The 126,802-nt window shown below is 46.6% G+C and overlaps 2 protein-coding genes across 3 annotated transcripts; one reads left to right on the forward strand and one right to left on the reverse strand.

Annotated features, from left to right (window-relative positions):
- The first annotated feature begins 47,923 nt into the window (after nucleotides 1-47,923).
- Nucleotides 47,924-103,217, forward strand: CA14 (carbonic anhydrase 14). Its single transcript, XM_066609128.1, has 11 exons — nucleotides 47,924-48,062; nucleotides 56,418-56,438; nucleotides 69,364-69,543; nucleotides 76,168-76,310; nucleotides 94,986-95,081; nucleotides 96,429-96,495; nucleotides 96,616-96,773; nucleotides 96,879-97,002; nucleotides 98,505-98,522; nucleotides 100,203-100,287; nucleotides 102,710-103,217. Exons 1-11 carry the CDS (start codon nucleotides 47,987-47,989, stop codon nucleotides 102,765-102,767), a joined length of 1,026 nt encoding a protein of 341 aa, XP_066465225.1. The 5' UTR covers nucleotides 47,924-47,986; the 3' UTR covers nucleotides 102,768-103,217.
- A 3,897-nt stretch (nucleotides 103,218-107,114) lies between these two features.
- Nucleotides 107,115-121,142, reverse strand: APH1A (aph-1 homolog A, gamma-secretase subunit). 2 transcript variants are annotated; one of them, XM_066609130.1, is made up of 7 exons: nucleotides 120,989-121,142; nucleotides 120,260-120,430; nucleotides 120,108-120,181; nucleotides 119,909-120,031; nucleotides 118,125-118,252; nucleotides 115,778-115,901; nucleotides 107,115-111,529 (listed from the first exon to the last, which is right to left on the reverse strand). In XM_066609130.1, the coding sequence occupies exons 1-7, from the start codon at nucleotides 121,099-121,101 to the stop codon at nucleotides 111,519-111,521; spliced, it is 744 nt and encodes a 247-aa protein (XP_066465227.1). In that variant the 5' UTR covers nucleotides 121,102-121,142; the 3' UTR covers nucleotides 107,115-111,518. The 2 variants fall into 2 exon arrangements, with proteins under 2 accessions (XP_066465227.1, XP_066465226.1); XM_066609129.1 differs by having other exon boundaries at nucleotides 107,115-111,576.
- Nucleotides 121,143-126,802: the final 5,660 nt, after the last annotated feature.

Below are 126,802 nucleotides of genomic sequence, written 5' to 3' on the forward strand. Positions count from 1 at the left end.
TCGGCAGACATCTGCCCTCTCCTGTGTGATGAATGAATCGTCGTGATTACAGAAGATTCCTGAACTTGCGGATTCTCACATCACACGTTTTCTGTTCCCCCTGGATTGATGCCAGAGTAAGTTGGCGGCCGGGCGGTGAAGAGGCGGCATTTAGATGAGTCATTAGGAGGAGTGCCAAGAAGCCGGGTCCTTCATGCCACATTCATGAACAGTCAATGGATTCCTCTTACAGACTAGGAAACATTTAATTAAAGGCACATTCTACCCAAATACGGGCACAGTCCAATAATCCGGCACACTGCTGAAAAAGATGGAGAAGCCCCTCATAGGTGTGACGTCAGCATCGCGAAGAGGATGTAAAGTCCCGGGGGTCCTTAACCATACAGTGTTAGGTGGTACATGTCACATCCATGTGATGCCAGGACACAAGTACCCAGCAGAACATCGCCCATCACACCACCCCATCAGCTTGTCTTCTTCCCACCCTTCTACCATGCTTCCCAGGTAAGTGACGCACCCCGCCGTCCACAGGGTGTAAGACGTGATTCATCACACCACACGCCTTCTTCCATTCCTCTGGGGTCCGGTCCTGATGCTCTTGTGACCATTGTAGGCACATTTGGTGGTGGACAAGGATTGGCATGGGCACTCTGACCCGTATACAGCGAGCTGTGATGTCCTGTGTGATCTGACGCCATTCTATCATCACCAGCAGGGACTTTATCAGTAATTAGTCCTACAGTCACTCTTCTGTGAGATCGGACCCGACCGGTGGCCTTCACCCCCCCACACATCAATGATCCTTGGACACCCGGCATTGGTCATCTCTCCTTGCACCACTTTTGGTAGGTACTAACCACATACCGGAACACCCCACAAGACCGGCCGTTCTGGAGCTGCACTGACTCTACACAACGCAGTCGCTTTGATTCTTAAAGGGGCTTTCCAAGTTCTAAAACATTGGAAGCAGTAGTCATATTAAAACCCAACAATACTCACCTCCCAGCTGCCGCTCTGCGTCCCCGACGCCACTTCAGACCTCCGGTCTTCTGTTTACTTCCACTGTAGCAATCGCATGGTTGATTACCCAAGTGACCACTACAGCCAATAGGAGGCCTGACAGGGACGTCATCAGTGATGTCCTGTAGAAGCCCAGGTTTAACTGACATCACTACAGCACCATGATGAGTATATTGGTTTTATATATTTTTGGGCATGGGGGACCCAAAATTATATCAAATTAAAGGGGTATTCCAGGATACATTGACTGGACATCAAAAAGCAAACAAGCCCCCTTGTAAAAACTGAGGCTACACAATTCTAGTGGTATAGGGTACATAAATACTTCTATGGGGAGATGATTGTATCTAGAACTGGCTTAACCCCTCTGATCATGGTCACATAACAATCCACTTCTTCAAAGTCATTTATCCAAAAGCGATGCACAATACAGCGGCTCAACGCGTTTCGGGGATACTATAGTAATCTCTTCTTCACCAGAAGCAAAGGATTAAATACAACATTATATATATAATGTATCCATTTGGCCTTCATGTAGCACAGCAGCCTAGTGGGTCCTTCCGCGAGGACCGATGCCACGGCCAGAAATGGAACGCACAGTCCACCACGGGCGCATTGGAAGCTGCAGAGTACTCCATACAGTGGGACGCACCGCACACCAGCAGAGGGGGTACCGGAAGTGGTGGTGCGTTCCATAGGAATAGAACACATCAAAATCTACCTGTTACATCAATAAATAACCTTATATAACTTGTATATATATGAAATTCCCATCACACAGATGTAGGTCATATATCATACATTATAAATTAATTATTTCCTCTAAGAAGGCCAAAGGATCGGCGCTGAAATTCGGCATCCACAATCCTTTCCCCCAACATCACCCAGTGTGGAGAAGTCAGGAGTCTGCCACCCACATCCAACAGTTGTCCAGTCCAGTTGAAATCAGTAGGTTCAATGATTTTCGTCTAATGTGTACGGGGGTCTTTACATTTGCATACATACCAAGTAAAGCCACACAATATCTTCTTTTATGGTTTACAAAGTGCATCACAGGTATTGTTACCCAAGTGTGATCAGTGAAGTCTATGTTATCCATATAGTCCAAGTATTCTAATGAAGCACACAAGAGAACATGCATGGGACACCGTCCAAGCAGCAGCTACGTTTCAGGGTTCCTCTCCCTTCATCAGGCTCATGTGCCACTGAAACCACCACCAACGTACACTTTTTGTCAAAAACAATTCCTCCCCTAGAAGTTGCCGTTTTGCTGTAAAACTCGTCCTGCAGTTCCATCTCAGGCAGATATGTAGATGATGAGAGTTGTGGTGATTAGATGGACGGTCTTGTCACCGGAGGCCCTAAAAGTGGTTCCCCCCTTGGCCTATAAGGCTCTCGGAGGCTCCTTGTGTGTAGTGACCTCTTCTTCCACTTGTGTAGAGCTTGTTGGCCACTAGACGCCTCTACGACGCAGAGAAGAGATGTCACCCCTTTACCAGAGTCTGAGAGGGGCGCATTATTGGGATGTGAGAAGCTGGATGGTCGTATCGACGAATTGTCCCCCACCAACCGTTCTGACCAGACTGTTAGGAGGTGTTGGGACCAGTGGATGTGTGAGGGTACACAAGGTGACCGGGCTCAGGATGCCCCCTACAGACCACCAGTAGAGAGGAGCATCTGACCAGACTGTTAGGAGGTGTTAGGACCAGTGGATGTGTGAGGGCACACAAGGTGACCGGGCTCAGGACGCCCCGACAGACCACTAGTAGGGAGGAGCGTCTGATCGTGTGACAAGCACGAGCAGCTACAACTGTTAGCTGTCCGCCATCCAGAGACAGGTGCCGCCATTGTTACACCCCTGTGTCTGTCGGTACCAAATCCAGGCACTTTGCTGAAAAACAGTTGGTCTCATGGCCCCATTACATGTTTGACCTTTGATACCCACCTTCACCGATGAAACTGGACGCTACGGAATGGTACCGGGTTGTCTTCAGTTTGGGCGCTGATGACGGCCGTGTTCCTGTCTGTAGATCTCAGGGTGAGCGCCTCAACCCTGCCTTTGCAGTGGAGCGGCACACTGCCCCCCGCTGTTGTGATAGTCTGAGGGTCATTGCATACGACGGTCGGTCACCCCTAGTAGTGGTACAATGGACAATGACAGCTCAGCGATATGTTCAGGACATCCTGCAGCCACATGTGTTCCTCTCATGGCGGCTTCTACGAGGCAGCAGGATAATGCTCGGCCGCACACATAAGGGGGTCCCAGGAGCCCCCACAACATTGTCACACTCCCGTGGCCACCAGGTCACCAGATTTATCACCAATAGAACATGTATGGGACCATCTAGGACGCCAGCTTCCACAGACTACAAGTTTGCATGATCTAGAGCACACGTGTCAAACACAAGGCCCGCCGCCTCATTTTATGTGGCATGTGCAGCGAGATTTCGCTTGGCTGTGTCACAGCCGCAGTGCGACCGAAAATCACGTGAACGAGAGGCAGCCGTGACCAAGTCACGGCTGCGTCTCCTGTCCATGTGGCCGTTCAGACAGCCCGGTCTGGCGGGTATACGCCAAGCCCCGGATCCTGTCAGGGTAGGGGGGAAGACAGCCTCCCCCCTTTTTGCTAAGCTCTCGCCCCTCTCCACCCCTTGTCGATTTACAGCAATGGGAGGGGGTGTTGTTAAGTGTGCTAAGCGCCCGCCCCACCCCCTCCCATTGCAATCAGCCAGCAAGGGGCAGAGTGAGGAGGGAAAGGGGAGGGAGTTTAGCAGACATGCTGCTAAACACCCTCCCTTCTCCGGCAGCTCTCATGGCAGTCTATGGGAGCCGCATATTAGCATCTTCATCAACACTTGTGAATCAGCCAACGCAAACAACCAATCAGGTTGAATCAGCCAACCCAAACAACCAATCAGGTTGAATCAGCCAATCCCAAGCAACCAATCAGGTTGAATCAGCCAACCCAAACAACCAATCAGGTTGAATCAGCCAACCCAAACAACCAATCAGGTTGAATCAGCCAATCCCAAGCAACCAATCAGGTTGAATCAGCCAACCCAAACAATCAATCAGGTTGCTGGAATTGCTGAATAGGCCAGAAGTGTTGATGAAAATGTTAATATGCATGGGAGCCGCCTCCGTATTCTGGCTAGGAAGATAGTTCCAGAACTATCCTTTCTGGACGGCGTAAAAAAGGCCACCCAGAATGCGCACTGTATCTTTGGCCGCCTGCACACGGGCGGATTTGCATTGCGAAATTCGGAGTGGGCATCCGCCTATAGAGTCCGCAGCAAATCCTGCCCATAGCATGCTATGAAAATAAGCGATTTCCTGCCCACAACCAAAAATCGATTGCGATTTTTGGCTCGCGGGGAAGAAATTGCAGCATGCTGCGATTTTGTCTGGGCTACACATGGGCGACTTCCATTGAAGTCAGTGGAAGCCGTCCATTTCATGGCCATCCTGCAATCATCATTGCAGAATGATCACAGGAGTCGCGTCATTTGTACTGCGCATGTGCGACGGCCAGCACATCCGCAACACAGAGAAGAAGACGCCGGACAGGTATGCTGGGGACGCTGGTCGGGCACCAGGTCAAACTCCGCTGCGGGATCCAACCCGGCCGTGTACAGGGAGCCTAACGCTGCGGAAATACGCCCATCTGCACTGATGCATTGTAAGCCAATGCATCAGATGGGCAGCGTATATCGGTTGGGTGTGAGAGCGAGGCCGATGTATGCTTGTGTGAAAGAGCCCTAACAGGCTCCGGTCCAGCGGCGGGGCAGAGTCTTTGACCGTTGACCTTTTCCCTGCTGTGTCTGTGTGTGCCGTTCTGCACGCCGCGTAGATGCCGAGGGGAGAGGCTCAGCAGCGGCTGGGTGAGTGGAATGCTGGCCAACCAGGGGCAAATTACTACTGAGGCTGATGTGGAGGTCACTGTTACTACTGGGGCCACTATGTAGATCGCTGTTACTACTGGGGTCACTATGGGGGTCACTATTACCAGTGGGGCCACTATGGGGGTCACTATTACTACTGAGACCCCAGTGGGGGACCCTATCACTACTAAGGCCACTATGGGAGTCTCTCTTATTACATTGGAGCCACTCTAATTACTGGAGTCGCTAACTATTGGGATCACTATTATTACTGGTCTGACTATAGGGTCACTGTTACAACTGGGGCCAATATGGGGGTCACTGTTATTACTGGGGCCACTGCGGGGGTCATTGTTACTACTGGGGCTACTATGGGGGTCACTACTGGGTCCACTATGGGGGGTCATTGCTATTACTGGGGCCTCTATGGGGGTCACTCTTATTACTGGAATCACTTACTACTGGGGCCACTGTTATGACTATGGTCACTATGGGGGTCACTGTTACTACTGTGGCCACTATGGGGTCCCTATCACTACTGAAGTCACTATGGGGGTCACTTACCACTAACATAGTAACATAGTATATTAGGCTGAATGAAGACAATGCCCATCTAGTTCAGTCTGTTTCGATGCCCCCTGCCTTGTTGATCCAGAGGAAGGCAAAAAACCCAACGAGGCAGATGTCAATTTAGCTGATTTGGAGGAAAAAATTCCGTCCCGACTCCATAATGGCAGTATGGGGACCCTATTACTACTGCGGCCACTATGGGGGTCACCTATTACTATACTGTCTTACAATTACAATTGGCCCTTTAAAAAAGCACCAATAACGCTGATTTGGCCCTTGGTGAAAATGAGTTTGACGTCCCTGATTTAGAGGCTCAGTTACAGTAAATGTGGAGCGATATGCTGCAGGATACCATGCAGAAACTGTATGCCTTCCATGCCACCCGTATCACATCTTGTATCCAAGCTAGAGGCGGTACAACAGGGTACTAGAGCCTCCATGCCATCCGTATCACATCTTGTATCCAAGCTAGAGGGGGCCCAAAAGGGTACTAGAGCCTCCATGGTACTAGATACCCCCATATCACATCTTATATCCAAGCTAGAGGTGGTACAACAGGGTACTAGAGCCACTATGCCCACCCGTATCACATCTTATATTCAAGCTAGAGGCGGTACAACAGGGTACTAGAGACTCCATACCCACCCGTATCACATCTTATATTCAAGCTAGAGGTGGTACAACAGGGCACTAGAGCCTCCATACCCACCCGTATCACATCTTGTATCCAAGCTAGAGGTGGTACAACAGGGTACTAGAGCCTCCATGCCTCCTGTATCACATCTTGTATCCAAGCTAGAGGCGGTACAACAGGGTACTAGAGCCTCCATGCCTTCCTGTATCACATCTTGTATCCAAGCTAGAGGCAGTACAACAGGGTACTAGAGCCTCCATGCCCATCTGTATCACATCTTGTATCCAAGCTAGAGGCAGTACAACAGGGTACTAGAGCCTCCATGCCCCCCTATCACATCTTGTATCCAAGCTAGAGGTGGTACAACAGGGTACTAGAGCCTCCATGCCCACCCGTATCACATCTTGTATCCAAGCTAGAGGCGGTACAACAGGGTACTAGAGCCTCCATGCTCCCCGTATCACGTCTTGTATCCAGGCTAGAGGCGGTACAACAGGATACTAGAGCCTCCATGCCCGCCCATATCACATCTTGTATCCAAGCTAGAGGCGGTATAACAGGGTACTGGAGCTTCCATGCCCTCCTGTATCACATCTTGTATCCAAGCTAGAGGCGGTACAACAGGGTACTAGAGCCTCCATGCCCACCTGTATTACATCTTGTATCCAAGCTAGAGGCGGTACAACAGGGTACTAGAGCCTCCATGCCCACCTGTAGCACATCTTGTATCCAAGCTAGAGGCGGTACAACAGGGTACTAAAGCCTCCATGCCCACCCGTATCACATCTTGTATCCAAGCTAGAGGCGGTACAACAGGGTACTAGAGCCTCCATGCCCACCTGTATTACATCTTGTATCCAAGCTAGAGGCGGTACAACAGGGTACTAGAGCCTCCATGCCCACCTGTAGCACATCTTGTATCCAAGCTAGAGGCGGTACAACAGGGTACTAGAGCCTCCATGCCCACCTGTATCACATCTTGTATCCAAGCTAGAGGCGGTACAAACAGGGTACTAGAGCCTCCATACCCACCCGTATCACATCTTGTATCCAAGCTAGAGGTGGTACAACAGGGTACTAGAGCCTCCATGCCCACCCGTATCACATCATGTATCCAAGCTAGAGGCGGTACAACAGGGTACTAGAGCCTCCATGCCCACCCGTATCACATCTTATATACAAGCTAGAGGCGGTACAACAGGGTACTAGAGCCTCCATGCCTGCCCGTATCACATCATGTATCCAAGCTAGACGCGGTACAACAGGGTACTAGAGCCTCCCTACAAGGGGTCAGTTCTCTACTATAAATGATGCTTTTGCCCTGATATTGTAACCACTTATATCAATGTTCCAATCACACAGAGTAAGTGTTATTGCATCCGACAACCTCTAGGGGAGGGATTGGTGCTGACAACTAGTCTCCCTGCCCTAAAGTATATGTGGGTGATATTCATGTGCGGTTAAAGTACAATGAAGGTAGTTCAGCAATGAAATCTTTTGGTCAGATAGAGAGGGAACAGAAAACAGATGAGGAGAAGCCACAGAAAAAGCCTTTTGATGAGACCTGTTTGGGCGTCACAAAGTGATTTCAGATGATTGGTTTTAGGTAAAGTCAGCGGGGGATACAATCTATCAAAAGAAAAACATAACTCATCTATAAGGAAGTCTTTAGAATTTGTACTTTGGGAACATGACATCCAGAGGAGCCGTGAGGTGTGATGTCAGAGTGCTTCTGCAACCAGACGGACACGTTGCTACTAGAGATGAGCAAACGTACTTGTTTCGAGTAATTACTCCATCGAGCGCCGCGATTTTCGAGTACTTCCGTACTCGGGTGCAAAGATTCAGGGGGCGGCGGGGGGAGGCGTGGCGGAGCGGGGGGTAGCAGCGGAGAACAGGGGGGAGCCCTCTCTCTCTCCTTCTCCCCCCCACTCCCCGCTGCAACCCCTCACTCACCCACGGCGCCCCCGAATCTTTTCGCCCGAGTACGGAAGTACTCGAAAATCGCGGCGCTCGGGCGAAAAAGGGGCGTGGCCGAGTAGGTTCGCTCATCTCTAGTTGCTGCGCAAACATAAAAAGCTTGGATGATGGCTGTAAATGTCGCGCTGAGGATTCAGCTTGAACTGTCCTCCGTCCACGGCTTGGTCTTCCACGTTTTGGGACATGGAAACAGTCAATTAGTGCATATTACATATCTCTATATTACACCACTTAGTACAGTATATGTTACTGTGGAGCCTCCAGTATATTCGGTGTATCCTGCGGTAATATCTTGTATCTCTGGTATTCTCTACAGATTGGATCTACTATAGAGAGAGAATACAGCCACTGAGCTGTAGACCACTATATACCTGCGTGTAGCAGAGCTGAGTGTGTATACCTACGTGTAGCAGAGCAAAGTTTGTGTACCTGTGTGTAGCAGAGCAGAGTGTGCATACCTGTGTGTAGCAGAGCAGAGTGTGCATACCTGTGTGTAGCAGAGCAGAGTGTGCATACCTGCGTGGAGCAGATCAGAGTGTGTATACCTGCGTGGAGCAGATCAGAGTGTGTATACCTGCGTGCAGCAGAGCAAAGTTTGCATACCTGTGTGTAGCAGAACAGAGTATGCATACCTGCGTGCAGCAGAACAGAGTGTGTATACCTGCGTTAGGCAGAACAGAGTGTGTATACCTGCGTTAGGCAGAACAGAGTGTGTATGCCTGTGTGGAGCAGAACAGAGTGTGTATACCTGCCTGGAGCAGAGCAGACTGTGCATACCTGCGTGGAGCAGAGCAAAGTATGTATACCTGTGTGTAGCAGAGCTGAATGTGTATACCTGCGTTGAGCACAACAGAGTGTGTATACCCGCGTTAGGCAGAACAGAGTGTGTATACCTGCGTGGTGCAGAAGAGAGTGTGTATGCCTGTGTGGAGCAGAGCAGAGTGTGTATACCTGCGAGTAGCAAAACAGAGTGTGTATACCTACGTGTAGAAGGGCAGAGTGTGTATACCTGCGTGTAGAAGGGCAGAGTGTGTATACCTGCATGTAGAAGGGCAGAGTGTGTATACCTGCATGTAGAAGGACAGAGTGTGTATACCTGCGTGTAGAAGGGCAGAGTGTGTATACCTGCGTGTAGAAGGGCAGAGTGTGTATACCTGTGTGTAGCAGAACAGAGTGTGTATACCTGCGTGTAGCAGAACAGAGTGTGAATACCTACGTGTAGCAGAACAGAGTGTGAATACCTACGTGTAGCAGAACAGAGTGTGTATACCTGCGTGTAGAAGGGCAGAGTGTGTATACCTGCGTGTAGAAGGGCAGAGTGTGTATACCTGCGTGTAGCAGAACAGAGTATGCATACCTGCGTGTAGCAGAACAGAGTGTGTATACCTGCGTGTAGCAGAACAGAGTGTGCATGCTCTATTTTTGTGTGGCGTCCGCACGGACAGCTTCCATTGAAGTCAATGTAAGCTGTCCGACCCGCAGCCCCCCGTAGGCAATTGACATTGCAGACAGGCCACGAACCTCACGTCATCGCCTCGTGACGGCTCAGGAAAAAAAAAGATTTAAAAAAATATCTGTACTGCGCTTGTCCGCTGGCGAGCCGCCAGATCCCTCCGCAGTACAGATGAAGAAGAAACAAGACAGATCCGCGCAGTCGCCGGCTGGGCATGGGCCAGATCCAGCTGTGGGCTCCTGCATGCGGAATCTGATGTTTCCATCATATTGCCGAGTGTTATATATATATTGGTGGTAGGTGTACTTGTGCATGACCTCCGAAACGTAGCTGGTGCGGGGTCGGTGTCTGCGGACCCCCTTCTGAGGCGGTGTGCCCGCCAACGTTGTTGGGAAGGCTGCGTTCGTCTGTGGTGATTATTTTTTTAACAAGTTTTACTATTTTTTCGCCCATTTTGCGACGGCACCTTCACATCTCCTGGCAGTCCTTCAAATGCTATGGCTGATCAGTGTCAGCTACGCGCTTCCAATAATCCAGAACATCTGACAGTCCAGCACCTGTTACAGAGACGGTCCCTCTGCATACGTAACAAACATACTCCATGCCTAGTAGATACGTCGAGAAGTAACGCTACCCTGCCGAAGGTAATGACTCACGGCGGCCATAATCCCAGACACATGTCCACACGCAGGAGCAGCAGATGAATGAGAAGGAACGGCCGCCCTCTGCTACCACTCCTGCCAATTACACCCACAGCCGCCGCGCTGCACCCTGCCCACCGGAGCTGACGCCTGGCCAATGGGTGCCAGTTATATAATAGGCATGTATAATAGTCCCATGGCTCTCACACACCGCAGAGCTTATATGTGCTGATGTGCCCGCTGATAGCCCAGGACCATGCCAAACAATATTAACCCCTTAGTGACACCGCCGCTTTGGACGTGACGATCGTGGAGGGATTTTCATCTTCACTTTTCTAAAGCCATGACATCGCTGTAGGAGGGCTCGTTTTTTTGCGTGGCGAGCGGTATTTTTTTTTAGCGGTGACAGTTTTTGGGCACATATCAACTTTTATTCATTTTTTATGGAGGGAGGGAAAAAAATATCAATTCTGCCATTTTTTTTCCCCCGCGTTAGGATACTGGCACTGATATCGCGCTCGCCAACGTGCGAGGTGTTTTTCTGTCAAAAATGCCTCTCTCATCACTTCTGCGAAGTAGCGGTCCTCCGGCGCGGATTTCAGGCACGTTAGACGATCGGCATGGTTTTCAATGGGTAATCTCGCATCGCACTCACGCGGCCCGCGATGTGTTTTACGGTCCCATTGGAAACAATAGGCGATGCGTTCTGAGGAACACGAAAAGATAGAACATGACTCCATTCAAACGAATGGGGCTTATATTCACGTGAGTTTGGCGCACTAAACATACACGAGATTCTCGGCCATGTGAAACCGTCTCGCAATACCGGATTTAAATTACGGATTCCGCTTTTGTGATCCGCGCGGACGAACCACGGTAAAACGTGGACATTGAAGGGTATGTAGTTTAGAATTTTTCTTCACACCCGTTGGTACAAATTACGTATTCCGCAAGCGAAGAGAAATTGCAGCATGTTTTATGTTAACATGGATTCCGCGCGGACGGCCTCCATTGATATCTATAGATGCGTGCATCCCGAAGTTATACGCAATTAACAGTGCATATCAGCGGTGGAATTGCTCGCAACTTGCTAAGAGAGCAGATAGAAAACACGGAATCCCGCCGGAGGAGAGAGATGTTCTCCTATTTTTTGGTGTCATTCCCTGTATACTCACGTACATCCGCGACCGAACGCGTCCGTACGCAATTAGTTTTTGCGAGCAGAATCTGACCCCTTAACCCTTTCCAATCCAATTTGTATCCTGGTTTTCCTAGGGGGCTTAGGCCTCATGTCCACGGGGAAAATAGGATTTAGAATCCGCAGCGGATTTCCTGCATGCGGATCCGCATCCCATAGGGATGCATTGACCACCCGCGGGTACATAAATACCCGCGGATCGTCAATAAAAGTGATTTAAAAAAAAATGGAGCATGAAAAAATCTGGACCATGCTCCATTTTCATGCGGGTCTCCCGCGGGCTTCTATTGAAGCCTATGGAAGCCGTCCGGATCCGCGGGAGACCTAAAATAGGAATTTAAAGCATTTACTCACCCGCAGCGGGCCGCGAAGCTCTTCTCTTCCTCACGGCCGCATCTCCCTTGGTTCGGCTCGGCGGATGTGCCCGTCGACGACGTGCCGGCGACGTGCCGCCGGCGTCAGGAATTCATCCGCCGGCCGAAAATGAAGATCCGGCCGTGAGGAACAGCTGATCTTCGTCGCCCGCGCCGGAAAGGTAAATGCTTTAAATTGCTATTTTCGGCGCTCATGTCCGCGGGGCAGGAGGGACCCGCTGCAGATTCTCCATGGAGAATCTGCAGCGGATCTGATTTTCCCCGTGGACATGAGCCCTTACTCTTTTTCTGCCATAATACAACAGCGCTATCTGCTGGCTAATGCCAGTACTGCATGAGGGGACACGTTGGATAGGCTCCGACAGCAGAGAGGGTGGCAATATACAGTAAGAGAACCCCGACGGACGTCTTCCAACATCGGAGCTGTACAGCCTTAAATCATAATGTCTTCAGACGTCAGACAGTGGATTGGAAAGGGTTAATGTGAGTCCGGCTTTAATCATGCAGCATTAATGATATGATACATTTATTGGTCGTTACAATTACCACAGTACCAAAATTATGTTGTTTTTTTTTTTAAGTTTTTCCCCTTTTGCACAATAAAAACCCTTTTCCTGGAAAATATTTTTTTAATATATCGCTGCATTCAAAGTCCCATAACTCTTCTATTCTTCCATGGGCGGAGCTCTGTGGGGGCTTGTTTTTTGCGTGGTGAGCTGTAGTTTTTATTGGTACCATTTTGGGGTACATAAGGATTTTTGATCACTTTTATTGTGTTTTTTTTTTTTGTGAGGCACAATGAAATGTGTTGAGTTTATTGCACGGGTCGTTCCGGATGCGACGATAATAAATGTGCGTTTTAACATTTTTAAACAAAGAAGGGAAGTTTTTAAAAACTATTTTTACATGTATTTTTTCACCATTTTCTTTGCTTTTACAACTTTTTTATGTCCCTGTGTGAAGACCTGCAGCGTTATACCAAATATATTGGTGGGCATGAGCCCTAATACATAGTCATTATAGGTCTGTGTGAGTGAGCCCTTAGGGAAGCCGCACATGGCTGTATTTGTGGGGGCACTTTTTGCGCACGCAATACGCAGCAAATAGAACCCATTGATTACAACGGGTTCATTCACACGTTTTTTTTGCATGTTCATTTCACGTGCTTGAAAAAAAACGCAACATGCTCCTTATATGAGTCTATGGAGGTGCACACGAGTATGCGCAAGGTACTGCGCATACCCGCAAACCAGCACCTTGAGAAGCTAGTTAGCCTTTTATATCAGGGTGAAGGTGATTTTCCTGCCAGAGTGAACAAGCAGTTTTGCGCAGGCATGGGCGCAAAAACACAATAATTCAGGGCTCACACCCACTGGCATTTTTTTTCTCTTGCTCTGCGAGAGTCAGTAAAAACACTCACCTCGCAGCGCAAGAAAAACGCTGGGATATCGTCAGTGTTTTCAATGGGGCCGGCGGCAGTAGCGCTAGCCCTATTGAAAACATAGGGAGAATATTGTGGACTTCTGCCACAGCTGTGATAGGAGTTTCCTTCATCCCCACCCACAGCCCTTTTAGGAGGCGGGGATTTTTAAACCCCGGCCTGACGAAAGTGCTGGACAGCAGTGCAGGGGAGCCAGCCGGAAGACGCGTCTAAGCGGCGGAGAGGTGAGTAAAGTTTTTTTTCTCTTTTTTTTAACCAGCTAGGGATGATTTTCAGGGAAGGGCTTATATTTCAAGCCCTTCCCCGAAAATCTTGCTGCAGGGGTTGCCACAAAAACACTGCTTTCAATGGGGCCGGCAGCAGCACCAACCCCATTGCAATGGGATAGCATGGTAGACTTCTGCCACAGCTGTCACAGTCCGCAATATTCTCCCTATGTTTTCAATAGGGCTAGTGCTGCTGCCGCTGGCCCCATTGAAAACACTGGCGGTATCACAGCGTTTTTCTTCCGCTGCGAGATGAGTGTTTTTACTCACTCTCGCAGCGCAGAAGAAAAAAAAACGCCAGTGGGTGTGAGCTCACACGGGCGTATTTTCTGTCCGTATTCAGTCATTACTTTTTACTGACTGATATAGACCCATTGAATTCAATTGGTGTATTCAAAAGTGCCTTTTTTTACACTCGTAAAGAAAAAATCACAGTGTCCTATGTTGGTCAATATCACAGACCAAAATCTCCCATGAAAGTCTATGGGAGTGTAAAATCGGCTGTTACATGAGTATTCACCGCAGCTGGAACCTGGAGCCCATAATATAAGAATGGTGACAGCCAGTCATCAGCTTATTCATTCCAGGTGGCATAACGGAAGTAAACGCCCACGCTGTAATAAGCCCCGCCCCTTGGAGTTCTGCTCTGGCCAGTATTTTTGGTGACAATCTTGGCTAACCATTTCGTATGGTTAAATACATGTGAGTGCTGTCGTCATGTGTTCTCACTTGTCCGATAATCCAGAATATTTAAAGGAAGATCCTGTTACTGTTAGATGAAAGGAATGTTCCTGTCTTTGTTATTGGTATTGTGTGAAATTGCGTGAATTCTATAAAAGGTTGGACGCAAAAACCAACATCCAAAGCAAACAGTCAGATGCCGCCAGAAAAATGAAAATTGGAATATGACTGGTAGTTTCTAAGCGTATTTTTGACTCCTGCCACTAGATGGCACTGCTGTATAAATTCTTAGCAACATTGTATTCACAGCTTGAAAAATGTCGCGGGAGCGCCCCCCTGTACACAGAGGCTGTATGTGCATGAGTCCTGAGCGCCGCTGTACACGCTTTGTCTGAAATACATATGGAGTCCAGTGGAGGGCGCCACAGTGTGTCTGCTGACGGATTTGTATGGAAGATTAAACCTCAATCATAGATGTACAGTAGGGACTCTTCTACCTCTATGGCAGCCGTGTTACGGCTCCAAACCAAATGGCGGTATAATAAGTACAGGAATGCGCACTGGCTGATACTCTCACACCAAAACATGAACCCTCTCCGGTCATAGTCATTTGCCTTATTGGACGGTGCAGCAGTGGTGATAAAATGTACCGTGTTTCCCCGAAAATAGGACAGTGTCTTATATTAATTTTTGTTCAAAAAGGTTTAACTTTTTTACATGTATAGCTGCCTGGACACTATTTAAATTGGCTTTTTAAATTAACTGTTAGCAGGGCTTAATTTTGGAGTAGGGCTTATGTTTCAAGCATCCTCAAAAAGCCTGAAAAATCATTTTGCATCCTCAAAAATTCTGGAAAATCATGCTATGTCTTATTTTCGGGGTATGTCTTATTTTCAGGGAAACAGGGTAACGGCAGAAAACAGCTTTTTACTAAACAATACCACATGTATAATCTCTCCACAGGAGGGCGCAATTTCTTCCAATGTTACAAGCACCTAATGCCCACTGTGATACAGCACCCCATAGGCCGTCTGCAGGCCTTAGAAGTAGTAATGAGTGAATTTTTGAAAGGTTTAGTTCAGCCGGTGCACCGAATTTTAGCAAAAAGTTTGGTACGAATTAATTTGAACCGAACCGGAACTTCACCAATACCCCTAAAACTGATGTACAACACTGACTAAGAGCCATAACAGCCCTGCATAACAGTCTTAGGCCACCCAGAGGGGTGTTTGGCCTGTTTTTAAGGCGAGGTTAATGAAGAAAAAGGATGGAAAAAGAAGGTAAACAAAACCAAAAAGTTACATTTTTCGGTTTTCTTCTTTTTTCCTTCTTCTCCTTTTTCCTTCTTGTCTTTCTTTTGACTTTTTTCCTTTGTTCCTTTTCCCTTTCTTCTCTTTCTTTTGCCATCTCTTTTTTCCATTATTTATTTATTTTCCTTCTTCATCTCTTTTGCCTTCTTTTTCGTTCTTCTTTTAGCGAGTTCAGCCTAGGTGAACCGCCCAAGGTTCGGATTCTCGCTGAATCGAACTTTTAGCAAAGTTTGACCCAAAATTGGGTTCAACTGTTTTGGTTCACTCAGCAGTGCTTAGGACTTCAAGCTCTCATCTTTCCACAAGGACCAGTCTTCAGTCCCTAGTGGGACCTCCCTGAGACAGGGGCGATGTTCTGGGTAGATGATGACTGCCGATGGTTTGCCACAAGTTGCTTTGTTCTGCAGCTTTGCCTCCTGGTGCTTGTGGCTGCTCTGTGCCCATAGATCATCCTCTGGATGGACCTCAAACGATGCTCTCTGCCTTCTTATGGACCGGCACTCTTCAGGGTCAACACCACAATGTCCTCCGTACACTCCACAGTCTGCATCTGTCTCTGCCAAGCTTCATCTGCTGCACCACGTACTACAATATGACTGGTCCACTCCACTATGGCTTCACTGCCGTTTTGGATATAGCGAGGAAGGAGCTTTCCTCTACTTGCATGCATTGATGCTCTCTCTACTCCGGCCGTGAAGTGGTCTGTGGTCATCATTAATTCACCACAGTTGTGATGAGCACTCGCTGAGTCCCTCTTGGTCATGGGGTTTCTTGCTGTGTCACTGGCTCTGATTATAGTGCCTCCAGCTCACTTGGCCCTGCTCGAATGTCTCTTCACTTCGGCCCCTTTTTTGGCCCTTGGTGTCCATGGTGGTCATGCCTCCTCTTTCACGTGCAGCAGCCTTTGAGGCAAGTCTTTACAGGCAACCCTGGCCAAGCCCCTGTCAGAGTGTCTTCCTGCACCACAGCAGGAAATGTGGCCATTCATGTGGTATACCCATCGCATTGTCTCCTAAGATGGGGTCTGCCCATATGGGTAACATGCTAGTTGCGTCACTAGGGGAGGCCAGTACTCATCCCTGCAAGTCCCTTGGTTTGTGATGCACTAGCCATGTCATGGACATGTCACAGCAGGGAGCAAGGTTTCTTCTTTGACCCTTGCGAGATTTTAGATGGGCACTGTAAGGGCAGTGTCACTCATATCTGCAAGTGATTTCCTCCATTGATCCCCCTCACTGTCTAATATCTAATCTCTGTCTCCTCCCTTTCAGTTTCACTCCATTGCTTCTAGTCTTTCCTTGTGCAAATGAGAATAAGGCTGATCCCTCTGCACTGTGACAGCCCTTCAGATATTTGTGGACAGCTATTAAGTGTTACGTCTGTCAGCACTTGGTTAAATATTTGCCAGCACACCTAGTGTCTGTAGTTTCTATCCAGACGTGCCAGGGTTAACAGCTCCTGTGCCTTCTAGTCTAGGTTAATTATCCTTCTAGTATCTGAGAGGTGTGGCTGGTGATTGACTTGTCTGGCAGCCAACCAGCTTCTCCTGCCTCCCTATAAGGTCCAGCTCTTGCTGCCTGGGAGTTGCCGATTATTCTCCAGTGATCCCTGAGCAGTCCTGCTGTTCAGACCTGTTGAGTTCTGGTTCTCGTACTTTGACCTGTTCCCAGTTTGTGTCTGGTGTTCAGCTACTTCTGATAGTAGTTGCTGCGAGTTTACCAGTTTTTCCTGTCATATTGGTCCATCCTTTCAGCCTAGCCTGTCGGTACCAGTAAGTTGTTTTCTGCATAGGTACGGCGGTTCCTTCCTGTCTTGCCACTAGGCAGCGTAGGGTCAGTGTTGGCGGCCTAAACCTGTCCACCTTTGGGGCTAACTCCAGGAAGGGTTATTGGAGTGGGTTAGAGTCAGGGAGTCCCACGCCGTGCGTACCTGTATTGTAACATACCCATGCCGTGCGTTCCTGTGCACACTACTAGCATCGTAACATTAACTTTTTCAGCCTTCTTTTTTGCAAGCAAAGCATTCCTAGATCCTTCAACCGTTCTTCATAGAACATGATTTGCAGACCGCTCACCATCCTAGTAGCTCTTCTCTGAACTTGCTCCAGTTTGTCGATGCCTTTTTTAAATTGGGGTGCCCAGAACTGGACACAGTATTCCAGATGAGGTCTGACTAAGGAAGAGTAGAGGGGGATAATGACCTCACGTGATCTAGACTCTATGCTTCTCTTAGTACATCACAGAATTAGGTTTTCCCTTTTTGCGGCTGCCTCACACTTTTGACTCATGTTCAATCTGTGATATATTAGTATACCCAAGCCTTTTTCACATGTGCTGCTGCTTAACCCACTTCCTCCCATTCTGTATGTGTTTTTTTTTTTTTTTTCATTTTTCTTGCCCGGATGTAGGACTTAGCATTTCTCCTTGTTAAATACCATTCTGTTAGTCGCCACCTGCTGTTCAAGCTTTTCTAGATCATATTTGAATACTCTCTCTTCCCCAGTGTTAGCTATCCCTCCTAGCTTTGTGTCAGCGTCAAATTTGATCAGTTTCCCATCAATTCCTTCCTGCAGATCATTTATGAAAATGTTGAACCACACTGGGCCTGGGACAGAGCCTTGTGGTACCCCACTTGACACATTCTTCCACTTGGATGTGGAGCCATCTATGACCACTCTTTGAGAACGATCACTCAGCCAGTTGTGAATCCACCTAACAGTTGCCTTGTCAATCCCATATTTGGTCATTTTTTTCAATAAGTATGGTATGAGATACTTTGTCAAATGCTTTACTTAAGTCAAGATATACTACAACTACCTCATTTTCCTGCTCAACTCAGTTGTTTGTTACACACACATACTGGCTCTTGTAAATTACTCCATTTTTATCCAAGTACTTGCATACATGCCGTTTAATAATTCATTCAAAGATCTTCCCCGGGATGGAAGTCAGACTCACAGGCATGTAGTTTCCTGGATCCACCGCCTTCCCTTTTTTGAAGATAGGAACAAAATTTGCCCTTCTCCAATCTTCTGGGACTTCTCCTGTTCTCCAGACATTTTCAAAGATTGTGGCTAGTGGTTTAGCAATTACCTCCGCTGCTTCCTTTAGAATCCTAGGATGTAATTCATCTGAAGCTTGGGACTTGAATCCATGTAAGTTAGCTAAGTGCTCCCTCACCATCTCTCTGCTTATACATAGCCTGTGCAGAATCCCGTAGGGTGACCCTGGACACATGTCATACGCTGAGGAGCTGGGAGAGTACGGTGCTGACTTGTCACGGTGGCACTTACCAGGCTCCCTCCCGGAGGGACGCATTTAGCCAAGGCCAGGGCAGCGCTAGGCCTCTTCCAGACACCCCCAGCTCGGGGATGCCCAATAAACAGGATAACAGGAGTAAGGGATGTTGCGTGTGACGTCACCATTCCGGTACCCCCAGGCATGAACATTGGCAGGGAAAATAAATGAGCCACAGACAGTTTTAAGAACCTCAGGTGCCCGGGACAGTCAGGGCCTGGAAATAACTTTACTGTAAAATTTCAGCAATTCAACGCACACTTGAACGTAATAACAGTGCAGGCAATTCAATGGACCTGACAGTAGTACCTCTACATAGTGATCCAGACTTCAGATCAACCAATGCGTTACAGACAGAGGGTGTACATCTACGTGGTGATCCAGACTTCAGACGGTCACGTAGGAAAAGACAGGGTATATAGTATGTCTGCCATGGGCCTTGTTATGCACTCGCTCACGCTGGCTCTTGCTCTTCTTGGGTGGAACTCACTCTTCACAATAGCATATGCAACGGGAAACCTCTCCTCCTCTTCCACCTGAACCTCACGACTACCACTCCTGAAGACATCTGCTCTCAATCACTCACATTTATAACCTCTCTTATACCACGTGACAGGATAGAATTGATACATTACAGACAGTCAGCTCATACGTTGCAGACATTAACCCATCACACGCTGCAGCTGTGCAGTACACATAACAAAATGACAAGACATTTTGCACAGTGCATCAAGACAAGATATTACATGTATGACATTTATGGAGGGGGCCAGGAAAGCATGTACTGGGCCACTACACCTGCATTCTTGTATTCTCCAATATCATAGGGAAGATCAGTTGATGTTACATTTACGTTCTGAGAGAAAACAGATACAAAATAGGAATATAAAAGTTCGGACTTCTCAACCTTCATTCTTAACCAATTCACCATTTTCATCCTGTAAGCATCCAATAGCATCTTTGACTTTTCTTTTGCTTTTGACATACCCCTAAATCCATTTTTATTGCTTTTGGCCTCTGTTACAAGCCTCAATTCATTATTAGTTTTAGCTTTTCTGACACTTGCCCTACAGTTTCTGCAGACCGCATTATATTCTTCTTTAGATATTCTCCCCTCTTTCCATTTGATAAGCATATTTTTCTTCCATTTTAACATGTATGTAAGTTCTGTGTTCATCCACCCTGGTTTCTTTAAATGATTCCTATTTTTCCTTCTTTCGGGGATTGTTAACTTATACTAGTGCCCTCATTTCTGCGCTCACTGGGTTGCACGTGTGAAAGCCATACAGTGCCCAGACGTTGTCATAAAATACTCATTTTCTGCATGCAGAGCACAAAAAAAATAACTAGAGCACCCGGAACAATGACGCACTGAGACATGGGGCAACCTGTCTATAATGAAGACAGTCACTGGCATTTTCCTTGGATCCCTCTCTCCGGTTACTGCGGATGTGCCGTGGTAGGTGCTGATATTATGAGCTCATCTAATTTTAGGCAACTGACCTCTATGTTATTTGCTCTTTTCAACTCATTGCTTGAATAGAATAGAACATCATGAGGTCTGGCAGTGATAAAATATAAATTGTACCTTGTCATGGGGATCATCTGCTTAGTACTCCATGTGGGATTATTTCTCCTATATATGTGTATATATATATATATATATATTATGGGACAGTACTGTGCTAACGTTTTATGCAGGCATGGACAAAATGCAGAGTGAGAATGCTTTCAAAAATAGAAGTGATAATAGTTTATTTTTGTCAATTAACCAAATGCAAAGTGACTGACGCCCTTCACAACAGCATCAGTTCTTCTAGGGACACTTGTACAAAGTCAGGGATCTTGTAGGATTATAGTCAGGTGTATGATTAACGAATTATACTAAACGGGTGATAACAATCATCATTTTCCTATGTAGGTAGAAACACAGTCATTAACAGAAATAGAAATAGCTGTGTAGAGGGCTTAAAACTGGGTGAGGAAAAGCCAGGCTCTACTACAAAGGTGAGGCTGTGGAAGACAGTTTCATGTCATAGGTCATACACCATGGCAAGACAGCACAGCCACAAGACACAAGGTAGTTATATAGCATCAGTAAGGTCTCTCCCAGGAAAACGTTCATTAACAGAAATAGAAATAGCTGTGTAAAGGGCTTAAAACTGGGTGAGGAAAAGCCAGACTCTACTACAAAGGTGAGGCTGTGGAAGACAGTTTCATGTCATAGGTCATACACCATGGCAAGACAGCACAGCCACAAGACACAAGGTAGTTATATAGCATCAGTAAGGTCTCTCCCAGGAAAAAGTTTTACACAAGATTGGGGTTTTAAGATGTGCTGCTTAAGGTCTTCTGAAGAAGCACAAAGAAATGGGCAACATTGAGGACCAAATTAAGTGCAGCAGATGAAAGATACATCATGCTTGCTTCTAAATTGGAAAATGTCCAGTAGTGTCATTAGCTTAGAACTGGCAGAAATCAGTGGACCCAGGTACACCCATCTACTGCTCGGAGAAGTCTGGCCAGGAGTGGTCTTCATAGAAATATTGCTGCCAAAAACTATACCTTCCACATAACAATGCAGCAGGTGCTCTGCACTGATGAATCAGGATGGAGACCAGTACAATAATGAGTGTCTGCAGGCAGCAGTGAAGCATTGTGGAGACCAGTACAATAATGAGTGTCTGCAGGCAGCAGGGAAACATGGGGGAGAGTGGTACAATAATAAGTATCTGCAGGCAGCAGTGAAGTATGGTGTACAGCAGTACAATAATGAGTGCCTGCAGGCAGCAGTGAAGTATGATGGAGAGCGGTAGAATAAAGAGTGTCTGCAGGTAGCAGTGAAGCATGGTGGAGAACAGTACAATAATGAGTGACTGCAGGCAACAGTGAAGCATGGCGGAGAGCGGTGTTACCATGCAGGGCGGCGCTGGGTCCCACGGCCGGCGCGCGCCGCTTCGAGCTCGGCTTCGGCGTCCCGGAGCTGTGCTGTCAGGGATCTCCCGGCAGCGTGGAGCAGCCAGCGTGCAGCAGCGTGGAGCAGCCAGCGTGCTGCGGCGTGGGCGTGTCCGCCCGTAGGGTGCCGCCCGCTCTCATCCACCTCCCTTATGCAACAGTGGGAGAGTCGACTCCTCCCACTCTCCGCCCCGGGGCGGAGGCTTTTAGTTAAAAGGCTGGCAGTGACCTGAACTCACTGCCAGTTATTGGTTCTGCTAGCCTCTAGTCAGGTCTATTCTAGTCTGTCCTAGTTGCTTGTCAGCATCCTTTCGTTTGCCTGTGAGCTACACCTCCAGCCTTGATTCACCTAGTAGTTTTGTTGGTCTGTTACACCTGCCTCTTCTGTCGGCACTCTGTCCCCTGTTAGTAGTTCCATCCAGGTAGTCGCCAGGTCCCTAGCCAGCGCAGGGACTGCCGCCCAGTTGTCCGCCTGGGGTTAGCCAGGGCCGAGGCAAGTAGGCAGGGACAGTGGGGTGCAGGAGATCAGGGCACCCCAACTGGCGCTCGGGGGGCAGAGTGCCGTAACATAATAACTGGCCCTTTAAAACCGTTTTTGTCATGGAGGCGATCAGTTCCCTCACGAACCAGCTGCAGGCCCTGGTGCCTGTGATCCAGGATTTATCCGCCCGCATGGTGGCCCAGGAGCAGCAGGGGGTGTCGCAGGGGTCGGACGCCTCAACCAGCCCCAAACCCAAGTGCCCTCTTCCCGAGGTGTTTTCTGGGGAGAGGAACAAGTTTTTTGTTTTCCGACAGGCGTGTCGCCTGTTTTTTCGCATGCGTCCCCGTTCTTCCGGGTCGGAGGCTCAGAGGGTCGGGCTGATAATGTCCCTGCTGCGGGGCTCGGCACAGACATGGGCTTTCTCCATCCCCGAGGGTTCCTCCTGCCTGCAGTCCGTGGACTCCTTTTTTCAGGAACTCGGGGGTATCTTCGACGAACCGGACCGAGCGGGGTTGGCGGTTTCACGGTTGTTGGCGCTGCGGCAGGGGTTGTCGTGTGTGGAGGATTATTGCTCCAACTTCAGACGCTATGCGGGGGATACGACATGGAACGATAGCGCGCTGAAGGACGTTTTTCTGCAGAGCCTCTCGGACGCAGTTAAAGACCTGTTAATTTCCCATCCCGTTCCCGGGTCCTTAAGGGAGGCTATGGAGCTAGCGGTGAGAGCAGATAGGAGGCTCAGGTCTAGGAAGCAGGACAGGCAGACCCGTAGAGTCAGGGAGGTCAGTGGCCCTGGTCCCTCCTCTTCCTTACCAGTCTCTGCGCCCGAGCCGATGGAGGTGGACCCGCTGGACCCCAAAGAGCGACGCCGGATTCGTTTGTTGCATCGCCTCTGCCTCTACTGCGGGAAAGCTGGACATCGGGTGATAACCTGCCCACTGAGGTCTCAACGGCCGCAGCCGGAACCGGCGGAAAACTCCGAGTCCTAGGCGATTGCAGGGAGGATCGCCTAGGACTTCAGGTACTTCCTAAACTTTTGGTACCGTGTCATGTTAGATTCGGGGAATTTTCCCGATCAGGGCGGGCGTTTATTGATTCCGGAGCAGCCGCTAACTTGATAAGTCTGGGTTTTGTCCGTTCTCTGATGACGGAATTTGTGGCGTTGAAGACGCCAATTCATTTTACCAGCATTGATGCTACCCCTCTCTCTACAGGCTTGGTACGATGGAGGACCCCAAGATTACAGTTCACGGTGGGGGTCCTCCACTCGGAAGAACTGTCTTTCTTGGTTATGGAAAAAATGTCGGTTGATGTGGTGCTTGGTATGCCCTGGTTGGCACTGCACAACCCCCAATTTGATTGGTCCACCCGGGAATTGACTCATTGGGGGTCATCGTGTCACAATCACCTGTCTACCATAGCTGTGTGCTCCGCAGATACGGTGCTCATTCCGGAGTATTTGTCAGACTTTCAGGATGTATTCTCCAAACGACTGTCTAAGGCTCTGCCTCCTCATAGGGAGTGGGACTGTGGTATCGACCTGATTCCCGACGGTCCCATCCCTAAGGGAGCCATTTTCAATCTGTCAGGTCATGAGCATGAAGCCCTCAAGTCCTATGTCTCGGAAGCTCTGGCCAACCGACATATCCGGCCGTCCAGGTCCCCTGCCGGGGCAGGTCTCTTCTTTGTAGAGAAGAAGGACGGGACACTACGGCCTTGTGTGGATTATCGGGCCTTGAATAAAATCACTGTGAAGAACCAGTGCTCCTTGCCCCTAATTCCTGACTTGTTGAATCAGGTGGTAGGGGCTCACTGGTTCTCCAAACTGGACTTAAGGGGGGCTTACAATTTAATTCGCATCAGAGAGGGAGATGAATGGAAGACAGCGTTCAACACCCCGTTAGGACATTTTGAATGTCTGGTCATGCCTTTTGGACTCTGTAATGCCCCCGCTGTGTTTCAGGGTTTTATGAACGCAGTCTTCCACGACTTCCTGGGGGTATTTCTGGTCATTTATCTGGACGACATCCTGGTGTACTCACCTGACTGGGATTCACATGTGCGGCACCTGAGGTTGGTCCTGACCCGTTTGCGCGAGTATCAACTTTTTGTCAAATTAGAGAAATGTACATTTGGCTCTAAACAAGTATCCTTCCTTGGTTATGTAATTTCCCCCACAGAGATTCAGATGGAGTCTGATAAAGTTGCAGCAATCTCCCAATGGGTCAGACCCGACAACCTCAAGGCTCTCCAGCGGTTCTTAGGTTTTGCAAATTTCTACCGCAAATTCATTAGAAATTACTCAGTTATTGCTCAACCTCTGACCGACCTGACTAAGAAGGGGGCTGACTTGGGTAAGTGGTCGCCTGCAGCCCTTGAGGCCTTTAGCCGTCTAAAAAAGGCATTCACGACTGCCCCGGTGCTAATACAGCCGGACGCACGACTACCCTTTTTTATTGAGGTAGACGCGTCGGAAGTGGGGACAGGAGCAGTATTGTCGCAGGAAGTCAGTGGGAGGTCTGGCTATAGCCCATGTGCGTTCTTTTCGCGAAAGTTCAATTCAGCAGAGCGCAACTACGACGTGGGTAACCGTGAATTGTTGGCTATCAAATGGGCTCTGGAAGAGTGGCGACACCATCTTGAGGGTGCTAGACACCCAATTACCGTATATACTGATCACAAGAATCTGGTATATCTCGCCAATGCGAAAAGACTCACTGCTCGTCAAGCCAGGTGGGCGTTGTTCTTCGCCAGGTTTAACTTCGTCGTGACATATATCCCCGGAGAGAAGAACGTGAAGGCGGATGCTCTGTCACGGAGTTTCGGGGTACCAGACAGTGGGACCATGACTCCCGAGAATATCTTAGCCCCCGGCGTGGTGGTGGCAGTGTTAGAGTCTAACTTCGTCCCTCAACTGCAGGACGCTCCGTCAGGGGTACCGGAGGGCAGATGGTTTGTGCCAGAGACCCTACGCCCTAGAGTCATGGATGAGTCCCACTCGTCGGCTCTCGCCGGGCATCCAGGGTTCCAGGGGACCCTGGAGCTTTGCTCCCGATACTTCTGGTGGCCAGGCATGTCTCAGGAGATCCGCAACTTTGTGAGGGGTTGCTCGGTCTGTGCTCGCAATAAGAGTCGGCGGCGTCCTCCGGAGGGTCCTCTGAGACCACTACCGGTTCCTTCCAGTCCCTGGTCTCACTTATCAGTAGATTTCATCACTGACCTACCAGAATCCCAGAAATGCACCACTATCTTAGTGGTGATCGACCGGTTCTCAAAGATGGCACATTTTGTGGCGTTAAAAAAGCTACCCTTGGCAAAAGAATTTGCCACGATTTTTGTAAAGGAAATAATTCGCCTACATGGGGTTCCCCAAAATATTGTATCTGATCGCGGGGTTCAGTTTGTGTCGCAGTTTTGGCGTGCCTTCTGCAGAAACCTGGGAACGTCGCTTTCCTTCTCGTCAGCGTTCCACCCGCAGACTAATGGTCAGACTGAGCGGAAGAACCAAGACTTAGTGCAATATTTACGGTTGTTTGCCAGCGAAAAGGCTTACCAGTGGGCAGAGTTCCTGCCGTTGGCAGAGTTTGCACTAAACAACCGCCTTTGTTCTTCTACTGGGGTGTCTCCATTTTTTAGTGTATACGGTCAGCATCCTCGCTTCCTTACAGCAATCCCTACTCCGTCGCTCTGTCCGGCAGCGGATGACGCCACAGATACGCTTCGGGGAGTATGGAAAGAGGTGCAGAGAAACTTGGAGGCAGCGGGGGCCCGTATGCAGTTGCGCAGTGGGAAGAGTCTCTCTGTGTCTGAACCTTACAGGGTGGGACAGAAGGTATACCTGTCTTCTAAAAATCTCAAATTGCGGGTCCCGTCCTTGAAGCTGGCGCCACGTTACGTGGGGCCGTTTGCCATCACACGTGTGGTGAACCCACTCGCCTACGAGCTGGGGTTGCCAACCACATGGAGGGTTCACAGGGTATTCCATAAGTCGCTGCTGAAACCTTTTGTCCCTTCGGTGATACCCACCTCCGGTCCCCCTCCGCCCACCCTGGTCCGGGATGAAGTCGAATACGAGGTCCAGGAGATACTGGACTCTCGTCGGTGTCGAGGAATCCTACAATACTTGGTGGCCTGGAAGGGCTTTCCACCAGAAGATCATTCCTGGGTGGCCGCATGTGATGTTCATGCTCCCGTGTTGGTACGGCGGTTCCACCGTCGTTTTCCAGATAAGCCTGGTCGAGTTTCCGGGGGCCCGGAGGTCCCCCGTCAGAGGGGGGGTAATGTTACCATGCAGGGCGGCGCTGGGTCCCGCGGCCGGCGCGCGCCGCTTCGAGCTCGGCTTCGGCGTCCCGGAGCTGTGCTGTCAGGGATCTCCCGGCGGCGTGGAGCAGCCAGCGTGCAGCAGCGTGGAGCAGCCAGCGTGCTGCGGCGTGGGCGTGTCCGCCCGTAGGGTGCCGCCCGCTCTCATCCACCTCCCTTATGCAACAGTGGGAGAGTCGACTCCTCCCACTCTCCGCCCCGGGGCGGAGGCTTTTAGTTAAAAGGCTGGCAGTGACCTGAACTCACTGCCAGTTATTGGTTCTGCTAGCCTCTAGTCAGGTCTATTCTAGTCTGTCCTAGTTGCTTGTCAGCATCCTTTCGTTTGCCTGTGAGCTACACCTCCAGCCTTGATTCACCTAGTAGTTTTGTTGGTCTGTTACACCTGCCTCTTCTGTCGGCACTCTGTCCCCTGTTAGTAGTTCCATCCAGGTAGTCGCCAGGTCCCTAGCCAGCGCAGGGACTGCCGCCCAGTTGTCCGCCTGGGGTTAGCCAGGGCCGAGGCAAGTAGGCAGGGACAGTGGGGTGCAGGAGATCAGGGCACCCCAACTGGCGCTCGGGGGGCAGAGTGCCGTAACAAGCGGTATAATAATGAGTATCTGCAGGCAGCAGTGAAGCATGGTGGAGAGCAGTATAGTAATGAGTGTCTGCAGGCAGCAGTGAAACATGATGGGGAGCGGCACAATAATGAGTGTCTGCAGGCGGCAGTGAAGCGTGTTGTAGAGCGGTACAATAATGGGTGTTTGTAGGCAACAATGAAGCATGGTGGAGAGCAGTACAGTAATGTGTCTGCAGGCAGCAGTGAAGCATGGTGGAGAGCAGTACAACAATGAGTGTCTGCTGGCAGCAGTGAAGCATGGTGGAGAGCAGTACTATGAGTGTCTGCAGGCAACAATGAAGCATGGTGGAGAGTGGTACAATAATGAGTGTCTGCAGGCAGCAGTGAAGAATGGTGGAAAGCAGTACAATAATGAGTGTCTGCAGGCATCAGTGAAGCATGATGTGGAGCGGTACAATAATGGTGGTCTGTGGGCAGCAATGAAGCATGGTAAAGAGCAGTACAGTAATGTGTCTGTAGGCAGCAGTGAAGCATGGGGGAGAGCAGTACAATAATGAGTGTCTGCACGCAGCAGTGAAGCATGGTATAGCGCGGTACAATAATGGGTGTCTATAGGCAGCAATGAAGCATGGTGGAGAGCAGTACAATAATGTGTCTGCAGGCAGCAGTGAAGCATGGGGGAGAGTAGTACAATAATGTGTCTGCAGGCAGCAGTAAAGCATGGTGGAGAGTGATACAATAATGAGTGTCTGCATGCAGCAGTGAAGCATGGTGTTGAGCAGTACTATAATGAGTGTCTGCAGGCAGCAGTAAACCATGATGGAGAGCGGTACCATAATGTGTCTGCAGGCAACAGTGAAGCATGGTGGAGAGTGGTACAATAATGTGTCTGCAGGCAACAGTGAAGCATGGTGGAGAGCGGTACAATAATGAGTGTCTGCAGGCAGCAGTGAAGAATGGTGCAGAGTAGTACAATAATGAGTGTCTGCAGGCAGCAGTGAAGCATAGTGTAAAGCGGTACAATAATGGGTGTCTGTGGGCAGCAATGAAGATTGGTGAAGAGTATTACAGTAATGTGTCTGTAGGCAGCAGTGAAGCATAGTGGAAAGCAGTACAATAATGAGTGTCTGCAGGCAGCAGTGAAGAATGGTGCAGAGCAGTACAATGATGAGTGTCTGCTGACAGCAGTGAAGCATGGTGTAGAGCGATACAATAATGAGTGTCTGTGGACAGCAATGAAGCATGGTGAAGAGCAGTACAGTAATGTGTCTGTAGGCAGCATTGAAGTATGGTGGAGAGCAGTACAATAATGAGTGTCTGCAGGCAGCAGTGAAGCATGGGGGAGAGCAGTACAATAATGTCTGCAGGTAGCAGTGAAGCATGGTGGAGAGCAGTACAATAATGTGTCTGCAGGCAGCAGTGAAGCATGGTGGAGAGCAGTACAATAATGTGTCTGCAGGCAGCAGTGAAGCATGGTGGAGAGCAGTACAATAATGTGTCTGCAGGCAGCAGTGAAGCTTGGTGGAGAGTGATACAATAATGAGTGTCTGCATGCAGCAATGAAGCATGGTGGGGAACAGTACTATAATGAGTGTTTGCAGGCAGCAGTAAACCATGATGGAGAGCGGTACAATAATGAGTGTCTGCAGGCAGCAGTGAAGCATGGTGAAGAGCAGTACAACAATGTGTCTGCAGGCAGGAGTGAAGCATGGTGGAGAGTGATACAATAATGAGTGTCTGCAGGCAACAGTTAATCATGGGGGAGAGCAGTACAATAATGAGTGTCTGCAGGCAGCAGTAAACCATAATGGACAGCGGTACAATAATGAGTGTCTGCAGGCAACAGTGAAGCATGGTGGAGAGCGGTACAATAATGAGTTTCCGCAGGCAGCAGGGAAGAATGGTGGTGAGCAGAACAATAATGAGTGTCTGTGGACAGCAATGAAGCATGGTGAAGAGCAGTACAGTAATGTGTCTGTAGGCAGCATTGAAGCATGGTGGAGAGCAGTACAATAATGAGTGTCTGCAGGCAGGAGTGAAGCATGGGGAGAGCAGTACAATAATGTGTCTGCAGGTAGCAGTGAAGCATGGTGGAGAGTGATACAATAATGAGTGTCTGCAGGCAACAGTGAATCATGGGGGAGAGCAGTACAATAATGTGTCTGCAGGCAGCAGTGAAGCATGGTGGAGAGTGATACAATAATGAGTGTCTGCAGGCAACAGTGAATCATGGGGGAGAGCAGTACAATAATGTGTCTGCAGGCAGCAGTGAAGCATGGTGGAGAGTGATACAATAATGAGTGTCTGCAGGCAACAGTGAATCATGGGGGAGAGCAGTACAATAATGTGTCTGCAGGCAGCAGTGAAGCATGGTGGAGAGTGATACAATAATGAGTGTCTGCAGGCAACAGTGAATCATGGGGGAGAGCAGTACAATAATGTGTCTGCAGGCAGCAGTGAAGCATGGTGGAGAGTGATACAATAATGAGTGTCTGCAGGCAACAGTGAATCATGGGGGAGAGCAGTACAATAATGAGTGTCTGCAGGCAACAGTGAAGCATGGTGGAGAGCGGTACAATAATGAGTTTCCGCAGGCAGCAGGGAAGAATGGTGGTGAGCAGAACAATAATGAGTGTCTGCAGGCAGCAGTGAAGCATGGGAGAGAGCAGTACAATAATGTGTCTGCAGGCAGCAGTGAAGGATGGTGGAGAGTGGTACAATAATGAGTGTCTGCAGGTAGCAGTGAAGCATTCTGGAGAGCTGTACAATAATGAGTATCTGCAGATGCAGCGTCTGAGAAGCGGACCCACAGTCGAGGAGGCAGCGGGCTAGAGAAAGGCCTTTATATATACCGTATGTATATGGTGTATTACTATCAGCAAGTAGGTTAGCTCTTCTTATGTGTTTCTGTTTGGTGCTTTCCATATATTAGGATGTTCGGTTATGAATGGTGGGATTGGTTCTCCTAATACCCCTGTAACTGGATTCTTACTACATGAATAGCCAATGCTGTTATCAGACATTCATTATCAGACTGTGTTAATGAACTGTTCTGGGTAATTAGACACACTATAATTAGGGTAAAAAGAAGGTCTACTTGATGTACACCTATTATACTCCAGGGCTACATTCACTATTCTGCTAGCTTCAGAGCTGAAATCTCCCAGCATCCCCTATGTGACCTATTTGTCTGCATATAGCTTGTTCTGGTGATTAGATGAAGTGTCATACTTATATCAGGTAACTCTGCTGTGTAGAGTAATCTTCCTACCAGCAAAATAGTGAGTGCAGCTCTGGAGTATAATACAGGATGTAACTCAGGATCAGTACAGGATAAGTAATGTATGTACACAGTGACTCCACCAGCAGAATAGTGAGTGCAGCTCTGGAGTATAATATAGGATGTAATTCAGGAGCAGTACAGGATAAGTAATGTATGTACACAGTGACTCCACCAGCAGAATAGTGAGTGCAGCTCTGGGGTATAATACAGGATGTAACTCAGGTAGCAGTACAGGATAAGTAATGTATGTACACAGTGACTCCACCAGCAGAATAGTGAGTGCAGCTCTGGAGTATAATACAGGATGTAACTCAGGATCAGTACAGGATAAGTAATGTATGTACACAGTGACTCCACCAGCAGAATAGTGAGTGCAGCTCTGGAGTATAATATAGGATGTATCTCAGGATCAGTACAGGATAAGTAATGAATGTACACAGTGACTCCACCAGCAGAACAGTGAGTGCAGCTCTGGAGTATAATACATGATGTCACTCAGGATCAGTACACGATAAGTAATGTATGTACACAGTGACTCCACCAGCAGAATAGTGAGTGCAGCTCTGGAATATAATACAGGATGTATCTCAGGATCAGTACAGGATAAGTAATGAATGTACACAGTGACTCCACCAGCAGAATAGTGAGTGCAGCTCTGAAGTATAATACTCTATTAGCCTCCAAAGCTCGGAATACCAACTGCTAGTGTTACCCGCAGTGGGCCCAGCTCTCCTTGCTTTATAAATGCCCTAATAAATGAGAATAGCACCTATATAGTTAAGGAAAACCTGAAACTTCACCCAATATCTGTTCCAATTTTAATCATGTTTTCACTTTTATTACATACCGCAGCTCCAACTACTAATAGTGCTAATACTGTGGAATCTAAATACTGCCAGAATCTGGCTGCTGAGGGCGGCTGTCAGCATCATGGCTGAGCAGGCAGTCAAGGATTGTTTACATGCCCGATCTGTAACAGAAATCAACGTAAGCAGCTTTCTCCCTGCAATGTACACAGTCGCTGCCGCCTCCTCCGCAGCCATCCTGATCATCACACTCCGCGGCCAAATGTTGACAGTGTTTATATTAGGAAGTATGAGCACAGAACTCAGTGCTTGTGATGAAACCTTTAAAGGAGATCTACCAGGAGGGATACATAGAAAGGGCCCTTCAGTGACATCAAACATGTGAAAAGCTTCCATCTATGCTGAGATATGATTTGTTGAAGGCCCAGGCCCGATGCCTGAGGCTGCACTACTGAGAGAGCCGGATGACATGTCCTACTGTGATGTACTGTATGTGCAGATGCAAACTGCCATCTACTACACCAATAAAACCGCTATACTAGAAACATTTTTAAGTATTTTCCACTTTATAAAGTAGGCTTCTCCCCCAGACGGCATTCCATCTTTTCTATCTATTTTCTGCTTAAGTTGCGCGCATTTCTGCCACTCGCGTATGGGCAACGGAGCGCTCGCATACAATTACTTCAACCGGGGCCGTCCATGCAGTATCCACGCAAAAATAGAGTATGCCGTGATTTTTTTTTCTGCTCGCGGAATACGCGATTCGTATCTAGAAGTGCAAATGAAAAATCGAAAGTACATGCCTTTCAATGCCCACGTTTCAACATTGCTCTACCGCGCGGGCGGCAATTGTGGATTCCGCAATTAAAATGTTCCAAGGACACAGGGATGTTTGTTTAGCAACAGGTGGAGGAGCTATTTTCAAAGTGGGCTCCTGTGAACTCAGAGGCTGCAGGCTCACAAAACTGCAGACTCTGTGAAAACAATCTCCACCATCTCTGCTTCTCCTGCTGTTACAGAGTTTGTATGTATCTGTGTATGTGCACACATTATAGTGGGTTTCCTTAAACCTTCCCGCTCCAGGGCGTACGTTTACGTCCTAGCAGCGGGGTACTTCCCGCAACTGGGCGTAAATTTACGTCCTGTGTTTACAGTGTTGCCGCAGTGACACAATAGTGATGTCTGCTAACCTAGCAGGGAGCCATTAGACTGGGCGGCGTCTTACTGCCATTCACTTGAGATCCACTTCCGTAAACTACAACCACGCTTTGTACATAAGATGAAGGCGGCCATTCAGACTCTATTTGATGCTGTCTCTGTCCTTTTTTGGAACCCCTATTTTCACTACAAGGGGATGTTAAAATGCATGCTGGGACGTCCACAGCACAAGTGACCAATGAGTCTCATAGCGTTGCCCGCGCTTCCCCCTTAACTTCATGCATCCCTGTATCTCTGACTGTACCTCCCATAACCCCACCGAATACTTCTTGCCTTGTCCAGACCTCTGGATTCAACACTCCACCGCAGGCCTGGCCAGACTCAGCAAAGCGGTATCCACCATCGCTACATCGGCACAAAAAAGTGTACTCACCCCTCCAGTGGCTGCTGGGCATCAAGTGGCACACGCGGCTACCTCACAACAGACCATTTCAAGGCAGACAACTGGGGATGTACCACACCTGAGTTAGGACCACAGTCAGATGCTTGCTTACAGGAGGCAATCTGAATTCGCCAGGGTCCACAGATCACTCCCCAGTAATATAACGGTCGATGCAATGCAACAAAGTCAAAGCCACGACATTTCATACTTTCGTGAACAGGCTCATAGTTCATATTTGTGGGTGCTGCCTCAAATCCCTTATTCCTTAACCAACACTGAAACCCTTCCACAAATAGAGAATTCGATGGGCCGTGGAGCCTCTACACCCATGGCGGGCTTGAGGTGGCTACCAAATCAATGTTTCTCCTCCTACACGCAAGCAATGTGCAAGGGCAGTTTGGTTAGGGGGGTGGTGAACTTTGTCTATTGAAATTCTTAGTTTATTCAGTTGTTTTTAGCTAACTTGGTTGTTAGATTAATGTTTTTGCAGTTTAAACGTTTTGGTTGGTAATCTTAAAGAAAAAAAAAATTCTGTTCAGTGAATCTTTGTATTATAACTAGAGATGAGCGAGCATTGCCCTTAGCGAGTACCTGCCCGCTCGAGAGAAAAGGTTCGGGTGCCGGCGTGGGGAAGTGGTGAGTTGCAGCAGTCAGCAAGGGGGAAGTGGGGGGGGGGGGGGGGGGGGGAGAGAGAGAGAGACACATTTGAAAAAAACTAATCTTTATTTCAACCCATTTAGAACATGGGCACATTTAACATTGAAATCTAACGATTGGTTTTTATTTCCCCCACAAAAGCAAGCCTACAAAGGCACATAGTTGTCTGATTAATACATACCCCTACAGATGACCACACTGTTAAAACTACACCCTGAAATCTATCCACTGAGGGTGTTTGCGAGAAGTTAGACTATTCATTTTTTTCCCTGGAAGTTAAAGGGGTTGTCCCGCGAAACAAAGTGGGGGTATACACTTCTGTATGGCCATATTAATGCACTTTGTAATATACATCGTGCATTAAATATGAGCCATACAGAAGTTATTCACTTACCTGTTCCGTTGCTGGCGTCCCCGTCTCCATGGTGCCGTCTAATCTTCAGCGTCTAATCGCCCGATTAGACACGCTTGCGCAGTCCGGTCTTCTCCCTTCTGAATGGGGCCGCTCATGCCAGAGAGCTGCTCCTCGTAGCTCCGCCCCATCACGTGTGCCGATTCCAGCCAATCAGGAGGCTGGAATCGGCAATGGACCGCACAGAAGCCCTGCGGTCCACCGAGGGCGAAGATCCCGGCGGCCATCTTCGCAAGGTAAGTAAGAAGTCACCGGAGCGCGGGGATTCAGGTAAGTACTATCCGTTTTTTTTTTTTAAACCCCTGCATCGGGTTTGTCTCGCGCCGAACGGGGGGGCTATTGAAAAAAAAAAAACCCATTTCGGCGCGGGACAACCCCTTTAAGCATATTAGGAGGTAACAAATGAAAATAACATATTTTTTCAAATATAACATTTCAAAGACATGTTTGTTTTATTAAGTTCACTTTTTGATTAGGTTTTGACCCCAGCAATGCTGTCCTGTATTCTAAGACATAGCCATTGTGGACTTAGTCATGTGACCGTATTCAAAACGTCACCAAAACAGAAAAGAACAGTCGCTGGCTTTCAGAACAGATTTTTGGCAGAACGGTGTCTTTTGCTCCATTTTAGAATTTTGTAGGACTTGAGAGTTAAAAGCAATAGAAACCCCACAAATGACCGCATTTTGGAAACTAGAGCAATTTAATGTAGTGGTTGTAATGCTAGTTGTTACCCCGCTTATTTTAAAATAGAATTGGTGCTAATTAGAAGACAAATTTTAAGTTTTGGGGTTTTTTGAACAATTGAACAAATGTATTTTATAGAGCACACACATGAATAAAGACTTTACCCTAAAAAGAGTTCCCCAGTTTATCCCATCTTCAAATAATATTGACGTTGTGGCCCTTATTCTATAAAGGTAGAAACACCAAGGCTGTACCCGAAAAGCACATCAAAATTATACTGCTTTTCCCCCTTTCGTGTCCCTATAAGCCATTGCAGACCGCCATTCACATGACCAGGGACCACTACCCATGGCTCCCGATCCCTGCTCCAGGCTATCGACTACCTTTGGTAGCCAGGAGGAAGAAACCTTAAAATCTCCCGTGGCCTTCCCCAGCCTCTGCACTTGCATCCGTCATTTAGCTGATGGCCACATGCACCAAAGAGGAAGAAGGTTCTGCGGATTGAGATGGCGTTGTAGGACATCACCAGTGCCCTTATGTTAGTAATTTCACCTTTCCTTATGGACTTCAACCGTGAGTCTTTGTTAAACTGTTACTTTTTCCTAATTTGACCCGATCGACGACTTCTACTGGAAAACGAAGATCACGTCAGCATGGAGCACATGGCGTTTGGCACCAGTGAAATCTGCAGGCCCTCGGCAGCTTTAGATAGGCAGCAGCAGGGAGATTTTTGGATTACCTGACAATCTGCACAACTTGCTCATGTGTCTGCTATTTCATTGGTGGACTCATGCGTAGAAGCTTCGGTGAGGTCCACTGAAAATTGAGTGGGCCTTAGGTACTTAATTTCACCTCCCCTCATGGATATGATTCATGGTCAGTGATGAAACTAAATTGTTGATTTTTTAAACTTCCTACCTTTTTTTAAAGAAAATATGCTTAATTGATATTAACCAGGGGATTGCAATTATCCAGCCACCAGGAAACCCATGCAATGGCAATTGGTGAAATCTCTCAACTCTTGGCTACACATGTTAGCCCGGAGACAGAGATTTTGTAACATATGGCGTGTGGTGCACTCGCGCAGAAGGTGTCACGGGGTCCCGGGAGGCTAGGATACCGCAGGAGATCGATGAGGAGCTGGGTGAATACTCTCAGCTGCCCTAATGGATCACATCCATCAGGGCAGCTGAAACTCTTTTTTTTCCAAAGATTCCACCAAAGGCATTTACTGTGAAACACAGTTGGAGAGGACTCGTGGGGAGATGGATCCCAGGTGCACTTTTACACTAGAATGTGCTTGGGTCAAAATGCCGCTATCAAAACAACATTGGTGGAACAGTGGTTGCCACGTCATATGTCAAAGCGCTGAGCTTGTGAGAACACACTTCCCATGGGTCCCGCACAAGGGGCCCTTGCGTGAAGCCTTGGAATGCCACTTGCTGAGCAGGAAGGCCTTAGCAGAGAACAGACTAGTCACTGCAGTCGTTAAGCACTGCAACTTTTACTGCCCGGCTATAAAGTCCTTAGTGGCTATAAGGTAGACGGACTGTGCTGCTTATGCCATGGGTATTGTTTGCCGCTGCTGCAAGTTTGCTACGCACGCTTTTTTTGTTTTTGGCGCAACCTAATTTTGTGCCTTCCACTTTGGTAAAAAATTGCATGCTTCGCATTGCCAAACATTTGTTCAAGAGAATCAAATGCTTGGGGAAGCACTAAAAGCAGTTGGACGAGGTCATTGTGACTAAAATGGCCAGAAAGTACTTTACAGTCTTCTGAGGGCAAATAGATGTTTGCTTGCAAAAGGCCCCTGCGTGACTTCTTTTAGCGTAAGCTCACAACCCACGTCAAGGGGCCTTATTTTCTTGCGATTCCATAATTAAAGAAAAAAAAGTCACAATTACAGCTATCTAACTCAGAAGAGGCGTAGTAGGCCTAAAAAAAAAAAACTTTTCTGGAGCAACCAGCTCACCTGCTTACCTGCGCATGGTCCAACTGCCAGGGAACGTGTCCATGCTGGCTCATAAAAAAAATCTGCAAACTGCTCACACACTCTCATAGCAGTTTCAGCTGGTCTACCATTCAGCCTCGACTGATCCTGAACTTCACCTTCAAGAGTTGTAGGATGAGCGTCAGCTGCATTCCAAACAGGGTTATTCTGATGGCAAAAATTATGCAACATCACGCAGGCTTTAATAACTGCCCGCACGTTTTCCGGCGCCAACTGCATAGCACAGTGGAAAACGCGCCACCTATTTGCATGGATACCAAAGGCGCATTCCACATAGCGCCGGGCACGTGTGAGTCAATTAAAAATGTGACTTCTGGCATCTATGTCCCTCCGAGCAAAGGGACGCATGACATGATTAGTCAGGCCAAAACCCAAATCTGCCACAAAAACATAAAGGACAGGTTGGCCTGTGGACCCAGGGAGTGCACGTGGTGCTGGAAGAGCAAGCTGGTCGGCCGAAAGTCTCCTACTCATTCTGGAAGCACTGAAGACGCGTGCGTCAGCAGCGATACCATAGGTCCCAATACCGACTATATGGAAGCAGTAGTTGCTATCTGCCACGGCCAGAAGGACCATTGAGAAAAAATGCCTACAGTTAAAGTATCGGGAACCTGAGTGTGGTGGCTTTCGAACACGTATGTGCTTTCCATCCAGGGCCCCAATGCAGTTTGGAAACTGTGCAGTCTGCCAAAGTCCCTGTGCAATTTCCTGCCAACCAACATGTGTGGGGACTGCCATTACTCTGGGTACGAGGCGCTCTCATAGACAATTGCATGTCTCTGGAAACTCTGGAATTTCCCTGGGAACACATCAGCACGCAACTTGTGATCAGACACGCATGCATTCATCGTCACGCAACTTTAAACCACATGCTTATGTCTACTTTTCCAATATCTGGTGGCAAGCAAGAAACGAGCATAGATATTTCCAACAACATCAGCTTCTCCTACCGGAGTGGTGAACACGTGCTATGAAAGGCCTCATGCCCATGGCCTTGACAGACTCTGCCAGCGGAATATCACAGCGGAGTCCACCAAATAAACTATCTTGAGGGTTTTAACTACAGTAACGCATCCTGCACACAAATATCTCCAGCAAATGTGTCCTTAGTCACTTACCGCAAGGTTAGCAAGAGCCTTTCTGTTACTGTTACACAATGTTCGTGTCTATTCGCGCAAGTGCAGGTCGAACTTCCGCTAAAATAGTGTCAAATTGCATCAGTGTCAGAATACAAAATGCGAACTGTTCAGGGTAATCCCCCATAGAGCACTTGAAAATGAGCTGCAGATCGTCGCTCCTGAAGAAGTGGCTGTACCCAAAAACGGCGCCCTCTGCTCCTCCCACTCGCAGTAGTATTTGCCTCTACGGCATGAATTGCGAGCCTCTCGGCCCTCTGCTGCCGCCTTCTGCGGGCAGCACAGAAACGGCGATGCAAAAGCTACGTCAGGACAATGTCTTCACTATCGTTATCCATAGTTGGCGCGCAAATACAGAGTTCCGAGCTAAAGAACCCGAACCAGCACAAAATGCCAAGGGAATAGAAAGAAAATTGAGCGCGTACGCACTTTGATCAGCTGCACTATGAGGGCGGAGCCATTACAGATAACCCTTTCCCCGCTGCTTTTCCCTTACACTTCGCCGTGTTTCGCTCGTACGTCACTCTCCGTGTGCATGGGCGAGAAAGTGTAAACCAGCAGCAATCAAGCGTGTGAAAATGCCCGTTCGTCCGTTTATATGTCGCCGCCGTAGAAACGAATATATGCCGCCGTAAATACGTGCCGTTTATGCGCTCTTGTGAAAGAGCCCTAAAACTACACGGGGGGAACTTGTTAATGATCTCAAGGCAGCTGGGACCACAGTCACCAAGAAAACCATTGGTAACACATTACGCCGTAATGGATTAAAACCCTGCAGTGCCCACAAGGTCCCCCTGCTGAAGAAGGCCCATGTGCAGGTCTGATGGTTGGATGATTCTGAGAGGGATTGGGAGAAGGTGCTGTGGGCAGATGAAACGAAAATTGAGCTCCTTGGCATTAACTCAACTCGCCATGTTTGGAGGAAATGAAATGCTGCCTATGACCCAAAGAACACCGTCCCCACTGTCAAGCATGGAGGTGGAAACATTACGTTTTGGGGGTGTTTCTCTGCTAAGGGCACAGGACTACTTCACCGCATCAATGGGAGAATGGATGGAGCCATGTACCGTAAGATCCTGAGTGCCAACCTCCTTCCCTCTACCAGGACATTAAACATGGGTCGTGGGTGGGTCTTCCAGCACGACAATGACCCAAAACATACCGCCAAGGCAACAAAGGAGTGGCTCAAAAAGAAGCACATTAAGGTCATGGAGTGGCCTAGCCAGTCTCCAGACCTTAATCCCATAGAAAACATATGGAGGGAGTTGAAGATCAGAGTGGCCAAGCGAAAGCCTCGAAATCTTAAAGATTTAGAGATCATCTGCAAAAGAGGAGTGGGGCAGAATTCCATCTGACATGTGTACAAACCTCATCATCAACTACAAAAAACGTCTGACTGATGTGCTCGGCAACAAGGGTTTTGTCACCAAGTATTAAGTCTTGTTTGCCAGAGGGATCAAATACTTATTTCTCTGTGCAAAATGCAAAACAAATATATATAATGTGATTTTCTGGGGGGTTATTTTGGATATTCTATCTCTCACTGTTAAAATTAACCTTCCCTAAAAATTATAGACTGTTCATGTCCTTGAGAGTGGGCGAACTTACAGAATCAGCAAGGGATCAAATACTTATTTCCTTCACTGTAACTAGCGTCCAATACACTGACCAATACAGAAACCTAAAGCATATAATAGGCACCCAATAGAGAAACATAAAGAGTATAACTAGTGCCCAATACACTGTGCAATACAGAAACATAAGGGGTATATATTAGGTGCCCAATACATTAACATAAAGGATATAACTAGCGCCCAATACACTGACCTGTTCAGAAACATAAAGGGTATAACTAGCGTTCAGTACACTGACCAATACAGTAACGTAAAGGATATAATAGGCGCCCAATATAGAAACATAAAGGATATAACCAGCGCCCAATACACTGTGCAATACAGAAACATAAAAGGTATAACTAGCGTTCAGTAGACTGACCAATACAGAAACATAAAGGGTATAACTAGCGCCCAATACACTGTGCAATACAGAAACATAAAGGGTATAACTAGCACCCAATACACTGACCAATACAGAAACATAAAGGGTATAACTAGCGCCCAATACACTGTGCAATACAGAAACATAAAGGGTATAACTAGTGCCCAATACACTGCCCAATACAGAAACATAAAGGGTATAACTAGTGCCCAATACACTGTGCAATACAGAAACATAAAGGGTATAACTAGTGCCCAATACACTGCCCAATACAGAAACATAAAGGGTATAACTAGCGCTCAATACACTGTGCAATACAGAAACATACAGAGTATAACTAGCGCCCAATACACTGTGCAATACAGAAACATAAAGAGTATAACTAGTGCCCAATACACTGCCCAATACAGAAACATAAAGAGTATAACTGGCGCCCAATACACTGCCCAATACAGAAACATAAAGGGTATAACTAGCGCCCAATACACTGCCCAATACAGAAACATAAAGAGTATAACTAGCGCCCAATACACTGTGCAATACAGAAACATAAAGGGTAAAACTAGCGCCCAATACACTGCCCAATACAGAAACATAAAGAGTATAACTAGCGCCCAATACACTGCCCAATACAGAAACATAAAGGGTATAACTAGCGCCCAATACACTGCCCAATACAGAAACATAAAGGGTATAACTAGCTCCCAATACACTGTGCAATACAGAAACATAAAGGGTATAACTAGTGCCCAATACACTGCCCAATACAGAAACATAAAGGGTATAACTAGAGCCCAATACACTGCCCAATACAGAAACATAAAGGGTATAACTAGCGCCCAATACACTGCCCAATACAGAAACATAAAGGGTATAACTAGCTCCCAATACACTGTGCAATACAGAAACATAAAGGGTATAACTAGTGCCCAATACACTGCCCAATACAGAAACATAAAGGGTATAACTAGAGCCCAATACACTGCCCAATACAGAAACATAAAGGGTATAACTAGCGCCCAATACACTGCCCAATACAGAAACATAAAGGGTATAACTAGCGCCCAATACACTGTGCAATACAGAAACATAAAGGGTATAACTAGTGCCCAATACACTGCCCAATACAGAAACATAAAGGGTATAACTAGCTCCCAATACACTGTGCAATACAGAAACATAAAGGGTATAACTAGTGCCCAATACACTGCCCAATACAGAAACATAAAGGGTATAACTAGAGCCCAATACACTGCCCAATACAGAAACATAAAGGGTATAACTAGAGCCCAATACACTGCCCAATACAGAAACATAAAGGGTATAACTAGAGCACAATACACTGACCAATACAGAAACATAAAGGGTATAACTAGTGTCCAATACACTGACCAATACAGAAACATAAAGGGTATAACTAGTGCCCAATACACTGTGCAATACAGAAACATAAAGGGTATAACTAGTGCCCAATACACTGTGCAATACAGAAACATAAAGGGTATAACTAGTGCCCAATACACTGCCCAATACAGAAACATAAAGGGTATAACTAGCGCCCAATACACTGTGCAATACAGAAACATAAAGGGTATAACTAGTGCCCAATACACTGCCCAATACAGAAACATAAAGGGTATAACTAGTGCCCAATACACTGTGCAATACAGAAACATAAAGGGTATAACTAGCTCCCAATACACTGCCCAATACAGAAACATAAAGGGTATAACTAGCGCCCAATACACTGCCCAATACAGAAACATAAAGGGTATAACTAGCGCCCAATACACTGCCCAATACAGAAACATAAAGAGTATAACTAGAGCCCAATACACTGCCCAATACAGAAACATAAAGGGTATAACTAGCGCCCAATACACTGCCCAATACAGAAACATAAAGAGTATAACTAGCGCCCAATACACTGCCCAATACAGAAACATAAAGGGTATAACTAGCGCCCAATACACTGTGCAATACAGAAACATAAGGGATATATATTAGGTGCCCAATACATTAACATAAAGGGTATAACTAGCGCCCAATACACTGACCTGTTCAGAAACATAAAGGGTATAACTAGCGTTCAGTACACTGACCAATACAGAAACATAAAGGATATAACTAGTGCCCAATACACTGTGCAATACAGAAACATAAGGGGTATATATTAGGTGCCGAATACATTAACATAAAGTATATAACTAGCACCCAATACACTGACCAATACACAAACATAAAGGATATAACTATGAAGGTTCTGAGGGTTCATGTTTGAGTGGGCGTGCCTGGGTGCTGTGGAACGCGTACTGCAACTCGCCTGAGTTTCAGGTTGTGGTGGGATGGTAGGAGGGTGGGCACCAAGAGGGGCATTGAGACGGAGCCAGGATGAGGCGGAGCAGATAGCAGGGCAGTTACAGGCAGGAAGTACCAGGGAGGTTTCTCTCTCCACCTTCCCCGGGTGGCTCTCCCTCTCCTGGTAGTTCTTCTCTATCTCTTTCCCCGGGTGGCTCTCCCTCTCCTGGTAGTTCTTCTCTATCTCTTTCCTGTTTTTACTTATCTCTGTTCGTTTTCTCTGACTTCTCTGATGTTGGTTTCTAGTTCTATTTTTACGGATTAAGCAATTTTCGAGAAAAAAACACTGATCTCTTATGGCAAGCACGCGGAAGTGTTGGATTTGAGGACCTGGTGTCATGCTATAATATTTTCTATGCAGCCGCTGAGAAGGCTTCAGAGGGACTCTTAGCAGATGCTCTAGTGCAGTGGTGGCGAACCTATGGCATGCGTGCCAGAGGCGGCACGCAGAGCCAGCGGCCGCTCACCACGTTAGCGCCCCTAGCTTCGGACTGGAAGACCAGATACAGCAGGACGGACCAATAGCCCTGGCAGGTGAGACAAGTCCCTGGCGGCGTACTCCCTCACCTTTCCCTGAAGGTCTTCACTCTTTGCCTTTTCAGTGTCCCTGGCACGCTCCCTTCTTCACTGCAGTGGCAGCCCGGCATCTTCCCTGCCTGCTCTGCAACTGCGACTGGTCCCCCGCTGACAGTCCCGGCGGATCGGCACGCTCCCTTCTTCACTGCAGTAGTGGGCCGGCATATTCCATGCCTCCTGCGCCGCTGTCAGTGTTACCAAGAATAAGCTGCTGGTTGGGAGACCTCTCAACTACAGCTCCCAATAACATAAAATGATGCTGTTGCTCTTACCCCTTTCCAATCCACTGTCTGACGTCTCAAGACATTCTGATCGAAGACGTCCGGCAGGGTATTCTTACTGTATATTACTGGCCGCTCTGTTGTCGGGGGCCTCTCCAGCATGTCACATACCGCAGTACTGGCTCTAGCCAGCAGATGGCACCATTGTATAATGGCAGAAAGAGAAAGCTCCCTAGGAAACCCTGAATTCAAAATTGGATTGCAAAGGGTTAAAGGCACAGTAGCCTCTTAACCTATGGCTCTTTTACACGGGTCAGTGATCGGGCACAAACATTCGCCTGAACATTTGGCTCCCTGATCATCAGTTGCACATGATCAGCTAATGACAACATGCTGATTTGTCAGCGTATTCTGCCTTTTGTATGGACATAAGAATGCTCGCTTGTCGACACCAGGGGATGCGCTGCCAACAAACGTGTTCTGTATGGTGCCGAACAACGGTAGGAGACCAACTTTCATGCACTTGTCTTGAATTCTTTGCCGTGTGTGAACTGCAGTAAACAAATGCCGATGGGCATGCTTTATCAATTGGCGCTTCTCACAATAGGCAGGAAGTGGTATAAAAAGGGCCCTTAGATACACGATTGCCATCCAGCTTTCTCAGACTCCTGAATGGTAAATCTACCTAGTTATGCAGTAATCACTTGATTAAGGAGCACGGGACATGATGTTTGTGTATTGGCCACCATATCATCCAACATCCAGCCACATAGTCATCATCCAGCTTTCCAAGACTTCTGAATGACATATCTAACCTATTTATGTGGCTCTAAGAGTCAGGAGACATATGTCTCATTAACCCCTTCCCGCCCCAAGATGACTAAGAAACATCTGAATAAACTAAATTTGGTTAAAGAAGTATGGCTCAAGAACAATGTCAGATATGCCAAGGGTTGGGGAAAGAAATGAGACAACTAATATGGTGGGTATTTCTGCTCCTACGCTGGTTATCATTCAGCTTTCCCAGAATCTGGTATATAGAAATGCATCAATACTACTAGGGAGATTTGCCATTTAGGAGTCTGGGAAAGCCGAATGAAAACCTACTTAAAAGGGTATTCCTATTAACCCCTTAAGGACTTGTGTAGTGGCCCAGAACATCATCCTGGTCCCCTCCATAAATGTCATACATGTTTGTCCTATGTAGATGCACTGTGCAAAACTTGTCCTGTCATATCCAGTGTGTGTTGCACAGCTGCGGCGCTTGAGAGGATCATTGTCTGCATGTAGATGTATCAGTTTGTCATGTCATGTGGTATGAGTGAGGGGATAAATAGGAGTGTTTGAGAATGGGAAAGGGCTTCCATCTTGCCTGCTCAGAGAGTGCTAACACAGAGGCGTATGGAAGCACCTTAAAGGGGTTGTCTCGAGGAAGCAGTGATTTTTTTTTTTTTTGCCCAGTCCCCCTAATTAAACATACATTACTAATTACCCCTGTAAATTACTTTTCTAGCTGGTTCGTACTTACCGTTCCAGCGTTTCAGTAACTTATAAAAGTTTCCCCAAGATGGCCGCCGGCTCTTTCCCCGTCGCTCGCTGCAGCCCGACGTGCGCGCTCCCGAGACACTGCCAGCTGTGTCTCCATGGCAACCGGACGCCCCGCAGCCGCCGACCAGACGCCCCGCAGCCGCCGACCAGACGCCCCGCAGCCGCCGACCAGACGCCCCGCAGCCGCCGACCAGACGCCCCGCAGCCGCCGACCAGACGCCTCGCAGCCGCCGACCAGACGCCTCGCAGCCGCCGACCAGACGCCCCGCACCGCCAGGCAGCAGGTAACCGGCGCTAGCCCCCGGCTCCCCAGCGCTAGACCCTCAGCCCAGGTGAAGCGCTGGGCTCCGGGGCCTTCACCTGTCAGTGAACATCACCCCCGGCCTAGCGGCAGCCCCCCGACCTAGCGGCAGCCCCCCCCGGCCTAGCGGCAGCCCCCCCATCACAGCGGCAGCCCCCCCCGGCCTAGCGACAGCCCCCCCATCGCAGCGACAGCCCCCCCCATCGCAGCAGCAGCCCCCCCCCGGCGCAGCGGCAGCCCCCCCGGCCCATCACTTACCTGGACAGCTGGACGGCAGGACAGCTGGACGGCAGGACAGCTGGGCGGCTTCTCCGGCAGCACTGCACCTTCCTCTAACAGAGGAAGGTACAGAATGGCCGCTCCAGCGCGCTCCTGAGCAGTGACAGCTCATCTGCGCATGCGCAGAAGAGCTGTAGCGGGGAGCACACTGAAGCGGCTCGTGCTGAAAGGAGAAGACCGGACTGCGCAAGCGCGTCTAAAAAAGCAAGCTGCCGGCGAATTTAGACGGAACCATGGAGACGAGGACGCTAGCAACGGAGCAGGTAAGTGAATAACTTCTGTATGGCTCATAATTAATGCACAATGTACATTACAAAGTGCATTAATATGGTCATACGGAAGTGTATACCCCAACTTTGTTTCGCGAGACAACCCCTTTAAGCTTCAATGTAGGTGAAGATGGAGGAAGAGGAGAGATATCCCGTAGCGAGTGAAGTCTGAATGTGAATGAAGTGAGTCCCACCATCAGAGAGAGAGAGCGATCCAAATTAGTTCTGTATAGAGGAACCCATCGTACAGGTACCAGTTCACGCGTCAGGTTTCCTGAGTGGCCGTCCAAGGTCCGGATCCCCACACAGAGGTACACTACTGACACACCCACGCGCCTGCCATGCGGGGTGATATTTGTTTAAGCCTTTCTGTCAGTAATTATCTGCCAGTAAGCCTGCGGAGTGACCCCTACCCCCCCTTCCTCCTCTGGAGTGCTCCCAGTCCAGGAGCGGTGCCGTGCAAATAACGTGGACTGTAGGACCATATTCATCCTGTGTATCCTCCTTGACCTCTCTGCTGAAGCCTGCTGGCGTTGAAAGTGAATTGTGCCTGCCTTACTTTGAATACTTCTTTTGTAAAGTTAAATCTTTAAGTAAAGTTATACCGGGCCAGTGGGCGTCAACCGTTCCCGGGATCCGAGGTACTATACACAAGTCTCTATGTTCTTTTCTCCGTTGCATAACATATCGGTGTGTGGGTACGCTGGCGTCACGAGTGATAAGTACTACTACCCCCATCAATACATTTATTGGCACTTCCTATCCTAGAGGTGTCGAAGCTGGCCTGCGATCCTGCTCTGGCCTTAGCTACATATCATCCCTCTGGGACCAGAGCCTGGTAAGCGCCGCTGTGACAAGCCAACACTTATCCCTCCCAGCTCTGCACAGTAGTCAAGTGTCCGGGGTCATACCTCTGGGGAGTTGCACTTGGCCATGTACTTTTTTCATTTTTGTGCACGCGGTGTGATGCGAGGTTTCCCTATTGGAAACAATGGGAGAAACTCCACGATCCCCACCTGCGGCTAACAACCTAAAGGTAGGACGTGTCGCGGTGTGATGTGGGAAAAAAATGGGCCATGTGTATGACCTCATTCAAAAGATTTTCCCAACCGTGTAAAAGCAGCCTTAACCCTTTGCAATCCAATTTTGGATTCAGAGTTTCCTAGGGGGTTTTCTCTTTCCGTCATTATACAATGGCGCCATCTGCTGGCTAGAGCCAGTACTGCGGTATGGGCAGAGGCATAACTTGAAGCTCCTGGGCCCCAGTGCAAAACCTGTAACAGGGCCCCCAACTATAATGCTTTATTCATAGTACTGGGCTCCCTATATGGAGAAGAGAGGCCTTATGGGCCCCCTAAGGCCCCTGAGTCCGGGTGCAACCGCATCGCCTGCATCCTCTATAGTTACGCCCCTGGGTATGGGACATGCTGGAGAGGCCCCTGACAACAGAGCGGCCAGTAATAAACAGGAAGAATACTCTGCCGGACGTCTTTTGACATTGGAGCTGCACAGGCTTCTATCAGAATGTCTTCAGATGTCAGACAGTGGATTGGAAAGGGTTAATGTACCATATAGTTTACTGAAAAATGGGACATTGAAATTCTTCTGTCAGAATTGACAGTGGCATTTAAAGGGTTAACATCTGTGATCATTGTGAATTGTGATCGTGACTGTTGTGGCCCGGTTATGCATGGAGCGTGCTCAGCTTTCAAGCCTGCACCATATTAATCCCACACACATAGGACATTATATTTGCATACTATAGCAGGAAAGGGTTGAAGGGGTTAACCCCAGGATAAGTCATCAGTAGTATAGTGGCGGAGGTCTGTTGCCTAGGACACCCTATAGATCAGCCGTTAAACAGTTTAGCGTGCCTGTGCACTGAGCTGATTTCAGCAAGAAGCAGACAGCTTCGTTCTTACTGTAGTGGCCAGGCTCAGTATTGCAGGCAAAGTTCCCATTCATTTCAATGGGAACTTGACCTGCAATACCAAGCCTGGCCACTACAGAAAGAACAGAGCTGTCTGCTTCCTGCACAAATCAGGCTAATAGCTGATCAGCAAGATGCCCGGGCAACAGACCTCTGCCACTTTACTACTGATGACAGGCCATGACTACTTTAGAACCGGACAACCTTTTTAAAGGCATTTATCTTTTAACCACAGGAAAGGTGTTTAATGCCTGATCGCTGGGGGCACGACTGCTGAACCCCCAGCAGTTCAGAGATCAGCGCACCTCGAATGCTCCGTGGCGGTGTGCATGCGTGACCATGGCTTCATTCATTTCTATATCATGGAGGGAGATGGATGCGCTCTGTCCAGTACAAGTGAATATGGAATGGTGTCATACATGTGCGTCCATTCACATGTGGCATCCGGGGTACACACATCTCAAGGTCATTGGGGTCCCGGCGATCAGACCCCCAGCGATCAGAATGTTTATAATGGGTAAACCCCTTTAAGGCTTTCAATCACTGGGATTTTAGGTGGAGCCGTGCCTTGAGAAGTGTTACCAGCCCGTGTGGGGTGTGTGTGGTGTAGTGCGTGTCTTACATTGTCACAAGCGGGGGCACACACGGAGTACGGGGCTCCCTGAGCTGATTGGCCCCCAGCCCTGTCCCTCAGACTCTGCCCATTTAGGACCACCTTAAAAAGAGCCGTGTGGTGCTGAAAGGACGCTGCCAGATTCATTGAGGTTGGAGTTTGCAAGCTGCTGGACCAGAAAACTCAGTGCATTGTGACAGTCAGCAGCAGAGCAGCAGCCTGATCCCTGAGAGCCTCCGCCACTATGTCCGTCCGCAGCACCTATGGGATGATGGCACGCTATATACTCCTCCTAAGGATCGCCCAGTCAGCAGTAGCAGGTATGCACCGATAGCGCGCCAATATCATATTGTCTCTGTCCTTCAAGACCATTTCTCCTTCAAACGCAGCGAAGGCCGTCAAGTGGGGGTGTAGCAGAGCTGAGTTTGTCAGGGGGCGCTATATGCCGCTATATCACCTGTGCTTTCCGATGGGATCGCATCTAGGTGCACTTCAATGTCAAATCCAGCTCCGCTATATCCATTCATCGCCACTTTTATTAAAGTGGCGCACAGTTTCCGTCGCGGCACTTGTGACCCGCTGACCCGCTGAAGGGAAAGTCGTCTTGTCTTTGGGAGAAAAGAAGAATCAGGTTAGAAAATGTTTCTTAGTTCCGTCTGATTACGTGATTGGTGACTAATACGGCGCCTGCTGCTCCCACGCGGTTCTCGTATAGCGTTTCCACACTGCATCCCCCATAACAAGACGATACTCCGCTCAGGAGTCCGGGAAAGATGGGTTACAGTGTATCGTTGGACACCCAGCTTTTCCAGCTAAGACATGACGAGGACATTTCTTACAGACTGCGGCCGGTGCATTTTACGTAATTAGCGTATATGGACGCGTTATGTACGGTATTTATAATGTGGGCGTCCGGGTTATTACGAGCCCCTCGTGTTCGTCGCGGTCCACAACGTCTAATCTTCCAGGAGTCTTATTAATTAACATTCTGCAGTCATGGAGATTAAACTTCCATAACTGAGGGAGGGGCGGATTAAACTCGGAATCTTCTGTGTGTCCCTTTAAATCTTAAAGGGGTTCAACAGGGCTGTAATAATAGAAAGCGACCTTCTTACATCTGCAGAAATGGCGCATTAACTATATATTGGAGCACCGCGCCAAACAAAGCGAAATGACTTTCTCAGTGATGCGACTGCTGAGCGCGCCTTTAAAGGGAACACCACGTGTTAAAGGGAAACTATGGGTGCCAAATTGCTGCGTTTTCATACCAAAATCTGCACCAAACTTCGCCTCTTCCATTGAAACGGTAAAATCTGCTGTGGATCCGCATTGATTGATGCAGATTTTGGCGCAGATCTGCATCAAAGTCTGTCATGTGTGAGCGTACCCTAAACCCAAACTTGGTGGGTTGTAAGAACTGCTTCTATTAATCCCATTACAGTCTGAAGTGGTTGATAACAGAGAGCAATAGAATGTAGTAAAAGAGTCTTCCAGGACTAAACTAGTGATGATCCATGCTCAGGATTGGTCATCAAGATGTGATTTGTGGGGGTCGGCCGCTCGGTACCCCTGTAGGGTGAGCGCTGCGTGCATTGGTCATGTGACCTGAAAGCAGCTCGGTCCCATTTAAGTGATTGCCGCTACAAAATCTGTGCTGCGTCGCAATATGTTGTGCTGCCAGCACCAAGAGTGCAGCACTGGCAGCGCACCCTGGCAGCCACTAGTGGGTGCCACGCTGCAAGTCAAGTGATGTGTTAGTGGCATCACCTGACCACTGGCGCAGCGCTCACTAGTGGCTGCCGGGGTGCTGTAGATGCTGAAATCCCTAATGCTGCAGATCTGCTGCGGGCTTCCCGCTGTGGCAACAATGCCAGCGCGTCTTCTCGCCACTTTTGATAAACCAGGACCCATTGATCCTTCTCATTTTAACAGACTTAGCTGCTGCAATCTCCCTGGGGGGCTCTAGGGGGCGAGGAGGGGGCTGCCATAGTCGGCGCTCCTGGTGCCCGGCCAAGTGGTCTCTTCATAATCATGCCACCGCTTTGTTTTGTGTGGGAAAGTGCGCGGTGTGCCAGGGGGGCACAGGGGGGAGAAGACGGGGGGCACTGCTGGAAATCTCCAATAAGTGGCTCTTTCCTGTGTGAGGACAGCGTCCCCCTGAGTGCTGCGCCCCACAAGGTTTAGGAGATCAGGGGTGTAAGACGTTTTGGCTCCTGTGCGCAGATGTAGCAGAGCTGTGCTGTAAGATACCCGGGTATAGCCGTAGTCCTTCATACAGCCAGTGATACATAATACATGCTGGCAAACTCAGCTCATGAGTGATACTACCTGTCGGGTTGGTGTATCTAAGCCGACTGTGTGATACTCTGAGCGGACACGGTGTATAAGGGGCGTATTATGTGCATATTTGCTAATGCATGTAATACACAGTACTAAACCCCCCATTAATTTACATTGGATCAGTCAGGTCTACGTTTTTTATGTGCGTGAAAAAAAAACGCATCATGGAGCTATTTTGGCGCTTAGTACGCCCGTTATAGTACGCCCATTACAGTACGCCCATGATGGTACGCCCATTATAGCCTAGAAGTGCGTAGAATTTGTAGTGAATACATATATTACATGCGTATATGCTGCATAGTGCATGTTATGTGCATAGAAAATACACGTGTGTGACTGAGCCGCTGAGCTGGTGTATCTAAGCATATTACTTGTGATACTGTCTGCTGAGCTGGTGTATCTAAGCATATTACTTGTGATACTGTCTGCTGAGCTGGTGTATCTAAGCATATGACTTGTGATACTGTCTGCTGAGCTGGTGTATCTAAGCATATTACTTGTGATACTGTCTGCTGAGCTGATGTATCTAAGCATATTACTTGTGATACTGTCTGCTGAGCTGGTGTATCTAAGCATATGACTTGTGATACTGTCTGCTGAGCTGGTGTATCTAAGCATATGACTTGTGATACTGTCTGCTGAGCTGATGTATCTAAGCATATTACTTGTGATACTGTCTGCTGAGCTGGTGTATCTAAGCATATTACTTGTGATACTGTCTGCTGAGCTGATGTATCTAAGCATATTACTTGTGATACTGTCTGCTGAGCTGGTGTATCTAAGCATATTACTTGTGATACTGTCTGCTGAGCTGGTGTATCTAAGCATATTACTTGTGATACTGTCTGCTGAGCTGATGTATCTAAGCATATTACTTGTGATACTGTCTGCTGAGCTGATGTATCTAAGCCTATCATGTGCGATACTATATGCTGAGTCAGTCTATCTAAGCCTATTCTATGTGTGATACTATCTGCTGTGAGCTGTATCTAAGCCTATCGTGTACTTCTGTCTGCTGAGCCGTGTATCTAAGCTTATTATCTGTACGTAATCCTATAGTGTGATACGGTCTGTTGAGTTTATGTATCTAAGGCCAGATTCACAGGGGCGTATTTGCGCGCGCAATATGCAGTAAATAGAACCCATTTATTTCAATCGGTTCGTTCACATGCACATATATTGCGCGTCACGCAGAAAAATATGCAGCATGTTCTATTTTTCTGCGGATTTGTGCTGTGAAATAGAACATATGAAACTAATTAGGCTAATTAGCCGTTTCAGTGTACGGGACCGCGGGATCTTTTGTGTGTGCAAATATGCAAGATAGTGCGCGCAAAAACGCAACCTCCGATGCGCAAATACACATACGCTCACGTGAATCCGGCCTAAGCCTGTTATGTCTGATACTGTTTGCTGAGCTGAGGTATCTAAGCCGATAATCATTTGTGATACTGTCTGCTGAGCCGCTGTATCTAATCCCATCATACGTGATCTGGCTATATCATCCCCAACCTGTAGCGGATCACAAGTCTTGGTGTTTCCTCTCCGTAGAACACAAGAGCGGTACATTTTCTGCCATGGCGGCCTCCCTCACATATATTACATCTGGGTTGGTCATTAAGGTCCCCGGTTATCCTTTGTACAGTAATTAGAGCTCGTTAGCTGTGAAAGTGGCACTTCAGGGACGGGGGAGGAGGGGAAACAATACCAGCTGTTGTTTTACGCTGATTACTGAGTAAAGTATTCTCTACGCACCGCGGAGTAGTCAGTAAATCATTAGTACTGGAGAGCAAGTCCTTGCTGCGGACACTCATCTCCTGTGTTCTGGGCCTTTGGCCCCTTTTGAACCCTTTTACCTCAAATGCACTGTGCCAGGGGTGTCCAAGCCACAGCCCAAATGTGGTCCAAAGGGGAGGCTGTGGCTTGGACCAGGCTCACAGCCAGGCTCATAAAGATGACAAGGCACTGGGTGGCACTTGTAGCTCTGCGACTGTCTGACTCACTCAAAGAAGAAGATATGTCAACAGCACATCCGTATATAGCGAGGCGATATCAGTGCATAGCCACCATGGACCCCAAATCAAAGCTCCAAATCGGGTTAACAGAAGACATACGGGGCGGCATAGGTGGTTTGATAAAACAGCAACATTCCTCTTTGTTCCTCCATAATGCACACAGCAACGTTTCGACCCTTATGGGTCTTTCTCAAGCCACAGCCAGGCTTGAGAAAGACCCATAAGGGTCTAAAAATTGCAGTGTGCATTATGAAGGAATAAAGAGGAATGTTGCTGTTTTATCACACCACCTATGCCGCCATGTATGTTTTCTGTCTGATTCAGTCACTGTGGGTCCGGCGGGCTGTGTGCGACGGTGGTTCTCTTCCTGTCCACTCGTTACCTGACCGCTCCTATTCATTATCAACATGAGGACGAGAGATGGTGGTCTTACTATGGCCGACCACTCTGTAGGTCCCTCCCCTGGTGTCAGACACGGGTCCATGGCTGCAAACTGCATGTGAGCCTGTCAGAAGGTTGGACTTCCCTGACCTATGTCATAGACAGGTATGGCGATGTAAATGGCATTCAGAGACTAGATATCCCAATGACCACATCTGTTTCGTAATCCTGATGGCAGTTGGGTAATTTTTCGGGAAATGAATGACTCCTTTGGCAGACTTCTTGTGTAGAATAGCTGATGAACTGTATTTAATGTATCACCTGACTGATTATTTACCAGACCCGGAAAGGTCATCCAGTGCGGAAGCTTTTTCTTCTGCAATTACTAAAAAATTTCTATTGGCACCCATGGACGGCTGCACAGGACAATCTGAGACATATTGGAATTTTTTGGAGGCCTCTAATCAATAGCGGATTATAATAGGGCCGTTTTGGGTGACTGCCCTGACTCAAGGCTCCAGGAGGGCCCGTGGCCACCCAAACCTCCTGTGGTAATACCGTTGCACAGTCCCATCTCTCATCAGTCCTCTCCCAGAAGTGTATGCACATGGGGAGTACAGTGTGATGGCAGTGGGGAGGCGAAGGGGGGTGGGGGCGCTCAGGAAGCAGCTGATAGTGACCTCTTATGGGACACCAATCATTATGAAACATGATGAATAGACCCGCCCAAAGTTTCGGCCTCAGCAGAGAGACAGCTTCTCCACAGCTGCCCTCTCCTCTAACTTAGGACAGTAGGGGAGGAGAAAGAGTTTAAGAGGGATGGAAACATCGCAGGTAAGAATATGTATATGGTAAGCTTGGTTCTGAAACTGGTACCGTATCCGTATAGTAATCTTAGTTCTGCTACCGTACGTATTGTGTAAGCTTGGTTCTGATACTGTATCTATGTAGTAAGCATAGTTCTGGTATCATATCTATGCAGTAACCTTTATTCTGGTACCAAATCTCTGTAGTACGCTGCATTCCGGTACCATATCTATCCAGTATGCTTACCTCTGTTACTGTATTTCTGGTGTAAGCTTGGTTCTGGTACCATATCTATGCAGTAAGCTTGGTTCTGATACTGTATCTATGTAGTAAGCACAATTCTAGTATTGTATATGTGCAATTAGCCTGATTCTGGTTCTGAATCTGTAGTCATTTCCATTCTGATGCCATATCTATGCAGTAGGTTTGGGTAGCATATTTATGCATTAAGCTTGGTTCTGATACGGTATCTCTGTATCATATCTATTCAGTAACCTTGTTTCTGGTACCATATCTATGTCGTAATCTTAGTTCTGTTATCGTATCTACAGTATGTAGTGAGCATCATTTTAAATCTTCAGATCGGTAGGGACCACAATCTTTATATAGCCCAGCACTGATGGCAGACTTACTCCACCCCTGTCTGGAATCATGTACTGACTGTCCCATCATTGTGGCAAAGTTATCCGATATGTGGAGATCTTTGAGATGACAGGGCACTATACTAGAAAAGGGGGGCATTTTGTAGTAGCGACCTAGCCCATGGGCCTCCAAAAGATGTCAACTTTTTGTCATGTCTTTGCCTTAGTGTCAGAGTTGTGTCAAAAGGACCACCCCTTTGTCTGTGATGAGTTGATCTCTGTGGTTCATTCTGCAAGAATGTGGCAATATACAGCACCCATTAAAATCAATGGGCAAAACGTGATTGTTCCCAGTAAGAGAAACAAAGTAATCTTGTAGATATGACACCTTTTAATGGCTAACAAAAATACATGATGTTATAGCAAGCTTGCAAACCTCTCGGGCTCTTCGTCAGGCTTAAATGGAATAGATCTGAAGAGGCATGCATATTTATACACACTTATAACATACATACTTATGACAAGGCACAGACATGGATGTGATTGGTTCGCACTTAAAAGGAATTCTGCAATTAAAAACCTTTTTTGTCTAGGCACTGATAGCGGAGTGAAAGTTTTATGGGGGGAGGGGAGGGGTCGTCAGGCCAGGAATGCTACAAGAGGTACACAAACATTTTTAACTAGACACTGATAAGGGATTATGAGTAGAGATGAGCGAGCACCCAAATGCTCGGGTCCGCATTATTCGAGTCAAGCTTTTCGTAAAATTCGAGAGCTCTACTCGAGTAACGAACCCCATTGACTACAATGGGAGACTCGAGCATTTTTGTATGTGGGACGCCGGGTCCCGAGCTTTTTTTTTGGTTCGTGTGTTTTTCTCTCTCTCTCCCCTTCCCCTTCCTGCCAGAGAAAATTTTTTCAAATGATGCGTGCTGTGTCGCGGCGGGGAGGGGCCAAAACAGGCACGTCACAGCAGGGAGGAGCCAAAAGCTGGGGCGGGGTCGAACACGATTTGATGCTCATTCAAGTAACGAGCCCCATCGAGTACGCTAATACTCGAACCAGCATCAAGCTCGACAGAGTACGTTCGCTCAACTCTAATTATAATTTTATGGTCCCTGAATTACTGTTGATGGGGGTTTTCACCGGGCCAGCGGTCCTATCTGTGCAATAAATGTCTCACACCTCCCATTCACACATAAATCCTGGGGAATAATTTAACCCCGTATTCAGCGTGTCAAAGGTTGTTATCAATTTATATTCCCAAATTCTTCTGTGGTTTTGTGACTTGAAACCACCCTTTAATATCAAAACTCTCATATCTCCTATGTCATGTCCATGGTTAGAGAAGTGTTCGGCCACAGGCAATTCTCTCTTTCTGTGTTTAATCGTGTGGCGATGAGATCTCATCCTGGCTTTCAGTTTTTGTCCTGTTTCTCCGACATAAAGCCCCCCAACAGGACATTTACTGCACATGATCAGGTACACAACATTGGACGAGGAACATGTAAATGTCCCCGGGATCTTATAGTCCTGCTGTGTGTTGGGGATCCGTATCCTGTCCGCAGTCAGTACATGTGAGCAGGTCTTACAGCTCCTTACATTACAGGGATAAGTTCCTTTTTGTGTGTCAGAGGGTAATGCACTCCTGATTATAAAGTTCCTCAAGTTAGGAGGTTGCCTGTAACACAGAAGCGGAGGGTCCGGGAATATGGTTTTCAGACGGTCATCCTTGTGCAGGGTATGGTGGAGTTTTCTTGCGGTTTTCCTTAGTACCTCTAGTTGCGGATTGTAGGTCACTACTAGAGGTACACGATTGTTTCTTTCCTTCTCCTTGTATTGGAGTAGTTGATTTCTGGGTATCCTGGTGGCTCTGGTGATTTGGTCATCAATTGAGGTGGGATGGTAGCCCTGATTTATAAATGTTCTTTTAAGATGGTATAGATGTTCCTCTCTGTCTGTTGGGTTGGAGCAGATCCGGTTGTATCTGATGGCCTGGCTATAGATGATGGACTTTTTGATGTGTTTAGGATGGAAACTGTCCCATCTGAGGTATGTGGGCTGATCAATCGGTTTTCGGTATAGGGATGTCTGTATTGAGTTGTTTGGGAACAATCACATTTTGCTCTACTGGCTAAGATGGTACCATTTGTTTTCATTATAATAAATGGCCATGGATTGGTTTCAGTCAGCACCAGCATTCCTCAAGAGCAGAAATCTGGGCTTTGGAACCCATTCTCAGATCAATATCCCCAAAGAGGGGCATTTAAAAAGGGGTCACATAGGCCAGTTGACCTCGTTATACACCAATGGGCATTGTTTTCATCGGGCACCACCATTCCTCAAGAGCAGAAATCTGGGCGTGGATCCCAGCCTCTGTTTAATGTACCCTAAGAGGGCCTACTGAAAGGGTTACATGGTCCTTTTCAACTTGTTTGTGGTCCTTATTTTGGTTTCTCTGGTATCTTATATGATGGCACAGAAAAATCTCTTATGTGTGAAGATGTTTCCCACATGATGCTAACCATAGTTTTTTATGTTCTCTCCTCAGGTGCGTCATGGAGTTATACAGGTAAGAAGAGACCTTGTATACTTTACTAATCATACTATATACTTTGTGTGGGCATAGAAGAAAAACGCTAAAGATACCATAGAACACAGTACAACATGGTGGCTGACCCTCGAATGGTGGCATCCCCACGATGGACCCGTGATTTCAGCCAGGAGGTATAGCTCCGAGGGGTACTGCTTTTCATTGAGGAGACTTAAGTTTCTGGCAATGCTCCATGGGAAAAAATATGCAAATTGGCTTTTTTCCAGAAGTAAGAAAGCTTTCTAATACCATGCACTCCTCCAAAAAGAAGAGCCATCTCTCTGTAGACAGCACTGTTTTGGCTTTTTTGCCCTTCATCAGCAGACAGTTACTTAGATGTCTGTAATTAACCCCTTAATGCTTTTGGATGTACACGTATGCCCTTTAGCATCGAGGTTTGTATGGAGCAGGATCGGAAGCTGTTTCAGACAGCTGACACTTACCAGCAACAGCCGGCATTTAAATGCCTCGATTGGAGTTCAGGGGTACTGAATGACCCCTCAAATGAGATCTGGTGGTACCGTTTGGTAGCAGTGGCAGCCGTGAGCCTTCTGAAAGCCCCCAGGACTGCCATGTATATCTACCTATTAAGATGGGCCAGTCCTAATAAAATGTCTGAAGATATACCATATATTGCAATCCTGAAGTATTTCAGTATATGGTATAAGCAATCAAACGAACGCAAGTTCAAGTCCCCTATGGCCATTAAAAAAAAGTACAATAAATGGAAAAAGAAAGTGCTTTATTATTAAGAAAAATAAAAGATACTAAAAAGTTCTAAAAAAAAACCTTCTTCCTAATGAAAAAAATGAAAAAAAACCCACAAAACATATTTTGTATATATATTTAAAAAAAATATTTTATGCTTTTAACCCCTTAACGACCGCCCCATCGGGAAACTACGTCCTGCTGTTGCAGGACGTGTATGGAGGGAGGTAGCGGCGCTATCTCCCTCCATACAGCGCGGGCGTCAGCTGTTTCTTACAGCTGACACCCGCGGGCAATAGCCGCGCTCGGCCGATCGCGGCTATTAACCCTTTAAATGCCACTGTCAATTCTGACAGCGTCATTTAAATCCCCCGAACGCTGTTCGGGGGTCCCGCACGGCCCCCCCATGGTGAGATCGGGGGAGCCGTGCAGGTGTCATGGCAGCCGGGGGCCTAATGAATGGCCCTAGGGCTGCCTTAACAGACTGCCTATCAAGCCATCCACACAGGGTGGCTTCATAGACTGCCTGTAAAAAAGCAGTATGACGTAATGCTATAGCATTACGTCATACTGCAGGAGCGATCAAAGCATCGCATGTTAAAGTCCCCCAGGGGGACTTCAAAGTAAAGTAAAAAAAAGATCAATAAAGTTTTTTTAATTGTTAAAAAAAAAAAAGTTATAAAAGTTTAAATCACCCCCCTTTTGCCATATGAATTATTAAAAAATCTAAATCATAAAATAAAAATATGTATTTGATATCGCCGCGTCTGTAAAAGTCCGATCTATCAAAGTAGTGCATTATTTTTCTCGCTTGGTGAACGTCGTGTGAAAAAAAAAAATAAAGAACGCCAGAAATACACTTTTTTAGTTACCCTGTCTCCCAGAAAAGACGCAATAAAAAGTGATCAAAAAGTCGTATGTATTCCAAATTGATACTATCGGAAACTTCAGGACATCCCGCAAAAAATGAGCCCTTGCTCAACTGCGTCGACGAAAAAATAAAAAAGGTATTGCGCGCACAAAATGACCGCAGAAAATAATTGAAAAAAATTAAATATCTTAAAAAAAAATACAAGTACTACAGCAAAAAAAATACTATACAAGTTTGGTATCGTAGTAATCGTACTGACCCATAGAATAAAAATATCAGGTCGTTTTTGTTGCAATTTGTGTGCTGTAGAAACAGGACGCACCGAAAGATGGTGGAATGTCGTTTTTTTTCCATTTCTCTCCGCTAAGAATTTTTTAAAAGTTTTTCAGTAAATTATATGGTACAATAAATAGTGCCATTGAAAAATACAACTCATCCCGCAAAAAACAAGCCTACATACAGCGACGTCGATGGATAAATAAAGGAGCTACGATTTTTTAAAAGGGAGTAGGAAAAAACAAAAATGGAAAAAAGCAAAAAAGCTCCGTCACTAAGGGGTTAAAGTAGAAAAAAAAAGTCTGGTACTGACCCGCAGAATAAAGTTATCATGTCATTGTGCAGTAATGTGCACACCATAAAAACAACCCCTACCCCCAATTATGGCATTTTTTGTGGCCCTTGGTGAAAACAAGTTAGACACCCCTGGCTTATGAGGACAGTTGATCATACTTACAGTTGTTTGGCCCTGTAGGCCGGCTATACATCTCTCTGTTCACACGAGCCTCGAATGCTGATTGGTGTCTCTTTTACATGGCCCAACAATCAGGCCAAGGGACATTGGGATGAACACTAGTGTCTGATGATCGGGCCATGTAAAAGGGCCATAACACCAAATACAGCAGAGCAGCATTTGGGAAGGGCTGCTTGTAATCAGCAACTCCGACCTGCATAGTAAAAGTTCACACTCACATTTTTTGACTATTTTTGTAAAAAAACAGGAAAGTCTTTTCCTGTCATTTTTGCAACAAAAACTGTATTCTAATCTCCTCTTCACATGTTCTGTCTCCCCTTCACGTCAGCTCCGCTGTCTATGTCTCCTTTGACTCCTTGTTTTCTTTTTTCCTGCTGCTTGCCCATCCTGGTTTGTAAGTTCAATCCCCCGCAGCAGCACTTCTGTATAACTCGGAAAAAGACGTTAAAAAAACAACTAATTTTCTAAATAAAATAATAAAAAGAAAAACATAAATACCAAAAGGATTGTAAATACATGTATTTGTCATCCCCATAGGCATGGGTGTACAAAGAACTCATGGGACCCCACAGCAAAAGTAAGAATTTTGCCCGCCCTCCAGACCTTCCCACCCTAAACAGGTGTGCATATATTTGATGACAACTCAACTTTTAATATCATGGCGGGTTCAGCTCTAGTATACCTAAATAATGCATCACTATATATTGGTCTACCAGCTCTACACGGTGATAGTGATTACAGTCCAGTTACTTCCAGTGATAGTGACTATAGTGCAGTTACCTCCAGTGATAACTGGTGACGTCTACTTTAATTTGTGTTGTTCACTTTCCCTTTTCTTCTCTCTGGGCTCAGACCGCAATGAAGTAGTCACAACTTGTCCCTGCACAAAAACTCCCCATCCGGCCACTGCACTAAATGAACCTCTCAGTACACCTCCCATAGCACTAGTGTCTACTCTGGGGCCTAACAAAGTAAGACTACCACCCCTTTGGCCTCAAATCTTTGGCTAGGAGTCCAACTATCGATTTTGTTACTCTCTGCACAGCCTGACCCCTCCCCTGTCTCCAGCACTTGCTATACTGAGAGCTGGAGACCGGGGACGCATCGGGCTGTGCAGAGAGCATACAGCTTCAGGCAGGCCTGTTGGGAGTAACTAAAGAAGATAGCTGTACTGCCATCTGGAATTTTGGGAGTAGGGGCCTGATGAAGGAGACCCTCATCGATCAGACTTTTATCCCCTATTCTATGGTTGGGTGATAAAAGCCATTTTTGGGAATACCCTTTAGGGCTCAGTCAGACGGGCGTTTTTATGTGTGAATTTATGTGTGCAAAAACGCATAGCTGAGTGCTGCCTCTGATTGGTCATAGTGCTCAGCCAATCCGAGGCAGCCCTTTCAGCAGGTGGGGAATTAAAATCCCTGCCTGCTGAAAGCACTTCAGAGCAGTGCAGGGAGAAGACCCGGCTGGATGCGCCTGAGCCCCAGCAGCTGCGGAGAGGTGAGTATATATATAAATTTATTTTTTTTTTACACATTTTAGGGATGATTTTTCAGGGAAGGGCTTATACTTAAAGCCCTTCCCTGAAAAATCACTGCAGGGCTGGGCAGCCCATTGCTTTCAATGGGAGAACATCACGCTCCTGTGCCACAGCTGTGCCAGGGGATCGCGATCTGCACTGTATGTTCTCAATGGGGTTGGCACTGTTGCCGCCGGCCCCATTGAGCATAAGGTGAAACCAGGAGTTTCACATCCAAAAAAGATGGATGCCGCAGTTACCTGCGTTTTAAAATCCGCTACCCTATATTTACCACTGTGCATTTTTGTCCAGGTAAATAGCGGGCATATGACTGCTGCCATTGAAAAGCGTTGGTTCTTAATACACGCGGATCGCAAATGCAGGTAACATACGCGCATAATAACGCCCATCTGACTGAGCCCTTAAGATACACTAAAAGGGCCCAAATTAGATGTCAACTATATTTACATAAATAAATGTCTGCAAACAAAAAAAATGGACATTTTCCACATGGATTTTCCAGTTTTTATATGACTTTTAGGGCACAGGCGGATATACGCATTATATTACACACTTATATTTTTCACCTGCGTGATACGGAGTGATTTGTGTTGGGGCACTCAGACCTGTGTTTTTCAGGCACATTAAAAAAAATGCAGCATTTCCTATTTTGGTCCATATTACAGTCCAAAATAGGCCATTAACCCTTTCCAATCCACTGTCTGACGTCTTCAGACATTCTGATTGAGGGCTGTACAGCTCCGATGTCAGAAGACGTCCGGCAGGGTATTCTTACTGTATATTACTGGCCGCTCTGTTGTCGGGGGCCTCTCCAGCATGTCCCATACCGCAGTAGTGTCTCTAGCCAGCAGATGGCACTATTGTATAATTGCAGAAAGAGAAAGCCCCCTAGGAAATCCCTGAATCCAAAATTGGATTGCAAAGGGTTAAAGTCAACGGGCCCACGAATATACGTAATGAATACATGTGAATTCACCGTACATTTACACCGTACACCAATGTGGCCTATTGCAGGGAATTTTCGCATGTATGAAAAGCGCATGCTCACACGTGCAAACAAAAGCGCAACACGCAGTGTTTCGGTCTCTGAATCAGCCCCCAGGGTACGACCACACAGCATGTTGTATTCCGTGCCAAAATCCATTTACAATAGGTGTCCCGTTGATTTGTAATGGGTAACCGCTAGAGATGAGCGAACCTACTCGGCCACGCCCCTTTTTTGCCCGAGCGCCGCAATTTTCGGGTGAAAAGATTCGGGGGGCGCTGTGGGTGAGTGGGGGGTTGCAGCGGAGAGTGGGGGGGAGAGGGAGAGAGAGAGGGCCCCCCCTGTTCCCCGCTCCGCCACGCCTCCCCCTGCCCCCCCCCCGAATCTTTTCACCCGAGTACGGAAGTACTCGAAAATCGCGGTGCTCGATCGAGTAATTACTCGAAACGAGTACGTTCGCTCATCTCTAGTAACCGCGCCTCTGTCCTGACAACCTGTTTTTTCCCGATGTGCACTTAAAATACGCCGAAAAAAAAAGTGACATGTGACTTCTTTTTCACATAGTTTTTTTTCATAGAAAGCAATGAGACTACAAAATAGGCGTCAAATGCAAAAACGGCGCCTAAGAACCGAGCGTTCGTGTGGTTTTGGTAGGCGGAATTTAATGTAGACTTTTTCAGTTCTGTGAAATCCACCATGTGAACATACCCTTACGGGGTTAAAAAAAAAAAAGAAACGACTCCGAAAATGGCCTTCTGGCTTGTCAGAGGAACATGTTAGAAGGTCACATGGTTGAAGACCACGAGCTTGGACCACCACCAATTTGCAGAATGTCAGGACGGCGCTGCACGCCCCTTTGGCACCATGTGGAAATCTCTGTGACTACCAATACCATACCAAGGTGATTTTCAGCGCAGCGTCCCAGAAATGTCCAAGATCATGGACTCCACCCAGATGACCAACCTGGGGCCTTGTTGGAGGTCACTTCTCCAAGTTGTGTATTCACCTGTCCAAGGCATGCTGGGACTTGTAGTCCCACACAAGGTGGAGAGCCAGAAGCTAGGTTCCTTAGATGAAGCGCTTCCTCTGACATCTCTGCGGTCTAGATAGATGCTTCTCAGTAGCCGCCCCAAGATGTGATGCGTCCCGGCACTATTTTTGGGTCCTGTCTATATTTAGGACACCCTTGTGAAGGTGAATCGGAGCGCGATGTGTTCCGGACGTCCCGCAGTACGAGAGGCATTCCTGGGCTGGTTATATAATGGATGTGGGGGGTCAGGAGGGGGAAGAGGACAAATCTCCATGGCTTTACAACTGTGGGATTATTTCCTGCATTCAGATTAGTTTGGAGAGAAAGGGGGTCATTCACATGTAAATGGCCCGCCATCCATAAATCTTAAACCCCCCTCCTGAGGGAATGCAAACGAGAACAATGCAAGAATAGGAGGGTGGCCATAAAAGCTTGCATGAGGGAGCTGGCTGTCATGTAGTGATGCCTTTTAGTGCTAGATTTTCCCAAATAATTAGCATTGTAAGGACTTTTAGGTTGTATGGCGGGTTCATACGGGGAAGGAGGGGGATTTACCATTCAGAAGGGCACAATGGAATTTAAAGAGACAGTTGTAGAAACTCATCTTATGACTATGGCCGACAGGTTTCTATTGTGGTCTAAGTGCTTGTCATCTTGACGCTGTCACAAACACCTGCAGTCCTGTCTCCTCCCTGAGCGAGGACAAGCCACCATGTCCTATACGATTACAACACTCCTTTCCTGAAATACTCTGTGATGCTGGAGGACCTTCCTCGTCCTACCATCTGTCTCCAGCTTCACCTGCAGCTCCGTCCTCTCTAACACTATCACAAATGGAGAGGTTATTATCCTCCTCCAACATCCCCTCCTGAAATACTCTGTACTGCGGTGTAACCTTCCTCCTTCTATTATCTATCAGTCATCTCTTATGTGTCTCCATTCCACTCCTCACATCCCAATACGGCATCTCATGATCAATGCACTCACTGGCAGCATCACATACAAGTATATATACCACCTCTGTCAATATCCTACCCTGAAATACTCAGTACTGCAGTGTGACCTTCCTTCTATCTATCAGTCATCTCCCATGTGTCTCTATTGTCCCCCTCATGCTCACCGTACTGCATCTCATGATCACTGCACTCACTGGTATCATATATATATATACTACCTCTCCCAGTATCCTCTCCTAAAATACTCTGTGCCGCTGTGAGTCTTTACTCCTTCTCCGGTTCTAGTCTCGTCTGTGTCCCCATTCTCCTCATCACATCCTGGTACTGCTCCTCATGATCACTGCACTCACTGGCATCAACATATATTTGCAGTAACTCCCCCCAAACCTTCTGAAATACTCTGTACTGCGGTGTGATGTTGCTCTTTCTCTTATCTGTCTATGATCTCCCTCTTCTCCCGCAGCCATGTCCGTCCCGGTCACAGGTCGGGTTCTCATCCACCCAGTCATCCGGCATCTGCAGTGAAATACCGGACGGTGCCACAACTGATCCCTACGGAGCGGTCCAAGACATAGCATGCATCAGTTGTGATGCCGTATGCGTCACTGCGGCGGAATGAAAAATGTATGCCGCTATTGACATCAGTCCGTCACAAAAAGATACACCAAAAAGTCCTCAATCGTGTCGGCTGCGCTGTGAAATCACTGGCCAGACTCAAGTGCTGAATGAGGACTTGGAATGTCCTTTACCGTATAATGACGCTCCTGGCCGATCGGAAGCCCTCGCTTTCATGTTCCCCTTCTGCAAAATTATAACTTTGCTTGATTTGGTCCTGTGATGTCTTTGCAATCACCTGATTCACCTAATTATACTCTTCTTTATCAGCGGAGGCCACTCATTTACTCTTCGGATCATATAAGCTGTATGCAGTCCGGCGGTAACAATGCACCTTTTGTAGAGTAGCTCCACTCATGGCACATCCAGTTGCCTTCTGTTTATTACCCATGGCACATCCAGTTGCCTTGTGCTTTTAGCCATGACACATCTAGTTGCCCTGTGCTTTTACTCATGGCACAATCTAGTTGCCCTGTGCTTTTACCCATGTCATATCCAGTTGCCCTGTGCTTTTACTCATGGCACATCTAGATGACCTGTGCCTTTACTCCTCATGGCACATCTAGTTGCCCTGTGCTTTTACCCATGGCATATTCAGTTGTCCTGTGCTTTTACCCATGGCACATGTAGTTGATCTGTGCTTTTACTCATGGCACATGTAGTTGATCTGTGCTTTTACTCATGGCACATCTAGTTGCCACGTGCTTTTACCCATGACACATCTAGCTGCCCTGTGCTTTTACCCATGACACATCTAGTTGCCCTGTGCTTTTACCCATGGCATATCTAGTTGCCCTGTGCATTTACCCATGGCACATGTAGTTGACCTGTGCTTTTACTCATGGCACATCTAGTTGCCCTGTGCTTTACCCGGGGTAACCAATGTCCGGATAGTCCCTCCATAGAACAGCTGTTATGTGTAAACACGGCCACCAGCCAGGTGATGAGTGAGAATTTGTTCACTAGCCGCTTCTTTTCAGCTCGCCTACAAATGAGTTGCTGGTTGATTAACTGCTCCTCAACCGCCCACAGTAAATTTACATAGCTGCTGCCTTGGCGTCCTGTGCAGCAGCGGTGTAAATTTAAAATCTGCTGTCAGCTGGTGATCGCGGCCACCCACAACAGATAAGACGATCTAACTGCCTGTGGTTTGGGTGCCGACATTACGACATGATTGGTTCAGGTTCTGATGACGTCATAAGTGACTGCTAATTACAGTGCTGGTCAGGAAAGCATCCAGCTTTCCCCGTATGTCAGTGATGTAGTAGCCGGTCTCTCACACAAATCTCGCACAAAAGTGAACCCCATTTTTTGAATGAGTCATATTCAAGAGCGGTGCGGGAAAAAAAATCGCTGCATGTCCTGTCTCTTTGCGTCCCTCAAAATGCATCGCCCATTGATTTAAATGGGACCTTTAACCCTTTCCAATCCACTGTCTGACCTCTGAAGACATTGTGATTGAAGGCTGTACAGCTCCGATGTTGGAAGTCGTCTGTCGGGGTTCTCTTACTGTATATTGCCAGCCTCTCTGCTGTCGGAGCCTATCCAACGTGTCACCTCATGCAGTACTGGCTTTAGCCAGCAGATAGCGCCGTTGTATACCAGCAGAAAAAGAGTAACCCCCTAGGAAAACTGGGATACAAATTGGATTGGAAAGGGTTATTACATCGCATTGGTTCTCTAATGCTGTGCGAGTGCGATGCGAGGTTTCCCATTGAAATCAATGGGAAACACTTCTGATTCGCTGTCACACGTGAAACTCACATACGAGGATCGGAATTTTACAGTTGCGATGTGAGGCAGTTTTACCTGAAAATGAACTCACATCTGCTGGTAAAACGCAGGTTGCCGAGTGCGATATCAGCCAAGTGTTGGTAGCCTGAGGAGAAGAAAATTAACCCCTTCCCCACACTAACCCTTTCAATTACAATCATCTGTACTATTTAGCTGGTATAGGTGATTATATAGTGGAAGGATCATTCTTAATAATCTATCCAAATGCAACACCCTAGATGGATGACTCCGAACACTTGACTACTGTGTAGAGCTGGGAGGGATAAGTGTTGTCTTGTCACGGCGGCACTTACCAGGCTCTGGTCCCTGGAGGATGACACGTAGCCAAGGCCAGAGCAGGATCTCAGGATACCTTCGACACCCCTAGGATAGGGAATGCCAATAAACAGGTTGATGGAGGTAGTAGTACTTATCACTCGTGACGCCATTGTTCCCACACACCGGTATTCTACGTGGCGGAGAAAAGAACACAGAGACTTGTGTATAGTACCTGGGATCCCCAGGAACGGTTGACGCCCGGTATAACTTTACTTCAAGAATTAACTTTACAAAACAGTATTCAAAGTAAGGCAGGTACAATTCACTTTCAACGCCAGCAGGCCTAAACTCAGAGGTCAGGGAGGATACACAGGATGAATACGGTCCTACAGTCCACGTTAGCTGTACGGTACCGCTCTTGGACTGGTAGCACTCCAGAGGAGGAAGGAGATTAGGGGTCATCTCGCAGACTCTCTGGCAGACAATTATTGGCAGGAAGGCTTAAACAAATATCACCCCACATGGCAGGCACATGGGTGTGTCAGTAGTGTACCTCTGTGCGGGGATCCAGACTGTGGACGGCCACACAGGAAACCTGACGTGTGAACTGGTACCTGTACGTTGGGTTCCTCTATACAGAACTAGTTTGGATTGCTCTCTCTCTCTGATGGTAGGTCTCACTCCATTCACCTCCAGACTTCACTCACTACAGGATATCGCTCCTCTTCCTCCACCTTCACCTACATCGAAGCTGAAGGTGCTTTTATGTGGCTCTGTGTTACCACTCTCTCAGGTCGACAAGATGATACCCTCTTTCCCGCTCTCAAACACTCCTATTTATCCCCTCACTCATACCACATGACATGACAAACTGATACATTTACATGCAGGGAGTGATTTTATTAAAGTTAACCTCTCAAGCGCCGCAGCTGGGCAACACACACACACTGGATATGACAGGACAAGCTTTGCACGGTGCATCTACATAGGACAAACATGTATGGCATTTATGGAGGGGAACAGGAATGGTCTTCTGGGCCACTAAAATAAAGGACATTTCTAAGGGTACATGCACACAGACTTGTGCGGAGTTTGACGCAGATCTGCAGCTGATTTCACCCTTTCCAATGTAGGGGTAAAGCCTGTTGCAGAGCCACGTTTAGATCTGCACTAGGGGTGTCATGGGGGATTGGACACAGATTTTGGTGCGGATTTTCCACAGTGGAAAATCTGCATCAATTTCACTACATGTGAACGCACGCTTACATTAACCCATTAAGGACCGCCCCTTTTTTTCATTTTCAGTTTTTCCTTCCCACTTTTACAAAATCATGGCTCTTTTATTTATCCATCGACGTCGCTGTATAAGGGCTTGTTTTTTATGGGACGAGTTGTATTTTTAATGGTACTATTTAATGTACCATATAATGTACTGAAAAACTTTGAAAAAATTCTAAGTTAAAAATTATTTTCTGCCGCCACCTTCTGACAGCTGTAACTTTTTTATTTTTCCGTCGACCTAGTTGTGCGAGGGCTAGTTTTTCGGCGGGACATCCTGCAGTTGCTATTGGTACCATTGTGGAGTACATATGGCTTTTTGATCGTTTTTTTTTACATTTTTTTCACGGGGTGACTACATAAGCGCAATTTTGGCGTTATTTTTTTTTCTGACGATGTCCACCGTGCGGGGTAAATAATGTGTTACTTTGATAGATCGGATTTTTACGGATGCAGTTATACCGGATATGTTTTTTTGTTTTAGTATTTAGATTTTTATTATAAATATGGCAAAGGTTTTTTTTTAACTTTTATTAGCTTTTATTTTTTTTAAAATAATTAGTAAAACTTTTTTATCCTTATTTTTACTTTTTTTTTAGTTCCCAGAGGGCACAAGAACTTGCGATGGTTTGATGGATCCTGCAATATGATGTAATGCAGTGGCATTACATCATATCACGTTCTGACAGGCAGTCTATCAAGCTACGCCACGGGGATGGCTTGATAGGTACTCTTCAATGGCAGCCCTGGAGCCTTTCAGTAGGCCCCCGGCTGCCATGACAACTGCACGGCTCCTGCGATCTCATCACCGGAGGAGGGGGGGATTTAGAGAGTTAACAGCTCCAATGAACAGTGCGGCTTATCGGAGCTGTTGCTGTTTCTTACAGACAGCACCCGCATTGGATTGAGCATATACAATCATGATCTTCCATACACACCCCGAACATGCAGGACATTACTATACATCCTATAGTGTCAAGGGGTTATAATGTACCATATAATGTACTTAAAACATTTAAAAAATTGTAAGTGAAGTGAAATGGCAAAAAAACTAATTTCTGCCATCCTTGGGGGAGGGGAGAGGCGTGGGGTGGGGGTGGGGCTTGCTTCTTTGATGTAAACACTGCAACAAAAATAACTTTATTCTATGGGTCAGTACGATTACAACAATACAAAATGTATAGAGTTTTTTTTGCTGTGCTACTATATTTAAAATATAAAATATCTTTGGAAAAAAATTCTAATCACCATAACTTACTTTTAATGACCAAAAATGTGCAATTCTGGCGTTGTGTATTTTTTGATGATGTTCACTGGGCAGAGTAAATAATATGTTACTTTAAAAGATCAGATACCCATGGACGCAGCGATAGTAATGTTTTTTTATTTATATTTTTTATTATAAATATGTGGAAAGTTTTTGCTTTTACTTTTATTACCTTTTATTTATTCTTTTTAATAATTAATAAAACTTTTTAAAACTCATATTTACATTTTTTTCCCCCCATAGGGAACAAGAACTTGCGATGCTTTGCCATAGCATTACATTATACCGCAATCTGACAGGCAATCTATCAAGCCATGCCACAGACAGGCAATCAGCAATGGCAGCTTTCAGAAGACTCCCGGCTGCCACGGGAACCGAAAGTCTCCCTGCAGCCTCATTGTGGGGGGGGGGGGGGGGGGGCGATCGAGGCATCTTATTGCCACTCTCAGAATTAAAGAGTTAACAGCTGCAATTAGTGGCGGTGCTGATTGGAGCTGTTGCAGGCGGGTGTCAGCTGTAAGAAACAGCACCCCCATTATAAAAATTCTCAATTTTGGTCTTTTTAATAAATATATGCAGCGCCCGTGACGCCACTGTTCAATCCTCTGCAGTGGATCTCCAGATGTAATAAAGTAGCTCACACACAGGGCAACTTTCTGAACTTTCGGAAATGGATGATTCTGTCCATTTACTGTAAACTCTTGAACTCAACTCCACATAAACAGTCTATATACAGAACAACAAGTCACTGTGGTGTAATCGGGAGGATTCTCGGAGCATTTGGATAGTCCACAGTCCAAGTTATCTGTGAAGTTCCTCTCTGGCGATCTAATCGCAGCACATTTTCTTCGCAGGTGACCACGGCCAGCACCATTGGGCAGATTCCTATGCCGACTGTGGCGGGACGGCCCAGTCGCCCATCAATATAAAGACGGCAGACGTGTCCCATGATGCCGCCTTACCTCCTATACGTCTAGAGGGCTACAGCACTCCAGGGGGCGTCCCGTTCTCCCTCAGTAACAATGCTCACACAGGTAAGTGGGATTTGATGTGTGTATGAAACTATTATGTAGGCGCTGGATGACGGTATTATGGGCGGCGGTGTTCACATTTGCAGTGTACATGCCTTGGCCGTGGTTGGATAATATTACATAACAGAGAATAACTGCAGTCACATATCTGGCCGCTTGTTGCAATCGCAGGGTTTCCTCAGATCCTGATCAATATCTCCTTTTTCCACCCCAGGATGAAGGATGTATTATTTGGCGGGGATAAAGATGCTTTGTCATCGCTCAGAGTTTGTAACCCTGTGAGGCAGTGAATTAATCTGTTACACCCACCACATGGCGCCCGGCCAGCCCGATAATGGATTTTCTTTCTTCTGAACTGTGATTAGAAAATTTAATTTATCTAGAATTAGTTTTAGGGCTTGTCCAGGTTAGAAAAACATGGCTGCTTTCATCCAGAAGTGGTTTAACACCTATAGTGTAGTTCTGCTCCATTAAAGAGCCCCTCCGGCCAAAACACATTTTTCCATCCCTGCCCCCCTCACCTACCACACTCTGCAGCCATTTCCATACAGTGCAACCCCCTGTCTGATACTTATCAGGCACCATCTTAAGGGCGCCCACCCACTGGCGATTTTTTTTCCTTTGCGTTTTGCGTTTTTTCTCAAGAGCAATTAGAATTAAATGTACTCCTGTCCACTGGCGGTTTTTTTCGCGTTGCGTTGCGATTTTTAACATAGGAACTGTGAGTTGCATATGTGTCCTTATTTTTCTCCTAATGCACCCATGAAAGTCAATGGAAATTAATGGAAAAGCCGCGAAAACGGCACGAAAACGCGGCAAAAAACACGGGAAAAACGCCGCGAAAACGCAGCGTTTTCCACGCACGAAAATCGCAAACGCCAGTGGGTGGGCGCCCTAAGAGTGAAATTTTTTACTTTCAGTTTAACATCAATCCCATGATGCATCATAACAGCATGAGCTCAGGGTATACCATTTCTGCCTGCAAGGGGGACATTTTAATTAACATTACCTTCTATATGTACCTAAATAAGCTACAGACAACAAGCCCACAATCAGGAGGATGAGCTGTGATCTCCTCTATTATACCTGTGTGATCATCATCAGTAATTGTGACAGGAGTACGTATGTCCCCATAAAGATTGTTTCTGTGGTAGATCCTTGTAAGAGCATCATAGAGACTGTGAAACTGACTAGAAAATGAACACATAACCCCAAGTAGATCTGAGCTGGTCAGAACTGAGATAACATGACCATCTGAGGAGAAAGAGGCTAGGAGTTGTTAACGGTCATCCTCCCCCTTTCGGTGTTGAGTCGTTTCTGTCCACAGGGTTCTCCTTCGCTGAATGTTTTTGCTCGACTACGGGACCGCTATCTTCTGCATACAGCTGTTGTCTTCTCGGAGCGCTCAGCTGGTATACAGCTGAGCGCTCTGAGTGGGTTATACAGATGACAGCTGGAGCACTGTCTTCTGCATACTCCTACTATGTTCTCCGAGCAGGATACCAGCTGAAACAATAGTATCAGCGTGTGGTCCTAAGGCTCATCGTTGTCTTTCAGCTTGCTAAATGACTATGATGAGCGAATCATTAACAAGATTTGCACGATGGCCGCGCATATAAACACAACGATTTTTGCTCAAAAGACGGCGTTGAGCGAATTTTGAGCAAGAATCATTGGGTCTAAGGCTGAGTCCACACAGGGCGGATTCCCGACGGAAATCTCGCGGTTTGGCCATAGAGGAGAGCACGGCCGCAGCGGAAAAAAAAAATGAACATGCTGTGGTCGGCAAATCCGCGCCGCAGCGGCGGCTTCTGCTGGCTTAGCCACAGCGGATTTGCCGTCCCGTGTGGACGAGATTTCTGAGAAATCTCGTCCACATAGCTGGCTAATCCCGGGATTAGCGTCCGCATGCGGATTTGCCGTGGCGAAATTCCGCACGGAATTTCCGTGGCAAATCCGCCAAGTGTGAAGCCAGCCTAAATGGGCCTTTAGCCTCCTTCTCCGTGTGTATCTCACTAGTAATAATTACTCCCTCCTTATCTCAGCCTCTATGTTTGGGTAGGAAACAAAAGGTCAGCTACAACAGGGCCACCACTTGGTGACCCCTTATTTACTGTCCGTGCCCTGAAGTTGCCCCCTGGCCACTGATTATTGACCCCACACATCTGTTTGTGTTTTTTTGTCCAGACTAATGGGCACAGATGAATGTTGGTCAGAACATGTAGGACTCCGGTATGGCCGATTACTCAGAGGTGACCTTTTTTTAGATGGACAATGGCTTTTCATGGTAAACCAGATTGTCATCGGCTGTCTAGATTATGTTAGAGCTTTTATCATGTCCGTTGACTTGAGGGCCACAAGTGCGTCCTGATGGTCCACCAGTTCCATCTTGAGACTTCATTTCTGGAACTTAGTGGTGACCTACCAGAGGAACCTTACAAAAGCCCCAGGCGACCAAACGTGGTTACCGAAGGAAGCCGCATCGGCCGGACAGAGCTACAGAGGAGATATAGCGTGACATGGCGGCCATTCAGATTAGCAGCACATTGTGGCTTGTGAGGATCACAAGCAACATCTATGTCCTTACAGAACATATGGAAATGACCTCTTATTTACCACCCAGAGCTAATTAACCATTTGATTGTTTGGTGATTGAATGCAAACGTCCCCATACAATGTATCCAGTATCGTCGTCACCTTCCTCACAAAGACAGAGATATAATGTCATTGTCCATCCTGCCATACAAAGCTGCTTCTATTTATGGCTGTTTCCTTCCAGATCAGAGGTGAACATTGTGTTACCTGCCTAATTAACAAGCCTCATAGGGGAACCTGAAAGCCAAGGTGGGGGCTGCTGATAGGAGGAAGGGCAGGTGGCCATCGGGGATTCTCTTTTGGAAATTGAAGGTACCTTCACCCAGGATGACCGTTGGGCATATAAGCGCCTAACAGCTGCCCCACGGACCACCGCCCGAGTATCTGCTTACACAGGAGCAATAGTCGTCCAAGTAAATGGAGGTGGAGCGGTGAAGGATCGTCCCGGCCTCTCGCCTCCATAAACAGCAGTCACTCAAACATTCATCGGCTCCTGATTATGCGGCCCGACAGTTGTTTGGTTTTTAGTTCTGCTAAAAACCGAGCAACTCTGGCAGGTGGGGGATTTCTTGCCCTGTTGGCGGCTGTGATTACATGAGATGATTATCGCCTAAATTTGCTGTTACTAGAGATAATCACCCAATGTAAAGATGGCGTTTCACACGACCGGATTTGGATTGCGGAATCTGTGATCCTCACCTGCGCGGACAATCTGCGGTATTCCACATCCATTCCCGCATGCAGAATCGATTGTGTTCGTGTGAGCCCGGCCTAAAGTTATCTTAAAACTTGGTTTATATCCATAGTTATGTTGCAAGGCCTGTTAGAAAATGGCTGTGTGTTTGCGCCGTACATAGAATTTGTGCGATTTATTAACCCATTATTTCCAATGGGTTCATTTATGTGGGCGTTATTCCTCTTGCAGCAATGCCACCAGATGCAATAACTGAAGCATGTTCCATTTTTTCCTGTGAGATCGCAGAACACGCATGAAACTCACATGTACCTGCCAGTATGATGCAATTTTTACATTTTTCTATTGAAACGTGATTTTCCCACGGCAATATCACATACACATCCGTGCACTTTTCTTACAAAAACGCATTGCACTGGAGTTTAAGAGTGTCAGATCCCACCCGCTTGTGTAAATCCGGCCTCAGAGTAGTTACATTCAATAGATAGCACTGTGAAGGCATTATCCTACCCCTCATTTGCATAGTTTTTTCCCAGGTAGCATTGCATGGCTTATAAGACTCGTGCTCTCCACAAGTTGAAACATTACCTCCCTGCTTCTCACCCAGCCAACAAGAACCCTACTGTGCACTAATGAGGGCCAAGAACCCCGAAACAGCTGTTAGTACGGGGGTACTCTGCTTGGGCTTATAAAAGGTTGGATATTGCCTCGTATCGTAGCTACCTTCCAGTAGGTGACGCTGTGGAGGCATTCTTCTGTCACTGATTTGCGACGAATGCACCCCATTGATTACAAAGGGGTCTGTTCGGTTTCCGACAATTTACATGATGAAACAGTTTGGTGCCATTTCCTCCTGTTCTTCAAATAGAATTCAGCAACAGAGCCTCCGACAGTGATGTGAAGTAGTCAGCGACTAGTGACAGTGACATGTACTTCCATTACTGTTTACGGAAACTAAGTATCTGTATTCCCGCTGATTCTCCCAGCGGAGGACGAGCTGAGGAATGTGCTCCATCTACAAGGTCACGTTCCTGTATCATCCTCACAAGAAGGATACGAAAGGCCTTAAAGAGGTATTCCCATCTTAGAAAGTAGTGGCATATCTCTAGGCTGTGCAATTGCATCTGGATTGTTGGGGGTCCAACTTCTCGGACCACCACTGATCCTGAGAATAGAAATACACTGCACTTATTCAGGGCTGCATGCCCTTCTAGTTTTGCCCTGAACAGCGGCATCCCTGGCTGTGTAGGGAACTGCAGCGTGACTCTGTTCAAATGCGTCAGTTTCCTGCGCAGAACGTTGCCAGAAGCCTGCTGTGCAACATGAAACCTAGAGGTTTGGATCCCATCAATGATAATGTGATGACATCTACTAGCCATATACCATCACTTTATAAGATGGGAGATCCCTTTTAAGGAGGAAAATATTTATTGGACTTAGTGCTTCTTCACAGACTTAATTCTCCTCCATGTTTGTAACCGACAGCAAACGGACTCAATACATAGTAACATAGTATGTAAGGCCGAAAAAAGACACGTCCATCCAGTTTGGCCTACTGGTATTTACGGTATAAGCTTGGTTTGTGCTGCATTTATTTTGCAAGCTTGGTTCTGGTATCGTATCTATGTATTGAGCTTGGTTCTGGAACGGTACTATTCACTGAGCTGTTGTGCTGCTGTATTTATATGCTGAAGCTAGTTCTGATGCTGTATTTATGTGACAAATCTAGCTTAATTCTGGTGTTTCTGTGTACTGAGCTTGGTTCTGGTACAGTATTTATTCACAGTGCTGTTCTGCTTTGGGTATGCTGCTATCTTGCTGCTTTCTGCGCAAACAGAGTACAGGCAAGCTGCCTACCAGTGCATTATATATCGCTTTTTTCTTATGATAGGGGGGTGTGCCAACAAAATTCCGCACAGTGCTATCAATCCTAAGACCCCATCAATGTGCAGAATTGTCTTTGGGCTCCTTTAAAGGGGTTGTCCCGCGAAACAAAGTTGGGGTATACACTTCTGTATGGCCATATTAATGCACTTTGTAATGTACATTGTGCATTAATTATGAGCCATACAGAAGTTATAAGAAGTTATTCACTTACCTGCTCCGTTGCTAGCGTCCTCGTTTCCATCGAGCCGTCTAATTTTTAGCGTCTAATCGCCAAATTAGACGCGCTTGCGCAGTCCGGGTCTTCTTCTTTTCTCAATGGGGCTCCGTGTAGCTCCGCCCCGTCACGTGCCGATTCCAGCCAATCAGGAGGCTGGAATCGGCAATGGACCGCACAGAAGCCCTGTGGTCCACCGAGGGAGAAGATCCTGGCGGCCATCTTCAGCAGGTAAGTAAGAAGTCACCGGAGCGCGGGGATTCAGGTAAGCGCTGTCTGGTGTTCTTGTTTAACCCCTGCATCGGGGTTGTCTCGCGCCGAACGGGGGGGCTGTTGAAAAAAAAAAAAAAACGTTTCGGCGCGGGACAACCCCTTTAAGCACCCGAGGTCTTGGTGCAACCCAAGCATCTTCACTGCCCTTCGGAGAATTGGGGTCCCTCAGCGTGTTTTTTCGGACTTTTAGGGCCGACTTTGGTTAAGCTAAAGCCTTGTAAGGTTTGCAGCCTTTATAAATCGCAGCTCGTTAGCAAACGAGGTATTTGGAGGTGCTGAGAGAAGCCTCGTCAGGTGTTGGGGTCACATCTGCTGCGTGAGGAGGACCTTGTTGATGTTCTCCTCGTCCATCACTTTGATGGGCAGGATAGGGTGGAAGAAGGTCACCATAAAGGCATCAAAACTATGTGAGGACGGAACAGGCTGGTGACATACAGCTCGCTGGTAGATCTTGGCACCGGGGGACGAGGACAAAGGCTCTGCTGGCCCAGATATTGGAGGAGGGAGCTGAGACGAGAGGCGCTGTCAGGAGATGCGGCCATGGGGACAATCGTCACTTTGTAAGAGACAGAATAGTGTGGAAGGGGACCGGGAAGCGCCGGCGGTAAACAGAGGTATCGAATGAGGGGGTAAAAGATGAGAAGGAGAAGCTCTTATCCAGGGGGTTGGTATAATACGCTGGCAGAGCGAGGACCGCATGGGGGAACAACTATCAGGAATCAAAAACTCCAGAATCAAAGAGATTAACCCTAAAATACTAAAGTCATATCTGTTGTAAAACTAACCATAATTAGTACAAATGTGCCAAGGAGCCGTCTGTCACAAGAGTCTGCTCTTAGCTCATGTCTTGCATTGCTGAGACATATAAAGAGAGAATATTGGAGCGACAGGCGGACTGTAAAGTAGGTCAGAAGGTCTGGTTAAAATAGGTAACTAATTAACACCTTGTTCTTAATTAATCCAGTGATGCTCTCTCTACCATCATCTATGCGGCTCCATGGACTCCCATATAACTTCACTGCTGTCCAGCTTCATTTACATTGGGGGAGCATATCCAACCCAGAAGGCTCAGAGCACCAAATAGATGGAAAGATTTCCCCTGGAGAGGTAAGGTTCTATACTGCCCCTCTGTGGACAAATTTATTACTACTATATTCTTTAATATCAATAGAATGCTGCCCTATTTATACAAGACTATAACTACTATAATACTGCCCCGCCATGTACAAGATTAGAAATAATATAATACTGCTCCTATGTATAAGGCCTTAGTCAGACAGGCGTTTTTTTGCACGATTTGCGCATTTTTTAAAAACCATTGCTTTGCAATGGTATCGGACACATGAGCGCTTTTTATGCGCTCGTCCGATAAATTATAGAACAGAAATTCCTGTTCTCTTCTCTATATGCGCTCAATGGGGCCGGCGGCAGCAGCGCCAACCCCATTGAGAACATAGAGAAGACAAATCATTCTTCTCTGCCACAGCTGTAACAGCTGTGACAGAGAAGAACGATGTTTGCCCATTGAATTCAATGGAGCCGGCAATACAGCCGGCTCAATTGAAAGCAATGGGCTGCGGGCGAGTGTGGAATGAATTGTCGGGAAGGGCTAAAATATATAAGCCCTTCCCTGCAATTCATCCAGAAATGTGTAAAAATAAAAAATAAATATATACTCACCTTGTCCCGGCAGCCGCAGTACAGCGCGGCCGGCCTGCAGTGGGTGTGAAGGGGGTGTGACTCAAAGCTGCCCCTGATTGGCTCAGCCTAAGCCAATCAGAGGCAGGTCTGACTCACACCCATTCATGAATACATAATAGTGCCGCCAAATAAACAAAAGTATAACTACTATAATACTGCCCCCTATGTACAAGAATATAACTACTATAATACTGCCTCCTATGTACAAGAATATAACTACTATAATACTGCCTCCTATGTACAAGAATATAACTACTATAATACTGCCCCCTATGCACAACCAATATCACTACTATAATAGTGCCGCCAAATAAACAAAAGTATAACTACTATAATACTGCCCCTATGCATAAGAATATATCTACTATAATACTGCCTCCTATGTACAAGAATATAACTACTATAATACTGCCCCTATGTACAAGAATATAACTACTATAATACTGCCTCCTATGTACAAGAATATAACTACTATAATACTGCCCCTATGTACAAGAATATAACTACTATAATACTGCCTCCTATGTACAAAAATATAGCTACTATAATACTGCCCGCTATGTACAAGAATATAACTACTATAATACTGCCCCCTGTGTACAAGAATATAACTACTATAATACTGCTCCTATGTACAAGAATATAACTACTATAATGCTACCTCCTATGTACAAAAATATAACTACTATAATACTGCCTCTATGTACAAGAATATAACTACTATAATACTGCCCCCTATGTACAAGAATATAACTACTATAATACTGCCCCCCTGTACAAGAAGATAACTACTATAATACTGCCCCCTATGTACAAGAATATAACTACTACAATACTGCCCCATGTACATGAATATAACTGCTATAATATTGCCCCCCATGTGCAAGATTATAATTACTGTAATACCGTCCCCTATGTACAAGAATAGCACTAGTATAATACTGCTCCTATGTACAAGAATATAACTACTATAATACTGGCCCCTATGTACAAGAATATAACTACTATAATACTCCTCCTATGTACAAGAATATAACTACTATAATGCTGCCCTCTATGTACATGAATATAACTACTATAATACTGCCTCCTATGTACAAGAATATAAAAACTACAATACTGCCCCATGTACATGAATATAACTGCTATAATACTGCCTCCTATGTACAAGAATATAACTACTATAATACTGCTCCTATGTACATGAATATAACTGCTATAATACTGCCTCCTATGTACAAGAATATAACTACTATAATACTGCCCCCCATGTGCAAGATTATAACTACTATAATACTGTCCCATATGTACAAGAATAGCACTACTATCATACTGCTCCTATGTACAAGAATACAACTACTATAATACTCCCCCTTTGTACAAGAATATAACTACTGTAATACACCACCTCTGTACATGAATATAACTACTATAATACTGCCCCTATGTACAAGAATATAACTACTGTAATACTCCCCCTTTGTACAAGAATATAACTACTGTAATACACCCCCTCTGTACATGAATATAACTACTATAATACTGCCTCCTATGTACAAGAATATAACTACTATAATACTCCTCCTATGTACAAGAATATAACTACTATAATGCTGCCCTCTATGTACATGAATATAACTACTATAATACTGCCTCCTATGTACAAGAATATAAAAACTACAATACTGCCCCATGTACATGAATATAACTGCTATAATACTGCCTCCTATGTACAAGAATATAACTACTACAATACTGCTGCTAAGTACAAGAATATAACTACTTTAATACTGCTACCTATGTACAATAATATAACTACTATAATACTGCCCCCCATGTACAAGAATATAACTAGTATAGTACTGCCCCCAACATGCAATAATATAACTACTATAATACTGCCCCAATGTACAAGAATATAACTACTATAATACTGCTTCCTATGTACAAGAATATAACTACTATAATACTGCCCCCTATGTACAAGAATAGAACTACTTTAATACTGCTACCTATGTACAATAATATAACTACTATAATACTGCCCCCCATGTACAAGAATATAACTAGTATAGTACTGCCCCCAACATGCAATAATATAACTACTATAATACTGCCCCAATGTACAAGAATATAACTACTATAATACTGCTTCCTATGTACAAGAATATAACTACTATAATACTGCCCCCTATGTACAAGAATAGAACTACAATAATACTGCCCCCCTATGTACAAGAATATAACTACTATAATACGGCCTCCTATGTACAAGACTATAACTACTATAATACTGCTCCCTATGTACAAGAATATAACTACTATAATACTGCTCCTATGTACAAGACTATAACTACTGTAATACTGCTACCTATGTGCAAGAAAATAATTACTATAATACTGCTCCCTTTCTACAAGAATATACCTACTACAATACTGCCCCATTTACAAGAATATAACTACTATAATACTGTCCCCTATGAACAAGAATATAACTACTATAATACTGCCCCTCTGTACAAGAATATAACTACTGTAATACTGCCCCTCTGTACAAGAATATAACTACTATAATACTGCCTCCTATGTACAAGAATATAACTACTATAATACTGCCCCCTATGTACAAGAGTATAACTACTATAATACTGCCCCCTATGTACAAGAATATAACTACTATAATACTGCCCCCTATGTAGAAGAATATAACTACTATAATACTGCCCCCTATGTACAAGAATATAGCTACTATAATACTGCCTCTATGTACAAGAATATAACGACTATAATACTGCCCCCTATGTACAAGAATATAACTACTATAATACTGCCCCTATGTACAAGAATATAACTACTATAATACTGCCCCCTATGTACAAGAATATAACTACTATAATGCTACCTCCTTTGTACAAAAATAGAAATATTATAATATTGCCCCTGTGTACAAGAATATAAGTATTGTAATGTTGCCCCTCTGTACAAGAAGATAACTACTATAATACTGCCCTCTATGTACAAGAATATAACTATTACAATACTGCCCCATATACTTGAATATAACTGCTATAATATTGCCCCCCATGTGCAAGATTATAATTACTACAATACTGTCCCCTATGTACAAGAATGGCACTACTGTAATACTGCTCCTATGTACAAGAATATAACTACTGTAATACTGCCCCTCTGTACATGAATATAACTACTATAATACTGCTCCCTATGTACAAGAATATAACTACTGTAATACGGCTACCCATTTACAAGAATATAACTACTTTAATACTGCCCCCCCATTTACAATAATATAACTACTATAATACTGCCCCCACCATGTACAAGAATCTAACTACTATAATACTGCCCCCTATGTACAAGAATATAACTACTATAATACTGCCCCCTATGTACAAGAATATAACTACAATAATACTGCCTCCTATGTACAAGAATATAACTACTAAAATACTGCCCCCTATGTAAAGAATATAACTACTATAATACTGCCCCAATGTACAAGAATCTAACTACTATAATACTTCTCATATGTGCAAGAATATAACTTCTATAATAGTGCCTCCTATGTACAAGAATATAACTACTATAACACTGCCCCCTATGTTACAAGAATATAACTACTATAATACTGCCCCTTATGTACAAGATTATAACTACAATAATACTGCTCCCTATGTACAAGAATATAACTACTATAATACTGCTCCTATGTACAAGAATATAACTACTTTAATACTGCCCCCTATGTACAAGAATATAACTACTATAATACTGCCCCCTATGTAGAAGAATATAACTACTATAATACTGCCCCCTATGTACAAGAATATAGCTACTATAATACTGCCTCTATGTACAAGAATATAACTACTATAATACTGCCCCCTATGTACAAGAATATAACTACTATAATACTGCCCCTATGTACAAGAATATAACTACTATAATACTGCCCCCTATGTACAAGAATATAACTACTATAATACTGCCTCCTATGTGCAAGAATATAACTACCATAATACTGCCTCCTATGTACAAGAATATAACTACTATAATACTGCTCCTATGTACAAGAATATAACTACTATAATACTGCTCCCTATGTACAAGAATATAAATACTATAATACTGGCCCCTATATACAAGAATATAACAACTACAATACTGCTTCCTATGTACAAGAATATAACTACTATAATACTGCCTCCTATGTACAAGAATATAACTACTATAATACTGCTCCCTATGTACAAGAATATAACTACTATAATACTGCCTCCTCTGTACAAGAATATAACTACTATAATACTGCCCCCTATGTACAAGAATATAACTGCTATAATACTGCCCCTATGTACAAGAATATAACTACTATAATACTGCTCCTATATATAAGAATATAACTACTATAATACTGGCTCCTATGTACAAGAATATAACTACTATAATACTGCCCCTATGTACAAGAATATAACTACTATAATACTGCCCCCTATGTACAAGAATATAACTACAATAATAATGCTCCTATGTACAAGAATATAACTACTATAATACTGCCTCTATGTACAAGAATATAACTACTATAATACTGCCCCCTATGTACAAGAATATAACTACTATAATACTGCCTCTTATGTGCAAGAATATAACTACTATAATACTGCCCCCTATGTACAAGAATATAACTACAATAATACTGCTCCTATGTATAAGAATATAACTACTATAATACTGCCCCCTATGTACAAGAATATAGCTACTATAATACTGCCTCCTATGTACAAGAATATAACTACTATAATACTGCCCCCTATGTACAAGAATAAAACTACTATAATACTGCCCCTATGTACAAGAATATAACTACTATAATAGTGCCGCCAAATAAACAAATGCATAACTACTATAATACTGCCCCTATGTACAAGAATATAACTACTATAATACTGCCTCCTATGTACAAGAATATAACTACTATAATACTGCCTCCTATGTACAAGAATATAACTACTATAATACTGCTTCCTATGTACAAGAATATAGCTACTATAATACTGCCTCTATGTACAAGAATATAACTACTATAAAACTGCTCCTATGTACAAGAATATAACTACTATAATACTGCCCCCTATGTACAAGAATATAACTACAATAATACTGTCCTCTATGTAGAAGAATAAAACTACTATAATACTGCCCTCTATGTACAAGAATATAACTACTATAATACGACCTCCTATGTACAAGACTATAACTACTATAATACTGCTCCCTATGTACAAGAATATAACTACTATAATACTGGCTCCTATGTGCAAGAATATAACTACTGTAATACTGCTACCTATGTGCGAGAAAATAACTACTATAATACTGCCCTCTATGTACAAGAATATAACTACTATAATACGACCTCCTATGTACAAGACTATAACTACTATAATACTGCTCCCTATGTACAAGAATATAACTACTATAATACTGGCTCCTATGTGCAAGAATATAACTACTGTAATACTGCTACCTATGTACAAGAATATAACTACAATAATAATGCTCCTATGTACAAGAATATAACTACTATAATACTGCCTCTATGTACAAGAATATAACTACTATAATACTGCCCCCTATGTACAAGAATATAACTACTATAATACTGCCTCTTATGTACAAGAATATAACTACTATAATACTGCCCCCTATGTACAAGAATATAACTACAATAATACTGCTCCTATGTATAAGAATATAACTACTATAATACTGCCCCCTATGTACAAGAATATAACTACTATAATACTGCCCCTATGTACAAGAATATAACTACTATAATACTGCCTCCTATGTACAAGAATATAACTACTATAATACTGCCCCCTATGTACAAGAATATAGCTACTATAATACTGCCTCTATGTACAAGAATATAACTACTATAAAACTGCTCCTATGTACAAGAATATAACTACTATAATACTGGCTCCTATGTGCAAGAATATAACTACTGTAATACTGCTACCTATGTGCGAGAAAATAACTACTATAATACTGCCCTCTATGTACAAGAATATAACTACTATAATACGACCTCCTATGTACAAGACTATAACTACTATAATACTGCTCCCTATGTACAAGAATATAACTACTATAATACTGGCTCCTATGTGCAAGAATATAACTACTGTAATACTGCTACCTATGTACAAGAATATAACTACAATAATAATGCTCCTATGTACAAGAATATAACTACTATAATACTGCCTCTATGTACAAGAATATAACTACTATAATACTGCCCCCTATGTACAAGAATATAACTACTATAATACTGCCTCTTATGTACAAGAATATAACTACTATAATACTGCCCCCTATGTACAAGAATATAACTACAATAATACTGCTCCTATGTATAAGAATATAACTACTATAATACTGCCCCCTATGTACAAGAATATAACTACTATAATACTGCCCCTATGTACAAGAATATAACTACTATAATACTGCCTCCTATGTACAAGAATATAACTACTATAATACTGCCCCCTATGTACAAGAATATAGCTACTATAATACTGCCTCTATGTACAAGAATATAACTACTATAAAACTGCTCCTATGTACAAGAATATAACTACTATAATACTGCCCCCTATGTACAAGAATATAACTACAATAATACTGTCCTCTATGTAGAAGAATAAAACTACTATAATACTGCCCTCTATGTACAAGAATATAACTACTATAATACGACCTCCTATGTACAAGACTATAACTACTATAATACTGCTCCCTATGTACAAGAATATAACTACTTTAATACTGGCTCCTATGTGCAAGAATATAACTACTGTAATACTGCTACCTATGTGCGAGAGTATAACTACTATAATACTGCCCCATATGTACAAGGATATAACTACTATAATACTGCCCCTATGTACAAGAATATAACTACTATAATACTGCTCCCTTTCTACAAGAATATACCTACTGCAATACTGCCCCATGTACAAGAATATAACTACTATAATACTGTCCCCTATGAACAAGAATATAACTACTATAATACTGCCCTCTATGTACAAGAGTATCACTAATATAATACTGCCCTTCTGTACAAGAATATAACTACTATAATACTGCCTCCTACGTACAAGAATATAACTACTATAAAACTGCCCGCTATGTACAAGAGTATAACTACTATAATACTGCCCCCTATGTACAAGAATATAACTACTATAATGCTACCTCCTTTGTACAAAAATAGAAATATTATAATATTGCCCCTGTGTACAAGAATATAACTATTGTAATGTTGCCCCTCTGTACAAGAAGATAACTACTATAATACTGCCCCTATGTACAAGAATATAACTTTTACAATACTGCCCCATGTACTTGAATATAACTGCTATAATATTGCCCCCCATGTGCAAGCTTATAATTACTACAATACTGTCCCCTATGTACAAGAATGGCACTACTATAATACTGCTCCTATGTACAAGAATATAACTACTGTAATACTGCCCCTCTGTACAAGAATATAACTACTATAATACTGCTCCCTATGTACAAGAATATAACTATTATAATACTGCTCCCTATGTACAAGAATATAACTACTGTAATACGGCTACCCATTTACAAGAATATAACTACTTTAATACTGCCCCCCCATTTACAAGAATATAACTACTATAATACTTCTCCTATGTACAAGAATCTAACTACTATAATACTGCCCCCCATGTTCAAGAATATAACTACAATAATACTGCCCTCTATGTACAAGAATATAACTACTATAATACGACCTCCTATGTACAAGACTATAACTACTATAATACTGCTCCCTATGTACAAGAATATAACTACTTTAATACTGGCTCCTATGTGCAAGAATATAACTACTGTAATACTGCTACCTATGTGCGAGAAAATAACTACTATAATACTGCTCCCTTTCTACAAGAATATACCTACTACAATACTGCCCCATGTACAAGAATATAACTACTATAATACTGTCCCCTATGAACAAGAATATAACTACTATAATACTTCCCTCTATGTACAAGAGTATCACTAATATAATACTGCCCCTCCGTACAAGAATATAACTACTATAATACTGCCCCCTATGTACAAGAGTATAACTACTATAATACTGCCTCCTACGTACAAGAATATAACTACTATAATACTGCCCTCTATGTACAAGAGTATCACTAATATAATACTGCCCCTCTGTACAAGAATATAACTACTATAATACTGCCTCCTACGTACAAGAATATAACTACTATAATACTGCCCCCTATGTACAAGAATATAACTACTATAATACTGCCCCCTATGTACAAGAATATAACTACTATAATACTGCCCCCTATGTACAAGAATATAACTACTATAATGCTACCTCCTTTGTACAAAAATAGAAATATTATAATATTGCCCCTGTGTACAAGAATATAACTACTATAATACTGCCCCCTATGTACAAGTATATAACTACTATAATACTGCTCCTATGTACAAGAATATAACTACTATAATACTGCCCCCCATGTACAAGAATATAACTACTATAATACTGCTCCCTATGTACAAGAATATAACTACTATAAAACTGCCCCCTATGTACAAGAATATAACTACTATAATACTGCCCCCTATGTACAAGAATATAACTACTATAATACTGCCCCCTTTGTACAAGAATATAACTACTATAATACTGCCCCCTATGTACAAGAATATAACTACTACAATACTGCCCTATATGTACAAGAATATAACTACTATAATACTGCCCCTATGTACAAGAATATAACTACTATAATACTGCCTCCTATGTACAAGACTATAACTACTATAATACTGCTCCCTATATACAAGAATATAACTACTATAATACTACCCCCTATGTACAAGAATATAACTACTATAATACTGCTCCCTATGTACAAGAATATAACTACTATAATACTGCCCCCTATATACAAGAATATAACTACTATAATACTGCTCCCTATGTACAAGAATATAACTACTATAATACTGCCCCCTATATACAAGAATATAACTACTATAATACTGCCCCTATGTACAAGAATATAACTGCTATAATACTGCTCCCTATGTACAAGAATATAACTACTATAATACTGCCCCCTATATACAAGAATATAACTACTATAATACTGCTCCCTATGTACAAGAATATAACTACTATAATACCACCCCTATGTACAAGAATATAAATACTATAATACTGCTCCTATGTACAAGAATATAACTACTATAATACTGCTCCCTATGTACAAGAATATAACTATTACAATACTGCCCCATGTACTTGAATATAACTGCTATAATATTGCCCCCCATGTGCAAGCTTATAATTACTACAATACTGTCCCCTATGTACAAGAATGGCACTACTATAATACTGCTCCTATGTACAAGAATATAACTACTGTAATACTGCTCCCTATGTACAAGAATATAACTATTATAATACTGCTCCCTATGTACAAGAATATAACTACTGTAATACGGCTACCCATTTACAAGAATATAACTACTTTAATACTGCCCCCCCCCTTTTACAAGAATATAACTACTATAATACTTCTCCCATGTACAAGATTCTAACTACTATAATACTGCCCCCCATGTTCAAGAATAGAACTACAATAATACTGCATCCTATGTACAAGAATATAACTACTATAATACTGCCCCCTATGTACAAGAATATAACTACTATAATACTGCCCCAATGTACAAGAATCTAACTACTATAATACTTCTTATATGTGCAAGAATATAACTTCTATAATAGTGCCTCCTATGTACAAGAATATAACTACTATAACACTGCCCCCTATGTTACTAGAATATAACTACTATAATACTGCTCCCTATATACAAGATTATAACTACAATAATACTGCTCCTATGTACAAGAATATAACTACTATAATACTGCTCCTATGTACAAGAATATAACTACTATAATACTGCCTCCTATGTACAAGAATATAACTACTATAATACTGCCTCTATGTACAAGAATATAACTACTATAATTCTGCTCCCTATGTACAAGTATATAACTACTATAATACTGCCCACTATGTACAAGAATATAACTACTATAATACTGCCTCCTATGTACAAGAATATAACTACTATATTACTGCCCCCTATGTACAAGAATATAACTACTATAATACTGCTTCCTATGTACAAGAATATAACTACTATAATAATGCTTCTATGCACAAGAATATAACTACTATAATACTGCCTCCTATGTACAAGAATATAACTACTATATTACTGCCCCCTATGTACAAGAATATAACTACTATAATACTGCCCCCTATGTACAAGAATATAACTACAATAATACTGCTCCCTATGTAGAAGAATATAACTACTATAATACTGCCCCCTATGTAGAAGAATATAACTACTATAATACTGCCCCCTATGTACAAGAATATAACTACTATAATACTGCCCCCTTTGTACAAGAATATAACTACTATAATACTGCCCCCTATGTACAAGAATATAACTACTACAATACTGCCCTATATGTACAAGAATATAACTACTATAATACTGCCCCTATGTACAAGAATATAACTACTATAATACTGCCTCCTATGTACAAGACTATAACTACTACAATACTGCTCCCTATATACAAGAATATAACTACTATAATACTGCCCCTATGTACAAGAATATAACTACTATAATACTGCTCCCTATGTACAAGAATATAACTACTATAATACTGCCCCCTATATACAAGAATATAACTACTATAATACTGCTCCCTATGTACAAGAATATAACTACTATAATACCACCCCTATGTACAAGAATATAAATACTATAATACTGCTCCTATGTACAAGAATATAACTACTATAATACTGCCCCCTATATACAAGAATATAACTGCTATAATACTGCCCCCTATGTACAAGAATATAACTACTACAATACTGCCCTATATGTACAAGAATATAACTACTATAATACTGCCCCTATGTACAAGAATATAACTACTATAATACTGCCCCTATGTACAAGAATATAACTACTATAATACTGCCCCCTATGTACAAGAATATAACTACTATAATACTGTCTCCTATGTACAAGAATATAGCTACTATAATACTGCCCCCTATGTAGAAGAATATAACTACTATAATACTGCCCCCTATGTACAAGAATATAACTACTATAATACTGCCCCCTTTGTACAAGAATATAACTACTATAATACTGCCCCTATGTACAAGAATATAACTACTATAATACTGCCTCCTATGTACAAGAATATACCTTGGTTAATACTGCCCCCTATGTACAAGAATATAACTATTATCATACTGCTCCTATGTACAATAATATAACTACTATAATACTGCTCGCTATGTACAAGAATATAACTACTATAATACTGCTCCCTATGTACAAGAATATAATTACTATAATACAGCCCCCTATGTACAAGAATATACCTACTATAATACTGCCCCCTGTGTACAAGAATATACCTACTATAATACTGCCCCCTATGTGCAAGAATATAATTACTATAATACAGCCCCCTATGTACAAGAATATACCTACTATAATACTGCCCCCTGTGTACAAGAATATAACTACTATAATACTGCCCTCTATGTGTAAGAATATAACTACTATAATACTGCCCCTATGTGCAAGAATATAACTACTATAATACTGCTCCCTATGTACAAGAATATAATTACTATAATACAGCCCCCTATGTACAAGAATATACCTACTATAATACTGCCCCCTGTGTACAAGAATATACCTACTATAATACTGCCCTCTATGTGTAAGAATATAACTACTATAATACTGCCCCTATGTACAAGAATATAACTACTATAATACTGCCCCCTATGTACAAGAATATAACTACTATAATACTGCTCCTATGTACAAGAATATAATTACTATAATACAGCCCCCTATGTACAAGAATATACCTACTATAATACTGCCCCCTGTGTACAAGAATATAACTACTATAATACTGCCTGGAATTCTTATTAGAGATATCCGAATGTCAGGGCAATCATTGTTGTTTCGAAGCTCATAATCTTATCACACGGTTTGCAGCACTAAGTTCAACTCAACTGGATCTTTGCAGGAAATGTTTTTCGCAGCATCCTTGCCAGTAGCGCGGGTCAGCCAGGATTCAGGCCATGAAGGCTACATGGTAACAGTACAAGGAATGCGCAGAGTACATCACTTCAATACACATTAATGGGGAGCAAACGTTTGTTGGATCAATTGATGATGGGCCTCGGTGGAGCGGGCAGTCAGCTACTCTGGTGCTCTCACCGGCAGTGTGTTCCATGACTGGAGGCTCCTTATGAACCCTGTCCTTCACATGTTCACATATCTCTGGGTGCCTCCTGTATGGCTGGGACTACGTTTTGTTGCATCTGCATGTGCATCACTTAAAGGGGTTGTTCAGGTAGGGCTGCCCGGGCTAAAATAGTAAACTGCGATATGCTTGCTCCTCCGCGGCCGCTGGAAGGTAAGTATATCTCACTTTATTATTCTTCTCCAAGCAGCCCTATTGCAGCAAGGTTGTTCAGTAACCAGACAACCCCTTTTAAAGGGGTTGTAAACTTTTAATGGCCTAACCCTAGATTAAGGCCATTAATAGTAGCTCAACGGGAGGTCCCTTGCCTGGGACCCCTGTGGATCAGATGTTTCCTGGTTTTATGCACTTGTACACTGAGATGATTTTTGCAGGAAGCAGACAGCTCTGTTCTTACTGCAGTGGCCATACTTGGTATTGCATGCATAGCTTACATTGCAGGGAATGGAAACGTCTGGGTCCTTAGATAGTGTCTGATCCCCTCACCAGGAGTAGTCTGCGGTCTACTACCAAGACCCTCTTCTTGCTTTGGGCATACTGTATAACAGTGGGGCCTTGACTCCGATGGAGAAGCATGAGGAGCTTTTCCTACATGGCGTCTTTCAGCTTGCGGATGAGATGATGGGGAAATCACATAGAGACTGGTGCTGTGGCACAGAACTAATGTGCACCTTCTCACCAGAAGTGGGACAAGAGGTCAACCCTAAAGGCCCCCAATGTTCAGAAATGGACAGGAATGGGTTCAAAGACAGCTACCACGGATCTTTCTTCAGAAATGCCAAGATTAAACCCCGGATTCCCGATACTGCAGGCTCACTGGGCAATGCTTCCAGGGATCAAGATGGCTTCAAAGCTTAGATTATATGGTATTCCCTGTGAAGGTGAATTCCAATTTGGCTCCTTCTTGAGTCCGAGTCCGGCTAAGCCTCCAACAAGAAGAGAAGCTTCCCCAACTGTTCCTTCCAAAGATGTAAAAGACCCTTATGGTGCCACAAAATATTTAATGGAGAAAGTAACCCAAGAGATAAAGAGGGTGGGCAGAGGGTCTCAAAAGCAAAAAAATAAGGTTCTCCTGCTTGGTGGGCAGTCAACGATGACATCGGAAACCAAGTGGGAAGGAGACTGGGGTTCTTCCTTCTGTAATGAGACAGGGCAGGAGGCTAATATCTAACTCCCACCTGGCTGCACTACAGTTAATAATGGGGGGCTTGATGTTAGGGGTGGTCTCTGCTCCTGGGCTGATGTTACAGTGTAGTGGGGTGCAGGTCTCCCAGTGGAAAGGAGCTCCATAGTCAGGAAGGGGTTAACAAAAAAACCAGTTCGCATTGATTGTAGCTTCAGGTGGCTTACAGGGTGATATCCAAAGCAGTCCTTTTCCCAACATGCAATTCCAGAGATGGTGACTGGAGATACTGCTCTTACAACTAAAGGCCCATTTAGACACAAGAATTATCGCTCAAAAGCCGTCTTTTGAGCAAAACTTGTGTCTAACCGCACTGACATCCTGCAGTTTTCGTTAAGCCGTCGCTCATCGTTGTCTTTCAGACTGCTGAAACACAATGACGAGCCTTATCAGGAATTCACAGCTGGATACAGCTGATACTATTGTTTCAGCTGTATCCCGCTCCCTGAACACAGCCGGATTGTATGAGGAACAGAGCGGTCCAGCTGTGTTTTCCATTCCCCTTCGGAGCACTCGGCTGTATAACAGCCGGGCGCTCCATGCAGAGAACAGCTGGATGCAGGAGACAAGCGGGGACACCTCCTTCGTCTTCTGCATCCTCTGCTTGTTGCGCTTGGCTGTATAACAACTGGGTGCTCCGAGCGGGGAACAGCTGGATGCAGAAGGCAAGTGACCCCGCTTGTCTTCTGCATCCCCCGCTCGGAGCGCAATGTTTCAGCGATCACCTTGCGCTGTAAATGGACACAACGATCTTTTGAGTGATAATTGTTGTGTCTAAATAGGCCTTAAGTTCGGTACCGCTTATCCAGGTTTTTCACCGCGGCCCTGGGACAAATCCTGCCTTGTCATACTTGTCACCTTCTTCAGACCCAAGAACCAGGCTACATGAGGATTGGTGTTAAGTTCCCTAACCGGCTGCCTGCACTTAGTGCTACACCTCATGTGCTCTCCTATCTGAAGCTTCTGGAAATGTTCAAAACATTTTATAAACTTCTGGGGTCCTCCAACAGCATAGAGCAGGAGGGCTGAAGGGTCAATTACACTAAGCAATACTGAGTAACCGAAGCTGTTCTATCCCTCTGACCTATAAACTGATCCACCAGTCACCAATGCCAATCTAGACATCAATTCAGCCTATTTAACATGAAGAACAACACAGAATCATTACAGTAGTGAGGATGTAACTCAGGAGCAGTACAGGATAAGTAATGTATGTACACAGTGACTCCACCAGTAGAATAGTGAGTGCAGCTCTGGAGTATAATACAGGATGTAACTCCGGATCAGTACAGGATAAGTAATGTATGTACACAGTGACTCCACCAGCAGAATAGTGAGTGCAGCTCTGGAGTATAATACAGAATGTAACTCCGGATCAGTACAGGATAAGTAATGTATGTACACAGTGACTCCAACAGCAGAATAGTGAGTGCAGCTCTGGGGTATAATACAGGATGTAACTCAGGATCAGTACAGGATAAGTAATGTATGTACACAGTGACTCCACCAGCAGAATAGTGAGTGCAGCTCTGGAGTATAATTCAGCATGTAACTCAGGAACAGTACAGGATAAGTAATGTATGTACACAGTGACTCCACCAGCAGAATAGTGAGTGCAGCTCTGGGGTATAATACAGGATGTAACTCAGGATCAGTACAGGATAAGTAATGTATGTACACAGTGACTCCACCAGCAGAATAGTGAGTGCAGCTCTGGAGTATAATTCAGCATGTAACTCAGGAACAGTACAGGATAAGTAATGTATGTACACAGTGACTCCACCAGCAGAATAGTGAGTGCAGCTCTGGGGTATAATACAGGATGTAACTCAGGATCAGTACAGGATAAGTAATGTGTGTACACAGTGACCCCCACCAGCAGAATAGTGAGTGCAGCTCTGGGGTATAATACAGAATGTAACTCAGGATTAGTACAGGATAAGTAATGTATGTACACAGTGACTCCACCAGCAGAATAGTGAGTGCAGCTCTGGAGTATAATACAGGATGTAACTCAGGATCAGTACAGGATAAGTAATGTATGTACACAGTGACTCCACCAGCAGAATAGTGAGTGCAGCTCTGGAGTATAATTCAGCATGTAACTCAGGAACAGTACAGGATAAGTAATGTATGTACACAGTGACTCCACCAGCAGAATAGTGAGTGCAGCTCTGGGGTATAATACAGGATGTAACTCAGGATCAGTACAGGATAAGTAATGTATGTACACAGTGACTCCACCAGCAGAATAGTGAGTGCAGCTCTGGAGTATAATTCAGCATGTAACTCAGGAACAGTACAGGATAAGTAATGTATGTACACAGTGACTCCACCAGCAGAATAGTGAGTGCAGCTCTGGGGTATAATACAGGATGTAACTCAGGATCAGTACAGGATAAGTAATGTATGTACACAGTGACTCCACCAGCAGAATAGTGAGTGCAGCTCTGGAGTATAATTCAGCATGTAACTCAGGAACAGTACAGGATAAGTAATGTATGTACACAGTGACTCCACCAGCAGAATAGTGAGTGCAGCTCTGGGGTATAATACAGGATGTAACTCAGGATCAGTACAGGATAAGTAATGTGTGTACACAGTGACCCCCACCAGCAGAATAGTGAGTGCAGCTCTGGGGTATAATACAGAATGTAACTCAGGATTAGTACAGGATAAGTAATGTATGTACACAGTGACTCCACCAGCAGAATAGTGAGTGCAGCTCTGGAGTATAATACAGGATGTAACTCAGGATCAGTACAGGATAAGTAATGTATGTACACAGTGACTCCACCAGCAGAATAGTGAGTGCAGCTCTGGAGTATAATACAGGATGTAACTCAGGAGTAGTACAGCATAAGTAATGTATCTACACAGTGACTCCACCAGCAGAATAGTGAGTGCAGCTCTGGGGTATAATACGGGATGTAACTCAGGATCAGTACAGGATAAGTAATGTATCTACACAGTGACTCCACCAGCAGAATAGTGAGTGCAGCTCTGGAGTATAATACAGGATGTAACTCAGGATTAGTACAGGATAAGTAATGTATCTACACAGTGACTCCACCAGCAGAATAGTGAGTGCAGCTCTGGAGGATAATACAGGATGTAACTCAGGATCAGTACAGGATAAGTAATGTATGTACACAGTGACTCCACCAGCAGAATAGTGAGTGCAGCTCTGGAGTATAATACAGGATGTAACTCAGGAGTAGTACAGGATAAGTAATGTATCTACACAGTGACTCCACCAGCAGAATAGTGAGTGCAGGTCTGGAGTATAATACAGGATGTATCAGGATCAGTACAGGATAAGTAATGTATGTACACAGTAACTCCACCAGCAGAATAGTGAGTGCAGCTCTGGGGTATAATACAGGGTGTAACTCAGGATCAGTACAGGATAAGTAATGTATCTACACAGTGACTCCACCAGCAGAATAGTGAGTGCAGCTCTGGAGTATAATACAGGATGTAACTCAGGAGTAGTACAGGATAAGTAATGTATGTACACAGTGACTCCACCAGCAGAATAGGGAGTACAGCTCTGGAATATAATACAGGATGTAACTCAGGATCAGTCCAGGATAAGTAATGTATGTACACAATGACTACACCAGCAGAATAGTGAGTGCAGCTCTGGAGTATAATACAGGATGGAACTGAGGAGCAGTACAGGATAAGTAATGTATGTACACAGTGACTCCACTAGCAGAATAGTGAGCGCAGCTCTGGAGTATAAGGCAGGACTAGTAAAGCAATGTGTTTATAGAGTTTATGTAGATTCCCTCTACATATAAATACTAAAATAATGCTCAGTGCAGTCTTATAAATGCAGCCTCATGTGGTCGCTGTCCATCACTCTGTGGAACGCTGGCCTTGGGTCCTCCATGTATTATTACAGAGTGTATAATTCCTTGTCTGACTATACTCCTGATTTCTATATGGAAAGGTTATCCTGCTGCTTCACAGTTGGTCATTTTTCTAGTTCAGTAAGTCCATAAGGATTAGAAAGCTGCGGGGTCTCTTCCGCCAGCTCCAGGAATGTGCTTACTACCCGCCGCCAGCCGCCCCATGCTGCTCCGGGCTCACGAAACAAAAGGAACCTAATAACTCAGACAGCGGCGTCAGCAAATCTGCCCCCCCCCATCCAATAATACAGGATTATAGTATATCAGTGTGATGTATGGAATCATCTACCATATATCCTCTGTCTCTCATTACTCCTGATTGCACACTTTCTTTGGCCGGGACTTCAGGGGTTAATTTTTAGATTGCAAGCTGTTTAGTACGAGTTATTTTTGCTGTTCCTATTTGGATGTGGTTTTCAGTTTGATCTCTGATATCCTGTTATTATTACCCGTTCTCCTCCACCATCCAGCTGCACATCGTCCATTACAACTCCGACAAGTATGCGGATGTCAATGCAGCCAAAAGCAAGCCGAATGGACTGGCGGTACTGGGTGTCTTAATAGAGGTGAGAGGTGCCATATTACCTCCGTGTGGTAGGGTGTAGATGTGCAAAATTAGACTGACAGAGGGGTGGAGCTAAATTGCTGTCTGTTTCCAAGCGTGACCAGCAGAATTATGAAAGAAGCTCTGGAGCTGAATGGAGAACGACTTGGAATATGAACAGTATGATTGGGTCTATTGGTTATCCCCATCTCGTATAGTGATTTTATGATGAGTGGTGGTCTGACCTCTGGGTTCTCCATTGATCTTGACAGTGCAGGCGCTGCCGCAGTGGGCAGCCATGTTGAATACTTACAAGGATTGGAATTCCAAACTGCAAGACATTTAAAGGGGGTACTGATGATGACCTGTCCTCGGAAGAGATCATCAATAGTTGATCAACATGGGCCTGCCCGTCGGAATCCCCACTGATCGGCTGATTGACTGCCTTGCTGTTAGTGCAGCCAAACTGGATGTCATCATCACTTTCATTCAAATCATTCGACCCTGACCACAATGAAGAGCCGGGAGTGTAATACGAGGCATCGCTCTTATTGATTTCCACGGGAGTGAAGCCAACTATTACACTCTTGGCCTCTTACCACTGATGACGATGTCTGGTCTGCTGTACTGAAACTCGGCCAAACGATCAGCGGGGATCCTGAGTGGCGGGCTGCAGTCAATCAACTATTGATGACCTATCCTGAGGATAGCTGATCAGCACTTGTAGTCCCAGAATACCCCTTTAGTGGCATATTTCCACAGTTGACTTTTATCATCCATCCGAGTCTGATCGGTGTGTGTGGTGGGGTCTAACTTATCCACATCGCTTGTCCTGTAAATGTTGAGGATGTTCCCCAGTCAATGCTCCTGCAGAAATTCCACACCACTTGCGCCCCTTGCAAAGGTACCCTTCAAATGACCCTCTGGTCCCAAAACAAGAATTCTTCCCATGATTAGAGGGTTGCTTTTAATATTATTTAAAGGGGGTGTCTTGGACTTTGGTTGTTTTTTCTACTTATGACCTATCCTCAGGATTGGTCATCCATAGATGATCGGTGTGGGTCAGCCACTCAGGATCCCCGACAATCAGCTGATTTTCGATGCTGCCGTTAGCATGGACAGCACAGGAAGTGGACTACGCTGTCAATAGGAGCTGTGCCTGTAGTACCAAACCGAGCCACTATAATGCTGTCAGAGCTATCTGCTTCCTGCTCTGACCATAATGATAGTGGAGCTGGGAATCGTACTGGATTCCGAGCGGTGGTCCCTCACCAGTCATCTACAGAAAAAAAAAACACCCAAAGTCCGGACAACCCCAATAAAACTACTTTGATGAATCATTATCTCTTGTCTTCATCCTAAAATACAGACAGGAAGTGAGGATAACGCAGCTTACGGAAATATCATCAACTACCTGGATAAGGTCAGCTATGCAGGTAAGAAGATAATCTGGTCTAAAACATGTAATAGTTTTCTTTCTTGACCACTGATGTAGCCCTCATATTGCACCACTGAGAGGCGCTCTTCTCTAGCTGTATTGTTTTTGTCTCCGACAGACCAAAGCATATCCATTCCATCATTCAATATCAAAAACCTGCTTCCGGAGGGTTTGGGCCACTATTTCCGATATGCAGGCTCGTTGACTACTCCACCCTGCTACGAGAGCGTGGTGTGGACTGTCTTCCACAACAAAGTCCAGATATCGGTGTCTCAGGTGAGTGCGGTCCTAACATGTTAGCCATAAAAAACCTTGTCATGGGCCACCATTTTTTTTCAACTTCTTCAGTTTTCATGTAGAATCTCTCATGTGTGTTTGTAGATGGAGAAGCTCCAGACGATGCTTTATTCTACCCAAGCCAGTTCCCCCTCAGTCGTCCTACAGAATAATGTCCGGGATCCTCAGCCGCTGAACCAGAGGGTTGTCTATGCCTCCTTTATGATGCGTAAGTGAGGCTACTCTCTTCTCATAGTATTACAAATCCAAGGTCTACACACCTCACCTGTAGTAGAGTCCTACAACTCTACAAAGTCAGCTATGATAACTTATTCTACCCTTAGCTATGAGAAGGTTGCGAATCCTCCTCATCTAGTGAAAAGCAGGGTCCTTTCAGTCATCAAATAAAAGGTTCCACTATTATAGGATTCAGTATCACTACCATTACATGCCTACAAGTCCAAATATATATGGCATAGATCCCACGAGATGATGAGATAGTTCTGCAGGAATATCGGCCCCTGCGGACAGGAAGCTTAGAATCATAGAATGGTAGAGTTGGAGGGGACCTCCAGGGTCATCTGGTCCGATTCCCTGCTCAATGCCGGATCACTAAATCATCCCAGACAGATGTCTGTCCAGCCTCTGTTTCAAGACTTCTATTGAAGGAGAACTCGCCACCTCCCGTGGCAACCTGTTCCACTCATTGATCACCCTCACTGTCTAATATCTAATCCGTGTCTCCTCCCTTTCAGTTTCATCCCATTGCTTCTAGTCTTTGCTTGTGCAGATGAGAATAGGGCTGATCCCTCTGCACTGTGACAGCCCTTCAGATATTTGTAGACAGCTATTAAGTCTCCTCTCAGCCTTCTTTTTTGCAAGCTAAACATTCTGGGGGCTGGGGGCGTGAACCAGTTCTCTGACAGGTGTATTATGTTGCCATCCCTTACTTCCGGTGGTGACATAATACTCCAGTGCCGTCTGATCACGCCACAGTGTGCGCCAGGATCGACGCTGTTAGCACAGCAGCTGAGTGAATGCTGGCAGGGGAGCCGCAGACCCTGCAGGTATTCACAAGTAGTGGGCGGCCGATGGCGGCGCGTGCCGGTAGAGAGGACTCTGCGTGCACGCGTGCCATAGGTTCGCCACCACTGCTCTACACCGTTACATGAGAACACCGCACGCGGTTGGCAGTGAAGTCCTGGCCTGGATCGCTGGTTTCTCCCATCTAATGTGGATTCACACTGAAACTGATCCACGGAAAACCTGCCATGTGATTTTATTCTGCACTCCGGGGTCACGGGGAGAATTTCCATGCAGGGAAGCACCAAAAGTCAAAGGGACAGGTGCTAATAAAGGGACAACTTAGTTTGTATCCACCTCCAACTGAAAGATTCATCATGACCCCAACATCCATACAGACCCGAGTCGGACCTACAAGACGGAGTTTAATAAATGTGCACCAACTATGGAAGGGTATGATAGCTCTATGGCCCCAGTTATGATAGAAGGTGAGGGATGATCTGGTCTCATTCACCCCCTGTACACGACTTTGTTGCCTTTCTCTAAACTCTCCTGTGACAGAGTCCAATGTCCCTACACATCTATGATCCAGTGAGTCCAGCCATAGCGGCCACCGCCACTACAACATGGCCTGACTTCCTTGTGACGGGATTTGGGGCTTGATGGAGTTTTATATGCTTTAACTATTCTTTTCTCTTTCTTCCCCAGAACCAGCCTTGTCTACAGGTAATAACCCTTTCTTATCTTACCGTCTCATATCCGCCAGTTCCCTGTGAGCTTATAGAGGAGATCTACAGTTCCAGTTAATACTGGTGGGAATGGCCTGCATTGGTTTGCAGCTCAATTGGTTGTTTTTTTCTTCTCCCGCGCATTTTAAAGGTGGGTCTGAACTACTGATGACTTATCCTCATCAATAGTTGATTGGTGGGGGTCTGCCTGCTCTTATCTGGCCTGCTGTTAGTTAGACAGCGCCATACACATTGCAGTGGCCCGTGTTGGTATTGCATTGAATTCAGTGGGAGTTGTACTTGCATTATCAACTTGGGCTGTTGCAACAGCTGTCAGCTACAAGCTCCATACACACTGACAGCGGGCCAGAAAACACTTGATCACTGGGGTTCCAAAATGCCAGACCCTCCACCGATCAACTATTGATGAGAACTGACCCGGATAGCTCTTCTAACACATTAAGGCCGCATCCATTTGGTCATGCGATTTTGCCGCAATGCGACAGTGCTACAAATCGCATGTATGTAGAGCCCATGCTTTCCTATGGGTTGTTCCACCACTCCGGCGCTGTCATCTCCCCGCGTGTGTCCCCTGAAGCTCCCCAGCAGTTGCTTGAAGTTCAACTGCAGAGCTTCCTGGTCAGGACTTTGAAAATCCCCGCCTCCAGGAAGCTCTGCCTCTGATTAGTTTCTGAGCATGATGCTCAGCCAATCAGAGCCAGCGTTTAAAGAACCAATTACAGCCATTCAATGAATGGCTGTGATTGGTTCATCAAGTGTTGGCTCTGATTGGCTGAGCCACGTTGTTCGTGAACCAATCACAGCCAGCCCTTCCTGGAGGCAGGGATTTTGATCCTCTAATCCAGAAAGGGCTGGCAGAAGACTGAAGATGAGTGCTGAGGAGCTTCAGGGGAGAGGACGCGCCTCTTAATAATATATATAATAATAATTAATAGAAAGGCATGGTGGTCGCACATGTGCGGTACCCCTCCATTCATTTTTTAAGTGCTGAGGTATTTCGGTAGCCCTACGCTATCTCCAGTGGTCCCACTGAAAATGAATGTAGGGGCTCTGCCATGCGTGATTGCCACTGCATTCAATCTAGTCCTCACTGCAGGGGAGGGGTTGCCGCAAGCCCACAGTGAGGAAGAGTTTGGGACAGGGGACCCTCATTCTCGGTCTGAGTGAGGGTATCAGTGGCTGATCAGACTTTTATCACTCGTCTACTTTGGTACAACCCCTTTAAAGGGAGAGAACACAACATAGATTGTATACTTAAAGGGGTTGTCCGGGATTAGGAAAACATGGCAGCTTTCTTCCCAAAATAGGACCACACCTGTCTACAGGCCATGTGTTGTATTGCAGCTTGCCTCCACTGAAGTGAATGGGGCTTCGCTGCAATACCACAGACATCCCATGGACAGGTGTGGTGCTGTTTTGGGAAGAAAAGAGACAAGTTTTTCTAATTCTGGAAACCCCTTTAAAGGATATGAGGTCAGTTGAGGGGGATCCCGTGATCTATTATCCACAGGGCAGAGACCTATCACTCTAGGGGGCCGCTGGTATCTGGACATTACATGATTGGAAATGGCCAGGCGCTGAGCAGATCCCGCAGTGATGTCGGCCCATCTCAGAGCAAAGACTGGAAAATAACGCAAAAATATTCTTTTTCTTAAAGGTAAAATCCTCGGCATCCTATTCGGGGCGCTCCTGGGGCTGTTGGGTCTCTCCATGGTTTTGTACTTTGTCATCAAACAAGTCAGGTAAGGACTTCTGTCACATCAGATGCTGATAACACGTGAGGGATCTGCTTAAAGGGATGTTAACCATAAAGGGGGGCCTTGTCAGAATATGTCCCCCTCTACTTGTCATGTGCAGTATTGTACCCAGTCATTGGATCCGTACATCCGCATACATAGTCCTGCATATTCAATACTGACGTGCCAAAAGTCATGGGACAAAACTAATATCATGTGGGATGCAGGGCAGAAACTAGACATGGCATCCATTCAGCAAGTGGATGGAAGACATCTGGAGGGATGTTGAGCTCTTAGGTAGTGGTAGTGGCCGGATCTCAGGTGTGAATAGACTTCTTCACCACATCCCATAAATACTGGATTGGGCTCATGCCGACCGCACCATTCATAGAACACTCCAGAAGGCTCCTCCAGCTAGGTCTGGACAACTTGGGCCCTATGGCACGGGGCATTATCCTGCTGGAATATCCCATCATTGTGGTGGTACATAAAGTCCTTGAAGGGCTGCAAATGGTCACCAAGCAGTGAAACATAGCAGACACCGGTAAATACATGTTTAGGTAGACCAGTTGGCCCAAACCTTGTCATGAGAACCCCACACCAGTATGGAGCCACCACCAGCCTTCACAGTGCCGTGTTGCCAACTGTGCCTGCGCCACACATGAACCCTACAATCAGCCCGAAATAGTTGGTACCGTGACTCATCGAACCACGTTACCAGCCTTCTAGGGTCCAGTTAGAAACCTCATGAGCCCAGGTGGGGCGCTGTGTCTGGTGTCGTGGGAGTAACAGGAGGCGCTCTGATGGGTCTTCTGCCCCCATAACCCATGGAAGCTACGGCTCTGCGCCAACCTGCGGGATATATATGTATGGGGCTTCTGCACTGACCTGCAGGATATACGTGGGGGGCTTCTGCACTGACCTGCGGGATATACATGGGGGGCTTCTGCACTGACCTGCGGGATATACATGGGGGGCTTCAGCACTGACCTGCATATATATACGTGGGGCTTCTACACTGACCTGCGGGATATACGTGTGTGGGGTCTCCTGCACTGACCTGCGGGATATACGTGTGGGGTCTCCTGCACAGACCTGCGGGATATACGTGTGGGGTCTCCTGCGCAGACCTGCGGGATATACGTGTGGGGTCTCCTGCGCAGACCTGCGGGATATACGTGTGTGGTCTCCTGCACTGACATGCTGGATATACGTGTGGGGTCTCCTGCGCAGACCTGCGGGATAACGTGTGTGGTCTCCTGCACTGACCTGCGGATATACGTGTGTGGTCTCCTGCACTGACCTGCGGGATATACGTGTGGGGTCTCCTGTGCTGACCTGCGGGATATACGTGTGGGGTCTCCTGTGCTGACCTGCGGGATATACGTGTGGGGTCTCCTGCGCTGACCTGCGGGATATACGTGTGGGGTCTCCTGCGCAGACCTGCGGGATATACGTGTGTGGTCTCCTGCGCAGACCTGCGGGATATACGTGTGGGGTCTCCTGCGCAGACCTGCGGGATATACGTGTGGGGTCTCCTGCGCAGACCTGCGGGATATACGTGTGGGGTCTCCTGCGCAGACCTGCGGGATATATGTGTGGGGTCTCCTGCACTAAATGTGGATGTGATTTCTATTGAAGTCACTTATCTGTTCACACGGACAATTCTAGATAGATGCCGCCGATCGTGATCATTAAGCACCCGTGGGCGATCACTGCGCTGTCCACTGCGGGTGGTAATGCCTTCTATGATGGATTCCTAGAACACAATTAACACTGTGGACCGAGAAACATTAAATGCCCGCACAACTTCGAAAATGACTCGTCCGGTCTGGCACCCGCCATCACACTTCTTTCCAACTCCAACGATAATTCATGCCGCCTTCCCATGAGTCCGCTGACTGGTGTTCACCGCCACTCATAGAATAACACTGCGCAACTTATACAGGTGTGGGCGGTCCTGAACCGTCCCCTGTAGTAACGGCAATCATCAACGTACATACCGCTATCCCATGACTTCTGGCACATCAGTGCATCAGCTCAGTGGCACCAGCAAATGGGAGCAACTGTAATAACACTATACAAAGGAGTCGCTATTTAAGCGATTGTCCCGTATTATGCTGAATTATCCACTTTCCCTTTGCTTTATAAATGAGAACCTCCTCTAATAAGATTACACCAATCTAGTGAGAATCTCCGCCCATTAAGCATTATGTTGTATTCCGTTCCGAGACGTTACATGGCATCGATTATATCTCCGCTGCTAGGATCTCTCTAGCCGTCTGCTCTGCGGTTACGCCAATGTCACACTCATACCGCCAAACAGGTTTCAATTGTAAATTAATCATTTTGCGCCATCTGCAGGCCATTTTTGGTATTGCACTCACATTTGCAAAATAAACAGGTTCTTTATTGTATCCTTCCACAGGAAACACATGGCGCCGACGTTGGGTTCCGTTGAACGTGTCGGGGCTATGAAGGCTTAACATTGAAAATATATGAAGGTTTCAAAAGACTGTGACGCTGCGCTCCCGCGCCGGAGCAGCGTGAAGACTGTGAAACGTTTTTTCCCCGAAAATGCTGCATTTACAAAGCAAACTGTTGGCGTTCTGCACACGGAATATTACATGGCCGGCCACCAGCTTGTAACAATACATTGGGGTCCCAGATTCCGGTCCCAGATTCCGGGGGCACCACCATGACCGGACCCCCTACCTGCTGACCGCCCTCATATCCCGCACACCGCCTTCCTCACGCCCCAAGTGTCTTATCCTTCCTACTACATATCCGGGTCTGGAGTCTTAGCCATATGTGGATGGATCCGCTTACGTAGATCTGAATTTAGAGGTTCCCATTTGTATTATAACATTAAAGGGGTCCTCCAGTCTCCTCTAACTGAAGCTTAAAGGGGTTGTCCAGGTGTGGACCATTTAAAAAAAAAATGGCAGCAACTGTGCTAAAAACAATAAAAGCTGCCATATTCACCCAATGATCCAGCGCTGCGGCTCCCATAGCCCTCCGAGTCCTTGTTTAGGAACGGCTACCACCTGACCATTGCAGCCAATCAGAGGCCGCAGCAGATACAGGGCCTCACATCGCCATGCTTGCGCTGTTAGTGCGCCCTCTAGTGAGCGCCAACTCACTGGTCGGGTAATACAGAAGTGGCATCGCCCGACCAGCAGCATGCTGACAGCGCAACCATTGCTGGATGCTGAAAACTTAGTGGAATTTTCTACTGGTAACATTCCGCCCCGTATGATCACACCCTGAAGGGGTTTTTTTGGGACTGCAATATCGATGACTTATTTTCAGGATGGGTCAGCAATATCCAATTAGTGGGGGTCCATTACTCAGGACCCTGTTTGATGAAGCCATGGCGCTAAGATGAGCACTGCAACATCTTCACTGCACAACACGTGCTCAGCAGTGCTGTACATTGTATAGTGGTGGTGCCTGGTATGGTAGCTCAATCCTAGTCACTTGAAGGGGACTGAACTACTCTCAGGCCATGTGATGAATGAATGTGACGCTGCAGGCCTGAGAAGAGGCTGCAGCATTCACCCGCTGACCGCAGTCTCTTCAAACAGCTGGTTGGCAGGGTCCCAAGCAGAGGATGCCCACCGATCAGATATTACTGACCCATCCCAAAAATAGTATACAACCCCTATTGTTACAAACCATCAGTTGTGAGAAATATTATGGTATGTAAAGGGTATGACTTATTCTTGGCATGGGTCATCAATATCTGATTGGTGGGCGTTATATGCTTTGGATCTCCACCAATCAGCTGTTTGAAGAGACTCCGGTGAATATCGCCTGCATTCATTCATCACATGGCCAAAGAACAGCTCAGTTCCATTCAAGTGAATGAGGTTGAGTTACCATACCAGGCGCCACCACTATACAATGTACAGCACTGTGCCTGACATGGAGGAAAGAGGTTGCAGCGCTCACCTAAGAGACTTGGCCTCCTCCAACAGCTGAATAGTGAATCCCCACCAGTCAGATATTGATAACCTACCCTGAGGATTGGTCATCAGTATCAGATTCCCAGAAAACTTTCGGCCTCTGGGTGATAATAAAATGTTCCTATTCACTGACTGCAAGCAGAGATCCTGAAAATGTCGAGGAATTGAAGTATATAAAGGAAGCTGCACAACTGCATATTATACAATAATTAAAGGGGTCTTCCAGGACTAAATTGGGTCACGAAAAAATTGTAAAATAAAGAAATCAGCCATACTCCCGGGTCAGATGCCCCTCCCGTCCAGCGCATCCGCCCCAGTCTCCACTGCACTGATCCTGGAAGAAGCTGTGGCTGTGATTTTGCCATGGATGGTAGATGACTGCAGAAGCCTGTAATTGGCGAGCGATCACATGTACAATGATGACAACCGGGGTTCCTGTGCTGCACAGAGGAGGCACTTAAGGAGGAGATTATAGCGCATTTCTTTTTTGTTACAATGTTCTCTACCTCTAATTTTTTTCTTTTTAGATCCCAGAAATCCTTTTAAGCTTCAGTTCTATAAGACAGGACTAGGCCCTTTAGTTGTGGTTGCAGAGTCTTGTACTGCCTATGCTGCTGTAAGTACCTGACTGCAGCATTTGTTTTAACACAATCATCAAAATCAATGCTCATACATCACAAACAGGCCAGCCCTGAATAGCAATCTACTGACATATCATAAAAGGACCCAGAACAGATCTGCCTCACACCACATCTACCTTCTGTAGCTGTCTGGGGGTATGGTTTCATGCCAGTGGCTGCTGTCCTTGGGATAGCATGACATCCATCTTGGTGGGATTTGAGTTCGGACTAGTCCCCCCCTCCATGTGGAAGACTGGATGAGTGTACATAGTGTAAACTATAGAAGAATACCCACAGTACACCCCATTTGTACAGATCCCTCCCCCCAATCTAGAGCTGCCTATTGGATAAAAGTGCCTTCAGCTTCCCTCTTGCATTAAACCATCGTCAATCCCCCTGCAAGTCACCACGAGGTTTCCCTGCACTATGTGAGATATGACTATGTGCCAGCAGCCTCTGCAATATGTAGAAAATCCGATGCTGGAAAATAGTATTTTTGACTTTTTTGTGTTAAGTGGCCTTGTGGCCTGCGTACTGTGCAGTCGGCCATTTTCCAATATGGCATACATGTATGAGGCACATCATGCCTCAGCCATAGTCTGCCAGCACAGCGGGCCCCGTTTTGTGTTAGTACTGTGTAGTGCGTCCGCGACTTGTATGTTATTTCTGTGTCTTATGATTTTGTAATAATAGTAAAGTCCTACTGAAATACAACTATGTGCAGATTTATTAAAGGGGCGCTCCACATTTGTTATGGGGGGGCTGCAAGATTCTGGGCAGCTCTGAAATATAAAGCCCCATTTACACGGGACGGCTGTTGGGCAAGCAATGCCCGACAATCGTCCCTGCGTGTACTCGCTCCCGTGTTGCTACACAGGAGTATCGTTGGCTCACAGCGGGATGGGTGGAGATTTCTGTTCTCGACCTCCTCCGCCCCTCTCCATTCCGTAACATAGCGGACGTTCAGTACTGACCGGCTGCTACTTACACTCATCATTCAGCTCATCGGCCATCGTTTATGCTGCATAAAATCCTGAGCCATGAGTGTAAACAGCAGCCATTCAGTACTGAACAGTGAATGGAGAGGGGCGGGGGAGGGTGGGGAGAGAAATCGCCAACTGCCCCGGCCCCCTGCTGGCCGCTCTGTCAGACAGCCAGTGATACTCGCTCCTGTGTAACAGCGCAGGAGGGAGTATGTGTGGGGAAGAGTGTCGGGCATCGTTTGCTTGACATTCGTCCACTGTAAATGGGGCTTTATACTCCAGAGCTGCACTCACTATTCTGCTGGTGGAGTCACTGTGTACATACATTACTTACCCTGTACTGATCCTGAGTTACATCCTGTATTATACTCCAGAGCTGCACTCACTATTCTGCTGGTGGAGTCACTGTGTACATACATTACTTATCCTGTACTGCTCCTGAGTTACATCCTGTATTATACCCCAGAGCTGCACTCACTATTCTGCTGGTGGAGTCACTGTGTACATACATTACTTATCCTGTACTGATCCTGAGTTACATCCTGTATTATACTCCAGAGCTGCACTCACTATTCTGCTGGAGGAGTCACTGTGTACATCCATTACTTCTCCTGTACTGATGCTGAGTTATATACTGTATTATACTCCAGAGCTGCACTCACTATTCTGCTGGTGGAGTCACTGTACATACATTACTTATCCTGTACTGATCCTGGGTTACATCCTGTATTATACTCCAGAGCTGCACTCACTATTCTGCTGGTGGAGTCACTGTGTACATACATTACTTATCCTGTACTGATGCTGAGTTACATCCTGTATTATACTCCAGAGCTGCACTCACTATTCTGCTGGTGGAGTCACTGTGTACATACATTACTTATCCTGTACTGACCCTGAGTTACATCCTGTATTATACCCCAGAGCTGCACTCACTATTCTGCTGGTGGAGTCACTGTGTACATACATTACTTATCCTGTACTGATCCTGAGTTACATCCTGTATTATACGCCAGAGCTGCACTCACTATTCTGCTGGTGGAGTTACTGTGTACATACATTACTTATCCTGTATTGTACTCCAGAGCTGCACTCAGTATTCTGTAAACAGTCACCACCCCTAACAGCTTAGCTTAGCTCGGTCATTACATGACTGATCCCTGGCATGATATTACAACTGAGCAGTATACCCCCTGTACAGTGCTGCCCGGGCACCGCTTGCTCCTCCAGTGGAGGCGCTCATATATGAATAAACACCGACATAACCAAGAAACTCATCTTTATTGGAGAAATGTATTGCAGGACTGTAAAAACAGTAGTGATCACTTTGTACATGGTCATTCGCTGCTGACAGGACGAGGCCGGAGACCCTGCAATGCATAGTCGGATAATGGCTGCCGAGGATTACAACACAAACTCTTTGGATTTTCTCAACGATGATAAAGAAAAAAAAAAAAGTACACAACCCACAACAGCCACGTAGCAGCCTGCGCTCAGCCCACATCGTCTGCAATACATCGGTTGGTGAGAGGTTCAAGGTTATAAACTGCTGATGCCCTATACACATCAGTAGTAGACTGACAGGGGTTTTCCTGCCCATCAGCTGTTCGGTGGGCTTTTGCATTCTGCACTGAACTGAATTCTGCAGGAAGGAAACAGCTCTGTTCTTACTGTAGTGGCCAGACTTGGTATTGCAGTCCTAGTTTCTATTGAAATGAATGGGAATTTTCCTTGTAATACCAAGATTGGCCACCGCAGTGGGGACAGAGCTGTCTGCTTCCTGCATATATCAGCTGAGTGCATAAGCAGGATGGTCTAGTAACCAGCTGATTGGCAGAGGCCCCACGTAGCAGACCCCTGGCGAGTCTAATATTGATGACTTAACCTAGGAATAGGCCATCAATAGTTTACAACCAGAACACCCCTTTTAAAAGGGATTGTCCACTTAGGCCAAGCCCTGTCCATAAGCACCATTAGGATGGACGGAGTTTAAAGCAACCATGCCTGGGGCAAAAATTGAGGGGGAGTGGGTGTTTTACATAACTGCCACCGGTCCCCTGCACAGTTGTCCCTTGGAGCCACCAGTTTTCTGCTCTGGTTTCAGTCTGCTAAGATGCTGCCACAATCTGCCATCATGCATCACTAGTCTAAGGTACTTCATGCTGCACTCTGATTGGCCAGCACTGATCACATGAGCGGCACTAGCCAATCAGAAAACAGGTGTAGTGAATTGGTAGTCTGACACGCTACAATAGCACAGTTTGCATTAGGTAGTTAATAGATTGTGGTGCCCATGTTGGAAAACCAAAAACTGGGAGTGGTAGGCACTGTAACTCCGCCCTCAGTCTGAATTTTTTCCTACCAGAGGGTAGCGTTAAGACGTTTTTGGCGCAAATCCTATCTTTGCCCCCATCCTCAGGGGGACCTGCCGCTTAGGACCCCAGCAATCAGCTGATCGCCCAACGTGCGGTCAGTGCACCGGGAGCAGCAGGGTCGGAGGCAGAAGTGTCCTAGAGAACCTCCCCCCCACTGAAACCAATGGCAGCGCTGCCTCCTATAACACTGCCATGTCCGCCGGTGATGACGTCTGGCTCCACTGCACTGACAGCGGGCTACATGATCACTTGATCGCTGGGGACTCCTCACTTTGGATCCCTAGCGATCAACTACTGAGGATAGGCCCGCAATAGGATTTGTCCAGAGAACTCCTTTAAATGACAGTAGAACTCATTTACTAAAACTAACAGTAAGACCGTCTTTGTTTTACACCTAGCGACCAATCAGAGCTCAGCTTTCATTTCATAAAACCGGCTCTGGAAAAATGAAAGCTGAGCTCTGATTGGTGGCTGTGGGCAAGAAGGAGGGTCTTACTGTTAAACCGTGTATCCAGAAAAAACAGAAAGCAGCTCCTCTTCTGGGAGATTCTTTTAGTTTAAAGTGGCCCTCTGGCCCTGGACAGACCCTGCACACTGGGCATTACACCGGCTTTGATTGGCTAATTCAGCTCATGCGGGCAGTGCTGGCCAATCAAAGCAGCACGTAGTGTCTTAGATTACGGATGCGTACTAATACACAATGTGCATCAAGTAGTCAGAGAAGCGGTGAGGCCATCTTTGCTTGTACAAGACTAGCGGATCACTTCAATTAGTGGACAGCCCCTTTAAATGTGATCCTTTCAAATGGTCCCCCATGCATCAAAAAAAAAACCAAAAAAAAAAACCCAAACTACAAAGTTAACCCTGATGAGGTCACTTCTTGCTCCTCCTTCTTTCCTCTTCACTTCACTGGGGATGTAGAGAATGTTTATGGAGGCAGACATTATATTAGATAGGCAGCAAGTCTGCGATGATGTCCCAAAACAAGATTCCAACCCACAAAATAGCCACTTCGACAGTCTTAAAAGGGGTTGTCCGGGGTTAGAGGAACATGGCCGCTTTCTTCTAAACACAGCGCCACCCTTATCCGTGGACTGTGTCTGGTATTACAGCTCTGCTTCTATTCACTTCAATGGAGCTGAGCTGCAATACCAGACATAACCTTATAGACGAGGGTGGCGCTGTGTTTGGAAGAAAGCGGCCATGTTTTTCTAACCCTGGACAACAAAGGGAATGATCTACTTCCTGAATTCTCCTTAGATCAGACACACGTACAGAAATAAACTAGACTTGGGAACATTTAGCCAGTTGTACCCTCCAAAATCCAAACAGCAGCTGAAATTAAAGGAAAACTCCACAAATCATCAACGTCCAATCAAAAAGCTACTAAATCATATTGAGCACCTTTATAAATCCTTTTGATTTGGAGTTAAACACTGGTGATGACCTGTCCCTCAGGATAGTTGATCGGCCGGGGGGCTGCTGCTTGGGACCTCAGCTGATCGGGAGCCCACTGTTATTGTCCTAAACACTGGGGTTCAGAGTGGGAGCTGCTGCTCCAACCCATGTAGTGGCTGGCAAGTGTAACTGCAGGCTGGTGTGTCATTAAAATCAATGGGGGAGATGCACCTGCAGTTACAAGTGCTGACCACTACACAGTGGTTGGAGCAACAGCTTCCACATCATGTCCCAGTGTATAATAGCCATAACAGCGGGCGCCCAGTCAGCTTTCAGCGGGGGTCCCAAGCAGTAGCCCCCAGCTGATCAACTATTGATGCCCTATCCCGAAAAAAAAAAAACCTGCTGTGGATTTTCTTCTGTAACTGTACTGCAATTCTAGCCTGCGGTTTTGCTGCATTTCCACAACGTGTGAACACATGTTAAAGGGGTTGTCCAGTTGTAAACTATTCATGGCCTATCCTTAGGACAGGTCATCAATTGTAGATTGGCAAGGGTCTGTCAGCAGAACAGCTGTTCTCTGGCCCAGATGCACTGTGCTGATATGTGAAGGAAATAGACAGCTCCGTTGCCACTGTTGTGGCCAGGCTCGGTATTGCAGGACACATTCCCATTCACTTCACTGCCTGCAATGCAGAGCCTGGCCACTGCAGTAAGAATGGAGCTGTCTGCTTCCTCCATACATCAGCTCACTACACCAGTGTAAACAGTTGGTAAACAGCTAATTAGCATGGGTCCTGAGTGACGAATCCAGACCAATCCACTATTCACGATCAGTCCTAAAGATAGGCCGTATATAGCTTACAACTGGACAATAACATTTTCATGTCCTATCTAAAGCTAACCTCGAAAATTCTGCTCATTTCCTGTAAGCAAGAAGTAGTGCACTATGGGAGCTCAGCTGCTAAGTCACATGACTGATAGTGGGGAGGAGCTAAACTGCTGTAGAATTTTGGCCACAACTTTGGCTGCGAGTGGAGAAGACTGAAAAGAATTCAAAAATTGGTACAAAAAAAACAAGTAAAAACAAAAGTATTTACAAAAATACTCAACATTTTATGTAGATTCAAACCGTGACATTATGGAAACCGCGACGGGAACCCCGGGCTACGTAGGCAGCGGTCTAAAGGGCTCGGTTCCCTTTGACATTTACAGCAGAGTCCAAAAAAAAAAATGTATAATGTATCAAGCAGCTAAAGAGTCAATTAAATAAAAAAATGAGGATGTGGCACCATAAAAGATCCTGACATCTCTGAGGTTCGGTAAGTACTGTTAGTAGGTCAGTGCGGACAGATCATCCTGCAGTAAGTGTGATAGTAGTTAAATCCCGATAGAAGAACGCGTACAAAAAAAGGGCTGAAAATGCTGCAAAAACAAAAAAAATTCTAAAGAAGTCCAAAAATTCTCCTTCACCAAGCGAAGACCTTTTTTGGATCAAACCATTCTTGACTTTACTTCCCCCGTCAGTTGTCATGGATGAATCTTAACGAAAAAAACCCCCAAAAGCCGTAGACCGGTTGAGGATCCCGGTAGAGCAGCACGCGGGCTGGCGAGTCTGACCATTTTTTTTTGTACTGGTTGTCGATACATGATGAGCAATTCCAGATTGCCCCCACAGCCTGAGTAGGCCCAGAGCCGGCACACAGGACGAAAGGAGCTGGAGGCCAACCGAAGAAACCTAAGGTACGAGGAACGGGTCCGTCTTTATCGTCTTGGGATGGGTGGGAGGGAGGAATAGAAAAGGGGGCCGGCTTCTGGGAGAGAGGAGCACTTGAATGGTGACTCAGTTAATGTCCGTTGGTGGCTGCACGGCAGCGGAGCGGGCCTCAGTCCTCATTGGGCACCTGAAGAGCAGAATAGACCATAACCTGGTTACTCTCTTGCCGTTTGCCTGCAGAAACAAAACAGTTTCTGTTTTACCTATTAAGCCATAAGTGGCTCGGGCGCAGGCAGATCCTGCAAAATTAGGGGGGCCGGGGAAAGGGGGAGGGGATATACAGTAACCCCCATGCTGCCTGCAGGAAGGTGCCAAACGTGTACTATCCCAACACCCAGATTGATCCTCCTTATAGCAGGCAGCAGAGGGGTTACAGAGGTATTCCCATTACTTCCTGTTCTTTCAGGTTTCCCTTCCCACTTGACAGATTAGTTGGTTGTCCTGAGAACCGAGGGAAGGTACTACAGGAGGGAAGGTACTACGCAGGGATGTCACTGAATGCTACGCACAAGCTGATCCATTCATTTTAATGGAGCTGACAAATAGTTAAGCGCTTTAGACTCGGCTGCTGGGGCTGCAGCGAGGAGGAGAGGGAACCGGGACCCCTGTCCTCATGATCAGTGGGGGTCCGAGCGATCTATCAGTTTTCACTCCTACAATGGACTTGAAAAAAACCCACGAAGTTACCGGAATACTCCAAGGGTTGTGCGGGTATCGGAGAATATCCCTTTAATAGGGCTGCCTGTAGTAAAATAAACTAAGGAGTACTTACCTCTCCGCTGGGATCCAGTGCTGCAGTCCAGGCGTTAGGTGACACAGGAAGTCAGGTGACCGCTGCAGTGCCACCGCTCACATTCTGAGCGCCATGATGCTAGGAGTTCGGGAACACAACGCTGCAGCGGTCAACCCACGGCCTGTGAGATGAGCTGTCACAACGACCGCCAGAACCGCAGCGGGACTGCAGCATTTGATCCCAGCTGAGAGGTAAGTACTCCTTATTTGTTGTTCTACTACCAGCAACCCCATTAACCCCTTAAGGATGCAGACCCTTTTTTCCTCCCCCCCTTTTAAAAAAATCATAACTCCTTTATTTATGCATGGGCATTGCTGTATGAGGGCTTGTTTTTTGCGGGACGAGTTGTAGTTTTCAATGGTGCTATGTAATGTACTAAAAAACGTAAAAAATTCTAAGTGTAGTAAAATGTAAAAAACCCCGACATTCCACCATCTTTCTACGGCGCACAAACTGTAACAAAAATGACCTGATCACTGTATTCTACGGGTCGGTACGATACCGAACCTGTACGGTTTGTACTATTGTTACTCTGTAACTGGTACTATTATTTTTTTTCTAGGACATTTAATTTTTGTCAATTATTTTCTGCCGCCATCTTCTGCGCACAATGACTTATTTTTACATCGACGTAGTTGTGCGCGGCCTCGTGTTTTCCAATATATTGTAGTTTACGTTGGGGTTTTTTGGAATCCATAAGACTTTTTGATCGTTTCTTATTGTATTTTTTCTGGGAGGCCGGGTGACTGAAAAAGTGCATTTCTGGCGCTCTTTACTTTTTTTTTTTTTCGAACGACGTTCACTGTACACGGTAAATAATGCTCTACTCTGATAGATCGGACTCTTACGGATGCGGCAATACCAAATATGTATTCTTGTTTTAGGATTGTGTTCTTTTTATTATAGATATGGCAAAAGGGGGACGATTTAAACTTTTTTTTTTTTTTTTTTACAAAAAGTAATAAAAGTTAAACTTTATTGATCTTATTTCGACTTTTTTTTTTTCTTTAGCTCCCCTAGGGGACCACAACTAGCAATGCTTTGATATCGCTCTTGCAGTGTGTTGTAATGCCACAGCATTACATCATACTGCAATCGGGCAGGCAGGCTTTCAAGCCACCACATGGGGATGGCTTGATTGGCAGTCTGCTAAGGTGGCCCTGTGGCCTTTCAGAAGGCCCCCGGCTGCCATGACACCCGCACAGCTCCCTGCTATCTCTAGTTACAGCTGACGCCTGTGCTGTATGAAGAGAAGTCGATTGGAGCAGTAGTGCACCAGGCCCCCATTCTCATAGACTGATGATAGGTGGAGGGGCTCCTCCTGCCACCTATCAGCACTCTGCAGTGCGAATTACAAGGTACCACTGGATTCCCATGTCAGCGGGATGCATGACAAAGGCCCCCATGTCTGCCATGTAACTCAGCCTATTAAGCCCCGCCTCCAGTAGAGTCTGTCACAAGCCTAGTACAATGCAGTACATAAGTAATGCAGTGTACTAATCCGGTGATCCAGCAATCGCATCTGCAATTTCTCTTGAGGAACTAAGAAAACGGCTGAAAACAACCCCCATAATAGATATTACCGCGTCCGTGACGATTCAGGTAATGACAATATTACGGTGAGCGCTGATAAAAATACGTTTTAAAAACCGATGGCAGAATTACTGTTTTTTTTTTTGTTCACCTCCCGAAAAAACACCATAAAAAGCAATCAAAAAGTATACATGTACCTCAAAATGCTACTACTAGAAACGTCAACTCTTACCGCAAAAGATAAAACCTCGCACCGCGCCGTACTAGCCCACCGAAATCAATGGGCAGGAAATCTGAGCGTTCGCTGCCCGTTTACGTACAAAATCAGTAGGATTTCACTTGCATTTATGACGCCTAGTCACTAAGGAGTTAATGGCCGTCATAATGAGGTCATTAAGGGGTTAATGCGTTACTTCTGTGCCGAGATCTTCGTATAGCTGTGAGAGAATATCGGGAGAAGGATTCGTCAGCCGTCCAAGACCTCTGTTTGCTGTCACTGGATGAGAACATTCAACGCCATGTGAGACTGCACCCATCTGTAGCAAAACCTCAGCTGTGGGAAGCGTTGGGGCCAGACCGGAGGTAAACAGCAGGCCTGATCTGTCTGACTGTTGCCCCTAGCAACCAGAGAGCAGCTTTCATTTTACCTCAGCAGTCTAAGAAATGAAAGCTGAGCCCCGATTGGTTGCTACGGGCAACAGACTTCCTGTTAAACATTAACGAGGCTTCATTTATCATAGCAGCCAATCACAGCCCAGCTTTCACTTCTTAAGGACCGGCTGCATCCTGATTCCGCAGGAAATACCGCCAATGTCATGTTATGGAATCTAGCCAGGCACAGGTTCGCACGCGGAATCTGACCCGGCCGTGTGCAGACTGCGGAGGTAAAATGACAGCTGCGCTGTGATTGGTTGCTGTGGGCAAAGATAAATTGTTTTTCAAACACCCTTAGCAACCAATCACAGCGCAGCTTTCATTTCTTACCAGATTGACCCGTCGCTACACGAACATAAAAGGTTTGGAGAAATGGTTGTGTTCTAAAAACCGTCGAGTCCGTTCGCCGTCCACGGCTCGGTCTCCACCTTTTGGGGGACATAGCAACAGTCAAACCGGTAAGCCCTTGATATGAGCATCGCTTAGTAACGCTTGGCTCTCCCTAGCGCCGCTAGACTTCGGCCTCATGTCCACGGGCGGACTTGAATTGCGAAATCTGCATGGGGCACCTGCGCGGTAGATCTGCAGTTCAAGCCGCCCATAGGGAAGCACGGGCGTCCGCACTTCAATTTACACATGCGGATGTTTTCTGGATTCCACATCGCAGCACGCTCCATTTTAGGGTTAATTCCGCGCAGATGGCTTCCATCGACAAGCCTCGGATTTCGCGGGAAAGCAAGAGTTAAAAAAAAAAAAAAGGACGAAAAACTGTACTGCGCATGTGCGACGGCCGGCACTTCCGCTGTCCAGAAAAAGAAGACAGGCACAGGTACGCAAAGTCGGATTCGGCTGTGGGTCAAAGTGGGTGCAAGAGCGAGCCTGGGGGCTTCTTTATATCAGAAGATGCTGCTGAGGTAAAGTGAAAGCTGCGCTGTGATTGGTTGCTATGGGCAACCGTCTTCTTGTTGGACAGCTCTGGTGAAGGAGGCCTCAATAATGTTCTCACTAACATCGAAAATGGTATCAATATATTTAATAGGACCAAAAAAACCTAATTTGCCGCGACTATGGATAAATAAAAGGGCTGGGATTTTTTTTTTAGAGGAGGATAAACCAAAAATATAGAAAAAAAAGGGGGGGGGGGGCTGCATCACCAAGCTGTTAATGGGACCCTGGACAATAAATGCTGAAAAATCCCCCCGTGATAATAACTTTCCGTCCCGTTTCTCCAGCGCAGAGACCCCCCATACACACATTATAACGCCCGCTATAACGTGGCGGCACAGCGAATGTTGTCAGACAACAACGTTTCATTCACTGACAGCAAACAGGATCTGAACATTGTGAGGACCTGTAATACCACCTATATATATCAGCCAGCGGCGCCATACTTACAAGCAAGGCATTTGCGTATGTTGTGGTGGTTGCCTCCGGCAGCCACGAAGGCCCAGACCCCCATGCCTAGTGTGATGATGTATATGGGGATCAGGCTGGCCTCGTACCACGGGTTCAGGAACGTCTGGAAGGAGAAGACAAAAGCGTGAAGTTCATGGGGGTGTCAAACTGTTGTGGAACTACAAATCTCAGCATGCCTTGACCGCACCGCTGCGGAGGGAAAGGCCCGCTAAATACCTTTATCACCAATCCACAGGAGAACAGATAATTGTATGATTGCTGGCTGTCTGACCACGGGGGGCCCCAGGGATCACGAACGGCGGCACGACCCGGGCGTCTGACCACGGGGGGTCCCAGGGATCACAAAGGGCGGCACGACCCGGGCGTCTGACCGCGGGGGGGCCCCAGGGATCACCAAGGGCGGCACGGCTCGGGCGTCTGACCGCGGGGGGCCCCAGGGATCACCAAGGGCGGCACGGCTCGGGCGTCTGACCGCGGGGGGCCCCAGGGATCACCAAGGGCGGCACGGCTCGGGCGTCTGACCGCGGGGGGCCCCAGGGATCACCAAGGGCGGCACGGCTCGGGCGTCTGACCGCGGGGGGCCCCAGGGATCACAAAGGGCGGCACGACCCGGGCGTCTGACCGCGGGGGGCCCCAGGGATCACAAAGGGCGGCACGACCCGGGCGTCTGACCGCGGGGGGCCCCAGGGATCCCAAAGGGCGGCACGACCCGGGCGCCTGACCACGGGGGGCCCCAGGGATCCCAAAGGGCGGCACGACCCGGGCGCCTGACCACGGGGGGCCCCAGGGATCCCAAAGGGCGGCACGACCCGGGCGCCTGACCACGGGGGGCCCCAGGGATCCCAAAGGGCGGCACGACCCGGGCGCCTGACCACGGGGGGCCCCAGGGATCCCAAAGGGCGGCACGACCCGGGCGCCTGACCACGGGGGGCCCCAGGGATCCCAAAGGGCGGCACGACCCGGGCGTCTAACCACGGGGGGCCCCAGGGATCCCAAAGGGCGGCACGACCCGGGCGTCTGACCACGGGGGGCCCCAGGGATCCCAAAGGGCGGCACGACCCGGGCGTCTGACCACGGGGGGCCCCAGGGATCCCAAAGGGCGGCACGACCCGGGCGTCTGACCACGGGGGGCCCCAGGGATCCCAAAGGGCGGCACGACCCGGGCGTCTGACCACGGGGGGCCCCAGGGATCACAAAAGGCAGCACGACCCGGGCGTCTGACCACGGGGGGCCCCAGGGATCACAAAGGGCAGCACGACCCGGGCGTCTGACCACGGGGGGCCCCAAGGATCACAAAGGGCGGCACGACCCGGGCGTCTGACCACGGGGGGCCCCAGGGATCACAAAGGGCGGCACGACCCGAGTGCACCGTGTGACTGTAGTGGCGGTGCACATGTGCGACCACGACCCTGTTCACTTCTACAGTATGGAGGGAGATCTGTGCACTGGGCTCTCCCTTCATTCCATAGAAGTGAATAGAGCAATGCTTGCTTACATGTGGTTCCTGGTGGTCCCAGCAGTCGGACCTCCAGAGAGCAGACGGTTATCGCTATCCTGTGGATGTTCTTAGTGGGAAACCCCCTTTAGGGTACGTTCACACATATAGTGGATTTTGATATGGATTTTAATGCAGATCCACAGTAGATTTCACACTTTCAATTAAAGGTGGCGACTACTGACAGCCAGGCTCCTGCTCTAACTGCCAGGGGCGTTGAACCCTCAGATCCTGACTGCTTAACCCCTTACATGCCACAATCCACAGCAACAGCAGCAGGTAAGCAGATGACAGGCAGCATGGGCTCCACCTGTCACCCTGCAATGCAATCGCAAGGTCCCAATGCATTCCCATGGCAGCCGGATGCATGACAAAGGCCTCCACGTCTGTCATGTAACTCAGCCTATTAGACCCCGCCTCCGGCAGAGTATAATAGGCTGCTGTCACAGGAATAGTAGAATACAGCATATAAGAAGCGGCCCTTTTACATGGTCGATAAATGGTTCAGATTCCGCATGCAGAGAACTGAACGACGGATCGGCCGGGTAAACAGGCAGTATCCCTTATGAATGACTGCCTGTTTACTGTGAATGGGGGCGGGTGGTCAGGAACGAGCTCCGGCTGCTCCACCCCCATTCCCTGAGCAATGATTGTTCCAGTGTAAAAGCACCGGAGGGATTATCGTTGGGACGACCCGACAGGCATCTGTGCCTAACAGGGCGTCCCGTGTAGAAAGTGCCCTCGCTTGGCCCTTAAGGCACAAACTAGACCAGCCACTAAGGGGTTAAGTGCACCAACAGACATGAGCGCGTGGCACGGCGCCGGACTCACCAACCCAGAGGTGATCAGGTGGCTTACGACCACGCCCACGATGTGGAACGGTTTCCGCTTTTCACAAGCTGCAAAGAAGATGATCCCCCAGAAGGTGTGCAGGAATACAATCGCCATGGTCAGGAATGCTGCGGGGAAGCGGGGACACGTCACAGGTCAGTAGGCTGCCGTAAAGCACAGGTCACCCCCCCTCCCCCTCCCTCAGGGCTGCCAAGCACAGATCCCTATTAAGCCCTGCCTCTGGCAAGGCTTAATATGCAACACTGAAAGTTTATATAGTGCAGTAATTATGGTATAGGCAATCCAGTGATCACAAGTTCAAGTCCCCGAGAGAGACAGAAAAATATAGAGGCAGGTTTAACCCCTTAAAGACCAAGGCATTTCAGTCCTAAAAGGACCAGACACTTTATAGGGATTTTGCCCATCTGGTGGTTTTACTGCCCTATTTTTTTTTTTTTCTTCAGATACCAAAATTAGTTTTGCTGCGTTTTTTTTTTGCACATAAGGCTTTTGGTTGTTTTTTTCTTTTTAAATATCTTTTTTTTCACTGACTTTTTCTCCGTTTTTAGTTTAACTGGGAATAAAAAGCTTAATTTTTTTAAATCTATAGTATATTTATTTTATTCATTAGTATATTTACACTAAGATAGAGTATGGGAAATCAGTAAAGTTTTGGATTACAGGGCGCTGAGGCGACGGTTCGGGTTGGCGTCGGTGGTCGGTTGTTTTCTACTTCTTGTTGTAACCATTTTGTTTCCCATCTGTGCCCCCATGGCATCATATAAGACCTCTGGGGGTCACAAACATTGTGTTTGTTTACATTTCACACTCTCACATGGTAGCTGGGGCATCCAGAGGAGCCCCAAGGAAAACATCCCCCTGCAGTGCCAATAGTCACTGGCAGAGCTGATCAGGATGCGCTAGGACCCTACAGCTCTGCTGTAACAGGGGGCACCCGGCGGTCATGTGATCGCTGGCTCGAATAGTGGAAGTAACACTTCCACTTTTACACTTTAGTACAAACTGCTTCTCCCTTCTCCTCTGGGTCCTCGGCTGTGTCTGATATTCAAAGACCCGACCTGCTCCTTCTAGATTGCAGGAGCAGAGGCATTAATTCCACCATGTATTTTTGCTAAAGGTCAGGACCAAGGACCAAGCACCGTATATTTACCGCGCTTGGACCTTAAGGGGTTAAAAGAAAACCACGCCCTATGTCTTCAGTCTGCCCCCGCGACCCCGCCGCCGTCAGTCTGCCCCCGCGACCCCGCCGCCGTCAGCCTGCCCCAGCCGCCGTCAGCCTGCCCCCGCGACCCCGCCGTCAGCCTGCCCCCGCCCCTCCGCCGTCAGTCTGCCCCCGCCCCTCCGCCGTCAGCCTGCCCCCGTGACCCCACCGCCGTCAGTCTGCCCCCGCCCCTCCGCCGTCAGCCTGCCCCCGTGACCCCGCCCCTCCGCCGTCAGCCTGCCCCCGTGACCCCACCGCCGTCAGCCTGCCCCCGTGACCCCGCCCCTCCGCCATCAGCCTGCCCCCGTGACCCCACCGCCGTCAGCCTGCCCCCGTGACCCCACCGCCGTCAGCCTGCCCCCGCGACCCCACCGCCGTCAGCCTGCCCCCGCCGCCGTCAGCCTGCCCCCGCGACCCCGCCGCCGTCAGTCTGCCCCCGCGACCCCGCCGCCGTCAGTCTGCCCCCGCGACCCCGCCGCCGTCAGTCTGCCCCCGCGACCCCGCCGTCAGTCTGCCCCCGTGACCCCGCCCCTCTAAGCACCCAGTCCTGTCTATACCTTACCTGAAGTGAGGAAATAATACTGGGAGTCTCCATGGACGCCCACGATGCCGGGACCGACCGCGTCCGCCAGGATGTTGATGACGGAGAAGACCCCGCTGATGATCCCGAAGGAGAAGCCGGATACTGCGGGAACGAGACGGAAGAGTCAGATCCTAACCCAGGGGTGGCGGCCCCCCGTCCTACAGCGCTGGGCACTCACCGTACGCCATCTGCTGGATGGAGATGGGAGATCGGCCGTCCTCGCTGATGGTGGCCAGACCCTCGTCCGCCTTCCTGCGGCAGAAGAGAGGAGTCAGGGGGGGCGGGGTGACATTACACGGCGCCCGGGGTGACGCTCCCGCTCCCACTTACTTGAGCAGCCTGTAGTAGGCGTATCGGAAGGCTTCCTGCAGCAGGACGGAGACGGCCGCCCCGAATATTAACAGTCCGTACTGGAGGACGGCGTCGTCACGGTTACTGACCTGGACGGAGATGAACCAGACCAGCGAGGAGAAGAGGACCGACACCAGCCAGAAGAAGGAGCTGCGGGGGAGGGGCACACGTCAGCGCACAGAACACTTAGGACCCCCCACCAATCTCAGCATCTCTGCTTGCTGTCAGTGAATGACAAAGCCTGTAATAGGCCACAATATGGCGATCCAGGAGGGTTCTTCTGTCAATGGCGGGTGTTACCGCGCGGACGGCGATCGCGGAATCCGTCTGAGGCGCAGAAAAAAAATACTATATATACTTCGCCTGTAACGCCGCTTTCTGATGGCGTTCACCTTTTGCGCGTACGCTGAAATCCGCACGCATGCGCAACCAATCCCGATCAGCCGATACGTCACCGCAGCGATCAGCCTCTCCTGAAATCCTCTGTGCTGCCGTGTAAGCTCCGCCCACCTGCAGCCTCCTCCAGTCCTCTCATCACATGACGGCCCTTTAACACCACATGCATACAACTCGCGTCTGCTGACATCCTCTGTGCCGCTGTGGGAATCCCCAATACCCGTTAGCGACCCCCGGCTTCACGTTATGTCTGCTGCTGCTCCTAGGGAGCAAAGCATAAGGGGAGCCCCGCGGACAACTGCAGTACCGTACCCGGCCACTAGGATGATGACTCTCAGCGGGTCGCCGGCGATCGTCAGGATAAACAGCGACAGCGCCGGCCCGAAGGCCACAAAGGTGCAACCGAAAAAGACGGCCAGCCCCATCTTCACGGAGCGCCACTTCCGCCTCTCCTGTACGGAGGCCGGCTAGGACATCCCACATGCAAGTGCGGCTCTGCGTGGTGACGTAGCGTACGTCATGCCTAAGCATGCCGGGAGATGTAGTCCTGTCCTGGCAGGATTGTAGAGGGATGCAGGTGAGCGGCTCCGCAGTGTATAGAGTAGTGAGCCCGAGGGATGGGGGGTTTGGTAAATACCATAACCAGCAGAGACCCTGCAAAGCCCTCATTACACCAAGTGATCAGTGACCCCACATCTCACCCCATCCGCACCTGCCATATCAGAAGCAGCACCTTAATGATCAGCTGACCTACCTGTATAATGTAAGTACCTGTTAATTACTCATCTAATCAATGTGGACAATATCGATAATTACTTCATTAGCATGAGTTTTATATTCTGCATATTCCCATATATGTAAGGGACTGGTGTATTATGTTGCCACCGGAAGTAAGGGGTGGCGACATAACACAGCTGTCAGAAATAGCTACTAACGCCCCCAGCTGCTGATTGGCTGGGGGCGTGTTTAATCCCGCAGGAGCACAGCGGCGACGCAAAGAACTAAAAGCTGCAGGCAGAGCCAGGAGCAGGTATTAGTGTATCTTGACACCACCAGAAGTGTGGGTGGTGACAAGATACACCCAGGTTGACAGCTCAGCCACTCCCCCCTCTCAGGTCCTGCAAATCAGTAAAGTTTGCTTACCAGGAACGTCCGTGGCACAGTGCCTTCCCCGAAGGGCTGCCTGCATTCGGTAGCGGTGGGGGACAGAAACGGAGTGTCGGTGCAAAATACAGCGCTTTCCCCACCTGGATGCCTGCACTCGGCAGTGATGGGCGCCAGTAATGGAGCGGCGGCGCAAGATTGTTTTCGCCAGTGTCCTGCCTCTAATTGGCTGTGGACTGCGAGCTCTGAGGGGCAGAGACGGAGCGGCGGCGGACATGGAGGGAGGTTCAGCGGCAGAGCGCCTTCCCCGCTGCCCTCCATGCACTCTGCATTGCCCACTGACACTGAGGAAGCGCCGACGGCACAGCACGTTTCCCGGCCGCCTCACTCCACTGGACAGCGGTGGCGCTGACACAACGAGTTCCTCGTCTGACTACATGGACTGCCCACCGCTGCCGGACAATAAGGGAGCGGGGGACCTACGGCAGCGCCGGCAGCACAGCGCTGCCTGACAGTGATTTAGGGAGGGAGAGACGGGAACTCGGGAGCTAGAGGGAAGCTGCAAATCTGGTATTTCTGTTCTGGTAACAAGCTGGGTCACACTGTGGCTGCCATGGAGGGTTAGGGTGAGGGTTCGTTTCAGTGTTGGCCTGAATACTAAAACCAGCCCTAAACTTAACCCTCTCTCCCAGCATTCACTTAATCCCCACTCTGCTAGGAGCTTGTACGCTTCACCCTATCAGGAGCTGGGGGTGTGAGAGGGGCGTTCCTCCTGTCAAACCCCTAGCTTCCGGTGGCGTCAAGATACACTAATACCGCAGAAGCAGAGCGCCGACGGTGTGAGCACAGCTGACGGCAGGAGGACAGCGCTGATGCTGGGACCAGAGGCGGCGGACGAAGCACAGCGGGGAGTGTGGGAGAGGCAGCGCCGGCAGGAGCACTGGCAGCGCCAGTGGCAGGACGAGAGAGCCGGGGAGCAGCGGCTGCAGGACAGCTGGTGCAAGGAGGACAGAGATGCTGTCAGCGGCGGCTGCAGGAGTAGCAGTGGCAGAATTGAGAGCCGCTGTCAGCGGCATCTGCGGGAGGCGACCCGGCGGCAGACCTGGCAGGAGAGGCATAGCTTGCAGCACCAGCCTGTGCATTGAATTTAGCCTGGGATGGAGGGTTAGGGTAAGGGTTTATTCTCCTGTTAGGAGAATACAGATCCTTACCCTAACCCTCCAACCCAGGCACAAAACCATGCTGCTGCTGCTGCTGCTAGGAGCATTCACAAATCCGCCAATCGGGAGCTAGGGGTGTGACAGGGGCGTTCCTCCTGTTATACCCCTAGCTTCCGGTGGAGTCAACGTACACCAGTACCAGTACGTAAATGGGTAACAAATCTTTCTTTTCATAAACAGACAACCTCTAGATCAGCAGTACTGTTTATTTATACTTCAAAACAAAGACAATACTTAGAAATGTGCGGTTCTTCTAGATTTACGGTGGTACTGCACACCACTTTCCCGGATTAGTCCCCATATGTAGTCTCCCATCATGCTCTCCTTGTATTGCTCTCCATGGAGTTTTAGGCTTCTTTCCCACAAGCATGTATTGGCCGCCGTTTTCACGGCCGGCTGATTTACGCTCTGTTTGGAGAGCTAAAACTGGTGAACAGGCGCACAAATCAAGCGTTTATGCGCCCGTTCAGACAGCATGGGTCCCGGCGCATATATGCCGAGACTACCATGCCGTCGCCCCTTTTCCCTCCCTTCCCATCGCAGGCTCACCTGTCCTCTCCTCCCCGCTTGCTCTTTGCAATGAGAGGGGGGTGAGACGGGGGGAGCTACGCACCATCCTGTCTTGCCTCCTCCCATTGATGGCTATGAACAAGGGATGGGAGCTTAGCTCCGCCCACATCCCACCCCTTGACTACCTCCAGCAATGGGAGGAGGCGAGACGGGCCGACACTTAGCTCTGCCCCCGTCTTACCCCCTCCCATTGCAGAGAGCCAGCGGGGAGGAGAGGACAGGTGAGCTGGTATGGTGGGAGGAGAGCAGAGCGAGGGAGTTTAGCAGCCACGTTCCAGGACTATCTTTTGGGCCCGACGTAAAAACGCCCGGCGCTATATTGGCCGGCCAGGCGTTTTAACGTCACGAGAATACGGCCATGTGATCTGATGCATTGGAATCCAGTGCATTACATCACAGTGCATATCAGCCGGCCATGAAAACGGACGGCCCATGTTCGCTCTTGGGAAAGAAGCCTCATAGACATCCTGCAACCCATCTTGCCATAGTTCTTAACCAGAATATCAACCAGCGTCACATAGTTGTGGGCCTTGTGATTCCCAAGGAAACCTTTAACTCCTGCCGCAAAGCCGTTCCAAGCTGCATTGTCCTTTCTGGTCAGCTTCTTTGGGAATTCAGTGCTCTTGATGAGCTTCTTTACCTGTGGTCCAATGAAAACACAGGCCTTGATTTTGGCCTCAGAGAGCTTTGGAAAGAGGTCTTCTAGGTGTTTGAAGGCTGCTGAGTCCGTGTCGAGATCTTTGACAAACTGTTTCATAAGCGCCAATTTTATGTGTAGTGGTGGCATCAGCACCTTTGTAGTGTCCACCAGTGGCTTCCACTTGATGTGTAGTGGTGGCATCAGCACCTTTGTAGTGTCCACCAGTGGCTCCCACTTGATGTGTAGTGGTGGCATCAGCACCTTGGTAGTGTCCACCAGAGGCTCCCACTTGATGTGTAATGGTGGCATCAGCATCTTTATAGTGTCCACCAGTGGCTCCCACTTGATGTGTAGTGGTGGCATCAGCTCCTTTGTAGTGTCCACCAGTGGCTCCCACTTGATGTGTAGTGGTGGCATCAGCTCCTTTGTAGTGTCCAGCAGTGGCTCCCACTTGATGTGTAGTGGTGGCATCAGCACCTTCATAGTGTCCACCAGTGGCTCCCACTTGATGTGTAATGGTGGCATCAGCTACTTTGTAGTGTCCACCAGTGGCTCCCACTTGATGTGTAGTAGTGGCATCAGCACCTTGGTAGTGTCCACGAGTGGCTCCCACTTGATGTGTAGTGGTGGCATCAGCACCTTTGTAGTGTCCACCAGTGGCTCCCACTTGATGTATAGTGGTGGCATCAGCTCCTTTGTAGTGTCCAGCAGTGGCTCCCACTTGATGTGTAGTGGTGGCATCAGCACCTTTGTAGTGTCCACCAGTGGCTCCCACTTGATGTGTAGTAGTGGCATCAGCACCATGGTAGTGTCCACCAGTGGCTCCCACTTGATGTGTAGTGGTGGCATCAGCTCCTTTGTAGTGTCCACCAGTGGCTCCCACTTGATGTGTAGTGGTGGCATCAGCTCCTTTGTAGTGTCCAGCAGTGGCTCCCACTTGATGTGTAGTGGTGGCATCAGCACCTTCATAGTGTCCACCAGTGGCTCCCACTTGATGTGTAATGGTGGCATCAGCTACTTTGTAGTGTCCACCAGTGGCTCCCACTTGATGTGTAGTAGTGGCATCAGCACCTTGGTAGTGTCCACGAGTGGCTCCCACTTGATGTGTAGTGGTGGCATCAGCACCTTTGTAGTGTCCACCAGTGGCTCCCACTTGATGTATAGTGGTGGCATCAGCTCCTTTGTAGTGTCCAGCAGTGGCTCCCACTTGATGTGTAGTGGTGGCATCAGCACCTTTGTAGTGTCCACCAGTGGCTCCCACTTGATGTGTAGTAGTGGCATCAGCACCATGGTAGTGTCCACCAGTGGCTCCCACTTGATGTGTAGTGGTGGCATCTGCTCCTTTGTAGTGTCCACCAGTGGCTCCCACTTGATGTGTAGCGGTGGCATCAGCACCTTCGTAGTGTCCACCAGTGGCTCCCACTTAACACTTTTATGTCCAACTCCATTCGCAGTTGCCAGTCCCGCTTATGGTAGTGTGAATCAGTGTCTCTACTGTCCCAAAGGCAAAGATAGCAGGGGAACTTTGTAAAACCACCTTGGAGACCCATCAGGAATGCCACCATTGTAAAAACTCCCATGACCTCCCACCGGTCCTCATCATACCTCAGTCGGTGCAGTAAAATCTTCACGTTTTCATAGTCCTCTTTGAGATGCACTGAGTGCGCCAGGGGAAGAGAAGGTGACGTGTTCCCATTATGAAGCAGGACAGCCTTGAGACTCTTGCATGAACTGTCAATGAAAAGGCGCCACTCATTCTCACGGTATGTGAGGCCGATGGCATCAAACAGACCTCTCACATCGTGGCAGAAACATACCGTAGTCCATCTTGACCGGTGAAGAAACTTGTAAAAACGTGGTGGCGCTTCCTCTGGTTTGTTACATGGACGCTTTTGTCCAAAAGCTTCCACTGCTTGGACCTGGAGGTCAACCGCTCAACATTAGATTTTGTGAGTCCAAGATCTCTAATGAAATCATTCAGGTCATGTTGATTCGGGAAATATGGCAGCAGCAGTGTCGGAGAAATCAGCATCTTCATCTCCTTCTCTGTCTGATTCGCTACTTTCATAGGATCTTAACAGTTTTTTTCTGCTGGTGAAGTGGGCACTGCGAACCCTGAGCTGTGTGGCACTTGGGCGACTGATGAAGGAATGTCTGGATACACCACTGGTTGTGCATCATTTCCAGATCGGCGTTTTGAAGGGTCCACCATGCAGAAGTAACAGTTGCTTGTGTAGTCAGTAGGTGCCCTCCAAATTCGTGGAATTGCAACCCTCATGGCCCTTTTCTCTCCTCTGTACCAACCTGCAGAAGAACAAAATGAAATCAATGTAAAACTAAGACCTCTAGTGAGCAACAACTACCTTCATTTTACTTTACCTTCTAGAGTTTTTTGCAGTTCTCACAGGTGAAATGAGGTGCGCATGTTTTATCCTGATCGCCTATGTACAAGAATATAACTATTATAATACTGCCCCCTATGTACAAGAATATAACTACTATAATACTGCCCCCTATGCACAAGAATATAACTACTATAATACTGCCCCCCTATGTACAAGAATATAACTACTATAATACTGCCCCCTATGT

The sequence above is a fragment of the Eleutherodactylus coqui genome, chromosome 6 (genome assembly GCF_035609145.1).
Source record: "Eleutherodactylus coqui strain aEleCoq1 chromosome 6, aEleCoq1.hap1, whole genome shotgun sequence".
NCBI lineage: Eukaryota > Metazoa > Chordata > Amphibia > Anura > Eleutherodactylidae > Eleutherodactylus > Eleutherodactylus coqui.

What these genes read in the sequence shown, in the direction of transcription:
- APH1A (XM_066609129.1), bottom strand. Translation starts at nt 121,101, where the DNA reads ATGGGGCTGGCCGTCTTTTTCGGTTGCACCTTTGTGGCCTTCGGGCCG. An exon ending in GTCATCATCCTAGTGGCCGG is followed by an intron (nt 120,431 to 120,988) that starts GTACGGTACTGC and finishes CCTCCCCCGCAG; the next exon opens with CTCCTTCTTCTGGCTGGTGT. An exon ending in GCCTACTACAGGCTGCTCAA is followed by an intron (nt 120,182 to 120,259) that starts GTAAGTGGGAGC and finishes CTTCTGCCGCAG; the next exon opens with GAAGGCGGACGAGGGTCTGG.
- CA14 (XM_066609128.1), top strand. Translation starts at nt 47,987, where the DNA reads ATGTCCGTCCGCAGCACCTATGGGATGATGGCACGCTATATACTCCTC. An exon ending in CAGTAACAATGCTCACACAG is followed by an intron (nt 69,544 to 76,167) that starts GTAAGTGGGATT and finishes TAATTAATCCAG; the next exon opens with TGATGCTCTCTCTACCATCA. An exon ending in GGATAAGGTCAGCTATGCAG is followed by an intron (nt 96,496 to 96,615) that starts GTAAGAAGATAA and finishes TGTCTCCGACAG; the next exon opens with ACCAAAGCATATCCATTCCA.